Here is a 144,179-nt window from a genome sequence, read left to right on the forward strand (position 1 = left end):
TTAAATTGATCAAAGAAATCAGATTCCATTTTTGTATATCTCGGTAGAGATAAAATTGGTAAAATACCAGGAGTTTAAGACACCAATTACTGGACTGGCCCTGGCCCTTTAAATATCCATGTTTCTTGTAGCCCAAAGGCATTTTCAACAACCTTGGTACGGTCCAAAGCCCATTGAATTATATTTTGAACCGCAAAATTTCGGGTGCTTTTGTGACAGGATTAATGTTATTTGTTTTCTTTTGTATTTTAAAATCTTACCTGAGCTGTGGCTAAAATAACACCGTTGATTCAGGGAAAAAACCTAGGTGTTAGGGGAATATGCAAGTCAAAAAGGTATAGTGATTTTTTTTTTTTCAATTTTTAGCTGACAACTAAAAGTTTCTTTGATCATTTGTATCAACTTGACATGTCAAGTCAATTTGACATCTTCAGTGTCACTTCAGCTCAGCGCTATCCATCTCTAATCTATCATATCATGATACAAATTTTGGATTTTACATGTAGAGTGAGCTCGTTATCAACGCTCACAGGCTAACTTTCCCGAAAGTAATAAACAAGATAAAGTATTGGGGTAAATTTTAGGTAGCCTCATCGGATTTTGTTTTGAGTTGATTTTTCATCTCACTAGTAGCTCAGTTTTGCAGATATGGCTAAAGCCGGGAAGACTTTAATGTTATCCTATATCAACACACCCCGAGGCCCAAGAAAGGAAAAAAGATAATCCAGCTCAGGCCCCATTGCGTGAGGGGACAAAAGAGGAAGACGTAGATGTCGTTGAAGTTGCGATCGTTCCTCTCACGACTGCTGACGAGAGTAGTCATCCTACTGCTGATGTTGCCACTAATGAATGAATTTGATGATTTTTATTTTTGATTTTGTAAACATTTTGACTTTGAGGTCAGATTTTTGTAAAGACATCCCATACTCCAACTAATGTACTTATTACATTGAAATAGAAAAAAGAATTTTCTAAATTTCAACTCGATTTTACTATCATTTTTTTCTTATTTGCATGGTCAAATTTCTTCAAATGACTTTAAATCACTTATACAAAAGCTTATTAAAGATAATTTCATATGTGAGCTTAGTTAGAACCGATATAATGATAATAGATCTTTATTTGCATTTCATATCCTCAAGATAAAATAATTAAATGCGAGCTCGGTTAAAATTGAGCTACTGATAGCAAATCTTTAAGTTGTCTACGTTCCATGTCCTTAGGACAACGTCACCGTTTAGATTTTATAATTTGTAAGTCGCATCATGGACGACCTCTTTAACAATATATGGTCTTTCTCACATTGGGACCAACTTGCCATCTCAGTCATCTACCCTTGAGGCTTAACTTTTTTTAGTGCCAGGTCACCCTTCCTGATGTGTTTATGATGGACCTTCTTATTATAATAATTGGTTAGCTTCTGTTGATAGGCTGTGATTCGAGTCAAGCCTACATCTCTTTGTTTTTCGACGAGGTTGAAGTCAACCCTAAACGTTTCTTCATTTTTTTTCTTTCGTTGCTAATTCAACTCTTAAGCTCGACAAATTGATATCAACTGACATTATGACCTTTGTTCTAAATGCTAAGTGAAAAGAGGTTTCACCAATAGACACATTCGTGATCATTCGCAAGGCCCACAAAACTCTTGGTAATTTGTCAGCTCACTTCTCTTTTACTGTGTCAAGCTTTTTTTTCAAAACTTCTAATATTATCTTATTCACAGCTTCAACTTGCTAATTGGACTAGGGGTGTAATTGAGTCGAGTTGAGCTGATATAGTGAAAAGCTCAATCTCAAATTTAAATCCCAACTCGCGACTTGATGCTCGACTCGAACTCGATCGAATCTTATTTTTCTAGCTCGAGCTTGATTCATGATTGAAATTGAGCTATTCGAGCTAACTCGATTAAGCTTGATTAATATATAAAAAAATTTTAATTTTTATACTCGAAAAAGTTCGATTATTTGTGCTCGAGCTTGAGATCGAGATCTTTTATAGCTATTTTTTATCAAACCTAATAGATATTATATTTTCAAGATAATAATAACAACAACAACAACAACAATAATAATAATAATAACTTACACAACAACCAAATCCAAACAAATAGAAGTCTCATCAAATGATTCAAATACAACACATAAATATAAGACATAATGAAACTTAGAAATTACAGTCCTAATTGGAAGATATTAAATATCCAAGCAAATAAGTCCACAAATAAGTTACAACAAACCAACAACAATACATATGTTACCTTCACAATATTATGTCTTCAAATGAACATTGAGCTCATATTGTTTTTCAACAAACCTACACAAAAGAATAATTACAAAAAAAATAAATTATAATTAACAATAAGAATAATAGTAAAAACACCCATGTAAGAAAAAGATTGTAATATTATTACAATGATCAATAACTTTAAATTTTTAACATTAGCATCAACATAGATTTTATCTTGTCAATTGCCTTATAATCAAAACAGAAAAATATAAATAGTGTCTTGTCAATTGCCTTAACATGAGTTTTTGTCATTAGTTAACCTATAGTTCATAAACTATAATACAAAAAACTCAATCTAGACTAGCTACCACCTATTTTTCTTTAGTAATGTTGTGACAAATTAAAGGTATTTAATAATAATATTTCATACATGTATAGAAGACATTAGAGATCCTCACTTTAAGAGATTTTAAGTGCAATCTCAATTGATTTCTTCTCTTTCTATATAAATAAAGTAAAAGAAAATGATTGTTAAAAATTAGATTAAAGCAATGATAGTCACCCAATAACAAGATAATAAAAAAAAAAACTCACTTTGTTCTTTTTCTTCACTCTATGAAGATTCTGACACCAATCGTCTCCACAAAGTAATGCTTGCATTGTGTCATGAGATAAAGAAGCATGATAAGTATCAATAACTCTACCTCTTGCACTAAAGGTAGCCTCTAAAGCCACTGTAGTGATAGGAATAACAAGTATATCCTGAGCCATCTTAGATAAAATACGGTACTTCAAAGTGCTTACTTTCCACCATTCTAAAACATCAAACTTAGTGTAATCTTCTTCACAGTAAAGCAGCCCTTAGCTAGGTAGACATCTAGATCATATTATTATGGTTGAATGGCTTCAACTGATTTTATATAATTTGTAAATTGAAACCAACCAAAAGAAGAAGCTTTTATATTCATAACACTAACACCACTATCATGCACTTAAGTTTTAGCATTATGCTCATTGCCAAGTTGATACTCACGAGCATATTCCTCATAAATCTCATAAAGAACATCTTGAACTCTAGCAATATGTTCTTTTACTTCTTTATCAGGGTACATTCGAGGAAAGCAAAACTTAACCACCCTTATTTTGGACATTGGATCCAAGATAGCTGCTATAGCCATTAACAAATTACATTTTTTTCAATACTTATCAAATTTACTTTTCATCTTATGAACCATTGCTTGAACAAATTCATTTTCATCATCAATCCTTTTATCCAACAATACTTTCACATGATAAACTTCATTTAGAAATAAGTTTAAAGTTGGATAATTACTTCCAGAGATGATTTTAGTGGTTGAATTAAAAACTTTTGAAATCTCACAAACTTTCTCCACATTTTCTCAATCTTCATGACTTGGACAACATTCATAATGAGATTATCATTTTTTGAGTCTTGGAAATACTTTTTTGAATTTGATTGCAGTCGATAACATCTCGAATGTTGAATTCCAACATGTTTTACAATCGAAAATGAGTTTTCTATCAGGCAACTGTAACTGTTGTATTATGTTAGAAAATGAGTTAAGTCATGCCTAATTCTGATTAATAAAATTGAAACTTTCATGAATATCACCAATCCAATTCCTAATCTAAGAAAGGCCATCTTGAACCATGAGATTTAAAATGTGTACATAACACTAAACATGAAATAATTTTCCTTCGTAAAGCAGCCTCTTATTTCTTGAAAAAGTGTTTTTAAGAATTTTAATTGTCACATCATTACTTAAAGCATTGTCCACAGAAAGTGTAAACACCTTGTTTTCAATTCTCAATTCCTTTAAACACTTAAAAATACAATCGATAATCTCAACATCGTGATGAAAAAGAGGTATGTGAATAAAGTTAATAACATGCTTTTGCAATCTCCAATTAGAATCTATAAAAATGTGCTGTAAGAATCATGTACTTAATCTTTTGATTACTTGATTTTCACAAATCTGTTGTCAAACTAATCTTGCTGACAGTCTTCAACAGTGCCTTTAAGTTCTTGTTTACTACTTCATAAACTTGCATGCAATCTTTTTTAATAGTATTGCATGATATCTTTTCCCATTCAAGCATCTCACGTTTTTGCATCATGTTAAAACCTCTCTTCTATAATAAAAAATAGATGTTTATGCATAAGTATCCAATGTGCAACTATCTCTCTCATTTTTTTCATATCAAACTTGTCATCTATGAGAGCAAGTGGTATCTGTACATCACCACATGTGTCTACTGGCTGGAAGTTAATCATATATTGTTGATTTTGAAAAATTTTTCCCTTAACACAAGTTATCAAGTGCCTTTTAAATTAAGTTATACTTTTACTTGCATTTATTGCTAGCTTATTCTTGAAATGGACACACTCTTCTTTTTTAGAACCATTAAGAAGAGTGACTTCTTTGAACTCTAACCAAATAATAGATGCCTTTTACTTTTTTTTTTCATTACCTTATTCACACTCTTCAAGGTTAACATCATCACATTCTCAATAATTAGCATCGGTGACTGATGTTTTATCTGTGTTACCATCAGTGGCATCTAAAGCTTCATTCATTGAATCATTACCATCATCTGACATAATTCGGCTAGCAAAAGAATTTGTTGTCAGTTGAAATGGTATAGAGGAGATATCTGGTGTGATTGATGACATATTAGTTCCCTATAACAAAAAAAAAAAGATAAATTAAAATAATAATTCAATTTTGAGATCAAACAATAATGCGAACAAGTTGTTAGAAACATGTGCGGTACATTCTTTTACGAGAAACATGCCAAACAAGTTGTGAAAACAAATTATTGGAAGAGTAAGAAATTTTATTATTTGGGAAATACACTAATATTGTAGGAATTTTAATAAATTTAAGATTAGCTACTTCAATAATAATTTGAATTTCTAACTGTCACTAAAAGTACTGATATAGCACAATCACTAGCACAGAAGTAAGATGTAAAGTATAAGAAATTATCAAAATTAATGTGAAGAGCAAGGCATGGATAAGACAGTGTTGACCTTCAAACTTTCTTTTCACCTCATTACTATAGGTTCAAAATGTGGAATACTAGCACCTCGAGAAAGCAAGGGGGAAAAACTCAAATGGTATGTCTAATTTATTCATTTTACTTTCATCTCTCACAAGTAAAATAAAGGTAGTCCACTTACCCACTCAAGGTTTCTAATCAAAGTAGAAATTGAATGCTTTATTGAGGCTAGTTATAAAGCAACCAAAAATGTGTGATGATCTAATGCCAAGATATAGGGGAACCAGTAAATGTATTATACATCATTTAGTCTAAGGATGCAAAAGTTGTTTACTAAAGAAACTGTGGTGAGTTACAATTACAGCCTAAACTAAAGGATGCACCATATAGTATTTCATTGAATTAGAATAGTTTTAAAATCAAAAAGAGAGGCTACACTTTGTTTTATTTTTATTCTTTATTTCTCTTTGATCTTTTTTTTGTTCACAATAAAAATTATGACAACAAATGGCTTTCATTGTAAAACTATGACTTTCTAGTAGATCTTCATTTTCCTTGATCAATTTATTGTTTATAATCACTTATATTTACCAAGTATTGAAGTATATGGGGGAAATTACTTCTAATTAGAGTTCCTGAAACTATTGTTCAAATTGATGTGAATCTATTAAATTTGCATTGTTCTAATGATGTTAAAATTCATCACCAGCCTGTAACAAATGGATACCTTTCAAGTCATACTTTTATATTTTATTCTTTTGAAATTAGATATTAAGATTTTAAAGTATTTTCTTTCATAACTTTCTTATGATTTCTTCATATATCTCATAGGTTAGGTATGTAAAGGTTGTCAAAGATTTTTGTATGAAACTACTAGGTAAATTCTTCAAAATCTATGACATATACTATCGGATTTCACCTAGTCTTCCACCTAAGTTGACAATCTAGTGGCAAAATGATAATCAGGCTTAACGTGTAGCCTTCATTTTCTTGCTGTAAAGGTAGGGCATACTTAAATGGTGCTATTACTTTTTATTAACTTAGTATATGGATAATTTTGCAGTTCTAAATTTTCAAAGGTAAAGCATGCACTGAGATTAGGGAATTTGCATTGGGCTTAACAAAGTGGCTTACCCAGACAACTCAAGAGACTTTTGGTGATTTTAAAGAAGTAGTTGAAAAAGATGCGACAAAAACTGCAATTATGGATGGAATTGTTCATCCTTTAACCAGCTATGTGATTAATTATGTAAAGTTTTTATTTGAGTAAGTTCTACTTTCTTCAATTTGTAGTTTATTATTTTATATGTTTGGGCAATGATAATGCATGCTTTCGATATGCATTAGTGTAATTGATAGAATTATTTCTATTACCATAACCAAATTCCAAACTCCTTCTCATTTCAATATATGTTCAATAACAACATGATTATTGTATAATATAAAATTGAAAAGACATAATAAATCCATAAAAGTTGTGAAACTTACTTATACATACAGTATTTGAACTCTTAGCTCCTTATAAAATTTTTCTCTCATTCTTCAAGCTACAAGACAGAAAACACAAAAGAAATCATTAAACCAGACAATAGAAACATATTCATACAGCATCATAGTAAAGAAAGATTTTACATACAGGATCACTTTCATATATAAGCTCGTAACAAGCCGGAGAAAGGCAATTTAAAGCATAATTCTCTTTTGCTATTGATGAAGATTTACATTGTCCACCCCACAATCCACTGATTTCATAATCAAATAGAAAAAATACAATAATCAGTACAAGTAAAAAAAAATCTTCTTGAAAATTATTGCATCCTGCTAAGTATCAAAACCTAAAATTTCCATATCCATTCATCATCTTCACTTAAAAATATATATATATACAAGTCCCTCTAATGGAGGGGAATAAAAGTTGAATTGAGAAAAGATTCAAAAACATAATTAAAGTTTATTAAAATAGTCAATACAAATAACTCTATCTAAGATTTAATTAAATATTATGCAAGAATATTAAAAAAAATTAGATTTATTTCAATTCAAATAAGCATAAATTTAGCCCAATTGAAGAAAAATATAAAAACCTAAAATTAAAGGAGAAAATAAAAAATACCCATCTGTCGATATCAGCATAACATTCACTCTTCTTTTTCTTAATATCAGAATCTTGTGAATCACCATTAAAACAAACCAAGTAAGAACAAAACACAACGAAAGGAAAAAAAAAATCAAATTAAAAGGAAAAAAAAGAAAAAAGAAAGAGAAATTGGGTGTACTGTTATGAAATTACAATGGACTATCCGAAATTCGATCTAGCCCAAATCCCCTTTCTCAACTGCTATTCGAATATCATTATTTGGAATCGAAAGCAAGACCAACAAGCCCTCAATCAAGTGAAAGACTTACGACTTTGAATTGAGGATTGCTAGAATCTGAAGCTTTTTCAAGTCTTCTGGGCATAAAGGAACTAAACACTACACTATTCTTTTTATCTCTCTAGTTCGAATGCTTTGATGCTTTTAATAGAGAGCGCAGTTCCAGCAAAATTCTAATCAGACTATTGCTCGTACCTAATCACTACTTAAACCCTTGATGAAACTGATGGAATGAAAAGGTACCGCTTGGTGAGATGAGAGAGACGGAGAGAAAGAGTGAAAGAAAAGAGAGAAAAAAGAAAATAAAATTTTAAGGTTTTTTAGGTTAAGGGTAAAAAAGTAATTTTATAAATGAAATAATAAAAATATATATAATAGAAAAGCTTGATTAGGCTCACGAGCTATTTAAGTCGAGTATTAATATGCTCAAATTCGACTCGTTCAATAAGTCAAGCTACTCGAGCTCAGCTCGATAATTATCGAATTGAATTCGAGTTTTAATTGAGTCAAATCTGAGTAGCTTGTGAGTATTAATGTATCATTTTCACCTCTATGTTATGCAATCGATGTGAACCTGAGGTTGATGTGAAGATTTGAGCACCATTCCCTAAATCTTATATTATTAAATTGTTTACCATTATCCATTATTATAGACTGAGATAATTCGAATCTATAGACTATGTTTTTCTATACAAACTTTTCAACTTGTGCTTTCACGGTGGTGGTTAAGGCTTCGGCTTTCAATCATTTCGTGAAGTAATCTACTACCACTAAGATAAATATTCGCTGATCTATGGTTGGGGTGAGTGATCCAAGGACGTCAATCTCCCACTGCATGGATGACCATGGGCTAATGATAAGAGTAAGCTCGATTGAAGGGAGATGTTACACATAGGTAAATCTCTGACACTTGTCACATCTCTTCATCAGTTTAGTCATATCCCTTTTGATGGTGGGCCAACAATAGCTCTGCCTCAATACTTTATAAGCCAAAGGCTGAGGTCTGAGGTGATTTCCATATATTCATTCATGTATTTCTCTCAGGACGTATTCTCCTCTTATTCATCAACACATCTTATGTATGGTAGACTAAAGAATCTTTTTTATAATTTTTCTTCAATCATTATGTATTAGATTAACTTTCTCATCAATGTTTTAGCTCAGACTTCATTGGGTAGTACTTTTGTGGTCAGGTATGCTTTAATTGATGTAATCTAGGTTTATTTCTCTATGACTTATCCCACGAGCTTATCCTCGGTGCTTTTATACACTAGCTAGAACTTCGTCTGGACTTCTCATTGCTATTTTCGAAGCCAATTTAAACAAAGAGTTCGTTATGGAATTTTTTAACCTTGGCCTAGGGCTAGTGCTTTGTCAAGATATTTTTGAATTCCATCTTCTTGAGCTCTAAACTTTCTATTTACCTAATTGACCACCAATTGGGAGGCACTATAAACTGTTATCTGTTGGATATTCAACTTAGCTGCCAACCTTAGGCCTACTATCAATGTCTCATATTCTACTTCATTGTTGGATACCCTGAACTTGAATCCCAAGGCGTATGGGTATTGTAACCTTTTTTCGGACTGATCAGAATGATCATGATTAATGCTATTTGTTTTCTTTTGTATTTTAAAATTTTACGTGAGTACTGGTTAAAATAACACCATTGATTCAAGGAAAAAATAGAGTGTTAGAGGCATATAATGGTTAAAAAGGCATAGTGGTATTTTTTCTCCCTCAATCTTTCGCAAACAATTAGGGCTATTTTTGTCATTTTGTGTCGACCTGACTAGTCAGATCGGTCTGACATCTCAAGTGCCACCTTAGCTCGGTCTTATCCTAATTGTTCCCTTTTTATCTCCCTCAACTTATCTATAAATATGGAGACTCAGGCACTATAAAGTAAGTTCATCTAATTCATATCTTTCTCTCATTTTTACTTTCTCACTTCTTTTTCGATCTAGTTCTTACTGACTAGCGCGTCAAAGTGCAAATGTAGACAACACCCCATGCCTTTGTCTCTAACCGTCTTTTTTTTTTTTGCATTTACAAAAATACCTTCAGGTCAGAGCTCAACACCAACACTAAGGAAAAGAAGTCAGAACCATGAAAAAATTTAACTAGATACTCAATTTAAAATCTAATGTTTTGAGTGTTTTTTCAATTAAAATTATTATTTTTAATTTGATTTAATTTAAAATTAAATGTTTTTAAATTAATTCAAATCAAGACATTGTAATGAAAGGTGGTGCAATTTGGCGTTAAGTTTAATATTAATAGTTAAGTCTTTTTTTATAATAAAAATTTTTATTCCTTCACAATTTAAAGAAAATTATACCTAAATATTTAAAAAACTTACCTTAAAACCAAATCTTTAAGTATCAATTTTTCAAGCATTTCGTTAAAATTAGTATACTTTTACTGTTGTCTTTGCTTTTAAGCTCATGGTTTTCATGACATCTCGATTATATTAAGAGAACAAAGACAAGCAAAGTAAAAGTTTTGGTACGAAAGTTTTTGGATAATCAACAACCAAGGGAAAAGATTAGGAGGAAGAATTCAATAGTTACAAAACCTAATAAATCCAAACAATCAAGCAACCAAATAATAATTTTACTAAATCTAGAGAAAACAAAATGAGTCACAAATACAAAATCATGCAACTATAAGTAAAATCAATAATTACTCATAAGCAAGCAACACTAAAAGAATCCAAGCAAGATAAATACATAATACAGAAATACAATCATACCCAGAAGCATTCAAAACAAAAATAAAAAAAAAATCTGTCAAATGAGTTTTTGTTGAGGGTGTAAAGCTTAGTTATTTTTTTGAGTTTTACTTCCAGGTTTATGGCAAATAGGTGGAAGAGAAAATCATCTGTTATTTTTTATTTGTTTCAACCATAATAAATGGTGGAGATAATGGCAATAGTATTTAATTTTAGTTTAGAAGGGGTTTTAAGATTTATTTTTTTTTTTAGCCTATATATTCCTCATCAAATGGTGAGTTTTGGATATATATTTTTTGGTTTTATATTAGTAATTTAATTCAATAAAAAAAATGAATGAAGGTAATATGCCTTCTTAAGAAAAGAGTTACAAGTTCATATAGGAAGGAAAAGCAAATGAATAAAATCATATATAACTTAATAGATCCATAACTATGACATAAAGTAATACAAATAAAATAATAAGATAACTTTAATAAAATAGTTTTAATAAAAAGAGGATATGATTCCTTTCCCTTTATCAAAGTATTTTTAATAAAGTTGACATGATTTTAACATAAAGTAGATATAACGTAAACTTGACACAAATTTTGATGTAAAGTTGATGTTAACAAAAGCTTATGTTTGATTTGTCACCACCAATCTTGTCTCATCATAGTAAAGGTTGCACACTGAACAAATTGAACAAAGTTACACACATAATTATATATATCTTGGACTAGAATAAAGAGATTCTTTCACTCTAACTATTATTTAAAGAGGGAATGTTGAGAGCAATGCTCTCAAGAGAAGATGAGATGGAAGTTGTCTGCACTTTGAATAAAATCATAATCAAAGGTTTCTTAGAATTGATCTGGATCAAAATTATCATCTTAATCAAATGGATCTTAGGAGTTTTGCCAAACTGATTCCTTAATGACTTCAAAAGGTTTCCAATATAGGTTCTATTCAACTGGACAAGAATGATCAATTTCAAATCTTGTAACTTTAAGAAGAGGTTCTTGTCATGCACCATTAAATCTAAGCTCATAAATCTTTTTGTCAATTTTGAGTTGATAATTATATACTAAGAAATAATTGTCCCATAGAACATCATCTTGAAGTTCTGATCAAATATAAGGAGGAATTTTTTTGTTCATCTCACAAATTCTTCTTTAAAATTCTATCTACTTTTAAGGGCGATCAAACATAGAATTTGACAATAAATATTATATTGATCCGTCTTGCCTCTAAGTGGGTTATTGTACTTAATGTGACCTAACTTCACAACTCACCGTTATAAAAAAAATCTTATTTTGAATACATCTGTATTCTAGAAAAAAAATTGCATTCGCAAGCTTTTAATCCTTAATTGGTCACAAGCTTTTAATCCTTAATTGAGACCAATTAAGGTGATAGTTTTAATCGAAAAACACTCAAACATTAAATTCCAAATTGAACAATTGGCCAAAAAAAAAATTTCAAAGCACTTATTAAATGTAAAGACAAAATAGTCCAACTCCGTTACCATTTAGTCATTTATTATCATTTAAAAACTTGGGTCAGTATTTCGTTTTTTGATGATTTCTTGCGCAAGGCCGATGAATAAAGCGGCCTAATTCAGCCTCTGGAAATCTGACCGTCCAAATCCATTGTCCGATAAGCGAGCTTAAACCTGGCCCGCTCAGCATAATCATCATTCAAACGAACCTCACTCAATGGATTTTGTTGTCAATTTGGATTTTTTTTTTACATAAAACTGTTAGAAATTAAACTCTGATAATTAAAATTTAAAGTTTATCAAACTTAACATTTATCAAGTAACAACACAGGCCACGCTGTTATTGATTTTAGAAATCCATTTTTAGTTTAATATAGCTTTTTTTTCTATTTTTTAACTAATTATAACCGTCATAACATGATAGCGTGCACCTACCAAGCATCACAATTTCTGTTATATTCCCTTTTTCTTTTTAACTTTCTAAGGAGGTAAATATTAATTGTTTGCATTATTTTTTTTCCTTTAGTAATTTTCTTTCAATTAATCTATGAATTCCATTGGAATGTCTAAATTTGTGGCATGTCTTCAATGTTGAAGAAAAAAACAAAACCATGGAATTGTCTAAAAGAAATAATTAATGTGATAAAGATGATAATAAACAGGGCAGATAGTACGATTCATCCTTTAGTTAAAATTGAAAAAATTACAATGTACATAAAACACATTCTCATATAATACTATCAATATCTGTAATTATCATGTATAATTACGGTGCAGAACGGGTCAAAGGATCTTGAATTTCTATGTTTGTCACAGCTTTTTTTTTATCGAACTAGTCATTTCATTGTTGTGACCTCTCGAAACGTTTAAATTTAGACTGATGTTGGGCATAATTAGCGGAACAAAGAAAAAGAATTTGGAAGCATTACTTGCTTTTTAGGACAAAAATGTCTTAAGCTAGAATGAAGAATTTGTGCCATCTCGTTGAACCTACAAATTTGAACATTAAACAAAGGAAAAGCTCAAATAAATATACGAAATGACATGCTCATACTAGTATTTTAATTGTTTACATGGTCTAATGAAAAAAAAAAGGAAAATTAAAATGGGGAAAAATGGTAAGAAGCTGTAATTTTATATGTCTAACAACAAGCCATCTTTGTTTGAGGAAGCGTTCCTACTGCTTGACAGACTCCATTGATCTGAGAATCCAACAGATGTTGAGACCCCATTTCCGCACTTGGCGACAGTCCTAACACTCTCGATCAATTCCTGGGTACGAGCTTCTTGTGACAAAATTTCCAACAGCAGTTCCGGGCTGATCACTAGCTTCACTTTCCAAAATCCAGGGTTGTTGTATCTGGAGAACACATCAGTATGAGACCTCTTCAGAGTTCCCTGATAATCACAGGACATCCTGTAAGGAGCAAAAAGTGAAGCCGGGTTGCTGTTCGACCTCACATGACCTTCTCGGACAATCTGGCCGCTATTACCAGAAGTATCTTTGCTGTTAAGTGGAAGTAGATAGTATGATTTTCCAGGAAGGAGTTCTTCATGGTGAAAAAGTGGCTTCCAAAAGAGATCATGGCTACGAAAAATAGCGTGCCCAGGGAATTCATCTGTGATGCTTCCTGCCGTTAGTGGAGCAGAAAACTCCATGACTCCACCGCTTGAAGTTATTACTTTGATCACTCCATCACCTTCTCCAAAGCCTCCAAACAGGCAGTTCCCCATCTTCTTGACATACAACAATCTAAAAAACCAAAGTAGTACGACTTCGTCTTTTGTCTTTGCTCCTCCTCCTTGTAACTGTAAAATGGAGGAGTATTAAAGGGAGGGAAAGTTCTGGAGGGAAAGACAATATATCGTCGGTGGGATTCTTCTTTAGAGCTTCCTCGATCAAACCGCTGATAATACAAATCCATAAAAGCATAAAGAAAAGAGGAAAGAAATGCGACCATTATCAGCATTCTTATTACTACTCCACATCAGATGTTTACTCGTGACTGGTCCAACTATTCATTCACTGAAAGCAAAGGTTTTTTCTTTTTTCTTTTTTTAGTATTTGGTATCATGGGCAAAATAAACCAGGCCCTCACCAGTCATTACATCACTAGCTGCTCCTAGGAAAAAAAAAAAGGAAGTGGCTGAGCTAATTCTTGGTTCCTTTGGGACCCATATAGCCGGAAAATCCCAAAGATCAAATGGGAAATGGCAAAGTTAATCATTTACGGGGAAGCAAAAAGCCATGGTCAATGAACAGAGCAGTCCCTTCAAGCTTCTTTATCACTTTCTTTTAACAAAGATTTCGTCCCATAACTTGACAGCTTTGGAAGCTAAAGGCTAAAGTAAAATGTGAAAGAGACAGAATCACATCCAATCTGTTGGGTTCATTATAACAGAATTCCCGGTACTTTCCCACTGCAAGAATATTAAAGTCTTGTCAGCGTGGATGGTTTATAAATGTAACTGATGCCTTTCAGTGCAAATTTAATCCGGAAGTGACAAAGAAGCTACAGAAGAGACAAAAGAATAATGGAAAATTTTAGGGAAGAAACAGAGGATAGTGGGAGACCACAGAATGCCTGAAAGAGCCGTTTGTCGCATTCTATGTCGAACTCCACTAGCTCTATATGATATGCTTTAGGGCATTGGCTACTTGCAATTTGGCGACAATCAGGTTTCTTAATGGTCAGCTAACTTTGATCGTTAAAAACATCAACTTAATATGAATTTTTCATTTTTTTTATAGTTCCTTTTGTTCATTGTCAAAAAGTGGTTGATAAAAAAGCTAGGCTCAAAGAAGAGTTGGAGACCAAATAAACCTTAAACCAATTAAAATGCTTCTGCCATTATCGAAGCTAATATAGCGTGAGCAATCCACAAAACGTTGGATCCCAATATTTCATATGGTAGGTATTGAGAACACTAAACCAATATAAATTAAACGCATTGCTGAATATTGCATAGGATCTAGTTATTTTATAAGACGGACAGACGAACACCAAAAAAAGTTGGGTGTCTCTCACTTTTTTTCTGCACGAGAACAGGCGGCTCTTAATGCTAAATCAGGGTTTAAAGTGAAAAGATATTTACAAACCCATATGCATTACTAAATAGTAATAATTTAATGGTATTACTCACAAATGAATATATATATATATATATATACAAATATATTAGTTAATTTACTCAATAAGAGTATAAAAACCCATAAAACAAAAATAAATCAGGTAGTATGGAACTGTGGTGGATCATTAGATTGTATGTTCAACCCATTATTCAACTTTATATCACTGAATGATCAATTATCAGAAAAGCCTGGCCTAATCGAGAACAGAAATTATCAGGTGCTACTCACTTCCCTCGGGGATGGTTTCAAGCAGGGGTTGCCACCTTCTAACAAAATCAACACTAGACCGTCCTTCCCTATGGACTCCCGCAAGCATTTCTTCTACTGATATCCGCTTGGAAAGCAATTCTCGAAGCTCCTGCTTTGTTACAAGTAGTCTAATTTTCTTGATGCCACCATTCGTGGCGTCCTCTGGATATGCAGAACTGATAGCAGGGCCCATGTGTCTTTTATACTCTGGATTAGTACTCTCTCTATCTGTTTCCAGAGGACTTGAAAACTTTCCAGGCTTGATCATAGCTTTCTCAGAGCAAACTTCTTCCTGGGGATTATGGGAATGCAAGCAATTGCCCATGATTGGTTAAGAAATTCAAATGGAAAGGCATTACAAATAGAGTGATCAAAGCCGGTATATTGTTTGTACTGTTATGAGAAGTTTTAAGAGGACAAGTGAAGTGATTGCTTTATGTTTTGAATCAACGTATCGTAGATGAAAGGTGCTGGTTTGTTGTGCCTTTGTGTACGTTAGTTGCCAAATGGCCCTGCTTGAAGAACTCAAATCTTAAAAGAACTCCAAACGATAAACATGACAAAGGATAAGCCTAAAGCTACGCCTAAACCCAAAATTCAAATAATCTACTATCAAACAGCATGATTCATCTGGATAAAGATAAAAACGTACTTGAGTTTTCTGTAAAGAGATAATTAAATTTGTTTTTAAAGATATCCCCATTCCCCATTGCTGAAAAATCTAGAAAAGTTGGGATTAAAAAATGTATTGACGTACTCATGCAGGCCAGGCTCTCATGCGTCAGAGCCTGATTACAACAACTCCGTGGAAAATAGTTTTCTGAACAAATCAGGGTGTTTTCTTGTTTTTGGTAGGAACAAATCGGGTGTTGAAGCAAGAGGCTTGCCTCGAATTCTTTTTCCACTAGTATTTTTGTTTTATCTTTCTCACATAAGTAATTGACTTGATCAAATTGCATGTGGTTGAAAGGAATTTTTATTGGGTATGTTTTAACTTGGAATAAGCAAGACCAGAAATTAAGAAACATATATACACATAAATTAGTAATTTTCATTACCAGATTAGTACTAGTTTTCATTATAATTTATTACTAGAATACATGTATAGCTGTACTTATTTTTCATTATAATTAATTAGAATAGATGTATAGCATTAAAGATTAGTACGCCTAATTTGTATTATAGAAAAAAATTAACTGTCCTTGCGTGGGCGTCGTTTTTGCAAAGGAACCCTACGAGGCTAGTCTCTATAGCATGCCCTTTTCCTCTCAACAAATTAGGGCTGATTCAGGTCCACCCTAAAGCTTGGGGTTGGGCCTCGCAAATCAAGTAAGATTTTCCTTTTCGGTAAAAAACCCGAAAACGTAGTCAGTTCCCTCTTATTCGGAGTATTTTGTAGCACCATAGCAATTGGAACAGAACTATCTTGTCGATGGTCGGACCATATTACATGATGAAGATGGAAAAATTTTATGGATCCAAATATCAGTAGTGTATCTTGACATCTAATTTTGAAAGAATCAATAAAATATATATATTTTTTTATTTTATTATTTAAATTTGAGAGTCGATATCAAATATAGTATGCGTTTAATTTCTATATTTACGTTTATGTATCAAGCACATATATTTCAAAGAAAAATGAACTTTTCGATCAATTAGCTTAATTTATTTAAAGTTTTATCAAACAAAAAGAATAACAAAAATATAAGAAGATAAATACCAACTAAAAAAAATCCATTTTTGGTACTTCGTTGAAAAGTTGAAACCTTGTTAAGAAAACTATAAATTTTTTTTTTTAAGTTTACATGAATGTGAGTTAATATTTATTATAAATCTATTATTTTTAAGAGTTAATGAATAATAGTTGTGATTATAATAAATAGATAAATAATAACGTGATTTTAATTTTTTATAAATTATAATATTTAAAATTAATTACAAACAAAAAATAAAATTGACAAATAACAATTTAACATGATAGTTAATTAAATTGAATTTAAATATATTTTATATATAATGTAATATATATTAAAAGGTTGGAGAGAAATAAAAACAATAACTTATGCAATTAAACTTCTACACTTACTCATAAAAAGGCATATCATGCTGTTATATTAAAGAATGAAAGATGCTAAGATCATTTTTTTTTTTTAATGAAGAATAAAGTATGAAGTCTTAAAAAGTTAAAAAAGTTGGAAACTTATCATCAATAGTTGTCAATTTTTTAAACGACCATGATTAGCCCCATTAATGTAAAAAGATTTTTAAAAGCAGCTCCTTATTTAACTGTCCTAGCATCGCCATTAAAGGATTTGCAAAATTTTGTAGGTTAAAGGTCCCCTCAGGCTCTAAAGGCGCTCCGCCTCTGCCAAAGATATTTATTTTCTTTACATTATTAGAGCTTTATATCATCAATAATAATGTAGAGGTCCCATGTTGTCACTGCTCCGGTACCGCAGGAACATCTCCGCCTCTGGATGGCAGCCCTCGCTTTTGACCAAAGTCTTAACATGACTTTCCTGACCATGCCATAGTTGAATTGAAGGTTCAAAGTTGAAACATGAAACAGACTAAGCTCTTAACATGACTTTCTTGATTGTGCGATAGTTGAATTGTGGGTTCAAAGTTGAAACATGAAACAGATTTGGAACTGTTTTTATATGTTACATCGTGTTATATGGATAATATGATATAAAAGTAATATTAAAATTTTTTTAAAATAATAAAATTTAAATTTTTAATTAAAATTAATTTATAAATTTAGTAAAAATTTTAAAAATATATTTCATATTTAATATATCATGTTAATTTTTCTTTGAACAAGAAGATCTAAATCCATTTGCTATCTTTAACGCAAAAAAATCAATGTTTAAGTTATTTAATTATACAACATAATGCTTTTCTTTTGAAGATTTTTAATATTATTATAAATTTTAATTTTCTTAATTCCATCGTTCAAATTCTATAAAAAAAAAAATTATGTATTGAAAACCACTTGATATTAACTTGTTAATAATAGGTAAGTTGTCATGATGTCAATAATGAGGGCTGCGATTAACCCATTATTTATAATTTCCTCGATCTTCAAATAAATTATTATTTTTCAACAAAGCAAGGAAATATATATATGTGTGTGTGTGTAATGAATAAGAGACCGACTTAAAGTAAAAAATCCAAACACGTGGAAAACGTCAGCGAAAAAGGGTAACAAAGCAGGAATTCAATTGTGATTGCGGAGACTACTCAGAATCACAGGGCAAAACAAAGATTGATGATTAATTGATTTGGAAATTGGAAAATTTTGTTCAGTTACAACAAAGAAAAAAGGAAATTGCAACACTTTGATTTAAAAAGTTTAAGCTTATCGTAGCACAAAGAAATGGTTTTGCTTGCGTATGGCTTGCGGCTTCGGCATCTGCATTAAGTTGTAGTTACGCAATGTCAACTCCGCCTGGAGAAATTAACTCATGCCAGGCTTGGGTTAGGGTCTATAGGCCAACTTGTAGGATTTGGCCCCCTCCTTGCAATCCTATCAATCTTTTTCCTTTTTTTTTTTTTGTTTGAAATTTTATTAATCTTTCCAATAATTTTATTGATATTTTTTGTCAATTTTTTCTAGTCTCAAATTGTGAACGATATTGATCACAGACGAAGACGGTATCCAATGCTCTGTAGTCTATCCCGCTTTCGTCATGTTTGAAAATCGATATTCCACTTTTTTTTCCCCTTTATCTTGAAAGGAACACCACTGGAATACTTTGGAACCTTAAAATTTTAACTAGGAACAAAAAGATGGGTAAGCAAGTGACCCAAACCCAAAAAAGAAAAATTACACTTTTAATCTTTATGGTTTGTGTGTTTTTAAATTTCAATCTTTGTGAGAATCCAATTTTCTTTCATTTCCTTCGTGTCTTGGGTGTGTTTGGTTCGTGGTAAAATTTTTTTTTTCGGGGTTGTGTTCCATTTTCTTGTTGCTAAACAAATTTCTTAAGTTGAAATTCAAATTTATTTTTTTTATATTGTTGATTGAAATTCACGTGTTCTTTTTATTCAAAATCTTGCTTCAAAACAGCGGTCGTCTCTGTCTACATACACTCGGTTAGGTCCACGTTATATTTTCATCCTCTAATCTGTTTATGGGTTTAACAAAAGTTAAATTGTACATTAGATTTTTGTTCTTTGGAATTAGTTTTTTTGTTTTAATGTATTCAAATTATATTCTTATCTTTTAATTAATTATAAATTTTAATTAAATTATTAATAGTTTAATTTTTTTTATTAAAATTAATAACATGATCTTTTAATTTATTTGACGTAATATTTTTAATTACATAACAATTAATTTTATTGACGTATCAAGTTCACGTGATTAAAAATAATAACATGATAAATTTTTTTGACACATCTACATTTTTTTACGTTTAATTTTTTTGAATTGAACAACTCATTTTTGTACTATAATTAGATGGTGGAATTAGTTATTTATCATAACGTGTGTTCAAATTATATATATTAATTAATTATTAAATTTAAGATTTAATATAATATAACAAATAAAAACATAAACTATTAATTCAACTGTGACATTTTTTTTATATTTAAATAATTTTTTTGGATATTTGAATTACCAATCAAACTTATTTTGACAAATTAATTTAATTTCAAAATTAAATTATAAGCGCAATATAATCCAAATTATATCTTTTCTTTATTTTCTTTATTTATTTTTTTGATCTTTTTCATTTTTTTGTTAATTTCTATTGTCAATATTTTTGAAATATAAAAAAATAAAAAAAATTAGATTAAGTAATTAAAAAAAAAAAGACAAAAACATAGAAGTTAGATTAAGAAATCTATAATCAAGAAACCTAACAAACTCATATACACAACCAACAATAAAAGAAATTGTAGACATATCATTTTGTCCAAAATTTTTTCGATATTAAATGAGTTTTGAATTTTATCTCGACATTAGGTTTTAAAATTATTTTTTGATCAATTAAGTTTTAATTGTGAAATTGGATTTTAAACCCAAATTTAAAGGCCTAAAAGTGTTTTATTTATTATTTATTATTATTTTTATTTATTTTTATTATTTAATTGGTGAAAGTGAAGAAGTCCAAGTAAAAAAAAAAGAAAAAAAAAAAAGAAGAAATTAACAATTAAAAAACTAAGAAAAATATGAAATTTTTTTTGGAAAGATTGATTTGAAAAAATTTTGAAAATTCAACAACATTCGACATGATAACACAATAAAAATAAAGATAATTAATAAAAACAATAAAAAGCATTTTTTTTTTGAAAAATTCTTTTTTAAGGGTTTCAAGTTTAGAACTTTTAAGGCATTGTGCTTAGTTTTTGCTTTGGACAATGATACAAAATGATGATGTCGATGTTCGATTTTTAGGTATTGGTGGTTTTTGGATAAATTTTTTCTACAATTGTTGAATTTTTCAATCACTAGTTTCTAGAAATCTCATTGAAATATGAGTTTTGAAAGATAATATAATAATATGATAAATAAGATCATATATTGAAAGAAATACAAATGACTTACTTGATTTGTGGAAGCACAGCTTAAGCATTTTTACAAAAGTGTTACAAAAGTGACATCGACTTAATTCACTAGTAGAGGACAAAATCAAGCATTCGAAAATTGTCCACTAACTATAATGTAAGTCCTTAATCATCGAAGCAAAAGATTCCTCAGAGAGTTTCCTTCTTTATACTAGTCTCTTTCTTTTCCTCTTTTGTTGTCTATGTGACTCATCATATATTCCTACACATATAAGACTTTTTTCATACTTGGATGAACATTCTTTCATCTTTTTTTTTTTTTATTTTGACCAAACATCATGCTTCGTTTTGATAAAGAAAGTGACTACCATTCTTGTCTTATTTCATGATGGTTGAATGCCATCTTTTTTTTTTTTTTTATAGTCGAATGCCATTATTTTAATAGAGAGAAAAGGCAGCATTTTCATGGTTTAAAAACCATGTATTACTACCTAAGGCAGTTTTATATGAAGAGGCAAACCGCCTTATGCTAATTGTCACATATTAGGCGAACCAATGCTTCAACATCTCTCACTTACACATAATGAGTGACAAACTCTCATTATCGAAAGAACATTTTATTTGCTCTTTATAAATGATTCATACAAGAAAATAAGCCATGCAACCAGCATATTTTGAGAGCTTAGTTGCTATATGATTGTTAGGTACATATAGCAGCTCAAAATTGCATCTAGTCACTTATACAATTGTTAGGTATGTATAGTAATTCTCAATTACAAGTAAAGCAAGTATATAGCACCCTAGATCCATTCAGCCACATTTCAAGTTTCTTGCAATCTCTATTTTATCATATTGTGTGAGATAATTGTGTATTCATAATTATGTTCGATATCTCAAATATAATTCATTGGCTTGTGAATACAACTAAATGTGACACCAAAATGATCTTTCTTTTTCTAAAATCTCTCCATTTTAATTAAATTGTTATCCAGATATATTTCATTAAATCAAATCATCTATAATCATTGGCAACATTCTATGATAGCTAACATTAATCTGAAACTTTAAGAAACAAACGAAAGTCCTTAAGGGTACTACATATGAGATCCTTTGATATTAAGAGTTTTACACAACAAGAAGCAAAAATCTATTATTTGTTTCCCTAGTTGGTCAAATAATACACATGTGGTATGAAACACATGTTATGATATTATTCTTCTTTTTTCATGAAACGTATGTCTTTATCATTAGATATCAATACTATACAAGTGATAGTTTACATACTCTCAGTATCTAACTTGAGTCAACAACTCAACTAGATTTCATATAATCAATTGGACTTCCATCGAGCATTTAAAACAGACAAAGTGAACTATGAAAATTATTCACTTTCGGTCATAAATCTCAATATCAAGTAACTTTATCTTGATCCCTTATCAAGGCAATTTTATTTTAAGATTGGGCTCTCGATCCATAGTTTAAAACTAATCTCATCTCCATGGTACCAAACCATTGAAACGATTACTTATGTAAGAAAGTCAATCATCTATCCGACATATCTTTCAAATCATATCATATATATACATATACATATACATATACTTATACATGTGTGCATGCTTTTACGAAATAAAATACTAAAATTTAATGGCATTAATCACATTCAATATAAGTCAACTCAAATGAGAAAATTATAGATTATTCACATAGAACATCTTAGCATGTACATCCATATCTTTGTAACTCTAAAGATTTCATATGGCTATGAAACATATTTCTAGTCATGGGCTTAGGTAATAGATCTGCAATTATCTCTATGTAGAACTGTACATGTTAACTTTCTTTTGTGTAATCATGTCTCTCATAAAATTATACTTGATATCTTTATGTTTGATCATTGAGATCCGTTTGTGAATGCGGTTTTTGTTTGACTATCACAATTCACTAATATTGAGTTAGACTCATCTTTTTCAATTTTCAAATGATTCAAAAATCTTATAAATCAAACAACATTTTGCACATGGATAGTATTGTTCAAATCTCTTTCTTACTGATCTAAGATATAGCTCAATATTCAATAACAAAAAAAGGTAGATTTTTTTTTCATTTAAATTTCTTCTCCAATTGCATCCATATAGCCAATTAAATGCAAACCAATTTTTTGATAGCACAACAAATAATCCACAATGCCTTTATGATACTTTAATATCTCTTTCATGACTTTTCAATAGGATTGACCTAGATTGAATTAATATCTGCTTATTATGCTCATGGCATAGCAGATGTTCAACCCTGTGCACATCATAATAAACATCAAGCTTCCAATAGCATAGAGTAAGAAAATTTTGTCATTTGTCCTTTTACCTTATAGAGTCCTAAAACACAATGTTTGGCTCAAACCTTCACCTGTTGCCATAGAAGTATCAGTTGGCTTACGATTTTGCATACTAAATCATTTAAGAATTTTTTTAATATATTACTCTTATGAAAGATAACAATTTCTTGAAATGATCTTACTTGATTCATAAACCAAGCATGTAAATTGTTTGCACATCTTTTATTTCAACTTTGAGGACAACTAATTTTCACCATAATGGAATACTCTTTATTATTTCTAGCCAATAGTATGTAATCAACATAGAGTGACAAGGTCATAAGCTCGTCTATAACTCTTTTGACATATGTGCAATGATCTACATCAATCATAATAAAATCATATAAAATTATCACTTGATGAATATTAATATACTACTACTTGAAAGATTCTTTAAGATTATAAAATGATCTTAATCATCTAAACACTTTTGTGTTATTTACCTTTGTCAATGAAACCTATAGATCTTTCATATAGATTTTTTCTTTTAGGTTTTCGTTTAGAAAGGTACTTGTCACATTCATTAGATGTAACTCCAAATCTAAATAGGTTACAATGTTAGAATTATGTCCTTTAGATAAATCAATCAATTCCTATATATTGTTTAATCTTAGACTTCATCTTTTTTCTTCCATTGTTTTCATCAACTTTTATTTTTCTTGACTTATGATTCTTATAAAACAAATTCAACAAATTTATCAACTTTAATCATGCTCCCATTTAGATAAGATACTGTTGGTTATGATTAGGAATATGCATTAATTTATTTGTAACTTACCAAATTATTTGCATCTTTAATCTCATAAAGAAACATTTCTAACTTATCACACTCTTATTTGAAAACTCATTTTTAAGAAAAGTGACATTCCAAAATTCAAAATTCGTTACACTCTAACTCAATTATTCACTTATGAACACATATCCTTTTAGAATATTTAGAATATCTAATAAATATACTTTTTTTGCATTGTAGACCTAAACCTTGTCATGTTAATAACGAACTCAAGAACTTAAGAACATAGACAATATAACCTCAAATTCTTAAGTTATTGAAATGGGTTTTCTACCAATCCATAATTCATAGAGAGTGGTTGTAATTGAATTGGATAAGACTAAATTGAATATATAGATAGTTGATAACAATACTTCACCCAAAAAGTGATTTGCAAACTCATTTGGGCCAATATTGACTTTTTTTTCTCTTTATAATACCATTTTATTGTGATGTCATTGGAAAGGTTAATTGCCTATCAATAATATTTTTATCACATACTTGTGTAAACTAATCAAGCAAGTACTCACATCCACGAACAGTTTACAACACCTTAATGTTTTTATCTAATTAAATTTTCACTAAGTATACATACTTTCTAAAGATTTAAAAGCTTTAAACTTGTGAAGAGTCAAATAAATAAAATTAATATGTGTGTTATCATTTATAAATGTGATAAAATATTAATCTCTATTGCATGTCCTTACATATATTGGGACACAAGTATTAGAATGTATTAATTGTAATGAAAATTGAAATATAGTTTCTTTATCAAATAATTTTCTTATCAGTTTCCTTGCTAGATAGTTTATACATAATAGTTTATTAACCTTATCATAAAAGGCTATGTAATCTCTCTTTTGCTAATTTATCCATTCTTTGTTAACTCATATTCCAAGTCTAGCATACCAAGCATTCACATTAATATTGGCATCATAAAACCATTTATAAATATCCAAATCCATAATGATTTGTTTTCAAAAACAAATCCATATCAGTTTTATTGAAATTCATAATCCTAGACAAAGAAAAATAGTGACAGAAACTAAATTTCATCAAATATCAAGAGCAAACAAGACATAATGTGTGATAAGGGTTTTTTCGCCTATACACTTGTAGGTGTCAACTCCATTTACTTCAATCTTTTAATTATTTCTTACATAAATACATTTTGTTCATGTCTCATGCTACATGATTTATGGTCCATGAGTTTTTTTTTTGTCTCATTATATTCACAAGTAAAGTGACTCTTTTTACTACAACTAATGTACTTGACTTTAACTTTGTTCGTTTTAGACCCAACCTTGAAACCATTCTCTTTACCACTTTGACTGCTCTTTGATCTTTTAAGAGCTTTCTCTTTATTCCTACCATGTGGCCTACGTTTGAAACTCATAGTTTTTTTTAAACATATGTATGCCATATACACAATAACATTAGGCTTAAATGTTTCTTATACAATCTTTCTCTAATTGAAGATGACAAATAGCATCTTTAAGAGTCCTTATACTTTTATTGTGGGTCAAGTGTACCTTAATGTGCTCTAAATTATGTAGTAAGGACTGAATTATAGTTTGAACCTCTTGTTCATCTGTTAGAGTGTGATCAATCTCCTTTTTTTTTTTAAACAAACTTTGCGGTCAAAGCACTCAATATCTGTTTTAGCAATATTATGCTACTTGAACTCACTTGTCATATCATTCTCTATACTGTTTAGCAATGTAATATGAGCAATGAAGTTTTCTTTATCCGAACTTCACAAGCCTTTGGTCCCTTCTATGTTCAGACGTATTCTTATGCTCAGACTCTACAAGGATAATGTTTAGAATTTCAAGAACATATTGTTCTTCTAACACATACTAGATTTTCATATTCCATATTTCATAATTATCTCCATTCAGTAACCAAATACTTAAATACAAAAATCGTATTCAAAGGATAATTCAATATTGAGAGATCCATGCACTAATTAATGCCTAGCATTACATACACCTATTTCACTATAATGTCACAAATAAAATAATGAAAATCATTCACATAAAAATGAAACTAAAAGGTCACTATGTTCGCATCAAATTTTATTTTTAATGTGTTTGATTATCACTAATTTATTTCATTATGCAAAATCAACTATTCTAAGATAAAACAAATTAATTATCTTAAAACTCCTACTAACCATAAGGTTACCTTCAATCAATGACATACATTAATTGTAATTCACATAGATAAGTCTCATATAACATGTACATATTGAACACATAAACAAATTATATCATTAAATATACACATTGTTTATTAAACTATATTCTCATTTAGTATGTATCACTTATCTAGTGACTAGAATAGAATCCATAAATTACTATGACAATTCTACATTCTTATTAGTCATTCATAGAGATATAAGGATTTCGTATATGACATTAAAGAGACTTGGGCTAACAAAGAAGGTCGTATTCCTTTTTGTTTTTTTCTTACAAAATCTCAAAATTTTTTTGTAAAAGTTGTAACATTAAGGCACTTCCTCTCATTAGATATCCAAAGATTTTAAAAAAAATTCTTTTGTCTTAGTGTAAGGGGTGTATCTATTCATCATTATGTGTATGTTTAAATTCTCCTTACATGTATATTGCCTCACAAGATCAACTAGTTAATTGTCATTAACTATTGATAATATGACAGACAATATCATTATCATTTGAATCCATTTGGTGTTGCTTTAATTCAATTAGTAGCCTTGTAGCTCTAAGTAATTACTCCTAAGTCGTTATAATAATAAGAGTTTTTCCAATCATTTTTATGATTTCCTGTAACATATACACAAAAAAAATTCATGAACACACATAAATCTCATAATGATAAAAACATATTTTAATCATTTTTATGCTTTTCCTACTATTAAAGTTAACCAAGAACTTTTAAATTTTTTTTACAAAACATTTATTTATTTTTTAAAAAACTTTTTTTATTTTTCAATCTGATAAAAAATCGCATAAAGCATTTGAATTCTCTAAAAAGGTATTCAAATACCTATTAAAAAAAGTTAAAAATTGAAATTTTTTTTAAGGCATTCAAATGCCCTGTCAAGTTTCTGAGTTCTGAAAACTTGATCCAAAATAATTCAAACGACAATGGCAACTTGCATTTGAATGTTTCAAAATATTCACAACAACTTTTTATAACAAATTACACACTTTTGTATTGTACTTCCATAAATTTATGGATGCATTTCAATAAAAACTCAAGAACATGTCAACAATGTCGATGTTCCAAGATAAATACTGAAACAACCAAGAATCAAGTCAACCCGACTTTAATAGCAATTAAAGATAATATAATAATATGATGAACAAGATCATATATCGAAAATAATATGAAAGACTTACTTGATTTGCGAAAGCACAACTGAAGCATTTTTGAGAAAATGTTGCAGAAACGACATTGACTTTATTCACTAATTAAAAACAAGATCAAGCATTTGAAAATTGTCCACTATACCAAAGCATGAGAATTTTCTTCGCTATATTAGTCTCTCTTTTTTCCTCTTTAGTTTTCTATGTGACTCATCACATATTCTTACACATATGAGGCTTTTCTTTTATTTGGATGAACACTCTTTCATTTTTTTTTTATCATGACCAAACATCATACTTGATTTTAAAAAAGAAAGTTACTGCCATTCTTATCTTATTTCATGATGGCTGAATGCTATTTTCATTTTTTTTATATGGCCAAATGCCGTACTTTTAATGGAGAGAAAAAGCAGCATTTTCATGGTTTAAAAATCATGCCTAATTGTTCAAGATAGTTTTACATCAAGAGGCAAATTGTTTTATGGCAATTACCATATATTGTGGTCAGGCCACCCATGAATGGGCGAACCCATGCTTCAACAAGTTTGTTGAATGAAATTTGTAAAGAGAAGTGTGAGAAAAACAAGAATAAGAGAAACGAAAAGAGAGAAATTAAAATTTTTTTTTTATAACAATTGAAACGACACCATTTTAAAAAGCAGGTTTAGTACAACTCTGTGTTGATCTATGCATTGATTTTGTTATGACTCGACTTATTTGCATTGAAAAGTTTTTTTTGTTTTATTTTACTTATTTTACGTCAAATCTTAAATTTAATAATTAATTGCTATATATGGATCAACTTTAAACACACATTAAGGTAGATGAACTAATTTATTATTTAATCAAAATATAGAGACAAGCTGTACAATTTAAAAAAAGCTAATGTGAAAAATGCTAACGTGGCAAAAAAATTGTCATGTTATCATTTTGTACCATATAGACTTGACATGTTAATAAAGTTAATAACTACGTAAGTAAAAATGTCATATCAAAAAAGTCAAAATACCGTGTCATTAATTTTAACGGAAAAAATTTATAGTTAACAATTTAATTAAATCTGACAATTTATTAAAGTATAGAAATTTAATTTAAACACATTAAAATTAAAAAAAAAACTAATTTCACTATTTGACTAAAATACAAAGATCTATTATACAATTTGAACTTTTAACAAAAGTACTAACGGTGTAAAATGCTATCTTATTACCTTGTTACCCTGATTTTAAGACCAAAATCACCAAGTCAAATTGTACAAAAAAATAAATAAATAAACAACAGTCACTGATTAGAAAATTCCTCACATCTTTTTATTTTTCAATCATTTAGCCATCTGAGATTATTAGTCTGAGCTTCTATGTATAATGTTTGAAGGAAACTTCAAACACCCGCCTTTTGAAAGTCCAAGTCAATAGCCATATCCTAGCAAAGTTGCATAACCATCACAAAACCTTGCCTGTCAAGTTCATCAGAACACTCTCATCAAAGACACTCTGACAAAGTGTTTGATACAAGCCTGACACAACATCAGCAGTTTCATTAAGAGGAAAATGGATGTTGGTTACCATAAATCTTTTGAAAGTTCGTTTGAGTCAGCTGACACAGCAGGGAAAGTCATCACTTGCAAAGGTAACAGACAAGTCGATCTGTATTTTCTCGCATGACTAATCCTTGATTGTGTTGTCCTTCTAAGACTGATTGTCTTCTTCCCTGGTTGCAGCTGCGATAGCATGGGGTCCTGAACGGCCTCTTGTCATCGAAGAAGTTCTAGTCGCTCCCCCTCAAAAGATGGAGGTCAGGGTCAAGATTCTCTTCACTTCAATCTGTCAGACGGATCTCAGTGCTTGGAAAGGCGAGGTAAAATCCAATAATCAACTGCTTTTAACTCTTGATTTTCTCTTAGTTTAATAATTTCTTTGACAACTCAGCCTGACCATTGTGGTTTTATTTTAAAGAATGAAGCTCAGAGAGCATATCCTCGGATTCTTGGCCATGAAGCAGCAGGGTATGTATGTGACAAGAAATTAATCGTTTCTGTTTCCGGTATTTTGGCGTCCCATTTTAATTTTCAGGTGAAAGCACTTATTAGAAAATACTTATTAGAAAGCAGATTAATGATGCATGAATCATAATGCTCTGTTCCAGGATTGTTGAGAGCGTTGGTGAAGGTGTTGAAGATATGAAAAAAGGTGACAAAGTCATTCCATTCTTCCAAGGACAGTGTGGCAACTGCATCTGCTGCAAAAATGAGAAAACTAATCTCTGCCAGAAGTTTGGAGTGAACCCATTAAGGAGCGTGATGATAAATGATGGCAAGACAAGGTTTTCAACCAAGGATGGGAATCCCATATTTCATTTTCTCAACACCTCAACTTTCAGCCAGTACACTGTTCTTGATTCAGCCTGTGTTGTCAAGATTGACTCTGAGGCCCCCCTTGAGAAAATGAGCCTCTTAAGCTGCGGTGTCTCCACTGGTAAAGACCTAAAAAATCTTTGCCTTATTTTTTATCTTTTGAACGATATTGAACTCATGTTATTTTCTGAACATATGTATAATTTGCTTGTCCGATCAAGGAGTTGGAGCTGCTTGGAATGTAGCCAATGTACAACCTGGTTCAAGCGTGGCAATATTTGGTTTGGGTGCCGTGGGACTCGCTGTAAGTCTCTTTCTCTGACCCAGTAAATGAGGCTTGTTCATATTTTTATCAATTCAGTTTTTGGACCGTTCTGCTATATTTCAAACCATTCCATGTTCCATGAGCAACTGGGTGAAGATTACTTATAAAAATTCATATTTGACTAGTAATAAAGTCTTTGGATGTTTCTGCTATGCCATGGATCGGATAAACTGGAAATACTTAAATATACATGTGCACAGCTCTTATTTCCTTGGTACTTGAAGTATAAGTTGACCTTTCTGGAACGTTTCATCCCTAATTTTTTATTATAATTCTGCAATAATCGGATCATTTAAAAAATTATGCAAGAATCCTTCATTTAATAAGTTTGGGTTTTATATAAAATTTTGATAGACTTAAAACAATTCTATATTTTAATTGATTAACTGTAGGCATATTTTTTAAGGAAATCATCTACTATATAACTTATTACTGTTTCATCCCAAGTGCAAAAGTAAACGGTTATTTGTATGTGTATAAAAAGTAAACGGATCTGATATAAGATTCTGAACTAAATTGCAAATTGGAGTTGACCAGGTAGCTGAAGGAGCAAGAGTAAGAGGAGCATCAAAAATAATTGGTGTTGATATCAACTCAAGCAAATTTGCCAAAGGTACTTTTCTCTTCTAATCTTATTAGACCGGTCATACTGCATAAAAAAGAACCTCCGATTCGGTTGTGACGGAGATAATATTGCTCAAAGCAATTCAGAATAATGGATTAGCAATATTCTTTCCAAAAAACCAGATGACAAAAAAATATTTCAAATTATGATACAATGAAGAATGGTTTCTTGAATTTCAACTCAATGTGTTGAAGTTTCTATTAACTGACGATTCCAGAATCCAGATTAAACAACTCCTAATTCGTTAATGGAGCCTAAGCTACGTAATTAGAAAAAAAATAAAAGATGATAAAATGTAACTGAATTATTTAGTTCAACTTTTGCCACTGGCCGTGGCGGTTGCAGTATCTTCATAATTAAGCTAATTACTATGAGTAGATTATTTTGGAAGGTTTTCAGTCTCTCGGTATATGTATGAGCATGCAGGTAAAGCCGTCGGAATAACAGAATTCATAAACCCAAAGGATCTAGAAGTGCCAATGCATGAGGTTAGTAACAATCATTTATAGTACCGAGGACTTTTTGCGCTCGAAAGGCCCAAGTATAATTATGTTAACGAAAGTGGTGCCTGCAGAAAATCGGGGCTATGATAGATGGAGGTGTAGATTACAGCTTTGAGTGTGCTGGAAAGCTTGAAGTTCTTCGTGAGGCATTTTTGTCTACCCATACGGTAAGTCCTTTTCTATTACTCCCTGCCTCTGGTTTTTCCCCTCTTTTTCATAACTTTAATGAAGCCATACAAGACACGAATGTATCTGAATGGATTTGAAGAGCATCATTTGGGATATACAGGGGTGGGGACTGACTGTACTATTGGGGATTCACCCATGCCCGATGTTGCTACCTCTCCATCCAATGGAGTTATTTAACGGGCGTCAGATCATAGGATCGATCTTCGGAGGCTTCAAAGGCAAAACACAACTACCAAAGTTTGCCAAACAATGCATGTGTGGGGTAAGTTCATGATCAAGCCCTGGTATTTTCTTTGTATATAGTTGAGTCTTTTAAGTCCAATGCAACTGACTCGGTTTCGGAATTTGATTCCAGACCCTGAACTTAGACGAGTTTATCACCCATGAGCTTCCTTTCGAGAAGATAAATGAAGCCTTTCAACTGCTAGCTGCCGGTAAATCGCTTAGATGCCTTCTGCACCTCTGAGCTTTTTCACAAAATGCTGACATCCATTGGACATGGCAACATCTGGTTCGCAAATCACTCGCAGAGTGTTTGACGATAATTACATTTTTATATATTGTATTTCATGAACACAAATCAAAGACTTTTCGCCGATTATAGACCCTTATGCAAGTATGCAGTAACTACGTCTAGGTAATGCTTGAAATATCCCTAATTGTTTTAACTAGTAATAATCGTATAAGTGTTGGATCACCACCAAAATATACTAGCCATGCTGGTTGTTTCACAATCACAGGGATGCTTGTGCTAATGTTTTCTGAACAAATTTACGTGCCAGTTATATTCTGTGCACCTTGGATGGAAGAAATTTCCTGTATGTTAGATAATATTCGACTTCAATCAATCTTTTAGGTAGCCCAACCAAAATTTTTTTCTTTGGAACTTGTAGAGTTCCAAGCCTCTTACGGGCGTCCAATCTTAATTTTATCAATGATTGGATTGGTGTAACTAAGACAAAGATTGATAGTTCGGCTGCCTGCTTTCTCCATGGCCGATGAACCCAAAATGATAAATCCAGGATGTAGGTATTTAACTAGGGTAATTGAATTGACATTATAAGATTCCAAAGACAGCTCGGACAGATAATCAGTAGGGAAGAGTTTACCCACCAACATTTCTAGGCAAATTTGGTCAGTGAAGACAACATACAAGTACGAAGCGATCACCTTAAAAATGAAACCTGGAGGTTTATTTTTTAATTTGGTCCAAAATGAAACCTAGAGTTAAATTCTCTAGAATCCATTTCTCCAACAATTAATAGCCATCTGCAGATACTTCATTTTTTTTTACACCAAACTAGCTTGCATTTCGGGCATCTTTATCATGAAACCAAATTATCCATCATATATATAACAGGTTCCATGCAGTGTAACCATGTATTTATTCATAAGTATCTGACTTTGCAATGGACAGAGATAGTTGTCTTTTCTTGGACATACGAAATGTAATGCCATAACAATACAGTATAAGGTCAACCTAACTTGAATTAGTGCTGTTCAAAAATTCCAACCACATACACAAGTTTAAGACTAAGGAGAGGAAGGGGCAAAGTTGATAAGAGCAGCCATCTCCATTAGTCATCGAGCCAAAGCTTGCATAGTACCAGTAACCCAAAAGTACTAAAAAACCACTTCATCAGTCACATTGCCTTTTAATTACCAGAAAAGTGCAAAGAGCAGTTTAATTTTGGGACAAGCCCAGTCCACATTAGCGAGCAATAAGGCATAACATCTTTCAAAGCCTCGAAGTTCCATCCAACTCTATGTATTGCAAGTTGCAAGGATAAACAAAAGATGACTCCTATGGTAACAATGATCCCAAGCACAGCAGCAGAGGACAATATATAATATAAAACAGGCAGACCATCAAAATGGGAAACATCTTTACATGGGTGTGTGTTTGTATTTTAAATATATATATATATATATATATATATATATATATATAAACTGGTATAAAATCAGTTCAGAGCACTAAGATGATTCAGTGCATGGGAAGGCAAGGAGTGCATGGCCGGACTGGGGTCTTTGACGGACTTACCCTGATCAGACACAAAACCGAGGTTGACTTAGAGAATGGTCATAACTAATTGATCAATCTTTGGAGAGAAATTATGGCAAAAAAGAAAAAAAGAAAAACAAAATAAAATATCATTTTGAGAAATGAAGGAAAAATCAAGAATCTGACCTTATGGGAAATGATCCCAGAACCACACCACTACCGTTGAGAGCAGCAATCGCACTTTCAGCCTGCATGTAAATGAGAAGATTACAAATTCATTCATTCATGAACACTAAAGCAAGCCATACTCAAGACGAAAAAGGAGCAACATATCACTCGCAAACTTCAAGCTTGTTCCAAAACTTGGATAACATCTCTGGTAAGTCAATGTAGGTTCATTAACCAAAGAGAGGCAGACAATCAAGAAATAATTCACTATATCACTTGTCATCCCAATCCAAACCACTTTAAATAATTCCTTTGATAGTAACAAACACAAATCATTTCTTGATTAAAGTATTCTTTAGCTTATTGTGCAAGTTAAAGTATTTAGCAAATAACCACAACATAGTTACAAACAAAAGATTTTGTTATATAACAAGCATAACTGCAGTTGCTAGGTAATACATACCATACTAGAATAGAACAGCTAAATCATAACATTTTTTTGTTGGTACATAGGATGGGCATAGCCCATGGGAGAAGGGGGAGGCAGTTTTGATCCCAAAGCAAGACCCCTAAGTCCTCCTAAGAGCTCCCTAGGGCTTTAATCTGTGCAAACTAAACCAAAGCTCTGAATGGCCAATGTTTGCATCATCATTAAATAGAGCACCAGAGCAAAGACAATAATAAGTGATAAGCAAGTTCTTAGTACAAGAGAAGAATGCACTCTTCTAAAGTTTCAGGTGCTTATGAAACACAATCTGACCCAATGTTAAAACAGAAAAGAGACATAATCGCACTATCATTAGCATATAAGGCCTTTTCCAAGGATTGTTATGGCAAGAGATTCATAATCAAAATCGAAAATGTTTGGGAGGCCCTAAAAGACATAACCCAAACTGTATATGGGATCCAAAGAAATGAACATAGGCAAAAGTTCACCCTTAATAGGCACAACACACATGGAAAATCAACTGAAAAGGAAAATGCATCATTGGCAACAATTAACCCAGCTACTTCGCATCACTGCATTTCATAAAGAGCAGGGAAGTGTACCATCTTTACTCACAGGAAAGATTCAATAGGGTAGCGCAGGGTCACTGCTACACAAGCAAAAGAGGATAATAGTTGCAAAAATTTCCCTAGAAAACAATAAAATGTGATACACTTTATTTCAAATGCAAATCCAATAAATCTACTACCAAGAAGCAGATTTGCATCTACCAAAAAAAAAGCTCGAGCAGATGTTTCCAATTTATTTTTCTCACACCTGCTATATTTTAAAAGTAAAATGGTAATGTAAAGAGAGGGAGGTAAGGGATAACAGAAGGAAAAGGAGCACCGTATCTTCCACGGACCATAAGGAGGTAGAAATATTTCATGTTACGTTGTTCTCTTACCAAATTAGAAAGACAGGTACTCAGAGAGACCATGCCCAGCAACTATTAGGCAATGTAGTTTCAATTTTCTACTTGAGAGTAGTTGACTACCAGTGGATGAAATGCTAAACTGATGTAAGAATCCTGTCATAGTTCGCAAATTGAATGTTATATTTAAAAAAAAACAGTTAATATTGTTGAGAACATGATAAAAGATCAATTCTGCTGAAGTAACTGTTGTCAATTCTTCAAGCAACTCCAAGGTGAAATTGAATAGAAAAGCTACTACAATACGATTCCCTCAGTATCTCCATTGAACACGTTAAAAATCCTTAAGCTTCTTTTATTTTAGGAAAATTTTCAGGAGGTATAGATGTCCCACAAAAAACCTTAAAATTTACCTCTCTGAACTTTAACAAGGACTTTTCCTAAGATAAGGGGAAAACAGGACCTTTGGGCACTTCCCAAGATGCTAATGACTGGAATATTCTTTAGTTTCATTTCACTACCTCACCTTCTCCTTTTTATTGTTTCCTCCTCCTTCCTACCAAATGCACCCTGATCTTTCTTACAAAATGTTAGCTTAGAAAAGGATCACAAAACCCAACATCCTATAGTTAAAACAAACGTCATACTCACTGGCTAGCCTAAATCTTTAGGTTCTAAAAGGAAGTTCATGCAAAAGACGTAAAAAGCACTCACTTACCTCATCAAACCCTTCAGAAACCAGAGAAAACTTGTTCAGCCACGTTCAAAAATTGCGTGAATGAAGAGGAAGAAACAATTACCATTACAAACTCAACAAAAGCAATGCGTGTTGAATGGTGATAATCCCCCAGCAACCTTAGGCGATAAACCTACATAAGACAAGATGTCCCTTTAAATGCATCCCCACACAGGTTTTGATGTACTAAATAGAAGAAATAGAACTCTGGAGTTAATGGAATAACAAACCTCCCCACAGACTGTTTCAAAAAAGAGTTTAACATCAGCTTGAGTAACCTGCAGAGTGTAAAATCATATAATAAATGACATAGGTCCTTTTTCTGCAATCAGGATCATTATTCATAATCAACATTCCAAAATGCAAAAAGCTTCTCACCTTCTTGTCAATGTTTGTACAGTAGATAGTTCTTGCACACATCTGGCGTTCATCTTCATTCCGAAACCGGAACAACAATTATTTAACAAGCTGATAGATGAGAATGGAAAATGCATTGAAGACTCCAAACAAGTTCCAGCATAGTAAATTGCAACAATGAGCCTCACCCTTGGCAAAAATGTTGGGTTAACTGGTGCAATAGCTGTTTTTGAAGGCAGCACCCTAACTGGGTAGAATCCAAGCATAGTCCCTGCCAGACTCAGAGCAGCTCGTGCACCTTCTGCACAGCCAAACCATCAAGAAGTAAAGCATGTAAATATCACGTTTTACAGTTAGATTGAAACTTCCCTAAATTATGCATTAAATAAGCATACTTGGGCATCACCTTCGTCAATGAACTCGATAAAGGCAAAACGAAGTACAGAATTAGGATCACCACATATGCGGCAGTCAACTACCTTCATAAGAAAAGAAGTTCATTCAGATACACTGTTTTGATGAAAAATGTTAAGACAAGAAATGAAAACAATCACCTGTCCACAACTCACAAATAAACCTGCAAGCTGCTCTTCAGTGACCTACATCCCAACAAGCAAAAGACTACATGAATCTAAATCTCAGATAGACAATAAAGCAGAAATTGCAGAATTGATTGCAGCATCCTAACATAGCTGAAAATGCTGAATGTATACCTGTTGGTCAATATCAGACACATAAACAGTCCTACGGATAATCTCGTCCCGCTGGGCCATGCTTGTCCTGCTGTTCAATCTCCGTTTTCCTTGACTGAAAATTTTCGTCTGAGAAAGACAAGATCAATGAACAGCGCATGGATTGGAAAAGGTAAAGCAAAGATTGAAAAACATAAAAATTTCCTTATGCAAAATGCACTCAAGCATCAGCGAGTCAATAACAGGACACAAAGCTAAAAGAAAGAACCTCCTTCATCCTCCAAACCCCAAACAAAGCTCCCAAACAAATCAATTTTATTTTCTTCTCTTCTAAAATTTTCCACCACCATGGCGAATAATCTTCATTTAACAGAAAACAAAGCAACCAATCAAAAAATGGGTATTTGATGGCATACCCGCCTACCAGCACCGTTGCCATTAGCATGGCCATTCCTAGAGATGTTACTGTTGTTTTGCAAAAAAGAGTTGTTAGTGAAAAACCCTCCATTGAGTCCATGGCTAGCAACTGAATGAGGCACGAACTCTTCAGCCATTGGGTTAAGTTTAGAGAAGAGTTCCTGCAAATCTCTCATGTCTCTCTTGAAGCTATCCCCAACTTCGTCCCCACCACCCACATTGCTCCCCTGTAAATCCCCACCGTTGGATCGAGGATGTGGACCACCGATCTTGTTGTACAACCCTTTATCGTTCTGATGTAAGCTCGGATCGATTCTTGACCGAACATGGTTTTGCTTTGACTGATCCTGATCGTTTGTTGCCACTTCTGCTGCAGACGCATCTTGATTCGAAACATTCTCAACTACCGCCATTGCCTGATGATTATTCCTAAAAATTAGCTCCCTCTTTTATCAACTGATCAACAAAAAGACTAGAAACTTATAAACCCAAACATTTTCAAAAAAAAATTCTGGTTTTGAAATGTTGGGAATATAAAAATGATAGAATCCTTTTGGAAACTAAGCTAAAGCTACAATCATCACCAATGATGACGAACAAAATTACAAACCCACTTCGAGATCACTACGGAGAAAACAAAATGGAAATAAATAACAGCCGAAAACAAAGGTACTCAAAAAAATAATAATAATAAAGGCAAGACTTTTCGTTTCTTACAGTGTTTGTAATTTTTTTTCCTTTCTTTTCCTTTTCCTTTTATTTTTCTTGTTTCTACCACTGTTTCTAAGTGATTATCTGAGAAAAGGAAAAAAAAAAAGAGAGAGGCCGAAGAGAATCTGCTTCATATCGTCCTCTATAAGTACTAACAAAAAATAAATATGCCTTTCAAAAGATGCTGAGCTTAAATTTAAAAAAATAAAAAAGATTTTGGGTTGTTTGTTGGAATGTAAAAACCTAAAAAAATTCCAAAATAACATTCTTTCGTTCTATCTTTTTCTTACATGCGCTTGCATGACATGACATTCAGATGTATGTATGCACTGTGATGCTTGACCACTTCCATCATGCGTCTGAACTATCAAGTGTCGCGTCATTATTGGCTAAGGAGTGTTACTGTCGCTGGTTTCACCTCTGTACCTGTCTCTCCGTTAAGGATGGCAGGATACCGATACCGGTGGATAAAATATTTTTCATTTTTATTTTTTTAATTTTATATTATATTTATCTTTATATTTATATTTAATAAATATTTTAAAAATTTTTCATTCTCATCTAGAAAACATTAATAAAGATAGATAATTTTTATACTTATATTTGTTAAAAAATAAAAAAATTTTTATTTTTATTTTACATATTTATATAATTTATATAATTATTGTATATTTATATATTTTTTAAATAAAAATATATTAATTTTAATTAATTTAAAATAATAATTGATATTATTTAATTAAAAACTTTTTATTAAATATATATAAATATATATAAAATACGAATATAAACTAAATATCATATTATTCGTCGCAATCCTCATACTTAATAAAAAATCTAAAGACATATTCATCAAAATGACTTTATTCATATAATATAATATTTATTTTTTAATGAAAAATTAAATTTTTTATTAAATATCTTTATTTAATAAAATATTTAAGATATGATTAAATATATTTTTTTTCAACTGGACTGGTTGATGAAGGGCATTTTGGTAAATGTGTAAATTGTCTGAGTAGCCAATTCGCCAACCTTGGTTTGAAGCAAATGTTGACTTCGATTTGGAACAAGCACGTGCGATTTTGAATTTCCCTTCCTGAAACGTAAATTAAATGCACTAATATTTATGAGGGAGAAAGATATTTCGTACATAAGCCTCCTTTTTTTTATTTTTATATTTACGGGATAATAGATAAAATATATAAAATATTTATAATAATATTTAAATACTACATATAAAAATAAAATTTATATTAAACAGATAACTCAATTGAACAATAAATTTAATATGCTCTTTGTCTTATTTTTTATGTCCTATATTAACTTTTTAATCAAACCAATTTAACTGTGATTGTTATTTTTTAAAATATTATATTGCATTAAAATGTTTAAAAATATATTTTAAAAATTTAAAACTCAAACTTTATAAATCATATTTTAAAACTTTTTTATTTTATGATTTTATTAAAAATTATAGTTAAAGTTAAGTTTGGTTTGACAAAAAAATTAATAAAAAACATATAAAATAAGACAAAAAAATTAAATCAAACTCATATAATAAAATTGAATTGAGATCTCAAAATTTCAAATCTGCAATTTAGTATTAAACCAAAATTTTATAGGCAAAAAAAACTATTTTTCTTATAATATTTTAATATAAAAATAACAATGCATGGCAAAAAAGAAAAAGAATATTAAAATATTAAAAAAACTTAAATAACGTCAACATAATCCTTAATTAAAAAAGTAAATTTAAGCAATCAATAAGATTTTTTAAAGGGCATCGCAAATTATTAAAAAAAAAAACAAAATTTTTTTATTACAAATAAACAATAAGGTACCACCAAGGCAGACAACTTGAGCAAGCAGGTAATTGACAATTATTACATGTTAAAAATTTCGAAGACATAATTAGTAAAAATTTTCTGCCTATAAAAATTCACGATAGGATTCAAGTTTTATGGTTGACTAAACAAATTATCACTTGCAAAGAGATTTTAATTCAGCCCCAAAAGGATATCTTAGAATTTTAAAATTTTATATTGAAATTTTATTGAATATGAATTTGTTTTAATTATATATTAAATTTATTTAATTTATGTGCTAGTTATTGATTTTTATAATTTAATTTAGTGATTTCTCTCACACTTATAAATTTATAAAAAATATATAATTTTATTGTTTTTCATTAAATTATGTAGATATCTAATTTTATCTTGATCCTTTTAATATTATTAGATATCGAATTATATTTTAATATTGAGTTTTAAAAGTATTTTTTAAGTTTAAATTTAAATATTCAAAAGTAGATATAGCAATTTATGTTATCGTATTGTGTAAAATATTATATTCATATTGTGTTTTATACGAAAATCACATATCTTAATTCGTGTTGACATAAAAATATAAAATATAATTTTTTATTTTATTAAACCTATTTATATATTTTTTCATTTTAAGCGATGTTATTTTTATGTCATTTATTCGTGTTATTTTCATATCATATTATCGTGTCTTATTTTAAATTGTCAAGTCTATTAAAAAATATTTTTATTTTTTATAAAAAATAAATAAATACAAATTTTGATTTTTTTAAAGATTATGATTTTATTTATATGTAAAATTTGAAGGTTGAGTTTGATTTTGAAAATTCTTCAAAATCAAATTTTAATAAGAAGAAAAATAAAATTTAGCAAAATTTTGATAGATTCAATTAACACTAAAATTTTTCAAATTAAAAAGGTCTTCAATTTTTATATATATTATATTAATAATGAATTTCATTTAGAATTTTTATAATGAAAATATACAAAATATCATTTTAATGGCTAAAATAATAAAAAAGTACTTGAATTTCATCATTTTAATTAAATGAACTTGTAGACACCGGTTTTGTCCGGATCTACTGTTTTATTTTAATAATAATAATATTTAACAAAACAAACAAAAAAACAAAAAATAAACAAACAAAAGAAACAGAAATAAAACAAAAGTCAAGGGGTTGGTACGGCGCCGAACTGGTCCGACCAACTACCCGATCAACCTCCCGACAAGCCACCAATCACGGACGGTAGGTATGATTTTTCAGTTGAAAAATGAGATTCGAATCCTAGAAAATCTGATATTTGAATCCCAACAAGCTCTATAAATAGAGCTTGTAAACTAGACTAAAAAAGAACGAAAAAAAAAGAAAAGAAGAAGGCAGCTTCTGTAAAAAAAAAATTCTGCAAAAACACACAAAAAAAAAAAAAACAACAGTCCCCTGGAACGGGGAACCCAGCGCCAGAAAGCCACCTGAAAAAAAAAAGAGAGAGATCAGCAGATTCAAAGAAAAAAAAAAAAGAAAAAAAGAGAGACCGAAACTTTGAGCCCCGATCTACGTCGATCAGGGCTGTTTCCGGTAAAAAGGACACCGGATCTGGAAAGATCGCGTCGAAGAGAACTTCCAGAAGAATTTTCACCTTTCCCGGTCATCGGAAACCACCGTCCAAGACTGCCGGCGGCGAGCCAGACGGCGGCCGGCACGGTGCTCCGGCAACCGACCGACGACCTCTCCCCCAGAGCTCTCTCTCTCCCTCTCTCCTTTTTTTTTCTGAAACAGAAGCCAAATGAACCAAAAAAAAAAAATCTTCAGCTATATATAGTAAAGCAAAATCTCAAAACGACGTCGTTTAGATAAAGACCCAAAACGACGCCGTTTCAGCCAAGGAGGATCCGCGCGTCAACCCGCGACCCGACCCGGGGTCCGCGCACCCGACCCGCGACCCGCTGCCTTTATCATCTCTGACCGGTCTGACTGGACCGAACCGAACCGCCGGACCAAACCAACCAGATCGAACTGAACCGCCGGACCGAACCAACCAGACCGAACCGAACCGCCGAACTGAACCAGGAGTTGACCGGACCGTTGACCGGTCCGGTTCAGGTAAAAAAAAATTTTTTTTTTTTTGAATTTTTCTTATTTTTTAAGTGTTATTTTATTAATATTTATGCATATTAAAATATCTATATTTGTTAGACTAATTAATGAAATTGTGGTTAAATAATTTTTTATATAATTATGTTATTTTTTAGAATAAACTTTAAAAACAATAACATAAAAAATAAATTTAATAATAATACTAAAGTAGTAAAAAAATGAAAGAAAAAGGAAATTTTTATCCGACGATGAGATTCAAAGGTATTCCGAGTAGTGATGCCTACGAAATCTCTAGGTGAGAAGATTTTTTTAAAATACTACCAGCGTATTGGAGTATTTATAAAAAAAATTTCAATACAGTAAATATTTTCTTTTTTAAAAAAATAATAAATAAAAATTGATTAATAAATTAAAATATAACTAATAAAAAATAAGAGAAGAGGAAATTTTTATCCGATGATGAGATTCAAAGGTATTCCGAGTAGTGATGCCTACGAAATCTCTAGGTGAGAAGATTTTTTTTAAGTACTACCAGCGTATTGGAGTATTTATAAAAAATTTTCAATACAGTAAAGATTTTTTTTTTTTTAAATAATAAATAAAAATTGATTAATAAATAAAAAATATAAGTAATAAAAATAAGAAGAAAATAAATTTAATCCAATGATGAGATTCTAAAAGTATTCCGAGTAGAGATGCTTTAAGAAATCTCTAGGTGAGAAGATTTTTTGTAAAATATTACCAGCGTATTGGAATATTTATAGAAAATCTTCAATATGATTAAATTCCTTTTTTCTTCAAAATTTTAATTAAAATTAATAAAATTAATAAAATAATTAATAAAATTTTTGAATGAGAATAAAATGTGTGCATAAACACGAAAATATTTTGCATGGCATGCATAACATAATTTCTTACGAAAAGTAAATTTAGACCTCCAAAGATGAGATTCTAAAAGTATTCCGAGTAGAGATGCTTTAAGAAATCTCTAGGTGAGAAAGAGTTCTTTTAATGTTACCAACGTACTGGAACATTTTAAGAATTATTTCAATAAAAAGGTTTTGATTTATTTTTCTCGAGAATAATTTTAATAAATAAAAATCAAAGAAATTATTTTTTGAATACTGAAAATAAGACTGTTTGTATCAAAATCAAAGGATAACACGTTGTTAATTGGTACCGTTTTTTAACGGGCGTTGTGGGGGTGCTAATCCTTCCCCACGCGTAATCGACTCCCGAACCCAGACTGTTTCGCAGACCGTAAAATTATCTTTTTAATAAATTTTAATTAATTTTAAGATTTCATTAAAAGGATATGTTTTAATAGGTGGCCAATCGCACCTAGCCAAAAAAGATTGGTGGCGACTCCGTTATTTTTTATTTCGTTTCCAAATTCGTCGGGCGGACACAAAACCGTTACGACAGCTTGGCGACTCCGCTGGGGACGCATTTTGTTTTTGAGAGTCAAGCCAAAATTAACTACTTGTTATCCTTAAATTTTGATTTAAATAGTCTTAATCAAATTCTTAATTTTTTATTCTTCATTTTTAGTAAAACAAAACAAAACCAAACAAATCAAAAATAAAAAGCAAAAAAATTCACACACATTTCTCTTATTATGCCTCTTATGTTTTATTTTTTGTATATATATTGCTTTCAATAAATTAGGATATATTTGCACACAATGGCACGATGCATCTCATACATGAGCTCTATACCCGGGCTTCGTCCTTTATAGAAGGAAGTAAAGTACCTATTGCTCTCGTGAGGTGATAACCTCCGCAATGGCAAGCGAAATACTTCCACTCGAATTGAACCCTTTCCGTTAGTAGCCTGTAATGGGTGAGGATCGGGATGCCTTACTAGTCCAATATGGACGACAGTGAGGAATAATTTGGGAACCTTTAGACCCTGTCAATCCAAACCCAGCATATAATAAGCCTAGGAAACCAGCCTTATGTAGAGCTCCATCCACTTTCTTGTAAAAAATATCCAAGAATAAAAGTTGTGTATAACACAAAACAAAACAAAACAAACAAAAAAATCTCTAAAAAAAAAAAACAAATTTTTTTTAAAATCACATCCTCACACTAACTCAATTTTGTTACATTAATCATATCATACAGTTTTGCATCGAGATATTTGCTCAAGGACATTTCTCCCAAGAAGTTTTCATGGATCCCATAGAACTACAGATTTGCTCATCCTCAGTCAGTGTGCCATGTGAGTCGTATAATGAAGTACATGTTTGGTCGAAAGAGGCTCAACAAAAGAACGGAGATTGTTTGCATACCAGTTATATGTCTGAGTTACCCGAAAAAGTGCATTTAGATCTCACACAGAATGATTTAAAAGAGTTAGCTGCTATCTGGGGTCAGTTAAGTGAAGGAAGAAAAGAAAGCTTTTGCAAAAAGTATGGGCAGATTGCATCTCTCATTTCAGTAGTGGTTGATGAACAGCTGGTCAAAGCAGCTATACAGTTTTGGGATCCATCCTATAGATGCTTCACTTTTAATCAGGAAGATTTGGTGCCAACCATCGAGGAGTATTCGATTTTGCTCGGGATAAAATTACAATGTCCAGATAAAGTATTTACCCGAAAGCCAAAATCAGGTTATCGTAAAAAGTTAGCCAAGCTTATGGAGGTTAAAGTAGAAACCATTGATTCCTTTGTGAAGTCTAAAGGTAAACATCTCGGCATTCGTTGGGACTTTCTTCGAAATTTCATTCAGGAGCATTTGGATAATGATCAAGGTATGGATGTGTTTGCTCTAGCATTGTATGGCATGGTAATCTTTCCAAAGACTTTGGGTTACATTGAGATAACTGTGGTAGACTTTTTCGAGCAAATTAAAACCCAAACAATTAATCCCGCTCCAGCAGTCCTAGCCGAAACCATCAGGTCATTGAATTTTTGTCGACGAAATGGGAAAGGTCGATTCATAGGATGTGCATCTCTATTATACGTATGGGTCAGAAGTCATTTCAAATGTGGGAAAAGTGCATTTTCGAAACCATATCTTCGAAATAAAGCACCACTCGAAGAGTTTTGCAAAAGCCAATGGCCGACATTAAAGACTAAGGAAGAATGGGTCCTTTTCTTACGAAGGATTACTGGGGATGAAATCGAATGGATGGTGCCTTGGATGCCTCGTGTGCCCTTGTTGTATCGTGGAGGAAATGAGCCATGGATTCCGTTATTAGGGCTATGGGGTGTTGTAAGTTATGCTCCATTGATGGCACTTAGGCAATTTGGTGCAAAACAGTTTGTTCCTGCTACTCATGGCCTGGTCCAAGTAGAATTCATTTATGGGGAATCAAATCCATCAAGAACTTCGGAGCAGTTGATCCAAGCATGGAAGAGAACACAAAGAATGAGGTTAGGGCCTCTCATCGATAAAGTCACTTCTGATTATCAGATTTGGAAAGCAATGCGGCCTAGAGACATAGTACTCCCTCCTGATGATAGCTCATATCAATTGGTTAATCTTTCAGAAGAGGTGCAATTATCAGAAGTTGAGCTTGTTAAGAAAGAATTAGAAGCTGAAAAAGAAGAAATAAGAAGAAAAAATTTGAGACTTCGTGAAAAAGTAGGGCAATTAAGATATGAAGCGGAGATACAAGGGAGCATATTAGAAAAAGTCATAAAAGAGCGAGATTTGGCTAATAGTGACTTGAAAGATCTACATCAAGAAAATAAGAGGTTACTAGTTACCAAGTCTTACCTTGGCCGACAACGTGAAATGGATAAGCTCCGAGAGGGAATAAACCAATGGAAGGGCAAAGCTCAAGAAAAGCAAGAGGAGACCACCAGAATTTCTCAAGAATGTCAGAATTGGAAGGGATTATACTCTACAACCTCAGCAAGATTGGTGGAATGCCAAAATGAAAAGAAAAGATTAAAAGTCATGCTCGCAGAAGAAAGAAAAAAGCACTTCGAAGTATTGAATGAAAAAGAATCGCTTCACCAGGTGATCCAAGGGTTAGAGCTACAACTGCAAGACACAAAAGTCATATTTCAGCAATGATAGATGAGTGGCATAGAAGGGAAAAAGATTGGATCTTCACATGTGATTCAGAAAGGGATGCTCATATGAGATGGAAGGCAGAAAGTTTAGGGAGGCAACAGTACATAAAGCACTTGACTAATCAAGTTTGCAAGGCAGTGAGGAAAGCATGGGAGATGGTTGAAAAGGTAGAAGCATTAAGAAGAGAAGTCAATCCCATAGGAGAATATGGACAGTGCCCAGTGAACTTTCTAGATGAGGTGAAGGACCATTATGAGCAAGTCAAATGCTTTTATGGATATAACTCTAGGATGATAAATCCTATGTAATAAAAGTTGTATGAGATCAATAAAAATTTCTAATGTTGAAATTCGTTCAAGAACAAATATCTCTCACTTGCATTCATGCATCATATACATCATTTTTCATAAAGTAAAATTTTTAACACATAGCATTCTAATTTTATTTTTTTCTTTTCTTTTTCAAAATAAAAAAATTTTGTGGTAATAAAGGTTCAAGAATAGCTCGCCCATCAAAAATTTCGGCCCAACCTACTCGTCATTCATACAATACCAGGACACAGACAAGAATCATGGAGCAAGAACAGGCCAGTCGATTTGAGAGAATTGAAAAAGCTCAAGAAGAACTAAAAGGAGATCTTAGTATAATAATGGATATGCTCAAGAAACTTGACAAAGGAAAAACAGTGGAAGAAAATCCTAGCTTTCAAGAACGATCGCCAGATATGGTAGATCCTGTCTATCCTCCAGGGTTTGAGCCACGACTGAACCAACCTTCACAAGGAACTAGAGTACCAATTTTTACTCCTGGTGGATATCCTAATCCTTATCCAAGAATGACATCCACACCTGCTCCAGGACAATTTCAGAATTTTGTTAATCCCATTATGATGGAAAAACCACCTGAGCCAATCTTAGTTCCTGATTTAGATGATCCCAAGGAAAGAGAAAAGCTAGGGATGCAGACACCTGAAAAAGTAGAAGATACCAGTGCCCGGGAGAAGATGAAGATATTGGAGGAAAGGCTTAGGGCTGTAGAGGGAATGGATTTTTATGGCTCCACAGATGCAGCTGATCTTTGTTTAGTTCCAGATGTGGTAATTCCACCTAAATTCAAGGTCCCTGAATTTGAAAAATATGATGGTACAAAATGCCCAATGACCCATATCACCATGTATTGTCGAAAGATGGCAGCATATGCTCGAGATGAGAAGTTGTTAATGCACATATTTCAAGATAGTCTTACGGGTTCTGCAGCTAGGTGGTATGTCCAGCTAGATAGGACTCATATTCGTTCTTGGCAAGAGCTTACAAAGGCATTCCTTACACAATATCGGCATGTCACGGATATGGTTCCAGATCGTCTATCTCTTCAAAGCATGGAAAAGAAAGTAACTGAAAACTTTAAGGAGTATGCACAAAGATGGAGAGACGTGGCTGCACAAGTTCAACCCCCTCTCACTGAGAAAGAAACAACTGTTTTATTTGTGAATACCTTGAAAGCACCGTATTATGAAAGATTGATAGGTAATGCAACCAAGAATTTTGTCGATATGGTGATATCCGGTGAGATCATTGAAAATGCCATAAAAAATGGTAAGCTCGATGCGGGAGAGACAAGTGGAGTAAAGAAAGGTGGAGCTCCTAGAAAGAAAGAGAATGAAGCTCCAGTAGTGAACTATATGGGGCAACAATTCAGAGGTTTCACACCTTATCCTACACCAGTATACCAGACCCATTACCCTTCTGTAAACCATGTTACATCCATCCCTCATTCACATCAACCATACCAGTCATTACCACAACCAGCTTATTCACCTCATTTTCAACCATCCTTTCGAACACCCACTTATTCCTATAACCGTCCTGTTGTACCTACAAGACCAGACTGGAGACCTAATAGTAGTCCACGAGCCCCAAGAAATATCCAAGAAAAATTCACTTTCGATCCCATTCCCATGACATATACAGATCTGTATCCTCAACTTGTTGAGAAACATCTGCTTGCTCCTGTTATCATTGAACCTATGAAACCTCCGTTTCCCAAATGGTATGACCCCAATGCACATTGTGATTATCATTATGGGAATCCAGGTCATTCCACTGAGAACTGTACTGCTTTGAAGCGTAAAGTGCAGGGGTTAATCAATGAAGGAGTATTAAATTTTGATACCAGCCAACAAAGGACTCCAAATGTCAATGGAAACCCTCTACCAAATCATACCAAACCATCAATAAATGCTTTGATTGATGGGCAAACAAGTTATGTGAAAAGAAGAATAGAGGAGGTCAAAACTCCTATGGCTAAGGTGTTCGAAGTATTGGTCAAAACTGACATGTTGAAGCCAATAGAACCTCAAAATTACTCTGAAATGATAAACTCAACTGAAAGCTGCACTTATCACAGAGATGTTTTGGGGCATTCTATCGAGAATTGTCACCAATTTCGTCAAGAGGTGCAAAAATTGATGGATGAAGGTCGAATAGAGTTTTACCAAGAGAGAGAAGAGTTGGTGAAAGTGTCTACCATTAATTCAAAGAATAAGTTTGGGCGTAGACCAGTAACTATCTATTATGATGAGAAGCCAACATCGAAGCTAGAAAAACTCGTCTCTCGACCAGTGGTGACAATTAAAGTTCCTGTCTTTTTTTCATATCAGAATGATAAAGCAGTACCTTGGAAGTACGATTATGGTGTCGTAGTCAACCCAGATACTGCTAATATAACGGGTGTAGGAGGCATAACCCGAAGTGGCAGGTGCTATACCCCAGAGGCTCTAGAAAAAGCTAGAAAGGAGAAAGCCAAGGTAAGGGAAGAAAATGAAAGTCAGAGTGATCTTGATGCAACACCAGAAAAAGAATGTCAGAAGCCAGTATCTGAAAGTGAAGTAGGTGAATTTTTGAAGCTAATAAAACATAGTGAGTATAGCGTGGTAGAACAGCTTAACAAGATGCCAGCTAGAATTTCGCTATTGTCATTATTGCTCAATTCAGAGTCACACCGTAATGCTTTACTGAAGGTGCTAAATCAAGCATATGTGTCTCACAATGCTTCTGTTGAATATGTGGAACAGCTTGTTGGTAATCTGACGATTTCAAACTATATCTCTTTCAATGATGAAGAGATTCCTCCTGAGGGTAGAGGAAGCATCAGGGCTCTTCACATTACTGTGAAATGTAAAAGTCATATAATGGCTAAGGTTTTGATTGATAATGGCTCATCCATCAATGTTATGCCTGCGGCTACTCTGGCAAAACTCCCTGTTGATGGATCTTATATGAAATCTAGTCATATGATAGTGAGAGCTTTTGATGGAACCAGAAGAGAAGTGTTGAGAGATATAGAAGTGCCACTGCAGATTGGCCCATGTACTTTCAACGTGAAATTTCAAGTCATGGACATCTCTCCTTCATATAGTTGTTTATTGGGTAGACCGTGGATCCATATGGCAGGTGCTGTCCCATCCTCATTACATCAAAAAGTCAAATTCATTGTTGAAGGGAAGCTAACATGTGTGGCAGGAGAAGAAGATTTATTGGTAACTCAACCGATAAATACTCCTTATGTGGAATCGGCAGATGAAGCTTTAGAATGCTCTTATAGATCTTTCGAGATTACCAATGCAACATATATAGCTGAAGGATCTAAATTGTATTCGTCACACTTATCTACGACTACTAAAATGGTAGTCAGACAGCTTACCAAGATGGGATGGCAACCTGAAGCCGGACTTGGGAAGAACCTGCAAGGAATCACGAAGCCATCGGCCATATATGAAAAGAGAGACAGGTTTGGCTTGGGATATAAGCCAACAAGAGGGGATAAAGTAAGAATGGGGAATGAGAAAAGATATAAGAGGATAGCTAATCTTAAGGGATATGAACCAGAGTCAGAACCCATAGTCATTCCATATCTCTATGATTCTTTTCACTCGGGAGGATACATTTATTCAGATTTACCGGGAGCCTCAAGTGCAGGATTCATGGAAAAATTTTCAGAGCTGGCCATTCAAATGATGGATGGAGAAAAGAAGAGTCGAAGTGAAGAGCTGTTCGTGTACCCTTGTCCTTCAGATTTTGAGCTGGATAATTGGAAAGTTACGGAGCTGCCTATTGTTTTTAAAGCTTTGGAAAAGTAATGTGAAACTTTAAATCCCTAATTACTTTCTACGAGTATTAGGAGATCTTTTATGGTGTGTTTATGTTTGTCATTTTAATAAAAGACTTAGAAGATGCATCCACATTTCTTCTATTATCTTCATTTTACCTTTCATTCTTTTCTTTCCTACATTTTCTTGCCATTCCATTTTTGTGTGCCAATATTTTCTTCATCTTACCCTTTTGCAGGGTCCCAAACAATGAACATGAAGATAATCATGGCAATAATCTCGGATATGATTTTGAAAATTTAATTCATGTTGATGAACTTGATAATGAGGAAGATTCAGATAACTACACACTGCCTCTTGATTTGTTAAAATTAATAGAACATGAAGATAAGCCAATTGAACCCCACCAAGAAATTACTGAATCAGTAAATTTGGGAGATGGTGAGAATAAAAGGGAGGTCAAAATTGGTACATCTCTTTTACCAGTTGAAAGAAAGAAGCTAGAAGAATTACTCCGAGAATATGTAGATGTGTTCGCGTGGACTTACCAGGATATGCCAGGACTCAGCACTGATATTGTAGAGCACAAGTTACCTTTAAAATCAGGATGTAAGCCGATGCAGCAAAAGCTAAGGCGCATGAAACCAGAGATGCTACTGAAAATTAAAGAGGAAGTGAAGAAACAATTCGATGTTGGATTTTTAGAAGTGGCAAAATATCCTGAATGGGTAGCCAACATAGTGCCAGTTCCTAAGAAGGATGGAAAAGTGAGAATGTGTGTCGATTATCGAGATCTAAATAGAGCAAGTCCCAAGGATAACTTTCCTTTACCTCACATCGATACTCTAGTGGATAATACTGCTAGGCACTTCACATTTTCCTTTATGGATGGTTTCTCAGGCTATAATCAGATCAAGATGGCTCGAGATGATATGGAGAAAACTACATTTGTGACCATGTGGGGAACATTCTGTTACAAAGTCATGCCTTTTGGGTTGAAAAATGCTGGTGCTACTTATCAAAGAGCAATGGTGACTCTTTTTCATGACATGATGCATAAAGAGATAGAAGTGTATGTGGATGATATGATTGTAAAATCTCGTGAAGGAGAGGATCATATAGTCAATCTCAAAAAGCTGTTCGACAGGTTGAGAAGATTTCAGTTGAAGTTGAATCCTGCCAAATGTACATTTGGAGCCAAATCAGGAAAACTATTGGGCTTTGTAGTCAGTGAAAAAGGAATCGAAGTGGACCCGGATAAGATACAAGCCATCCAAAACTTATCTCCTCCTCATACTTCAAAAGAAGTGCGAGGCTTCTTAGGGAGATTAAATTATATTGCTCGCTTCATCTCTCAACTCACTTATAAGTGTGATCCTATTTTCAAGCTTCTCAGAAAACATGATCCTGGAGAATGGAATGATGAGTGCCAAGAAGCTTTTGATAAGATCAAAGAATACTTGTCAAATCCACCTGTGTTGGTGCCACCAATGCCAAGAAAACCTTTGATTTTGTACTTAACAGTGCATAAAAATTCAATGGGATGTGTGCTGGGGCAAAGAGATGAAACTGATAAGAAAGAACGAGCAATTTACTACTTGAGTAAGAAGTTCACTGATTATGAGTCAAAGTATTCACCATTAGAGAAAATGTGTTGTGCATTAACCTGGACAGCTCGAAGGCTTAGACAATACATGCTTTATCACACTACTTGGCTCATAGTAAAACTGGATCCTATTAAGTATATCTTCGAAAAGCCCTCATTAACAGGAAGAATAGCACGGTGGCAAGTTATGCTTTCAGAATATGATATCATTTATGTGGCTCAAAAAGCTATTAAAGGGAGTGCAATAGCTGAATTCCTTGCTGATCGTACAGCCGAAGATTATGAGCCAATGAAATTAGATTTTCCTGATGAGGATGTGATGGCCATTGAAGAAAATAAACCTGTTGAAAAATCATGGAGGATGTATTTTGATGGAGCTGCTAATGCTTTGGGTCATGGTATTGGGGCAATTTTGATATCTCCTGATGGACATTATTACCCCATCACAGCCAGATTAAATTTTAATTGCACAAACAATGTGGCTGAATATGAGGCCTGTGTTATGGGTCTACAAGCAGCAATTGAAAAAAAGATCAAAGTGTTAGATGTGTTTGGAGATTCAGCTTTAGTCATCTATCAGTTACGAGGTGAATGGGAGACAAGAGACTCTAAGCTGATTCAGTACCATAAATATATCTCTGAGTTGGTTAAGCAATTTAAAGAAGTTCAATTTGAGCATCTACCTAGAGAGGAAAACCAAATTGCTGATGCACTGGCTACTCTAGCTGCAATGGTCAAAATAGATGCAAATACTGAAATCCAACCCATCAAGCTGGATGTGAAAGATGTTCCAGCACATTGCTCAGGTGTTGAAAAAAAAATTGATGGGAAGCCATGGTATCATGATATCATGCAATACATTAAAAACCAGCAATACCCAGAACATGCAACTGAAAATGATAAGAGGACTATCAGAAGATTGGCTATGAGTTTCTTCATTGATGGAGATATCCTTTACAAAAGAGGTCGAGATCAAGTGCTCTTAAGATGTGTAAATGCAGCTGAAGCAAAAAAGATTATTGAAGAAGTGCATGATGGAGTTTGTGGGGCACATGCAAATGGTCATATGATGGCTAGACAAATTATGAGGGCTGGCTATTATTGGTTGACAATAGAGAGAGACTGTATTGATTATGCTAAGAGATGTCATAAATGTCAGATTTATGCTGACAAGATTCATGCTCCGCCATCAACATTACATGTTCTAGCTCCACCTTGGCCGTTCTCTATGTGGGGCATGGATGTTATTGGTCCCATCACTCCAAAAGCTTCGAATGGGCATAGATTCATTTTTGTAATTATTGATTACTTCACCAAATGGGTAGAAGCTGCATCATATGCTAGCGTGACCCGATCTGTGGTATGTAAGTTCATGAAAAGAGAGATAATATGCAGATATGGACTTCCGGAGACAATTATTTCTGATAATGCCAAAAACTTGAACAACAAAATGATGAATGAAGTATGCACTCAGTTCAAGATCCGTCATCGTAATTTGGCACCATATCGTCCGAAGATGAATGGGGCAGTGGAGGCTGCGAACAAGAATATCAAAAGAATCCTGGAGAAAACGACTGAAACTTACAAAGATTGGCATGAGAAATTGCCTTTTGCCTTGCATGCTTATAGAACATCAGTCAGAACGTCTACTGGAGCCACACCGTTCTCTTTGGTATATGGTATGGAAGCTGTACTACCAGTCGAAGTGGAAATTCCCTCACTTAGAGTCTTGATGGAGGTAGAGTTAGAGGAAGCAGAATGGGTTCGAAATCGCTACGAGCAGTTAAACCTCATCGAAGAGAAAAGATTGTCAGCACTTTGTCATGGTCAATTATATCAAAAGAGGATGATGAGAGCACATGATAAGAAAACTCATCCCCGTTGCTTCAGGGAAGGAGACTTAGTGCTAAAAAGATTTTTTCCAAATCAACATGATAATCGGGGGAAATGGACACCAAATTGGGAAGGCCCGTATGTGGTGAAAAAGGCCTTTTCTGGTGGGGCATTGATTTTGGCAGAAATGGACGGAGGTGATTTACCTACCCCAATAAATTCAGATGTTGTGAAGAAATATTTTGCTTAAAAAAAAAAAAAAAAAGAAAAAATGATGACTTATCTAAGTTGAAAACCTGAAAAGGCGGCTTAGATGTGAAGCAAAAGCATCATCAAGAAAAGATCCCATAATGCAGGGGCAAGTGTAGTTTGACGAACTCTGAATAATCAAGAAAGTCATCTGATTTAGTTTTAGAGAAAGAATCTGAGAATATTTTGTTCATGATTATCTTGTGATCATTCTTTTGACACCTTTATTTCAACTCAAACACTTTGACATACACTTGTTATCAACCATAGGAAATACATTATCCTTCATTTGAAACTAATGCCTATCCTTTCCTTTATCCTTATTTGATATTTTTTGTCCATCAGAGAAATGTGATTGCATTTTATTTGTCTTGAACTTAAAATGATGAAAAGAAAAACAAATATGAAAGATCTCAGCATTACTTTTAAAGTTGACAAAGGCAAATGAAAAAGGATGAGAAAAGCATGACAAGACATTGATGTTGCAGACTTTTGAAGAAAAAACTATTATGGTCAGATGTTGAAGACAGATTGGTCATATAAGAATTCGGATAAAAGAAGTCAAAAGCGAGAGATTTTGAGAAGCTTTTTACTACAATGAACGATTTTGATTGCATTACATGCATTGCATCATGAGCACTCAGTACATGCATCCATGAGAAGTTGTAACAAAGATAAAAATTTTCCTTCTCTTAAAAAAAAAAAAAAAAAAAAAAAGATTTTGGTAAAGACAATGACCAAACAAAGGAAGAGAGAAATTTACTTGTTCAAAGATGAAAACTCAAATTTGAAAACAGATGAAAATTTTAAAGTTGTTGAGCCTCTGCTGAGAGGAGCTTTTTTCAAGAGAGAATTTTTAAAGTTGTGGAGCCTCTGTTGAGAGGAGCTTTTTCAGATAAGATTTTTAAAGTTGTGGAGCCTCTATTGAGAGGAGCTTTTCCAAGATAAGATTTTTAAAGTTGTTGAGCCTCTGCTGAGAGGAGCTTTTCCAAGAGAGAATTTTTAAAGTTGTTGAGCCTCTGCTGAGAGGAGCTTTTCCAAGATGAATTTTAAAGTTGTTGAGCCTCTGCTGAGAGGAGCTTTTTCCAAGAGAGAATTTTTAAAGTTGTTGAGCCTCTGCTGAGAGGAGCTTTTCCAAGATGAATTTTAAAGTTGTTGAGCCTCTGCTGGGAGGAGCTTTTTCCAAGAGAGATTTTTAAAGTTGTTGAGCCTCTGCTGAGAGGAGCTTTTTTCAAGAGAGATTTTTAAAAGTTGTTGAGCCTCTGCTGAGAGGAGCTTTTTCCAAGATGAATTTTTAAAGTTGTTGAGCCTCTGCTGAGAGGAGCTTTTTCAGATAAGATTTTTTTAAAGTTGTTGAGCCTCTGCTGAGAGGAGCTTTTTCAAGATGAAAATTTTAAAGTTGTGGAGCCTTTGTTGAGAGGAGTTTTTTCAAATAAGATTTTCAGATGAGATTTTAAAGTTGTTGAGCCTCTGCTGAGAACAGAGGAGCTTTTACAAGATGAAAATTTTAAAGTTGTGGAGCCTCTGTTGAGAGGAGCTTTTTCAAATAAAATTTTCAGATGAGATTTTAAAGTTGTTAAACCTCTGCTGAGAGGAGCCCTTTCAAAAATAAAAAAATAAAAAAAAATCAAATCATGATTTATCTTCGGACAAAATCGTTGTCTTTGTCTTTGCCCTATTCTTGATTCTCAGTAATGTGCAAAGAGGGGCAGCTGTAGATACCGGTTTTGTCCGGATCTACTGTTTTATTTTAATAATAATAATATTTAACAAAACAAACAAAAAAACAAAAAATAAACAAACAAAAGAAACAGAAATAAAACAAAAGTCAAGGGGTTGGTACGGCGCCGAACTGGTCCGACCAACTACCCGATCAACCTCCCGACAAGCCACCAATCACGGACGGTAGGTATGATTTTTCAGTTGAAAAATGAGATTCGAATCCTAGAAAATCTGAGATTTGAATCCCAACAAGCTCTATAAATAGAGCTTGTAAACTAGACTAAAAAAGAACGAAAAAAAAAGAAAAGAAGAAGGCAGCTTCTGTAAAAAAAAAATTCTGCAAAAACACAAAAAAAAAAAAAAAACAACAGTCCCCTGGAACGGGGAACCCAGCGCCAGAAAGCCACCTGAAAAAAAAAAGAGAGAGATCAGCAGATTCAAAGAAAAAAAAAAAAAGAAAAAAAGAGAGACCGAAACTTTGAGCCCCGATCTACGTCGATCAGGGCTGTTTCCGGTAAAAAGGACACCGGATCTGGAAAGATCGCGTCGAAGAGAACTTCCAGAAGAATTTTCACCTTTCCCGATCATCGGAAACCACCGTCCAAGACTGCCGGCGGCGAGCCAGACGGCGGCCGGCACAGTGCTCCGGCAACCGACCGACGACCTTTCCCCCAGAGCTCTCTCTCTCCCTCTCTCCTTTTTTTTTCTGAAACAGAAGCCAAATGAACCAAAAAAAAAAAAATCTTCAGCTATATATAGTAAAGCAAAATCTCAAAACGACGTCGTTTAGATAAAGACCCAAAACGACGCCGTTTCAGCCAAGGAGGATCCGCGCGTCAACCCGCGACCCGACCCGGGGTCCGCGCACCCGACCCGCGACCCGCTGCCTTTATCATCTCTGACCGGTCTGACTGGACCGAACCGAACCGCCGGACCAAACCAACCAGATCGAACTGAACCGCCGGACCGAACCAACCAGACCGAATCGAACCGCCGAACTGAACCAGGAGTTGACCGGACCGTTGACCGGTCCGGTTCAGGTAAAAAAAAATTTTTTTTTTTTTGAATTTTTCTTATTTTTTAAGTGTTATTTTGTTAATATTTATGCATATTAAAATATCTATATTTGTTAGACTAATTAATGAAATTGTGGTTAAATAATTTTTTATATAATTATGTTATTTTTTAGAATAAACTTTAAAAACAATAACATAAAAAATAAATTTAATAATAATACTAAAGTAGTAAAAAAATGAAAGAAAAAGGAAATTTTTATCCGACGATGAGATTCAAAGGTATTCCGAGTAGTGATGCCTACGAAATCTCTAGGTGAGAAGATTTTTTTAAAATACTACCAGCGTATTGGAGTATTTATAAAAAAATTTTCAATACAGTAAAGATTTTCTTTTTTAAAAAAATAATAAATAAAAATTGATTAATAAATTAAAATATAACTAATAAAAAATAAGAGAAGAGGAAATTTTTATCCGATGATGAGATTCAAAGGTATTCCGAGTAGTGATGCCTACGAAATCTCTAGGTGAGAAGATTTTTTTTAAGTACTACCAGCGTATTGGAGTATTTATAAAAAAATTTCAATACAGTAAAGATTTTTTTTTTTTTTAAAATAATAAATAAAAATTGATTAATAAATAAAAAATATAAGTAATAAAAATAAGAAGAAAATAAATTTAATCCAATGATGAGATTCTAAAAGTATTCCGAGTAGAGATGCTTTAAGAAATCTCTAGGTGAGAAGATTTTTTGTAAAATATTACCAGCGTATTGGAATATTTATAGAAAATCTTCAATATGATTAAATTCCTTTTTTCTTCAAAATTTTAATTAAAATTAATAAAATTAATAAAATAATTAATAAAATTTTTGAATGAGAATAAAATGTGTGCATAAACACGAAAATATTTTGCATGGCATGCATAACATAATTTCTTACGAAAAGTAAATTTAGACCTCCAAAGATGAGATTCTAAAAGTATTCCGAGTAGAGATGCTTTAAGAAATCTCTAGGTGAGAAAGAGTTCTTTTAATGTTACCAACGTACTGGAACATTTTAAGAATTATTTCAATAAAAAGGTTTTGATTTATTTTTCTCGAGAATAATTTTAATAAATAAAAATCAAAGAAATTATTTTTTGAATACTGAAAATAAGACTGTTTGTATCAAAATCAAAGGATAACACGTTGTTAATTGGTACCGTTTTTTAACGGGCGTTGTGGGGGTGCTAATCCTTCCCCACGCGTAATCGACTCCCGAACCCAGACTGTTTCGCAGACCGTAAAATTATCTTTTTAATAAATTTTAATTAATTTTAAGATTTCATTAAAAGGATATGTTTTAATAGGTGGCCAATCGCACCTAGCCAAAAAAGATTGGTGGCGACTCCGTTATTTTTTATTTCGTTTCCAAATTCGTCGGGCGGACACAAAACCGTTACGACAGCTTGGCGACTCCGCTGGGGACGCATTTTGTTTTTGAGAGTCAAGCCAAAATTAACTACTTGTTATCCTTAAATTTTGATTTAAATAGTCTTAATCAAATTCTTAATTTTTTATTCTTCATTTTTAGTAAAACAAAACAAAACCAAACAAATCAAAAATAAAAAGCAAAAAAATTCACACACATTTCTCTTATTATGCCTCTTATGTTTTATTTTTTGTATATATATTGCTTTCAATAAATTAGGATATATTTGCACACAATGGCACGATGCATCTCATACATGAGCTCTATACCCGGGCTTCATCCTTTATAGAAGGAAGTAAAGTACCTATTGCTCTCGTGAGGTGATAACCTCCGCAATGGCAAGCGAAATACTTCCACTCGAATTGAACCCTTTCCGTTAGTAGCCTGTAATGGGTGAGGATCGGGATGCCTTACTAGTCCAATATGGACGACAGTGAGGAATAATTTGGGAACCTTTAGACCCTGTCAATCCAAACCCAGCTTATAATAAGCCTAGGAAACCAGCCTTATGTAGAGCTCCATCCACTTTCTTGTAAAAAATATCCAAGAATAAAAGTTGTGTATAACACAAAACAAAACAAAACAAACAAAAAAATCTCTAAAAAAAAAAAACAAATTTTTTTTAAAATCACATCCTCACACTAACTCAATTTTGTTACATTAATCATATCATACAGTTTTGCATCGAGATATTTGCTCAAGGACATTTCTCCCAAGAAGTTTTCATGGATCCCATAGAACTACAGATTTGCTCATCCTCAGTCAGTGTGCCATGTGAGTCGTATAATGAAGTACATGTTTGGTCGAAAGAGGCTCAACAAAAGAACGGAGATTGTTTGCATACCAGTTATATGTCTGAGTTACCCGAAAAAGTGCATTTAGATCTCACACAGAATGATTTAAAAGAGTTAGCTGCTATCTGGGGTCAGTTAAGTGAAGGAAGAAAAGAAAGCTTTTGCAAAAAGTATGGGCAGATTGCATCTCTCATTTCAGTAGTGGTTGATGAACAGCTGGTCAAAGCAGCTATACAGTTTTGGGATCCATCCTATAGATGCTTCACTTTTAATCAGGAAGATTTGGTGCCAACCATCGAGGAGTATTCGATTTTGCTCGGGATAAAATTACAATGTCCAGATAAAGTATTTACCCGAAAGCCAAAATCAGGTTATCGTAAAAAGTTAGCCAAGCTTATGGAGGTTAAAGTAGAAACCATTGATTCCTTTGTGAAGTCTAAAGGTAAACATCTCGGCATTCGTTGGGACTTTCTTCGAAATTTCATTCAGGAGCATTTGGATAATGATCAAGGTATGGATGTGTTTGCTCTAGCATTGTATGGCATGGTAATCTTTCCAAAGACTTTGGGTTACATTGAGATAACTGTGGTAGACTTTTTCGAGCAAATTAAAACCCAAACAATTAATCCCGCTCCAGCAGTCCTAGCCGAAACCATCAGGTCATTGAATTTTTGTCGACGAAATGGGAAAGGTCGATTCATAGGATGTGCATCTCTATTATACGTATGGGTCAGAAGTCATTTCAAATGTGGGAAAAGTGCATTTTCGAAACCATATCTTCGAAATAAAGCACCACTCGAAGAGTTTTGCAAAAGCCAATGGCCGACATTAAAGACTAAGGAAGAATGGGTCCTTTTCTTACGAAGGATTACTGGGGATGAAATCGAATGGATGGTGCCTTGGATGCCTCGTGTGCCCTTGTTGTATCGTGGAGGAAATGAGCCATGGATTCCGTTATTAGGGCTATGGGGTGTTGTAAGTTATGCTCCATTGATGGCACTTAGGCAATTTGGTGCAAAACAGTTTGTTCCTGCTACTCATGGCCTGGTCCAAGTAGAATTCATTTATGGGGAATCAAATCCATCAAGAACTTCGGAGCAGTTGATCCAAGCATGGAAGAGAACACAAAGAATGAGGTTAGGGCCTCTCATCGATAAAGTCACTTCTGATTATCAGATTTGGAAAGCAATGCGGCCTAGAGACATAGTACTCCCTCCTGATGATAGCTCATATCAATTGGTTAATCTTTCAGAAGAGGTGCAATTATCAGAAGTTGAGCTTGTTAAGAAAGAATTAGAAGCTGAAAAAGAAGAAATAAGAAGAAAAAATTTGAGACTTCGTGAAAAAGTAGGGCAATTAAGATATGAAGCGGAGATACAAGGGAGCATATTAGAAAAAGTCATAAAAGAGCGAGATTTGGCTAATAGTGACTTGAAAGATCTACATCAAGAAAATAAGAGGTTACTAGTTACCAAGTCTTACCTTGGCCGACAACGTGAAATGGATAAGCTCCGAGAGGGAATAAACCAATGGAAGGGCAAAGCTCAAGAAAAGCAAGAGGAGACCACCAGAATTTCTCAAGAATGTCAGAATTGGAAGGGATTATACTCTACAACCTCAGCAAGATTGGTGGAATGCCAAAATGAAAAGAAAAGATTAAAAGTCATGCTCGCAGAAGAAAGAAAAAAGCACTTCGAAGTATTGAATGAAAAAGAATCGCTTCACCAGGTGATCCAAGGGTTAGAGCTACAACTGCAAGACACAAAAGTCATATTTCAGCAATGATAGATGAGTGGCATAGAAGGGAAAAAGATTGGATCTTCACATGTGATTCAGAAAGGGATGCTCATATGAGATGGAAGGCAGAAAGTTTAGGGAGGCAACAGTACATAAAGCACTTGACTAATCAAGTTTGCAAGGCAGTGAGGAAAGCATGGGAGATGGTTGAAAAGGTAGAAGCATTAAGAAGAGAAGTCAATCCCATAGGAGAATATGGACAGTGCCCAGTGAACTTTCTAGATGAGGTGAAGGACCATTATGAGCAAGTCAAATGCTTTTATGGATATAACTCTAGGATGATAAATCCTATGTAATAAAAGTTGTATGAGATCAATAAAAATTTCTAATGTTGAAATTCGTTCAAGAACAAATATCTCTCACTTGCATTCATGCATCATATACATCATTTTTCATAAAGTAAAATTTTTAACACATAGCATTCTAATTTTATTTTTTTCTTTTCTTTTTCAAAATAAAAAAATTTTGTGGTAATAAAGGTTCAAGAATAGCTCGCCCATCAAAAATTTCGGCCCAACCTACTCGTCATTCATACAATACCAGGACACAGACAAGAATCATGGAGCAAGAACAGGCCAGTCGATTTGAGAGAATTGAAAAAGCTCAAGAAGAACTAAAAGGAGATCTTAGTATAATAATGGATATGCTCAAGAAACTTGACAAAGGAAAAACAGTGGAAGAAAATCCTAGCTTTCAAGAACGATCGCCAGATATGGTAGATCCTGTCTATCCTCCAGGGTTTGAGCCACGACTGAACCAACCTTCACAAGGAACTAGAGTACCAATTTTTACTCCTGGTGGATATCCTAATCCTTATCCAAGAATGACATCCACACCTGCTCCAGGACAATTTCAGAATTTTGTTAATCCCATTATGATGGAAAAACCACCTGAGCCAATCTTAGTTCCTGATTTAGATGATCCCAAGGAAAGAGAAAAGCTAGGGATGCAGACACCTGAAAAAGTAGAAGATACCAGTGCCCGGGAGAAGATGAAGATATTGGAGGAAAGGCTTAGGGCTGTAGAGGGAATGGATTTTTATGGCTCCACAGATGCAGCTGATCTTTGTTTAGTTCCAGATGTGGTAATTCCACCTAAATTCAAGGTCCCTGAATTTGAAAAATATGATGGTACAAAATGCCCAATGACCCATATCACCATGTATTGTCGAAAGATGGCAGCATATGCTCGAGATGAGAAGTTGTTAATGCACATATTTCAAGATAGTCTTACGGGTTCTGCAGCTAGGTGGTATGTCCAGCTAGATAGGACTCATATTCGTTCTTGGCAAGAGCTTACAAAGGCATTCCTTACACAATATCGGCATGTCACGGATATGGTTCCAGATCGTCTATCTCTTCAAAGCATGGAAAAGAAAGTAACTGAAAACTTTAAGGAGTATGCACAAAGATGGAGAGACGTGGCTGCACAAGTTCAACCCCCTCTCACTGAGAAAGAAACAACTGTTTTATTTGTGAATACCTTGAAAGCACCGTATTATGAAAGATTGATAGGTAATGCAACCAAGAATTTTGTCGATATGGTGATATCCGGTGAGATCATTGAAAATGCCATAAAAAATGGTAAGCTCGATGCGGGAGAGACAAGTGGAGTAAAGAAAGGTGGAGCTCCTAGAAAGAAAGAGAATGAAGCTCCAGCAGTGAACTATATGGGGCAACAATTCAGAGGTTTCACACCTTATCCTACACCAGTATACCAGACCCATTACCCTTCTGTAAACCATGTTACATCCATCCCTCATTCACATCAACCATACCAGTCATTACCACAACCAGCTTATTCACCTCATTTTCAACCATCCTTTCGAACACCCACTTATTCCTATAACCGTCCTGTTGTACCTACAAGACCAGACTGGAGACCTAATAGTAGTCCACGAGCCCCAAGAAATATCCAAGAAAAATTCACTTTCGATCCCATTCCCATGACATATACAGATCTGTATCCTCAACTTGTTGAGAAACATCTGCTTGCTCCTGTTATCATTGAACCTATGAAACCTCCGTTTCCCAAATGGTATGACCCCAATGCACATTGTGATTATCATTATGGGAATCCAGGTCATTCCACTGAGAACTGTACTGCTTTGAAGCGTAAAGTGCAGGGGTTAATCAATGAAGGAGTATTAAATTTTGATACCAGCCAACAAAGGACTCCAAATGTCAATGGAAACCCTCTACCAAATCATACCAAACCATCAATAAATGCTTTGATTGATGGGCAAACAAGTTATGTGAAAAGAAGAATAGAGGAGGTCAAAACTCCTATGGCTAAGGTGTTCGAAGTATTGGTCAAAACTGACATGTTGAAGCCAATAGAACCTCAAAATTACTCTGAAATGATAAACTCAACTGAAAGCTGCACTTATCACAGAGATGTTTTGGGGCATTCTATCGAGAATTGTCACCAATTTCGTCAAGAGGTGCAAAAATTGATGGATGAAGGTCGAATAGAGTTTTACCAAGAGAGAGAAGAGTTGGTGAAAGTGTCTACCATTAATTCAAAGAATAAGTTTGGGCGTAGACCAGTAACTATCTATTATGATGAGAAGCCAACATCGAAGCTAGAAAAACTCGTCTCTCGACCAGTGGTGACAATTAAAGTTCCTGTCTTTTTTTCATATCAGAATGATAAAGCAGTACCTTGGAAGTACGATTATGGTGTCGTAGTCAACCCAGATACTGCTAATATAACGGGTGTAGGAGGCATAACCCGAAGTGGCAGGTGCTATACCCCAGAGGCTCTAGAAAAAGCTAGAAAGGAGAAAGCCAAGGTAAGGGAAGAAAATGAAAGTCAGAGTGATCTTGATGCAACACCAGAAAAAGAATGTCAGAAGCCAGTATCTGAAAGTGAAGTAGGTGAATTTTTGAAGCTAATAAAACATAGTGAGTATAGCGTGGTAGAACAGCTTAACAAGATGCCAGCTAGAATTTCGCTATTGTCATTATTGCTCAATTCAGAGTCACACCGTAATGCTTTACTGAAGGTGCTAAATCAAGCATATGTGTCTCACAATGCTTCTGTTGAATATGTGGAACAGCTTGTTGGTAATCTGACGATTTCAAACTATATCTCTTTCAATGATGAAGAGATTCCTCCTGAGGGTAGAGGAAGCATCAGGGCTCTTCACATTACTGTGAAATGTAAAAGTCATATAATGGCTAAGGTTTTGATTGATAATGGCTCATCCATCAATGTTATGCCTGCGGCTACTCTGGCAAAACTCCCTGTTGATGGATCTTATATGAAATCTAGTCATATGATAGTGAGAGCTTTTGATGGAACCAGAAGAGAAGTGTTGAGAGATATAGAAGTGCCACTGCAGATTGGCCCATGTACTTTCAACGTGAAATTTCAAGTCATGGACATCTCTCCTTCATATAGTTGTTTATTGGGTAGACCGTGGATCCATATGGCAGGTGCTGTCCCATCCTCATTACATCAAAAAGTCAAATTCATTGTTGAAGGGAAGCTAACATGTGTGGCAGGAGAAGAAGATTTATTGGTAACTCAACCGATAAATACTCCTTATGTGGAATCGGCAGATGAAGCTTTAGAATGCTCTTATAGATCTTTCGAGATTACCAATGCAACATATATAGCTGAAGGATCTAAATTGTATTCGTCACACTTATCTACGACTACTAAAATGGTAGTCAGACAGCTTACCAAGATGGGATGGCAACCTGAAGCCGGACTTGGGAAGAACCTGCAAGGAATCACGAAGCCATCGGCCATATATGAAAAGAGAGACAGGTTTGGCTTGGGATATAAGCCAACAAGAGGGGATAAAGTAAGAATGGGGAATGAGAAAAGATATAAGAGGATAGCTAATCTTAAGGGATATGAACCAGAGTCAGAACCCATAGTCATTCCATATCTCTATGATTCTTTTCACTCGGGAGGATACATTTATTCAGATTTACCGGGAGCCTCAAGTGCAGGATTCATGGAAAAATTTTCAGAGCTGGCCATTCAAATGATGGATGGAGAAAAGAAGAGTCGAAGTGAAGAGCTGTTCGTGTACCCTTGTCCTTCAGATTTTGAGCTGGATAATTGGAAAGTTACGGAGCTGCCTATTGTTTTTAAAGCTTTGGAAAAGTAATGTGAAACTTTAAATCCCTAATTACTTTCTACGAGTATTAGGAGATCTTTTATGGTGTGTTTATGTTTGTCATTTTAATAAAAGACTTAGAAGATGCATCCACATTTCTTCTATTATCTTCATTTTACCTTTCATTCTTTTCTTTCCTACATTTTCTTGCCATTCCATTTTTGTGTGCCAATATTTTCTTCATCTTACCCTTTTGCAGGGTCCCAAACAATGAACATGAAGATAATCATGGCAATAATCTCGGATATGATTTTGAAAATTTAATTCATGTTGATGAACTTGATAATGAGGAAGATTCAGATAACTACACACTGCCTCTTGATTTGTTAAAATTAATAGAACATGAAGATAAGCCAATTGAACCCCACCAAGAAATTACTGAATCAGTAAATTTGGGAGATGGTGAGAATAAAAGGGAGGTCAAAATTGGTACATCTCTTTTACCAGTTGAAAGAAAGAAGCTAGAAGAATTACTCCGAGAATATGTAGATGTGTTCGCGTGGACTTACCAGGATATGCCAGGACTCAGCACTGATATTGTAGAGCACAAGTTACCTTTAAAATCAGGATGTAAGCCGATGCAGCAAAAGCTAAGGCGCATGAAACCAGAGATGCTACTGAAAATTAAAGAGGAAGTGAAGAAACAATTCGATGTTGGATTTTTAGAAGTGGCAAAATATCCTGAATGGGTAGCCAACATAGTGCCAGTTCCTAAGAAGGATGGAAAAGTGAGAATGTGTGTCGATTATCGAGATCTAAATAGAGCAAGTCCCAAGGATAACTTTCCTTTACCTCACATCGATACTCTAGTGGATAATACTGCTAGGCACTTCACATTTTCCTTTATGGATGGTTTCTCAGGCTATAATCAGATCAAGATGGCTCGAGATGATATGGAGAAAACTACATTTGTGACCATGTGGGGAACATTCTGTTACAAAGTCATGCCTTTTGGGTTGAAAAATGCTGGTGCTACTTATCAAAGAGCAATGGTGACTCTTTTTCATGACATGATGCATAAAGAGATAGAAGTGTATGTGGATGATATGATTGTAAAATCTCGTGAAGGAGAGGATCATATAGTCAATCTCAAAAAGCTGTTCGACAGGTTGAGAAGATTTCAGTTGAAGTTGAATCCTGCCAAATGTACATTTGGAGCCAAATCAGGAAAACTATTGGGCTTTGTAGTCAGTGAAAAAGGAATCGAAGTGGACCCGGATAAGATACAAGCCATCCAAAACTTATCTCCTCCTCATACTTCAAAAGAAGTGCGAGGCTTCTTAGGGAGATTAAATTATATTGCTCGCTTCATCTCTCAACTCACTTATAAGTGTGATCCTATTTTCAAGCTTCTCAGAAAACATGATCCTGGAGAATGGAATGATGAGTGCCAAGAAGCTTTTGATAAGATCAAAGAATACTTGTCAAATCCACCTGTGTTGGTGCCACCAATGCCAAGAAAACCTTTGATTTTGTACTTAACAGTGCATAAAAATTCAATGGGATGTGTGCTGGGGCAAAGAGATGAAACTGATAAGAAAGAACGAGCAATTTACTACTTGAGTAAGAAGTTCACTGATTATGAGTCAAAGTATTCACCATTAGAGAAAATGTGTTGTGCATTAACCTGGACAGCTCGAAGGCTTAGACAATACATGCTTTATCACACTACTTGGCTCATAGTAAAACTGGATCCTATTAAGTATATCTTCGAAAAGCCCTCATTAACAGGAAGAATAGCACGGTGGCAAGTTATGCTTTCAGAATATGATATCATTTATGTGGCTCAAAAAGCTATTAAAGGGAGTGCAATAGCTGAATTCCTTGCTGATCGTACAGCCGAAGATTATGAGCCAATGAAATTAGATTTTCCTGATGAGGATGTGATGGCCATTGAAGAAAATAAACCTGTTGAAAAATCATGGAGGATGTATTTTGATGGAGCTGCTAATGCTTTGGGTCATGGTATTGGGGCAATTTTGATATCTCCTGATGGACATTATTACCCCATCACAGCCAGATTAAATTTTAATTGCACAAACAATGTGGCTGAATATGAGGCCTGTGTTATGGGTCTACAAGCAGCAATTGAAAAAAAGATCAAAGTGTTAGATGTGTTTGGAGATTCAGCTTTAGTCATCTATCAGTTACGAGGTGAATGGGAGATAAGAGACTCTAAGCTGATTCAGTACCATAAATATATCTCTGAGTTGGTTAAGCAATTTAAAGAAGTTCAATTTGAGCATCTACCTAGAGAGGAAAACCAAATTGCTGATGCACTGGCTACTCTAGCTGCAATGGTCAAAATAGATGCAAATACTGAAATCCAACCCATCAAGCTGGATGTGAAAGATGTTCCAGCACATTGCTCAGGTGTTGAAAAAAAAATTGATGGGAAGCCATGGTATCATGATATCATGCAATACATTAAAAACCAGCAATACCCAGAACATGCAACTGAAAATGATAAGAGGACTATCAGAAGATTGGCTATGAGTTTCTTCATTGATGGAGATATCCTTTACAAAAGAGGTCGAGATCAAGTGCTCTTAAGATGTGTAAATGCAGCTGAAGCAAAAAAGATTATTGAAGAAGTGCATGATGGAGTTTGTGGGGCACATGCAAATGGTCATATGATGGCTAGACAAATTATGAGGGCTGGCTATTATTGGTTGACAATAGAGAGAGACTGTATTGATTATGCTAAGAGATGTCATAAATGTCAGATTTATGCTGACAAGATTCATGCTCCGCCATCAACATTACATGTTCTAGCTCCACCTTGGCCGTTCTCTATGTGGGGCATGGATGTTATTGGTCCCATCACTCCAAAAGCTTCGAATGGGCATAGATTCATTTTTGTAATTATTGATTACTTCACCAAATGGGTAGAAGCTGCATCATATGCTAGCGTGACCCGATCTGTGGTATGTAAGTTCATGAAAAGAGAGATAATATGCAGATATGGACTTCCGGAGACAATTATTTCTGATAATGCCAAAAACTTGAACAACAAAATGATGAATGAAGTATGCACTCAGTTCAAGATCCGTCATCGTAATTTGGCACCATATCGTCCGAAGATGAATGGGGCAGTGGAGGCTGCGAACAAGAATATCAAAAGAATCCTGGAGAAAATGACTGAAACTTACAAAGATTGGCATGAGAAATTGCCTTTTGCCTTGCATGCTTATAGAACATCAGTCAGAACGTCTACTGGAGCCACACCGTTCTCTTTGGTATATGGTATGGAAGCTGTACTACCAGTCGAAGTGGAAATTCCCTCACTTAGAGTCTTGATGGAGGTAGAGTTAGAGGAAGCAGAATGGGTTCGAAATCGCTACGAGCAGTTAAACCTCATCGAAGAGAAAAGATTGTCAGCACTTTGTCATGGTCAATTATATCAAAAGAGGATGATGAGAGCACATGATAAGAAAACTCATCCCCGTTGCTTCAGGGAAGGAGACTTAGTGCTAAAAAGATTTTTTCCAAATCAACATGATAATCGGGGGAAATGGACACCAAATTGGGAAGGCCCGTATGTGGTGAAAAAGGCCTTTTCTGGTGGGGCATTGATTTTGGCAGAAATGGACGGAGGTGATTTACCTACCCCAATAAATTCAGATGTTGTGAAGAAATATTTTGCTTAAAAAAAAAAAAAAAAAAGAAAAAATGATGACTTATCTAAGTTGAAAACCTGAAAAGGCGGCTTAGATGTGAAGCAAAAGCATCATCAAGAAAAGATCCCATAATGCAGGGGCAAGTGTAGTTTGACGAACTCTGAATAATCAAGAAAGTCATCTGATTTAGTTTTAGAGAAAGAATCTGAGAATATTTTGTTCATGATTATCTTGTGATCATTCTTTTGACACCTTTATTTCAACTCAAACACTTTGACATACACTTGTTATCAACCATAGGAAATACATTATCCTTCATTTGAAACTAATGCCTATCCTTTCCTTTATCCTTATTTGATATTTTTTGTCCATCAGAGAAATGTGATTGCATTTTATTTGTCTTGAACTTAAAATGATGAAAAGAAAAACAAATATGAAAGATCTCAGCATTACTTTTAAAGTTGACAAAGGCAAATGAAAAAGGATGAGAAAAGCATGACAAGACATTGATGTTGCAGACTTTTGAAGAAAAAACTATTATGGTCAGATGTTGAAGACAGATTGGTCATATAAGAATTCGGATAAAAGAAGTCAAAAGCGAGAGATTTTGAGAAGCTTTTTACTACAATGAACGATTTTGATTGCATTACATGCATTGCATCATGAGCACTCAGTACATGCATCCATGAGAAGTTGTAACAAAGATAAAAATTTTCCTTCTCTTAAAAAAAAAAAAAAAAAAAAAAAGATTTTGGTAAAGACAATGACCAAACAAAGGAAGAGAGAAATTTACTTGTTCAAAGATGAAAACTCAAATTTGAAAACAGATGAAAATTTTAAAGTTGTTGAGCCTCTGCTGAGAGGAGCTTTTTTCAAGAGAGAATTTTTAAAGTTGTGGAGCCTCTGTTGAGAGGAGCTTTTTCAGATAAGATTTTTAAAGTTGTGGAGCCTCTATTGAGAGGAGCTTTTCCAAGATAAGATTTTTAAAGTTGTTGAGCCTCTGCTGAGAGGAGCTTTTCCAAGAGAGAATTTTTAAAGTTGTTGAGCCTCTGCTGAGAGGAGCTTTTCCAAGATGAATTTTAAAGTTGTTGAGCCTCTGCTGAGAGGAGCTTTTTCCAAGAGAGAATTTTTAAAGTTGTTGAGCCTCTGCTGAGAGGAGCTTTTCCAAGATGAATTTTAAAGTTGTTGAGCCTCTGCTGGGAGGAGCTTTTTCCAAGAGAGATTTTTAAAGTTGTTGAGCCTCTGCTGAGAGGAGCTTTTTTCAAGAGAGATTTTTAAAAGTTGTTGAGCCTCTGCTGAGAGGAGCTTTTTCCAAGATGAATTTTTAAAGTTGTTGAGCCTCTGCTGAGAGGAGCTTTTTCAGATAAGATTTTTTTAAAGTTGTTGAGCCTCTGCTGAGAGGAGCTTTTTCAAGATGAAAATTTTAAAGTTGTGGAGCCTTTGTTGAGAGGAGTTTTTTCAAATAAGATTTTCAGATGAGATTTTAAAGTTGTTGAGCCTCTGCTGAGAACAGAGGAGCTTTTACAAGATGAAAATTTTAAAGTTGTGGAGCCTCTGTTGAGAGGAGCTTTTTCAAATAAAATTTTCAGATGAGATTTTAAAGTTGTTAAACCTCTGCTGAGAGGAGCCCTTTCAAAAATAAAAAAATAAAAAAAAATCAAATCATGATTTATCTTCGGACAAAATCGTTGTCTTTGTCTTTGCCCTATTCTTGATTCTCAGTAATGTGCAAAGAGGGGCAGCTGTAGATACCGGTTTTGTCCGGATCTACTGTTTTATTTTAATAATAATAATATTTAACAAAACAAACAAAAAAACAAAAAATAAACAAACAAAAGAAACAGAAATAAAACAAAAGTCAAGGGGTTGGTACGGCGCCGAACTGGTCCGACCAACTACCCGATCAACCTCCCGACAAGCCACCAATCACGGACGGTAGGTATGATTTTTCAGTTGAAAAATGAGATTCGAATCCTAGAAAATCTGAGATTTGAATCCCAACAAGCTCTATAAATAGAGCTTGTAAACTAGACTAAAAAAGAACGAAAAAAAAAGAAAAGAAGAAGGCAGCTTCTGTAAAAAAAAAATTCTGCAAAAACACAAAAAAAAAAAAAAAACAACAGTCCCCTGGAACGGGGAACCCAGCGCCAGAAAGCCACCTGAAAAAAAAAAGAGAGAGATCAGCAGATTCAAAGAAAAAAAAAAAAAGAAAAAAAGAGAGACCGAAACTTTGAGCCCCGATCTACGTCGATCAGGGCTGTTTCCGGTAAAAAGGACACCGGATCTGGAAAGATCGCGTCGAAGAGAACTTCCAGAAGAATTTTCACCTTTCCCGATCATCGGAAACCACCGTCCAAGACTGCCGGCGGCGAGCCAGACGGCGGCCGGCACAGTGCTCCGGCAACCGACCGACGACCTTTCCCCCAGAGCTCTCTCTCTCCCTCTCTCCTTTTTTTTTCTGAAACAGAAGCCAAATGAACCAAAAAAAAAAAATCTTCAGCTATATATAGTAAAGCAAAATCTCAAAACGACGTCGTTTAGATAAAGACCCAAAACGACGCCGTTTCAGCCAAGGAGGATCCGCGCGTCAACCCGCGACCCGACCCGGGGTCCGCGCACCCGACCCGCGACCCGCTGCCTTTATCATCTCTGACCGGTCTGACTGGACCGAACCGAACCGCCGGACCAAACCAACCAGATCGAACTGAACCGCCGGACCGAACCAACCAGACCGAATCGAACCGCCGAACTGAACCAGGAGTTGACCGGACCGTTGACCGGTCCGGTTCAGGTAAAAAAAAATTTTTTTTTTTTTGAATTTTTCTTATTTTTTAAGTGTTATTTTGTTAATATTTATGCATATTAAAATATCTATATTTGTTAGACTAATTAATGAAATTGTGGTTAAATAATTTTTTATATAATTATGTTATTTTTTAGAATAAACTTTAAAAACAATAACATAAAAAATAAATTTAATAATAATACTAAAGTAGTAAAAAAATGAAAGAAAAAGGAAATTTTTATCCGACGATGAGATTCAAAGGTATTCCGAGTAGTGATGCCTACGAAATCTCTAGGTGAGAAGATTTTTTTAAAATACTACCAGCGTATTGGAGTATTTATAAAAAAATTTTCAATACAGTAAAGATTTTCTTTTTTAAAAAAATAATAAATAAAAATTGATTAATAAATTAAAATATAACTAATAAAAAATAAGAGAAGAGGAAATTTTTATCCGATGATGAGATTCAAAGGTATTCCGAGTAGTGATGCCTACGAAATCTCTAGGTGAGAAGATTTTTTTTAAGTACTACCAGCGTATTGGAGTATTTATAAAAAAATTTCAATACAGTAAAGATTTTTTTTTTTTTTTAAAATAATAAATAAAAATTGATTAATAAATAAAAAATATAAGTAATAAAAATAAGAAGAAAATAAATTTAATCCAATGATGAGATTCTAAAAGTATTCCGAGTAGAGATGCTTTAAGAAATCTCTAGGTGAGAAGATTTTTTGTAAAATATTACCAGCGTATTGGAATATTTATAGAAAATCTTCAATATGATTAAATTCCTTTTTTCTTCAAAATTTTAATTAAAATTAATAAAATTAATAAAATAATTAATAAAATTTTTGAATGAGAATAAAATGTGTGCATAAACACGAAAATATTTTGCATGGCATGCATAACATAATTTCTTACGAAAAGTAAATTTAGACCTCCAAAGATGAGATTCTAAAAGTATTCCGAGTAGAGATGCTTTAAGAAATCTCTAGGTGAGAAAGAGTTCTTTTAATGTTACCAACGTACTGGAACATTTTAAGAATTATTTCAATAAAAAGGTTTTGATTTATTTTTCTCGAGAATAATTTTAATAAATAAAAATCAAAGAAATTATTTTTTGAATACTGAAAATAAGACTGTTTGTATCAAAATCAAAGGATAACACGTTGTTAATTGGTACCGTTTTTTAACGGGCGTTGTGGGGGTGCTAATCCTTCCCCACGCGTAATCGACTCCCGAACCCAGACTGTTTCGCAGACCGTAAAATTATCTTTTTAATAAATTTTAATTAATTTTAAGATTTCATTAAAAGGATATGTTTTAATAGGTGGCCAATCGCACCTAGCCAAAAAAGATTGGTGGCGACTCCGTTATTTTTTATTTCGTTTCCAAATTCGTCGGGCGGACACAAAACCGTTACGACAGCTTGGCGACTCCGCTGGGGACGCATTTTGTTTTTGAGAGTCAAGCCAAAATTAACTACTTGTTATCCTTAAATTTTGATTTAAATAGTCTTAATCAAATTCTTAATTTTTTATTCTTCATTTTTAGTAAAACAAAACAAAACCAAACAAATCAAAAATAAAAAGCAAAAAAATTCACACACATTTCTCTTATTATGCCTCTTATGTTTTATTTTTTGTATATATATTGCTTTCAATAAATTAGGATATATTTGCACACAATGGCACGATGCATCTCATACATGAGCTCTATACCCGGGCTTCATCCTTTATAGAAGGAAGTAAAGTACCTATTGCTCTCGTGAGGTGATAACCTCCGCAATGGCAAGCGAAATACTTCCACTCGAATTGAACCCTTTCCGTTAGTAGCCTGTAATGGGTGAGGATCGGGATGCCTTACTAGTCCAATATGGACGACAGTGAGGAATAATTTGGGAACCTTTAGACCCTGTCAATCCAAACCCAGCTTATAATAAGCCTAGGAAACCAGCCTTATGTAGAGCTCCATCCACTTTCTTGTAAAAAATATCCAAGAATAAAAGTTGTGTATAACACAAAACAAAACAAAACAAACAAAAAAATCTCTAAAAAAAAAAAACAAATTTTTTTTAAAATCACATCCTCACACTAACTCAATTTTGTTACATTAATCATATCATACAGTTTTGCATCGAGATATTTGCTCAAGGACATTTCTCCCAAGAAGTTTTCATGGATCCCATAGAACTACAGATTTGCTCATCCTCAGTCAGTGTGCCATGTGAGTCGTATAATGAAGTACATGTTTGGTCGAAAGAGGCTCAACAAAAGAACGGAGATTGTTTGCATACCAGTTATATGTCTGAGTTACCCGAAAAAGTGCATTTAGATCTCACACAGAATGATTTAAAAGAGTTAGCTGCTATCTGGGGTCAGTTAAGTGAAGGAAGAAAAGAAAGCTTTTGCAAAAAGTATGGGCAGATTGCATCTCTCATTTCAGTAGTGGTTGATGAACAGCTGGTCAAAGCAGCTATACAGTTTTGGGATCCATCCTATAGATGCTTCACTTTTAATCAGGAAGATTTGGTGCCAACCATCGAGGAGTATTCGATTTTGCTCGGGATAAAATTACAATGTCCAGATAAAGTATTTACCCGAAAGCCAAAATCAGGTTATCGTAAAAAGTTAGCCAAGCTTATGGAGGTTAAAGTAGAAACCATTGATTCCTTTGTGAAGTCTAAAGGTAAACATCTCGGCATTCGTTGGGACTTTCTTCGAAATTTCATTCAGGAGCATTTGGATAATGATCAAGGTATGGATGTGTTTGCTCTAGCATTGTATGGCATGGTAATCTTTCCAAAGACTTTGGGTTACATTGAGATAACTGTGGTAGACTTTTTCGAGCAAATTAAAACCCAAACAATTAATCCCGCTCCAGCAGTCCTAGCCGAAACCATCAGGTCATTGAATTTTTGTCGACGAAATGGGAAAGGTCGATTCATAGGATGTGCATCTCTATTATACGTATGGGTCAGAAGTCATTTCAAATGTGGGAAAAGTGCATTTTCGAAACCATATCTTCGAAATAAAGCACCACTCGAAGAGTTTTGCAAAAGCCAATGGCCGACATTAAAGACTAAGGAAGAATGGGTCCTTTTCTTACGAAGGATTACTGGGGATGAAATCGAATGGATGGTGCCTTGGATGCCTCGTGTGCCCTTGTTGTATCGTGGAGGAAATGAGCCATGGATTCCGTTATTAGGGCTATGGGGTGTTGTAAGTTATGCTCCATTGATGGCACTTAGGCAATTTGGTGCAAAACAGTTTGTTCCTGCTACTCATGGCCTGGTCCAAGTAGAATTCATTTATGGGGAATCAAATCCATCAAGAACTTCGGAGCAGTTGATCCAAGCATGGAAGAGAACACAAAGAATGAGGTTAGGGCCTCTCATCGATAAAGTCACTTCTGATTATCAGATTTGGAAAGCAATGCGGCCTAGAGACATAGTACTCCCTCCTGATGATAGCTCATATCAATTGGTTAATCTTTCAGAAGAGGTGCAATTATCAGAAGTTGAGCTTGTTAAGAAAGAATTAGAAGCTGAAAAAGAAGAAATAAGAAGAAAAAATTTGAGACTTCGTGAAAAAGTAGGGCAATTAAGATATGAAGCGGAGATACAAGGGAGCATATTAGAAAAAGTCATAAAAGAGCGAGATTTGGCTAATAGTGACTTGAAAGATCTACATCAAGAAAATAAGAGGTTACTAGTTACCAAGTCTTACCTTGGCCGACAACGTGAAATGGATAAGCTCCGAGAGGGAATAAACCAATGGAAGGGCAAAGCTCAAGAAAAGCAAGAGGAGACCACCAGAATTTCTCAAGAATGTCAGAATTGGAAGGGATTATACTCTACAACCTCAGCAAGATTGGTGGAATGCCAAAATGAAAAGAAAAGATTAAAAGTCATGCTCGCAGAAGAAAGAAAAAAGCACTTCGAAGTATTGAATGAAAAAGAATCGCTTCACCAGGTGATCCAAGGGTTAGAGCTACAACTGCAAGACACAAAAGTCATATTTCAGCAATGATAGATGAGTGGCATAGAAGGGAAAAAGATTGGATCTTCACATGTGATTCAGAAAGGGATGCTCATATGAGATGGAAGGCAGAAAGTTTAGGGAGGCAACAGTACATAAAGCACTTGACTAATCAAGTTTGCAAGGCAGTGAGGAAAGCATGGGAGATGGTTGAAAAGGTAGAAGCATTAAGAAGAGAAGTCAATCCCATAGGAGAATATGGACAGTGCCCAGTGAACTTTCTAGATGAGGTGAAGGACCATTATGAGCAAGTCAAATGCTTTTATGGATATAACTCTAGGATGATAAATCCTATGTAATAAAAGTTGTATGAGATCAATAAAAATTTCTAATGTTGAAATTCGTTCAAGAACAAATATCTCTCACTTGCATTCATGCATCATATACATCATTTTTCATAAAGTAAAATTTTTAACACATAGCATTCTAATTTTATTTTTTTCTTTTCTTTTTCAAAATAAAAAAATTTTGTGGTAATAAAGGTTCAAGAATAGCTCGCCCATCAAAAATTTCGGCCCAACCTACTCGTCATTCATACAATACCAGGACACAGACAAGAATCATGGAGCAAGAACAGGCCAGTCGATTTGAGAGAATTGAAAAAGCTCAAGAAGAACTAAAAGGAGATCTTAGTATAATAATGGATATGCTCAAGAAACTTGACAAAGGAAAAACAGTGGAAGAAAATCCTAGCTTTCAAGAACGATCGCCAGATATGGTAGATCCTGTCTATCCTCCAGGGTTTGAGCCACGACTGAACCAACCTTCACAAGGAACTAGAGTACCAATTTTTACTCCTGGTGGATATCCTAATCCTTATCCAAGAATGACATCCACACCTGCTCCAGGACAATTTCAGAATTTTGTTAATCCCATTATGATGGAAAAACCACCTGAGCCAATCTTAGTTCCTGATTTAGATGATCCCAAGGAAAGAGAAAAGCTAGGGATGCAGACACCTGAAAAAGTAGAAGATACCAGTGCCCGGGAGAAGATGAAGATATTGGAGGAAAGGCTTAGGGCTGTAGAGGGAATGGATTTTTATGGCTCCACAGATGCAGCTGATCTTTGTTTAGTTCCAGATGTGGTAATTCCACCTAAATTCAAGGTCCCTGAATTTGAAAAATATGATGGTACAAAATGCCCAATGACCCATATCACCATGTATTGTCGAAAGATGGCAGCATATGCTCGAGATGAGAAGTTGTTAATGCACATATTTCAAGATAGTCTTACGGGTTCTGCAGCTAGGTGGTATGTCCAGCTAGATAGGACTCATATTCGTTCTTGGCAAGAGCTTACAAAGGCATTCCTTACACAATATCGGCATGTCACGGATATGGTTCCAGATCGTCTATCTCTTCAAAGCATGGAAAAGAAAGTAACTGAAAACTTTAAGGAGTATGCACAAAGATGGAGAGACGTGGCTGCACAAGTTCAACCCCCTCTCACTGAGAAAGAAACAACTGTTTTATTTGTGAATACCTTGAAAGCACCGTATTATGAAAGATTGATAGGTAATGCAACCAAGAATTTTGTCGATATGGTGATATCCGGTGAGATCATTGAAAATGCCATAAAAAATGGTAAGCTCGATGCGGGAGAGACAAGTGGAGTAAAGAAAGGTGGAGCTCCTAGAAAGAAAGAGAATGAAGCTCCAGCAGTGAACTATATGGGGCAACAATTCAGAGGTTTCACACCTTATCCTACACCAGTATACCAGACCCATTACCCTTCTGTAAACCATGTTACATCCATCCCTCATTCACATCAACCATACCAGTCATTACCACAACCAGCTTATTCACCTCATTTTCAACCATCCTTTCGAACACCCACTTATTCCTATAACCGTCCTGTTGTACCTACAAGACCAGACTGGAGACCTAATAGTAGTCCACGAGCCCCAAGAAATATCCAAGAAAAATTCACTTTCGATCCCATTCCCATGACATATACAGATCTGTATCCTCAACTTGTTGAGAAACATCTGCTTGCTCCTGTTATCATTGAACCTATGAAACCTCCGTTTCCCAAATGGTATGACCCCAATGCACATTGTGATTATCATTATGGGAATCCAGGTCATTCCACTGAGAACTGTACTGCTTTGAAGCGTAAAGTGCAGGGGTTAATCAATGAAGGAGTATTAAATTTTGATACCAGCCAACAAAGGACTCCAAATGTCAATGGAAACCCTCTACCAAATCATACCAAACCATCAATAAATGCTTTGATTGATGGGCAAACAAGTTATGTGAAAAGAAGAATAGAGGAGGTCAAAACTCCTATGGCTAAGGTGTTCGAAGTATTGGTCAAAACTGACATGTTGAAGCCAATAGAACCTCAAAATTACTCTGAAATGATAAACTCAACTGAAAGCTGCACTTATCACAGAGATGTTTTGGGGCATTCTATCGAGAATTGTCACCAATTTCGTCAAGAGGTGCAAAAATTGATGGATGAAAGTCGAATAGAGTTTTACCAAGAGAGAGAAGAGTTGGTGAAAGTGTCTACCATTAATTCAAAGAATAAGTTTGGGCGTAGACCAGTAACTATCTATTATGATGAGAAGCCAACATCGAAGCTAGAAAAACTCGTCTCTCGACCAGTGGTGACAATTAAAGTTCCTGCCTTTTTTTCATATCAGAATGATAAAGCAGTACCTTGGAAGTACGATTATGGTGTCGTAGTCAACCCAGATACTGCTAATATAACGGGTGTAGGAGGCATAACCCGAAGTGGCAGGTGCTATACCCCAGAGGCTCTAGAAAAAGCTAGAAAGGAGAAAGCCAAGGTAAGGGAAGAAAATGAAAGTCAGAGTGATCTTGATGCAACACCAGAAAAAGAATGTCAGAAGCCAGTATCTGAGAGTGAAGTAGGTGAATTTTTGAAGCTAATAAAACATAGTGAGTATAGCGTGGTAGAACAGCTTAACAAGATGCCAGCTAGAATTTCGCTATTGTCATTATTGCTCAATTCAGAGTCACACCGTAATGCTTTACTGAAGGTGCTAAATCAAGCATATGTGTCTCACAATGCTTCTGTTGAATATGTGGAACAGCTTGTTGGTAATCTGACGATTTCAAACTATATCTCTTTCAATGATGAAGAGATTCCTCCTGAGGGTAGAGGAAGCATCAGGGCTCTTCACATTACTGTGAAATGTAAAAGTCATATAATGGCTAAGGTTTTGATTGATAATGGCTCATCCATCAATGTTATGCCTGCGGCTACTCTGGCAAAACTCCCTGTTGATGGATCTTATATGAAATCTAGTCATATGATAGTGAGAGCTTTTGATGGAACCAGAAGAGAAGTGTTGAGAGATATAGAAGTGCCACTGCAGATTGGCCCATGTACTTTCAACGTGAAATTTCAAGTCATGGACATCTCTCCTTCATATAGTTGTTTATTGGGTAGACCGTGGATCCATATGGCAGGTGCTGTCCCATCCTCATTACATCAAAAAGTCAAATTCATTGTTGAAGGGAAGCTAACATGTGTGGCAGGAGAAGAAGATTTATTGGTAACTCAACCGATAAATACTCCTTATGTGGAATCGGCAGATGAAGCTTTAGAATGCTCTTATAGATCTTTCGAGATTACCAATGCAACATATATAGCTGAAGGATCTAAATTGTATTCGTCACACTTATCTACGACTACTAAAATGGTAGTCAGACAGCTTACCAAGATGGGATGGCAACCTGAAGCCGGACTTGAGAAGAACCTGCAAGGAATCACGAAGCCATCGGCCATATATGAAAAGAGAGACAGGTTTGGCTTGGGATATAAGCCAACAAGAGGGGATAAAGTAAGAATGGGGAATGAGAAAAGATATAAGAGGATAGCTAATCTTAAGGGATATGAACCAGAGTCAGAACCCATAGTCATTCCATATCTCTATGATTCTTTTCACTCGGGAGGATACATTTATTCAGATTTACCGGGAGCCTCAAGTGCAGGATTCATGAAAAAATTTTCAGAGCTGGCCATTCAAATGATGGATGGAGAAAAGAAGAGTCGAAGTGAAGAGCTGTTCGTGTACCCTTGTCCTTCAGATTTTGAGCTGGATAATTGGAAAGTTACGGAGCTGCCTATTGTTTTTAAAGCTTTGGAAAAGTAATGTGAAACTTTAAATCCCTAATTACTTTCTACGAGTATTAGGAGATCTTTTATGGTGTGTTTATGTTTGTCATTTTAATAAAAGACTTAGAAGATGCATCCACATTTCTTCTATTATCTTCATTTTACCTTTCATTCTTTTCTTTCCTACATTTTCTTGCCATTCCATTTTTGTGTGCCAATATTTTCTTCATCTTACCCTTTTGCAGGGTCCCAAACAATGAACATGAAGATAATCATGGCAATAATCTCGGATATGATTTTGAAAATTTAATTCATGTTGATGAACTTGATAATGAGGAAGATTCAGATAACTACACACTGCCTCTTGATTTGTTAAAATTAATAGAACATGAAGATAAGCCAATTGAACCCCACCAAAAAATTACTGAATCAGTAAATTTGGGAGATGGTGAGAATAAAAGGGAGGTCAAAATTGGTACATCTCTTTTACCAGTTGAAAGAAAGAAGCTAGAAGAATTACTCCGAGAATATGTAGATGTGTTCGCGTGGACTTACCAGGATATGCCAGGACTCAGCACTGATATTGTAGAGCACAAGTTACCTTTAAAATCAGGATGTAAGCCGATGCAGCAAAAGCTAAGGCGCATGAAACCAGAGATGCTACTGAAAATTAAAGAGGAAGTGAAGAAACAATTCGATGTTGGATTTTTAGAAGTGGCAAAATATCCTGAATGGGTAGCCAACATAGTGCCAGTTCCTAAGAAGGATGGAAAAGTGAGAATGTGTGTCGATTATCGAGATCTAAATAGAGCAAGTCCCAAGGATAACTTTCCTTTACCTCACATCGATACTCTAGTGGATAATACTGCTAGGCACTTCACATTTTCCTTTATGGATGGTTTCTCAGGCTATAATCAGATCAAGATGGCTCGAGATGATATGGAGAAAACTACATTTGTGACCATGTGGGGAACATTCTGTTACAAAGTCATGCCTTTTGGGTTGAAAAATGCTGGTGCTACTTATCAAAGAGCAATGGTGACTCTTTTTCATGACATGATGCATAAAGAGATAGAAGTGTATGTGGATGATATGATTGTAAAATCTCGTGAAGGAGAGGATCATATAGTCAATCTCAAAAAGCTGTTCGACAGGTTGAGAAGATTTCAGTTGAAGTTGAATCCTGCCAAATGTACATTTGGAGCCAAATCAGGAAAACTATTGGGCTTTGTAGTCAGTGAAAAAGGAATCGAAGTGGACCCGGATAAGATACAAGCCATCCAAAACTTATCTCCTCCTCATACTTCAAAAGAAGTGCGAGGCTTCTTAGGGAGATTAAATTATATTGCTCGCTTCATCTCTCAACTCACTTATAAGTGTGATCCTATTTTCAAGCTTCTCAGAAAACATGATCCTGGAGAATGGAATGATGAGTGCCAAGAAGCTTTTGATAAGATCAAAGAATACTTGTCAAATCCACCTGTGTTGGTGCCACCAATGCCAAGAAAACCTTTGATTTTGTACTTAACAGTGCATAAAAATTCAATGGGATGTGTGCTGGGGCAAAGAGATGAAACTGATAAGAAAGAACGAGCAATTTACTACTTGAGTAAGAAGTTCACTGATTATGAGTCAAAGTATTCACCATTAGAGAAAATGTGTTGTGCATTAACCTGGACAGCTCGAAGGCTTAGACAATACATGCTTTATCACACTACTTGGCTCATAGTAAAACTGGATCCTATTAAGTATATCTTCGAAAAGCCCTCATTAACAGGAAGAATAGCACGGTGGCAAGTTATGCTTTCAGAATATGATATCATTTATGTGGCTCAAAAAGCTATTAAAGGGAGTGCAATAGCTGAATTCCTTGCTGATCGTACAGCCGAAGATTATGAGCCAATGAAATTAGATTTTCCTGATGAGGATGTGATGGCCATTGAAGAAAATAAACCTGTTGAAAAATCATGGAGGATGTATTTTGATGGAGCTGCTAATGCTTTGGGTCATGGTATTGGGGCAATTTTGATATCTCCTGATGGACATTATTACCCCATCACAGCCAGATTAAATTTTAATTGCACAAACAATGTGGCTGAATATGAGGCCTGTGTTATGGGTCTACAAGCAGCAATTGAAAAAAAGATCAAAGTGTTAGATGTGTTTGGAGATTCAGCTTTAGTCATCTATCAGTTACGAGGTGAATGGGAGATAAGAGACTCTAAGCTGATTCAGTACCATAAATATATCTCTGAGTTGGTTAAGCAATTTAAAGAAGTTCAATTTGAGCATCTACCTAGAGAGGAAAACCAAATTGCTGATGCACTGGCTACTCTAGCTGCAATGGTCAAAATAGATGCAAATACTGAAATCCAACCCATCAAGCTGGATGTGAAAGATGTTCCAGCACATTGCTCAGGTGTTGAAAAAAAAATTGATGGGAAGCCATGGTATCATGATATCATGCAATACATTAAAAACCAGCAATACCCAGAACATGCAACTGAAAATGATAAGAGGACTATCAGAAGATTGGCTATGAGTTTCTTCATTGATGGAGATATCCTTTACAAAAGAGGTCGAGATCAAGTGCTCTTAAGATGTGTAAATGCAGCTGAAGCAAAAAAGATTATTGAAGAAGTGCATGATGGAGTTTGTGGGGCACATGCAAATGGTCATATGATGGCTAGACAAATTATGAGGGCTGGCTATTATTGGTTGACAATAGAGAGAGACTGTATTGATTATGCTAAGAGATGTCATAAATGTCAGATTTATGCTGACAAGATTCATGCTCCGCCATCAACATTACATGTTCTAGCTCCACCTTGGCCGTTCTCTATGTGGGGCATGGATGTTATTGGTCCCATCACTCCAAAAGCTTCGAATGGGCATAGATTCATTTTTGTAATTATTGATTACTTCACCAAATGGGTAGAAGCTGCATCATATGCTAGCGTGACCCGATCTGTGGTATGTAAGTTCATGAAAAGAGAGATAATATGCAGATATGGACTTCCGGAGACAATTATTTCTGATAATGCCAAAAACTTGAACAACAAAATGATGAATGAAGTATGCACTCAGTTCAAGATCCGTCATCGTAATTTGGCACCATATCGTCCGAAGATGAATGGGGCAGTGGAGGCTGCGAACAAGAATATCAAAAGAATCCTGGAGAAAACGACTGAAACTTACAAAGATTGGCATGAGAAATTGCCTTTTGCCTTGCATGCTTATAGAACATCAGTCAGAACGTCTACTGGAGCCACACCGTTCTCTTTGGTATATGGTATGGAAGCTGTACTACCAGTCGAAGTGGAAATTCCCTCACTTAGAGTCTTGATGGAGGTAGAGTTAGAGGAAGCAGAATGGGTTCGAAATCGCTACGAGCAGTTAAACCTCATCGAAGAGAAAAGATTGTCAGCACTTTGTCATGGTCAATTATATCAAAAGAGGATGATGAGAGCACATGATAAGAAAACTCATCCCCGTTGCTTCAGGGAAGGAGACTTAGTGCTAAAAAGATTTTTTCCAAATCAACATGATAATCGGGGGAAATGGACACCAAATTGGGAAGGCCCGTATGTGGTGAAAAAGGCCTTTTCTGGTGGGGCATTGATTTTGGCAGAAATGGACGGAGGTGATTTACCTACCCCAATAAATTCAGATGTTGTGAAGAAATATTTTGCTTAAAAAAAAAAAAAAAAAAGAAAAAATGATGACTTATCTAAGTTGAAAACCTGAAAAGGCGGCTTAGATGTGAAGCAAAAGCATCATCAAGAAAAGATCCCATAATGCAGGGGCAAGTGTAGTTTGACGAACTCTGAATAATCAAGAAAGTCATCTGATTTAGTTTTAGAGAAAGAATCTGAGAATATTTTGTTCATGATTATCTTGTGATCATTCTTTTGACACCTTTATTTCAACTCAAACACTTTGACATACACTTGTTATCAACCATAGGAAATACATTATCCTTCATTTGAAACTAATGCCTATCCTTTCCTTTATCCTTATTTGATATTTTTTGTCCATCAGAGAAATGTGATTGCATTTTATTTGTCTTGAACTTAAAATGATGAAAAGAAAAACAAATATGAAAGATCTCAGCATTACTTTTAAAGTTGACAAAGGCAAATGAAAAAGGATGAGAAAAGCATGACAAGACATTGATGTTGCAGACTTTTGAAGAAAAAACTATTATGGTCAGATGTTGAAGACAGATTGGTCATATAAGAATTCGGATAAAAGAAGTCAAAAGCGAGAGATTTTGAGAAGCTTTTTACTACAATGAACGATTTTGATTGCATTACATGCATTGCATCATGAGCACTCAGTACATGCATCCATGAGAAGTTGTAACAAAGATAAAAATTTTCCTTCTCTTAAAAAAAAAAAAAAAAAAAAAAAGATTTTGGTAAAGACAATGACCAAACAAAGGAAGAGAGAAATTTACTTGTTCAAAGATGAAAACTCAAATTTGAAAACAGATGAAAATTTTAAAGTTGTTGAGCCTCTGCTGAGAGGAGCTTTTTTCAAGAGAGAATTTTTAAAGTTGTGGAGCCTCTGTTGAGAGGAGCTTTTTCAGATAAGATTTTTAAAGTTGTGGAGCCTCTATTGAGAGGAGCTTTTCCAAGATAAGATTTTTAAAGTTGTTGAGCCTCTGCTGAGAGGAGCTTTTCCAAGAGAGAATTTTTAAAGTTGTTGAGCCTCTGCTGAGAGGAGCTTTTCCAAGATGAATTTTAAAGTTGTTGAGCCTCTGCTGAGAGGAGCTTTTTCCAAGAGAGAATTTTTAAAGTTGTTGAGCCTCTGCTGAGAGGAGCTTTTCCAAGATGAATTTTAAAGTTGTTGAGCCTCTGCTGGGAGGAGCTTTTTCCAAGAGAGATTTTTAAAGTTGTTGAGCCTCTGCTGAGAGGAGCTTTTTTCAAGAGAGATTTTTAAAAGTTGTTGAGCCTCTGCTGAGAGGAGCTTTTTCCAAGATGAATTTTTAAAGTTGTTGAGCCTCTGCTGAGAGGAGCTTTTTCAAGATGAAAATTTTAAAGTTGTGGAGCCTTTGTTGAGAGGAGTTTTTTCAAATAAGATTTTCAGATGAGATTTTAAAGTTGTTGAGCCTCTGCTGAGAACAGAGGAGCTTTTACAAGATGAAAATTTTAAAGTTGTGGAGCCTCTGTTGAGAGGAGCTTTTTCAAATAAAATTTTCAGATGAGATTTTAAAGTTGTTAAACCTCTGCTGAGAGGAGCCCTTTCAAAAATAAAAAAATAAAAAAAAATCAAATCATGATTTATCTTCGGACAAAATCGTTGTCTTTGTCTTTGCCCTATTCCTGATTCTCAGTAATGTGCAAAGAGGGGCAGCTGTAGACACCGGTTTTGTCCGGATCTACTGTTTTATTTTAATAATAATAATATTTAACAAAACAAACAAAAAAACAAAAAATAAACAAACAAAAGAAACAGAAATAAAATAAAAGTCAAGGGGTTGGTACGGCGCCGAACTGGTCCGACCAACTACCCGATCAACCTCCCGACAAGCCACCAATCACGGACGGTAGGTATGATTTTTCAGTTGAAAAATGAGATTCGAATCCTAGAAAATCTGAGATTTGAATCCCAACAAGCTCTATAAATAGAGCTTGTAAACTAGACTAAAAAAGAACGAAAAAAAAAGAAAAGAAGAAGGCAGCTTCTGTAAAAAAAAAATTCTGCAAAAACACAAAAAAAAAAAAAAAACAACAGTCCCCTGGAACGGGGAACCCAGCGCCAGAAAGCCACCTGAAAAAAAAAAGAGAGAGATCAGCAGATTCAAAGAAAAAAAAAAAAAGAAAAAAAGAGAGACCGAAACTTTGAGCCCCGATCTACGTCGATCAGGGCTGTTTCCGGTAAAAAGGACACCGGATCTGGAAAGATCGCGTCGAAGAGAACTTCCAGAAGAATTTTCACCTTTCCCGGTCATCGGAAACCACCGTCCAAGACTGCCGGCGGCGAGCCAGACGGCGACCGGCACAGTGCTCCGGCAACCGACCGACGACCTTTCCCCCAGAGCTCTCTCTCTCCCTCTCTCCTTTTTTTTTCTGAAACAGAAGCCAAATGAACCAAAAAAAAAAAATCTTCAGCTATATATAGTAAAGCAAAATCTCAAAACGACGTCGTTTAGATAAAGACCCAAAACGACGCCGTTTCAGCCAAGGAGGATCCGCGCGTCAACCCGCGACCCGACCCGGGGTCCGCGCACCCGACCCGCGACCCGCTGCCTTTATCATCTCTGACCGGTCTGACTGGACCGAACCGAACCGCCGGACCAAACCAACCAGATCGAACCGAACCGCCGGACCGAACCAACCAGACCGAACCGAACCGCCGAACTGAACCAGGAGTTGACCGGACCGTTGACCGGTCCGGTTCAGGTAAAAAAAAATTTTTTTTTTTTTGAATTTTTCTTATTTTTTAAGTGTTATTTTGTTAATATTTATGCATATTAAAATATCTATATTTGTTAGACTAATTAATGAAATTGTGGTTAAATAATTTTTTATATAATTATGTTATTTTTTAGAATAAACTTTAAAAACAATAACATAAAAAATAAATTTAATAATAATACTAAAGTAGTAAAAAAATGAAAGAAAAAGGAAATTTTTATCCGACGATGAGATTCAAAGGTATTCCGAGTAGTGATGCCTACGAAATCTCTAGGTGAGAAGATTTTTTTAAAATACTACCAGCGTATTGGAGTATTTATAAAAAAATTTTCAATACAGTAAAGATTTTCTTTTTTAAAAAAATAATAAATAAAAATTGATTAATAAATTAAAATATAACTAATAAAAAATAAGAGAAGAGGAAATTTTTATCCGATGATGAGATTCAAAGGTATTCCGAGTAGTGATGCCTACGAAATCTCTAGGTGAGAAGATTTTTTTTAAGTACTACCAGCGTATTGGAGTATTTATAAAAAAATTTCAATACAGTAAAGATTTTTTTTTTTTTTTAAAATAATAAATAAAAATTGATTAATAAATAAAAAATATAAGTAATAAAAATAAGAAGAAAATAAATTTAATCCAATGATGAGATTCTAAAAGTATTCCGAGTAGAGATGCTTTAAGAAATCTCTAGGTGAGAAGATTTTTTGTAAAATATTACCAGCGTATTGGAATATTTATAGAAAATCTTCAATATGATTAAATTCCTTTTTTCTTCAAAATTTTAATTAAAATTAATAAAATTAATAAAATAATTAATAAAATTTTTGAATGAGAATAAAATGTGTGCATAAACACGAAAATATTTTGCATGGCATGCATAACATAATTTCTTACGAAAAGTAAATTTAGACCTCCAAAGATGAGATTCTAAAAGTATTCCGAGTAGAGATGCTTTAAGAAATCTCTAGGTGAGAAAGAGTTCTTTTAATGTTACCAACGTACTGGAACATTTTAAGAATTATTTCAATAAAAAGGTTTTGATTTATTTTTCTCGAGAATAATTTTAATAAATAAAAATCAAAGAAATTATTTTTTGAATACTGAAAATAAGACTGTTTGTATCAAAATCAAAGGATAACACGTTGTTAATTGGTACCGTTTTTTAACGGGCGTTGTGGGGGTGCTAATCCTTCCCCACGCGTAATCGACTCCCGAACCCAGACTGTTTCGCAGACCGTAAAATTATCTTTTTAATAAATTTTAATTAATTTTAAGATTTCATTAAAAGGATATGTTTTAATAGGTGGCCAATCGCACCTAGCCAAAAAAGATTGGTGGCGACTCCGTTATTTTTTATTTCGTTTCCAAATTCGTCGGGCGGACACAAAACCGTTACGACAGCTTGGCGACTCCGCTGGGGACGCATTTTGTTTTTGAGAGTCAAGCCAAAATTAACTACTTGTTATCCTTAAATTTTGATTTAAATAGTCTTAATCAAATTCTTAATTTTTTATTCTTCATTTTTAGTAAAACAAAACAAAACCAAACAAATCAAAAATAAAAAGCAAAAAAATTCACACACATTTCTCTTATTATGCCTCTTATGTTTTATTTTTTGTATATATATTGCTTTCAATAAATTAGGATATATTTGCACACAATGGCACGATGCATCTCATACATGAGCTCTATACCCGGGCTTCATCCTTTATAGAAGGAAGTAAAGTACCTATTGCTCTCGTGAGGTGATAACCTCCGCAATGGCAAGCGAAATACTTCCACTCGAATTGAACCCTTTCCGTTAGTAGCCTGTAATGGGTGAGGATCGGGATGCCTTACTAGTCCAATATGGACGACAGTGAGGAATAATTTGGGAACCTTTAGACCCTGTCAATCCAAACCCAGCTTATAATAAGCCTAGGAAACCAGCCTTATGTAGAGCTCCATCCACTTTCTTGTAAAAAATATCCAAGAATAAAAGTTGTGTATAACACAAAACAAAACAAAACAAACAAAAAAATCTCTAAAAAAAAAAAACAAATTTTTTTTAAAATCACATCCTCACACTAACTCAATTTTGTTACATTAATCATATCATACAGTTTTGCATCGAGATATTTGCTCAAGGACATTTCTCCCAAGAAGTTTTCATGGATCCCATAGAACTACAGATTTGCTCATCCTCAGTCAGTGTGCCATGTGAGTCGTATAATGAAGTACATGTTTGGTCGAAAGAGGCTCAACAAAAGAACGGAGATTGTTTGCATACCAGTTATATGTCTGAGTTACCCGAAAAAGTGCATTTAGATCTCACACAGAATGATTTAAAAGAGTTAGCTGCTATCTGGGGTCAGTTAAGTGAAGGAAGAAAAGAAAGCTTTTGCAAAAAGTATGGGCAGATTGCATCTCTCATTTCAGTAGTGGTTGATGAACAGCTGGTCAAAGCAGCTATACAGTTTTGGGATCCATCCTATAGATGCTTCACTTTTAATCAGGAAGATTTGGTGCCAACCATCGAGGAGTATTCGATTTTGCTCGGGATAAAATTACAATGTCCAGATAAAGTATTTACCCGAAAGCCAAAATCAGGTTATCGTAAAAAGTTAGCCAAGCTTATGGAGGTTAAAGTAGAAACCATTGATTCCTTTGTGAAGTCTAAAGGTAAACATCTCGGCATTCGTTGGGACTTTCTTCGAAATTTCATTCAGGAGCATTTGGATAATGATCAAGGTATGGATGTGTTTGCTCTAGCATTGTATGGCATGGTAATCTTTCCAAAGACTTTGGGTTACATTGAGATAACTGTGGTAGACTTTTTCGAGCAAATTAAAACCCAAACAATTAATCCCGCTCCAGCAGTCCTAGCCGAAACCATCAGGTCATTGAATTTTTGTCGACGAAATGGGAAAGGTCGATTCATAGGATGTGCATCTCTATTATACGTATGGGTCAGAAGTCATTTCAAATGTGGGAAAAGTGCATTTTCGAAACCATATCTTCGAAATAAAGCACCACTCGAAGAGTTTTGCAAAAGCCAATGGCCGACATTAAAGACTAAGGAAGAATGGGTCCTTTTCTTACGAAGGATTACTGGGGATGAAATCGAATGGATGGTGCCTTGGATGCCTCGTGTGCCCTTGTTGTATCGTGGAGGAAATGAGCCATGGATTCCGTTATTAGGGCTATGGGGTGTTGTAAGTTATGCTCCATTGATGGCACTTAGGCAATTTGGTGCAAAACAGTTTGTTCCTGCTACTCATGGCCTGGTCCAAGTAGAATTCATTTATGGGGAATCAAATCCATCAAGAACTTCGGAGCAGTTGATCCAAGCATGGAAGAGAACACAAAGAATGAGGTTAGGGCCTCTCATCGATAAAGTCACTTCTGATTATCAGATTTGGAAAGCAATGCGGCCTAGAGACATAGTACTCCCTCCTGATGATAGCTCATATCAATTGGTTAATCTTTCAGAAGAGGTGCAATTATCAGAAGTTGAGCTTGTTAAGAAAGAATTAGAAGCTGAAAAAGAAGAAATAAGAAGAAAAAATTTGAGACTTCGTGAAAAAGTAGGGCAATTAAGATATGAAGCGGAGATACAAGGGAGCATATTAGAAAAAGTCATAAAAGAGCGAGATTTGGCTAATAGTGACTTGAAAGATCTACATCAAGAAAATAAGAGGTTACTAGTTACCAAGTCTTACCTTGGCCGACAACGTGAAATGGATAAGCTCCGAGAGGGAATAAACCAATGGAAGGGCAAAGCTCAAGAAAAGCAAGAGGAGACCACCAGAATTTCTCAAGAATGTCAGAATTGGAAGGGATTATACTCTACAACCTCAGCAAGATTGGTGGAATGCCAAAATGAAAAGAAAAGATTAAAAGTCATGCTCGCAGAAGAAAGAAAAAAGCACTTCGAAGTATTGAATGAAAAAGAATCGCTTCACCAGGTGATCCAAGGGTTAGAGCTACAACTGCAAGACACAAAAGTCATATTTCAGCAATGATAGATGAGTGGCATAGAAGGGAAAAAGATTGGATCTTCACATGTGATTCAGAAAGGGATGCTCATATGAGATGGAAGGCAGAAAGTTTAGGGAGGCAACAGTACATAAAGCACTTGACTAATCAAGTTTGCAAGGCAGTGAGGAAAGCATGGGAGATGGTTGAAAAGGTAGAAGCATTAAGAAGAGAAGTCAATCCCATAGGAGAATATGGACAGTGCCCAGTGAACTTTCTAGATGAGGTGAATGACCATTATGAGCAAGTCAAATGCTTTTATGGATATAACTCTAGGATGATAAATCCTATGTAATAAAAGTTGTATGAGATCAATAAAAATTTCTAATGTTGAAATTCGTTCAAGAACAAATATCTCTCACTTGCATTCATGCATCATATACATCATTTTTCATAAAGTAAAATTTTTAACACATAGCATTCTAATTTTATTTTTTTCTTTTCTTTTTCAAAATAAAAAAATTTTGTGGTAATAAAGGTTCAAGAATAGCTCGCCCATCAAAAATTTCGGCCCAACCTACTCGTCATTCATACAATACCAGGACACAGACAAGAATCATGGAGCAAGAACAGGCCAGTCGATTTGAGAGAATTGAAAAAGCTCAAGAAGAACTAAAAGGAGATCTTAGTATAATAATGGATATGCTCAAGAAACTTGACAAAGGAAAAACAGTGGAAGAAAATCCTAGCTTTCAAGAACGATCGCCAGATATGGTAGATCCTGTCTATCCTCCAGGGTTTGAGCCACGACTGAACCAACCTTCACAAGGAACTAGAGTACCAATTTTTACTCCTGGTGGATATCCTAATCCTTATCCAAGAATGACATCCACACCTGCTCCAGGACAATTTCAGAATTTTGTTAATCCCATTATGATGGAAAAACCACCTGAGCCAATCTTAGTTCCTGATTTAGATGATCCCAAGGAAAGAGAAAAGCTAGGGATGCAGACACCTGAAAAAGTAGAAGATACCAGTGCCCGGGAGAAGATGAAGATATTGGAGGAAAGGCTTAGGGCTGTAGAGGGAATGGATTTTTATGGCTCCACAGATGCAGCTGATCTTTGTTTAGTTCCAGATGTGGTAATTCCACCTAAATTCAAGGTCCCTGAATTTGAAAAATATGATGGTACAAAATGCCCAATGACCCATATCACCATGTATTGTCGAAAGATGGCAGCATATGCTCGAGATGAGAAGTTGTTAATGCACATATTTCAAGATAGTCTTACGGGTTCTGCAGCTAGGTGGTATGTCCAGCTAGATAGGACTCATATTCGTTCTTGGCAAGAGCTTACAAAGGCATTCCTTACACAATATCGGCATGTCACGGATATGGTTCCAGATCGTCTATCTCTTCAAAGCATGGAAAAGAAAGTAACTGAAAACTTTAAGGAGTATGCACAAAGATGGAGAGACGTGGCTGCACAAGTTCAACCCCCTCTCACTGAGAAAGAAACAACTGTTTTATTTGTGAATACCTTGAAAGCACCGTATTATGAAAGATTGATAGGTAATGCAACCAAGAATTTTGTCGATATGGTGATATCCGGTGAGATCATTGAAAATGCCATAAAAAATGGTAAGCTCGATGCGGGAGAGACAAGTGGAGTAAAGAAAGGTGGAGCTCCTAGAAAGAAAGAGAATGAAGCTCCAGCAGTGAACTATATGGGGCAACAATTCAGAGGTTTCACACCTTATCCTACACCAGTATACCAGACCCATTACCCTTCTGTAAACCATGTTACATCCATCCCTCATTCACATCAACCATACCAGTCATTACCACAACCAGCTTATTCACCTTATTTTCAACCATCCTTTCGAACACCCACTTATTCCTATAACCGTCCTGTTGTACCTACAAGACCAGACTGGAGACCTAATAGTAGTCCACGAGCCCCAAGAAATATCCAAGAAAAATTCACTTTCGATCCCATTCCCATGACATATACAGATCTGTATCCTCAACTTGTTGAGAAACATCTGCTTGCTCCTGTTATCATTGAACCTATGAAACCTCCGTTTCCCAAATGGTATGACCCCAATGCACATTGTGATTATCATTATGGGAATCCAGGTCATTCCACTGAGAACTGTACTGCTTTGAAGCGTAAAGTGCAGGGGTTAATCAATGAAGGAGTATTAAATTTTGATACCAGCCAACAAAGGACTCCAAATGTCAATGGAAACCCTCTACCAAATCATACCAAACCATCAATAAATGCTTTGATTGATGGGCAAACAAGTTATGTGAAAAGAAGAATAGAGGAGGTCAAAACTCCTATGGCTAAGGTGTTCGAAGTATTGGTCAAAACTGACATGTTGAAGCCAATAGAACCTCAAAATTACTCTGAAATGATAAACTCAACTGAAAGCTGCACTTATCACAGAGATGTTTTGGGGCATTCTATCGAGAATTGTCACCAATTTCGTCAAGAGGTGCAAAAATTGATGGATGAAAGTCGAATAGAGTTTTACCAAGAGAGAGAAGAGTTGGTGAAAGTGTCTACCATTAATTCAAAGAATAAGTTTGGGCGTAGACCAGTAACTATCTATTATGATGAGAAGCCAACATCGAAGCTAGAAAAACTCGTCTCTCGACCAGTGGTGACAATTAAAGTTCCTGCCTTTTTTTCATATCAGAATGATAAAGCAGTACCTTGGAAGTACGATTATGGTGTCGTAGTCAACCCAGATACTGCTAATATAACGGGTGTAGGAGGCATAACCCGAAGTGGCAGGTGCTATACCCCAGAGGCTCTAGAAAAAGCTAGAAAGGAGAAAGCCAAGGTAAGGGAAGAAAATGAAAGTCAGAGTGATCTTGATGCAACACCAGAAAAAGAATGTCAGAAGCCAGTATCTGAGAGTGAAGTAGGTGAATTTTTGAAGCTAATAAAACATAGTGAGTATAGCGTGGTAGAACAGCTTAACAAGATGCCAGCTAGAATTTCGCTATTGTCATTATTGCTCAATTCAGAGTCACACCGTAATACTTTACTGAAGGTGCTAAATCAAGCATATGTGTCTCACAATGCTTCTGTTGAATATGTGGAACAGCTTGTTGGTAATCTGACGATTTTAAACTATATCTCTTTCAATGATGAAGAGATTCCTCCTGAGGGTAGAGGAAGCATCAGGGCTCTTCACATTACTGTGAAATGTAAAAGTCATATAATGGCTAAGGTTTTGATTGATAATGGCTCATCCATCAATGTTATGCCTGCGGCTACTCTGGCAAAACTCCCTGTTGATGGATCTTATATGAAATCTAGTCATATGATAGTGAGAGCTTTTGATGGAACCAGAAGAGAAGTGTTGAGAGATATAGAAGTGCCACTGCAGATTGGCCCATGTACTTTCAACGTGAAATTTCAAGTCATGGACATCTCTCCTTCATATAGTTGTTTATTGGGTAGACCGTGGATCCATATGGCAGGTGCTGTCCCATCCTCATTACATCAAAAAGTCAAATTCATTGTTGAAGGGAAGCTAACATGTGTGGCAGGAGAAGAAGATTTATTGGTAACTCAACCGATAAATACTCCTTATGTGGAATCGGCAGATGAAGCTTTAGAATGCTCTTATAGATCTTTCGAGATTACCAATGCAACATATATAGCTGAAGGATCTAAATTGTATTCGTCACACTTATCTACGACTACTAAAATGGTAGTCAGACAGCTTACCAAGATGGGATGGCAACCTGAAGCCGGACTTGAGAAGAACCTGCAAGGAATCACGAAGCCATCGGCCATATATGAAAAAAGAGACAGGTTTGGCTTGGGATATAAGCCAACAAGAGGGGATAAAGTAAGAATGGGGAATGAGAAAAGATATAAGAGGATAGCTAATCTTAAGGGATATGAACCAGAGTCAGAACCCATAGTCATTCCATATCTCTATGATTCTTTTCACTCGGGAGGATACATTTATTCAGATTTACCGGGAGCCTCAAGTGCAGGATTCATGGAAAAATTTTCAGAGCTGGCCATTCAAATGATGGATGGAGAAAAGAAGAGTCGAAGTGAAGAGCTGTTCGTGTACCCTTGTCCTTCAGATTTTGAGCTGGATAATTGGAAAGTTACGGAGCTGCCTATTGTTTTTAAAGCTTTGGAAAAGTAATGTGAAACTTTAAATCCCTAATTACTTTCTACGAGTATTAGGAGATCTTTTATGGTGTGTTTATGTTTGTCATTTTAATAAAAGACTTAGAAGATGCATCCACATTTCTTCTATTATCTTCATTTTACCTTTCATTCTTTTCTTTCCTACATTTTCTTGCCATTCCATTTTTGTGTGCCAATATTTTCTTCATCTTACCCTTTTGCAGGGTCCCAAACAATGAACATGAAGATAATCATGGCAATAATCTCGGATATGATTTTGAAAATTTAATTCATGTTGATGAACTTGATAATGAGGAAGATTCAGATAACTACACACTGCCTCTTGATTTGTTAAAATTAATAGAACATGAAGATAAGCCAATTGAACCCCACCAAGAAATTACTGAATCAGTAAATTTGGGAGATGGTGAGAATAAAAGGGAGGTCAAAATTGGTACATCTCTTTTACCAGTTGAAAGAAAGAAGCTAGAAGAATTACTCCGAGAATATGTAGATGTGTTCGCGTGGACTTACCAGGATATGCCAGGACTCAGCACTGATATTGTAGAGCACAAGTTACCTTTAAAATCAGGATGTAAGCCGATGCAGCAAAAGCTAAGGCGCATGAAACCAGAGATGCTACTGAAAATTAAAGAGGAAGTGAAGAAACAATTCGATGTTGGATTTTTAGAAGTGGCAAAATATCCTGAATGGGTAGCCAACATAGTGCCAGTTCCTAAGAAGGATGGAAAAGTGAGAATGTGTGTCGATTATCGAGATCTAAATAGAGCAAGTCCCAAGGATAACTTTCCTTTACCTCACATCGATACTCTAGTGGATAATACTGCTAGGCACTTCACATTTTCCTTTATGGATGGTTTCTCAGGCTATAATCAGATCAAGATGGCTCGAGATGATATGGAGAAAACTACATTTGTGACCATGTGGGGAACATTCTGTTACAAAGTCATGCCTTTTGGGTTGAAAAATGCTGGTGCTACTTATCAAAGAGCAATGGTGACTCTTTTTCATGACATGATGCATAAAGAGATAGAAGTGTATGTGGATGATATGATTGTAAAATCTCGTGAAGGAGAGGATCATATAGTCAATCTCAAAAAGCTGTTCGACAGGTTGAGAAGATTTCAGTTGAAGTTGAATCCTGCCAAATGTACATTTGGAGCCAAATCAGGAAAACTATTGGGCTTTGTAGTCAGTGAAAAAGGAATCGAAGTGGACCCGGATAAGATACAAGCCATCCAAAACTTATCTCCTCCTCATACTTCAAAAGAAGTGCGAGGCTTCTTAGGGAGATTAAATTATATTGCTCGCTTCATCTCTCAACTCACTTATAAGTGTGATCCTATTTTCAAGCTTCTCAGAAAACATGATCCTGGAGAATGGAATGATGAGTGCCAAGAAGCTTTTGATAAGATCAAAGAATACTTGTCAAATCCACCTGTGTTGGTGCCACCAATGCCAAGAAAACCTTTGATTTTGTACTTAACAGTGCATAAAAATTCAATGGGATGTGTGCTGGGGCAAAGAGATGAAACTGATAAGAAAGAACGAGCAATTTACTACTTGAGTAAGAAGTTCACTGATTATGAGTCAAAGTATTCACCATTAGAGAAAATGTGTTGTGCATTAACCTGGACAGCTCGAAGGCTTAGACAATACATGCTTTATCACACTACTTGGCTCATAGTAAAACTGGATCCTATTAAGTATATCTTCGAAAAGCCCTCATTAACAGGAAGAATAGCACGGTGGCAAGTTATGCTTTCAGAATATGATATCATTTATGTGGCTCAAAAAGCTATTAAAGGGAGTGCAATAGCTGAATTCCTTGCTGATCGTACAGCCGAAGATTATGAGCCAATGAAATTAGATTTTCCTGATGAGGATGTGATGGCCATTGAAGAAAATAAACCTGTTGAAAAATCATGGAGGATGTATTTTGATGGAGCTGCTAATGCTTTGGGTCATGGTATTGGGGCAATTTTGATATCTCCTGATGGACATTATTACCCCATCACAGCCAGATTAAATTTTAATTGCACAAACAATGTGGCTGAATATGAGGCCTGTGTTATGGGTCTACAAGCAGCAATTGAAAAAAAGATCAAAGTGTTAGATGTGTTTGGAGATTCAGCTTTAGTCATCTATCAGTTACGAGGTGAATGGGAGACAAGAGACTCTAAGCTGATTCAGTACCATAAATATATCTCTGAGTTGGTTAAGCAATTTAAAGAAGTTCAATTTGAGCATCTACCTAGAGAGGAAAACCAAATTGCTGATGCACTGGCTACTCTAGCTGCAATGGTCAAAATAGATGCAAATACTGAAATCCAACCCATCAAGCTGGATGTGAAAGATGTTCCAGCACATTGCTCAGGTGTTGAAAAAAAAATTGATGGGAAGCCATGGTATCATGATATCATGCAATACATTAAAAACCAGCAATACCCAGAACATGCAACTGAAAATGATAAGAGGACTATCAGAAGATTGGCTATGAGTTTCTTCATTGATGGAGATATCCTTTACAAAAGAGGTCGAGATCAAGTGCTCTTAAGATGTGTAAATGCAGCTGAAGCAAAAAAGATTATTGAAGAAGTGCATGATGGAGTTTGTGGGGCACATGCAAATGGTCATATGATGGCTAGACAAATTATGAGGGCTGGCTATTATTGGTTGACAATAGAGAGAGACTGTATTGATTATGCTAAGAGATGTCATAAATGTCAGATTTATGCTGACAAGATTCATGCTCCGCCATCAACATTACATGTTCTAGCTCCACCTTGGCCGTTCTCTATGTGGGGCATGGATGTTATTGGTCCCATCACTCCAAAAGCTTCGAATGGGCATAGATTCATTTTTGTAATTATTGATTACTTCACCAAATGGGTAGAAGCTGCATCATATGCTAGCGTGACCCGATCTGTGGTATGTAAGTTCATGAAAAGAGAGATAATATGCAGATATGGACTTCCGGAGACAATTATTTCTGATAATGCCAAAAACTTGAACAACAAAATGATGAATGAAGTATGCACTCAGTTCAAGATCCGTCATCGTAATTTGGCACCATATCGTCCGAAGATGAATGGGGCAGTGGAGGCTGCGAACAAGAATATCAAAAGAATCCTGGAGAAAACGACTGAAACTTACAAAGATTGGCATGAGAAATTGCCTTTTGCCTTGCATGCTTATAGAACATCAGTCAGAACGTCTACTGGAGCCACACCGTTCTCTTTGGTATATGGTATGGAAGCTGTACTACCAGTCGAAGTGGAAATTCCCTCACTTAGAGTCTTGATGGAGGTAGAGTTAGAGGAAGCAGAATGGGTTCGAAATCGCTACGAGCAGTTAAACCTCATCGAAGAGAAAAGATTGTCAGCACTTTGTCATGGTCAATTATATCAAAAGAGGATGATGAGAGCACATGATAAGAAAACTCATCCCCGTTGCTTCAGGGAAGGAGACTTAGTGCTAAAAAGATTTTTTCCAAATCAACATGATAATCGGGGGAAATGGACACCAAATTGGGAAGGCCCGTATGTGGTGAAAAAGGTCTTTTCTGGTGGGGCATTGATTTTGGCAGAAATGGACGGAGGTGATTTACCTACCCCAATAAATTCAGATGTTGTGAAGAAATATTTTGCTTAAAAAAAAAAAAAAAAGAAAAAATGATGACTTATCTAAGTTGAAAACCTGAAAAGGCGGCTTAGATGTGAAGCAAAAGCATCATCAAGAAAAGATCCCATAATGCAGGGGCAAGTGTAGTTTGACGAACTCTGAATAATCAAGAAAGTCATCTGATTTAGTTTTAGAGAAAGAATCTGAGAATATTTTGTTCATGATTATCTTGTGATCATTCTTTTGACACCTTTATTTCAACTCAAACACTTTGACATACACTTGTTATCAACCATAGGAAATACATTATCCTTCATTTGAAACTAATGCCTATCCTTTCCTTTATCCTTATTTGATATTTTTTGTCCATCAGAGAAATGTGATTGCATTTTATTTGTCTTGAACTTAAAATGATGAAAAGAAAAACAAATATGAAAGATCTCAGCATTACTTTTAAAGTTGACAAAGGCAAATGAAAAAGGATGAGAAAAGCATGACAAGACATTGATGTTGCAGACTTTTGAAGAAAAAACTATTATGGTCAGATGTTGAAGACAGATTGGTCATATAAGAATTCGGATAAAAGAAGTCAAAAGCGAGAGATTTTGAGAAGCTTTTTACTACAATGAACGATTTTGATTGCATTACATGCATTGCATCATGAGCACTCAGTACATGCATCCATGAGAAGTTGTAACAAAGATAAAAATTTTCCTTCTCTTAAAAAAAAAAAAAAAAAAAAAAAAGATTTTGGTAAAGACAATGACCAAACAAAGGAAGAGAGAAATTTACTTGTTCAAAGATGAAAACTCAAATTTGAAAACAGATGAAAATTTTAAAGTTGTTGAGCCTCTGCTGAGAGGAGCTTTTTTCAAGAGAGAATTTTTAAAGTTGTGGAGCCTCTGTTGAGAGGAGCTTTTTCAGATAAGATTTTTAAAGTTGTGGAGCCTCTATTGAGAGGAGCTTTTCCAAGATAAGATTTTTAAAGTTGTTGAGCCTCTGCTGAGAGGAGCTTTTCCAAGAGAGAATTTTTAAAGTTGTTGAGCCTCTGCTGAGAGGAGCTTTTTCAGATAAGATTTTTTTAAAGTTGTTGAGCCTCTGCTGAGAGGAGCTTTTTCAAGATGAAAATTTTAAAGTTGTGGAGCCTTTGTTGAGAGGAGTTTTTTCAAATAAGATTTTCAGATGAGATTTTAAAGTTGTTGAGCCTCTGCTGAGAACAGAGGAGCTTTTACAAGATGAAAATTTTAAAGTTGTGGAGCCTCTGTTGAGAGGAGCTTTTTCAAATAAAATTTTCAGATGAGATTTTAAAGTTGTTAAACCTCTGCTGAGAGGAGCCCTTTCAAAAATAAAAAAATAAAAAAAAATCAAATCATGATTTATCTTCGGACAAAATCGTTGTCTTTGTCTTTGCCCTATTCCTGATTCTCAGTAATGTGCAAAGAGGGGCAGCTGTAGACACCGGTTTTGTCCGGATCTACTGTTTTATTTTAATAATAATAATATTTAACAAAACAAACAAAAAAACAAAAAATAAACAAACAAAAGAAACAGAAATAAAACAAAAGTCAAGGGGTTGGTACGGCGCCGAACTGGTCCGACCAACTACCCGATCAACCTCCCGACAAGCCACCAATCACGGACGGTAGGTATGATTTTTCAGTTGAAAAATGAGATTCGAATCCTAGAAAATCTGAGATTTGAATCCCAACAAGCTCTATAAATAGAGCTTGTAAACTAGACTAAAAAAGAACGAAAAAAAAAGAAAAGAAGAAGGCAGCTTCTGTAAAAAAAAAATTCTGCAAAAACACAAAAAAAAAAAAAAAAACAACAGTCCCCTGGAACGGGGAACCCAGCGCCAGAAAGCCACCTGAAAAAAAAAAGAGAGAGATCAGCAGATTCAAAGAAAAAAAAAAAAAGAAAAAAAGAGAGACCGAAACTTTGAGCCCCGATCTACGTCGATCAGGGCTGTTTCCGGTAAAAAGGACACCGGATCTGGAAAGATCGCGTCGAAGAGAACTTCCAGAAGAATTTTCACCTTTCCCGGTCATCGGAAACCACCGTCCAAGACTGCCGGCGGCGAGCCAGACGGCGGCCGGCACAGTGCTCCGGCAACCGACCGACGACCTTTCCCCCAGAGCTCTCTCTCTCCCTCTCTCCTTTTTTTTTCTGAAACAGAAGCCAAATGAACCAAAAAAAAAAATCTTCAGCTATATATAGTAAAGCAAAATCTCAAAACGACGTCGTTTAGATAAAGACCCAAAACGACGCCGTTTCAGCCAAGGAGGATCCGCGCGTCAACCCGCGACCCGACCCGGGGTCCGCGCACCCGACCCGCGACCCGCTGCCTTTATCATCTCTGACCGGTCTGACTGGACCGAACCGAACCGCCGGACCAAACCAACCAGATCGAACTGAACCGCCGGACCGAACCAACCAGACCGAACCGAACCGCCGAACTGAACCAGGAGTTGACCGGACCGTTGACCGGTCCGGTTCAGGTAAAAAAAATTTTTTTTTTTTTTTGAATTTTTCTTATTTTTTAAGTATTATTTTATTAATATTTATGCATATTAAAATATCTATATTTGTTAGACTAATTAATGAAATTGTGGTTAAATAATTTTTTATATAATTATGTTATTTTTTAGAATAAACTTTAAAAACAATAACATAAAAAATAAATTTAATAATAATACTAAAGTAGTAAAAAAATGAAAGAAAAAGGAAATTTTTATCCGACGATGAGATTCAAAGGTATTCCGAGTAGTGATGCCTACGAAATCTCTAGGTGAGAAGATTTTTTTAAAATACTACCAGCGTATTGGAGTATTTATAAAAAAATTTTCAATACAGTAAAGATTTTCTTTTTTAAAAAAATAATAAATAAAAATTGATTAATAAATTAAAATATAACTAATAAAAAATAAGAGAAGAGGAAATTTTTATCCGATGATGAGATTCAAAGGTATTCCGAGTAGTGATGCCTACGAAATCTCTAGGTGAGAAGATTTTTTTTAAGTACTACCAGCGTATTGGAGTATTTATAAAAAATTTTCAATACAGTAAAGATTTTTTTTTTTAAAATAATAAATAAAAATTGATTAATAAATAAAAAATATAAGTAATAAAAATAAGAAGAAAATAAATTTAATCCAATGATGAGATTCTAAAAGTATTCCGAGTAGAGATGCTTTAAGAAATCTCTAGGTGAGAAGATTTTTTGTAAAATATTACCAGCGTATTGGAATATTTATAGAAAATCTTCAATATGATTAAATTCCTTTTTTCTTCAAAATTTTAATTAAAATTAATAAAATTAATAAAATAATTAATAAAATTTTTGAATGAGAATAAAATGTGTGCATAAACACGAAAATATTTTGCATGGCATGCATAACATAATTTCTTACGAAAAGTAAATTTAGACCTCCAAAGATGAGATTCTAAAAGTATTCCGAGTAGAGATGCTTTAAGAAATCTCTAGGTGAGAAAGAGTTCTTTTAATGTTACCAACGTACTGGAACATTTTAAGAATTATTTCAATAAAAAGGTTTTGATTTATTTTTCTCGAGAATAATTTTAATAAATAAAAATCAAAGAAATTATTTTTCGAATACTGAAAATAAGACTGTTTGTATCAAAATCAAAGGATAACACGTTGTTAATTGGTACCGTTTTTTAACGGGCGTTGTGGGGGTGCTAATCCTTCCCCACGCGTAATCGACTCCCGAACCCAGACTGTTTCGCAGACCGTAAAATTATCTTTTTAATAAATTTTAATTAATTTTAAGATTTCATTAAAAGGATATGTTTTAATAGGTGGCCAATCGCACCTAGCCAAAAAAGATTGGTGGCGACTCCGTTATTTTTTATTTCGTTTCCAAATTCGTCGGGCGGACACAAAACCGTTACGACAGAACTCATGTATTTTTGTTGTATTCAAATAAATTTTAAAATTTTGATTTACACAAAAATAAGTTCTTGACTTTTAGTTTTGTATAATAATAATTTAATTTATATTTAAATAAACCCTTAATATAATCATGCTTTTCATTTGAAATAATAACTTATTTGAACATAAATCAAAGAATAAAGATTTATTTAAATATAATAAAAATATAATATTTTATTTTTAAAATAGAATAATTTAAGAATTTTTTTTTTGTATTTTAGCCTATTTTAATAAATAAACACTATTTAGCTTTTGGGTTATGGGCTGAGTGAAAAGTAGGTGAAATAGCATTTATGTGTTGTTGAAAAAAATAGTAACTATGCATTAAAACAGGCTAAAATATTGAAAACCTCTTAAAACTTTTTTTAAAAAAATAATATTATAATATTTATGAACATAGTCAATAAAATTTTTAAAAATAAAAATGGAAACATGTTTTTGAAAACAATGAGAACAAAATATTGTTCTTTTTTTTAAAGTATTAATCATGTTTTCTTTAAGAAAACTGAAATTAAAACAAAAAAACAAAAACATGGCCAAAAAAACACCCTAATTTTTTTGTAAAAAATAAAATAATTAAAAAAAGTTTTACTCGTTCTAAAGCTACTATAATTTCACTCGCGTACAAGAGCCATCTGAGTGACGATGGGTCATGGGAATGAGATGGGCCCATCAATTGAAAAAGGGCTTGGATATTTTGAAGCCTAGCCGCAAAAGGAAGAGAAACAAAAGGACGGACGCCAAAAGAATTCATAGTTCTGGTTTTTAGTTCATTCCCTCTCAGTTCCAGTCCGTCTGCGCATTGCTGCGCAAGCAAGAAGCCATTTTCGTCTACCTCTGCGGACACCGGGAGAGTCCCTCAAATCATTGTATCAGAAAAGGATTATAATGCTTCAAGGTACTCAATTCTTAAATTTCAACTCAATTTCGGCAAAAAAGAGGAAAAACTGTTAACTTAGCGGAGCTATTTTAATTCAATGCGAGTTTTTGGGGGATAGGAATCTAGGGTTTTTTTTTAGATTAGGTTTTTAAAATTTTTGTAGTTAGGGTTTAGGATAATAAATATGAAAGGCCGGACGCATCGGGCTGATCCTCATGACGACTGGGGAGACGGTTCATGGACCGTGGACTGTATCTGCGGCGTCAATTTTGATGACGGTGAAGAGATGGTGAAGTGCGATGAGTGCGGCGTGTGGGTGCACACGCGCTGCTCGCGTTACACCAAGGGTGAAGAGTTGTTTGCCTGTGACAAGTGCAAGAGCAAGAGCAACCGTAACGACAGTGAGGAGAAGGAGGTGGCACAGTTGCTTGTTGAATTGCCTACGAAAACGGTTAGAATAGAGAGTAGTTACGTGGGCCATGTGCCTTCCCGGCGGCCCCTTAGGCTTTGGACTGATATCCCTATGGAAGAGCGTGTTCATGTTCAAGGGGTTCCAGGAGGGGAGCCTGGTTTGTTTGGAGGGTTATCTGGCGTTTTTACGCCAGAGTTATGGAAGTGTACAGGCTATGTGCCAAAAAAGTTTAATTTCCAGTATAGGGAATTCCCGTGTTGGGATGAGAAAAAAGAAGATGATAATGAAAATGGTAAGCAAAATGAGATTGAGAATGGGAATCCGGTTGATAATGGTGCTGGAGTTCTGTTTTCATTGTCTAAGGAGAGGATGTTTGGCGTGCCAATGTATCCGAATAAGGAAGATTTAAATGAAGGGAAGAAGAGTGAGGGTGAAGATTTGAATGGAAAAAGTTGGCAGAATGGGGTAAGGAAAGATAGACATGTTCTTCAGCCTGTTGCGGTATCCTCCAGTAGGTGGAAGGAAGATGAGCTTGGGGTGTCTAAAGATAGGAGAGCAAAGAAGAAGGCTAGAAGTGCTGCTGAGAAAGAGGCTTACGAGAAGAAGAGTTCTGTACAGTCCCCTAAAACAGGTTATTTAACTTCGAAATTGAATTTAATTCTGTATAAACATATACACATGCAGGGAATAAGTTTATCTTATTATCATGAAAGATATGGTTATTTGTTCTGTAACACACATTTCATATTATTGGAATCAATGGTAATGGTGAGCCTCATCTTTACCAAAGTTGGCATAGGCATGTTGACTCCAGGTTCTTTTTGCTGTTTTTTGTTTTTGTTTGCATTCTTATTACTAGTGTTTAGACCCAGCAGTGATGCAAAACAATTGGAATTTTATGAAGACAGAGATCCAAAGGCTTTCAAGACTGATGGTCAGATTGTAAAGAACAAAAATTTGAAGGACAGTGTGCTTCTAGAACCCACATCAGATGGTAATCTTGGATCAAACCATGCAGTTGAAAGGCCTAAGAACAACTTATGGGGAAGGGAGCGTGCTTCAGAGGTCTCAACTTCTGGCATGTCTGGACATGATTGTTCAATTAGAAGTGAAGCGAACGAGGAGATGGCTGATCATGAATTTCCCGCAGCTATTATGAGCTCTCCAAAAACAGAGGATCTTGTTGCATTGCCATTAGAGCATAAAAATTCTGGGATATCTCCTATTAAAGAAGAGGTATCTTTTTTTACGCCTTTTATTTATTGATATCATGGATGAAATTTTATATCTTTTGTTAGTTTTCTCTGTTGTAATGTTTTTTTTTTTAAAAAAAAAACTTTATCTAGCAGAAGAAAAGAATTGCTATTAGTTGATTTCACAAGGACTATCACAACCTCCACAATCTTTAATCTTCTAGAAGCAAGTCTGTGATGTCATTGGTTCATGTGAAATCAAAAGCAATTGTCTCAAAATGGTGTAGTAGGCCATTTTGCTTCTTGGCAAATAGGTTTTGCTTTTCATCTAGGGGATAGAGTGATAATAGCAACGGGCAAGTTGCTCAAGAAAAGGTAGTCAAGGCTATCATGCAGGAGAGGAAACTTTTACCAATAAATAAAGCAAACTAACCATATAAAGTTTTTGTTGGTTACAGAATCTGTGTATTCATGGCTTGCAGGCATACCTATCTTGGAAATGATTAAAGTACCATAGTGCACCATCCTAAGCAAACTTCCACTCACATATAAGTCACGGTGTCATAACATATAAATCCGTGGATCTATCGCTAAACATTAGTTTTAGAAGTTGGCACCAATCTTTTTGTTTAGGTGCAATTAGCTACCTAACTTAATTTGTCCCATTTTAAAGAGGAGTCTTAAGCTTTACTTAGGTATCTTTAAATGGTAAATTTTAGTCTACGAAACCATATTTAGGTTTGGGAGTGTGGTTAGCATGAGGAAGGTTATAGCATCTTCACAATACCCGTCCAAAGGATGGTACCAGTTTGATTTCAAGTTTTCCAAACTTTAAAACATTTTAATGGTTTTACCAAATAATTTAACTATTGAAAATTATTTTTAAAATTACTTCAATAGTTTGGTAGCAATTTAAGATAATTTGCACACTTCATGAGTATTCACAAAGACTAGTGTCCCACTCTGAAGAGGTTCCATCGTTGGATTCATTAATGTATTTTTCAAGAAATTAATTATTTGAAAACAATTAATAAAATTCTCTAATAGTTTTGTAGGATTTTATTTCGATGCACATCCCCCACTCATTTGGTGTGATTTTTATTTGAAAATCCATTTATAAAATTTAATTTAAGAAAAACTCATTAAATTTTCAAATAGTTTGGTAAAATTTAATTCAAGATTTAAATCTTCTGATTGTTTGGTAAGATTGAAAATTTTTATTTTATCAAAAATTCATGAAGAAAATTTTCAATCGTTTGGTAGAATTTATAATTTAAAGATTTCTAATCCATGAAAATCCTATCAAAGTTTTTTTTTTTTTTCTTTTTTTATCATTCATAATTAATAAAAATGGAGAATCAAATAAAAAATTAAAAATAGAAAATTAAAAAATGAAAAAAAATCAAACTTGCACTAAAAACAAGTCGGGTCAAGCTTAATGGCACGTGGGTTAAATGGATTTAGTTGCTGACCTTGGTCTCCTAAACACTGCGGTTTGAAAAATCCACATATTCCTTTATTGTCTGCTTCTCTTCTACAAGTCTCAAACCTCTCCCTTCTCTACGCTTTTCAACACCTATCAAAACCCAGAAACCGGTGACCGTTGCCCCTTCCTGCCGTCAGTCGATGCTGGAGACCACCACCGGCCTGAAGCCAGAAACCTTACTCCTTCCCCCTCTGTGTGGCACCATCCTCTCTTAATCCCCAAATCAGAACCCAAATGCAACCCAGAATCCAGCGAACTCGCCATCACCACTACCACTGAACACCATGCCTCTACTAGAACCCTCTCCTTTCGAACCTTCCAATCTCCTCTTCATTGATCGAAACCCAGCTGCAAAAATTTCCTAAAATTCCCCAATAAAGAGCCAAAATTTTCACTACCCAAACCTCTTTTTATTCTCTGTGTTGCTTGCTGCTCATGTTAATTACTTTGCTTGTGTTTGGCTTTGATTGCTGGTTGGTTCAGGTTTGCTTTTGGGTATGGGTAATTTTGGTTCTTTCTGGCTTTTCTGGATTGTTGATTTGGTTGTGTTGAGGCTTGCTTTGCTGTGCATGGGTTTGGTTCTGGGTATGAGTTATCTTAGGGTTTGCTGGGTTGGTGAGGAACTGCTGGGTTCTGGATTTTCTTCTTGTTGAATTTGATTGATGAACTTGTGGGTGTGTTCGGGTGTGTTAGGTTTGAGGTTGAAGATGTTTGCGGGGAATGGGTTTATTGCTGCCGAATGGAAAATTGGACTTGAATGCCTCCTTTTGCTGTGGAATTTCACTTGGTTGCTTCTTCTGGAAATTGATTGGTTGAATGGGTGTTTCTGAAAATTTTTTGAATGCTTTCGGCCCTGCTGTTGGCTCTATTGCCCTAATGTGCTACTCTGCTTCTGTTGAATTTCTTCTTTTCTGTTGATTCTTGCTTCTGGCTTGAATTGCTTCTTCGATTGATTTCTGTCTCTGGCCTTTGCTCGTGACTCTCTGTTTTGCTTAATTTTCTGTCGATTCTTTGGTCTCGATTGCAGGCTCTGTATACTTGATTGCTCGATTCTCCCCCTTTGTTTTGCCAATTGCTTCTTTTATAGGAAAAAAATCCCATTTCAACTTGGACCAATTTAATGCTCACTGGATTTTCTGTGATTTTCCCCTTTTTCATGAAGATTGGGATCAAAGAAATTCCAAAATTGTTAAATCATTAAGTTTCAGAATCAAATTTGAATATCAAACAATCTGCCAATTCGCACGTTTTTCTTTTCGGTTTCTTGGCTGTTTTCTTTTGTTGACTTTGATAGATTTGACCCAAAAAAATAAAAATAATAAAATAAAATAAAGCTAAAAATTAAAATTAAAATTAAAATCAAAACCCAAAAAATTTTTGTTTGAGCTTTTAATCATTGGACCTAAAATTTTTTCATTAAGGCCTAATTGACAACCAAAGGCCCATTTCAACTCTGAAAATTTTTCTGGACAAATGGGATGTCAACAAAGTCAAATCCCATTTTGCCCTGGACCAAATGTGATGTCTACACATTTAAGCTGACAGATCTTGTCATGAAAACTGACAATGCCAGAACCTAAAAAGCTTCAGTGTTTGAGTTCCATCTAAAATTGTTGTATTACGCTGCTAGTTTGCTTTGTCATATATAGGGTTGGGTTGTAGGTGTATCTACCCTTGTTCTCTAAATTTTGTTAGTGTGTTAAAATTTCTAAATTTTGTTAGTGTGTTAAAATTTGAAACGTTACATCGAAAGCATCACTTCCATCTACAATCCTCCATTGGTCTTTGTGTGTAAAATAGTAGAGAAGGTGGATTTATGATATGCTTTTGGTTTCACTTGGTATTTTAAGTAACCTTTTCATATTCTTGCAATAGGGTGATAACATGGCAATTGACAAAGTAGATGGTGGTGTAGAAGGTTCTACAAGAAGTCCTCAGGAGCATTTGGTTCACAATTTAGCTAGTACTGCACTGGATGTTCAGCGCAATCATATTCTTAAAGATTCTAATACCAGCATGTCTCACAGTTTTGTTAAACCTGTTATTGAGGTGAAAAGAGAAATGAAGGATGATGATGGTTCCAAGGTTATCTTTACTGCTCAACCTTCTCCTCCTGATGATTCTAAAGACACAGAGATATCTTTCCATCAGACATCAGAAACTTGCCAAATGAATAATGTGGGAGACTGTTCACAATCGTCTGACAGTAAGGTCAAAGTTATTGAATCAGAAATTATTGCTGATTGTCATTGTGATAAAGTGAATGAGTTGTCTGGTGATTGCTCATTGCTAAAATGCGATTTGGATGGTTCAGAAGTTCCCAAGTCAGTGCAGAAAAGTTCTTCACAATCCAACCATGTTCCTGTCTCTGCTGAAGAGCCTAAACTAAATGCATATGTGGAACACTCTATCCTGCACAAAATGGTAGTATGTGTTGGAAACTCTTCTTCCACTTCATCTGCTGCCATAATCCCCATGTCATCTATTTGTGATAACTCGAAACCTATAGATTCTCAGAATAACATGAAGCATCGAGTAATGCCTGACAATAATGCAAGCATTAAGAAAGATCATGCTGCAAATGATGTAAGGAGGGATGAAGACAAACATGACTTATCACAGAAGGCAGCAAAAGAGCGTCCAAAATGCTCTTATGGTTCTACTTCAAAAGTCTCACACCAAAGCAGGATTTCACATGCTTCCATTTCTAAAAGAACCATATCTGAATCAAAAGATTCTGCGCCTTCCTCATCTTTAAAGCCATCTTTGGTGCAGAATACTTCAGTTATCTCAATCTCTGGTGAGTCTGCTAGGCCACTGCAAAGTCAGTCTGCTTCACATGGTCAGCAAAATAAGGCATCAGCTTCAGGTTTCCCACAGAAAAGTGAAAAGTTCAATCAGTCTAGTACCCAGTCTGCATCTAAGGTTACTCATGCAACATCAGCGGTTCCTTTTGCACCATCAAATTCCCCTGCTCTGAGTGATGAAGAGGTGTGAGATCAAGTGCTATCTTCTAATAAGATGGTTTATAATAACTTCTCTTTCCTTTTTATTTTTATTTTTATTTTTTGGAGCTTCCTTTGACAAATTTATTCTCCATCTTATTTTTCTGATTTCAGCTTGCTTTACTTTTGCATCAAGAACTTAACAGTTCTCCAAGAGTACCTCGTGTCCCACGTGTGCGGCATGCTGGTAGCTTTCCTCAGCTGGCATCTTCCACTGCAACAAGCATGCTAATAAAGCGCACATCTAGCTCCAGAGGAAAGCATCACAGTTTGGTATACTTGCATTTCATTATCTGGCATTTTTCTGCCAACTTGCAATTCCTGTTTCAAGTTTTAGTTGCATTGGTACTACAGGTTTTCAACAAGTTTTGGCTTTGATGAATGGTTCTTAATTGATGCATTGGTAGGTTCCTAGAAGAAAAAACAAGGATGCATCTAAAGGTGGGTCCTGTGGTTCTCGTGAGCTTGATAATGAGGCTAAAAGGACTGATAAAGTGCTATCTTCACCTGATCAGAGACTAGATATTGGATCTGCCATGGATGCTTCTAAAAGGGTTGACAAGAATGTACCTCCCACAGCCACCACAACCACAAACAGTGGCCCTTCTTCTTCCACTGAAGCTAATGATCAAAATTTGTTATCCATGCTCAATTCACCTATGAATTTATCTGATGATGACACAGGCACAATTCGTGGTTCTCTACCTCTTACTTTACCTGGTAACTGCCTCTTTGAGGAAGTCTAGTTTATCAAAAGTTTCCTGAATTAGGACCAATCTAATTTTATTTGCTCACCCTCCAATAAACCATTTGTAATATTCTTCTTCATGTTTTCAGGCTTGATAAATGAGATTATGAGCAAAGGCAGGCGAATGACATATGAAGAACTTTGTAATGCAGTCCTGCCGGTGTGTTGCTTCTTTAAGGCAGAGTGCCTACTGTTTGCCTTAGTGTCATCTTTCTTGTTACTCCCGGTAGTTCTTTTGGAGGAAAAAATTGCTTCTCATTCTTTTCTTTTCTTTTCTTCTTTTGTTCCAGCACTGGCCTAACTTGAGGAAACATAATGGAGAACGCTATGCATATTCTAGTCATTCTCAAGCTGTTCTTGATTGCCTAAGAAATCGACAAGAATGGGCTCAGTTAGTTGACCGTGGCCCCAAGGTATTCACATAGCTTTTGGCTGAGCTTGTTTTACTACTTCATTTCTGCACTCTGTTCTGCTGAGGGAATAAGGGATGCTAGTTTGGGTGGGAAATACCTTATGGGACCCAAAAACATAAAACCAGTCTGGTGTGGACTTTCTTTTGTGATTAATAATAACTTGCTGCATGTCTTGCAATTTTTTCTGTGTGGATTGTCGCTGCTTTGACCTTTTGGTTTAGCCAATGAAAATCCAAAGTGTTGGTGAATAAAAAGGAAAGAAAATAGATTCCAATCAGTGGCCTTATGGCAGATTATCAATTTAAAGTCTAACGATTATTTCATCTATTGGGATGAGGATCGCATGGCTGCTAAGGGAGTATTATAAAGTTTTTTGCTTGACCTCTCTAATGAGGTTGGGCGTTCTGGTCTTTTATGCCAGCATTGCTAAGCATTTGTTGGTGATGATATGAAGCCAAAAGTTGTGTAAAAGTAAACAAAAAAAATGATAGAAAAAAGTAGGTAACGAGGACAAGGGAAAAGATAGGGCTTGTGGTGGTGGTGGTCAAATATCTCCTGAACTATAATTCTTTTTTTCTACCCTGTACATTTTACTGGGAATTAGCATTTAGTTTGATTTCATTTTCCATAATTTCACAGTTCTTGACTTGTAAATTTTTAATGAATCGAATTATTGTTGAATTTTAATTAAAGATACAAATCACATCATTTTTTACCAGACTAATTCAAGTAGGAAAAGGCGCAAGGCTGATGTTGAAGAATCAGAGGATAATGAATACGGCAAAGGAAGAAGTAGAAAGGAGGTAGAAAGCAAAAGCATCGAATCACAGAAAGAAGATTTTCCCAAGGGCAAACGGAAAGCGAGAAAGCGAAGGCGACTGGCTTTGCAAGGAAGAGGAATAAAAGATGTCCAAAGGAGGAGGAGGAGGAGGGCAGATTTCAGTGATGATGATGCTGGGCCCTTCTCTAATTCGAGTGAGGAGAGCATGTTCAGCGAGGATGAGATCCAAGGAGGCGGAGCATGCCCAGTGGGAAGTGAGGCCTCAGCCAGCTCAGATGAGACGGGGACTATGTAAGTTGAGGCCTAACAAGTCATGTTTTGATCTGATTTCCCGAGATGAAGAATGGACTCTGGAGAACGCTCCTCTTTTTGTTTCTGATTACAACTTTTTGTCTAGCAATGGGTTCAGGCCAGATCAGCATAAAAGAGTTGCTAGCTAGGTGGGTGTGCGGTCTGATTGGAAAATGTGATATTAGGGTGTACATAGACGGATATTTTAGGCAAGTATTATGTGAAAGGTTTTAACCGTCTCCACTCAAATTTTTAGTCGAGCTTACAGGAACTAGTAAAAATTTCATATAGGAATTAAACAATTCTTAATATAACAAAGTACTGAACAAACCACCAAATGTTAGGCCTACTTGTAACATTCAACCAATCATCATATATTGCATGTCGCACGGGGCTGTAAGTCATTTTCTCCGTTGGTTTTCATTCTTTTACTTTGTATCCCAGGAATTTTGTATTTGCGGATGCACAGCAAACGTAAAATTCTTATTAGAAGGGGTAAAATTGTTGTAAAACAATCAACAATAATCAGAATGCTTTTCTTTATGCTCTATATTTTACTTCACTTCAAAATCTTTTTTGGTACGGGATAGGAATTAAAATGGTGGGTTTCAAACTTTTATCTCACATTTTTTTAAAAAAAAATCTTTTTAACCATTAAATTAAAAAATTAAAAGTACTTAAAATATTTTACAAGTAATATTTTTACGACAATTTGAACTTGCCACAACATATATATATCTGCATCCATTTTCATTTCACCATTGTAATTGGTTGTTTGGGTCATTAAATATTTTAAATTAAAAATCTAAATTTTTTAAAATGCAAAACAAAAGCATGATAATAGTATTTTGTTTTATAGTTGATTTCTCAAGAATCGTAACACAATTTTAAGTCGAACTGAGGAGGAAAATATTGGATGGAAATATAATAGCAATGTATTCATTATCACAATAATAATTTTATTTTTTGCCTATTGTAAACTCACCTTCTCATTTATATTTGACTGAGGATGAAGAAGAAACAAAGATTGACATATATTTATTTATATACTAATTTTTGGCACATACGTGATATACGTATAATTTTTATATTTAAAAATTTATTTTTATAAATAATTTTTTGATATTACAATAATAATGATAAATATTAATAATTTAATTTTGATTTTGGTGTAATATAAAGAAAATTTGATAACTTTTGATAAAATTTTGATAATTTTGATGTAATTTTGGTAACTTCCAATATTAGTTTAATAATTTATGATATAATTTTAGTAACTATTGATAAATTTTTTATAACCTCTTAATGTAATTTTACTATTTAACTTTTTGATAATTTATGATATATTTATAGTAATTACTGATAAAATTTGTGTCATCACATATTTAACAATGAATTCTCATAAGAAAGCGCGGATTCAATTCTAGTATAGGGTAATTTTATTTTTATATAATAACATTATTGTTTTATTCAAATTTAGAAATTTTTTTTACTAAATTTTTTTATCGAATAGGTTCGTGATAGGTTTATCCTAATATCCCAATATAAAATTTCTAACTTCGTTTTGCTACTAACCAAGGTTCAATTACCGATAACTTTAAATATGACAAAATTTATTAATGATTAACAATTAATTTATTGATTTATTATTTTGTTATCAGCGATTTACTATTAAGTTATAAATGATAAATTGTTAAATTATTAATAATTTACTACTAAATTAGCATTGATTTACAACTAATTTATGAATGATTTACTACTAAGTTATCAATAGTTTACATCTAAATTATCAATGATTTACTATTATATTATTATGCATTTAGTATTATATTATCATTGATTTACTATGTAATTTTTAATTATTTACTACAAAATCATTATAGATTTATTACTAAATTAACCATAATTCATTGTCAAGTTATCACCAATTTATATTAAATTATTCATAATTTACTATTAAATTATTTAACTATTAAATTCTTGATAATTAACTATTACCTAGTTATATTGATTTAAATTTAAGTTTCTATGATTAACTACTAAATTATCATTAATTTACTTTTAAGTTATTTATGATTTACTACTAAATTTATCAATTAATTACTACTTAACTAAGACTGATTTACTGTTAAGTTATATTAATTTACAATTAAGTTATCATTGATTTATTATTATATTATTAATTATTAACTACTAAGTTATTACTTATTTTTTATTAATCTATTATTGATTTACTAATATGTTGTTATGCATTTACAACTATAAAACATGAAATTTAAAAAGTCTACTAATAATATATGAGATCATTTTCTTTTTATATGATAACACTATTGTTTTATAATTTTCTTTTTATATGATAACACTATTGTTTTATTCAATTTTTAAAAAAATTTCACTAATTTTTTTATTGAACAAGTTCATGGTAGGTTTATCCTAACACTTAAAATGAAAGTTTTGACTTCATTTTTTGTAGTAATCAGGGTTCAATCTTTAGCAACTTCAAGTATAAAAAAGAATCATAAATGATTGACAATTAAATTATTAATTATTAATTATTTAATTATTAATAATTTATTACTAAATTATCAATGATTCAAGGATTTAATTCTAGGGAAGAATAAAAAAAAACATATTTAAACAGTTCATACTTAATATGGCAATATAGAAAAGTACTGGCTGAGAAAACTTTTAGAAATATTCCCTAACCCTGTAGCCCAGCTGAATTTGTGCTTTTAGTACACTCAAATAGTTCAGAACAACCATCAGCAAGCTAGCCTATTCACTTATCATGTTATATGTTTCTCCAGTTGTATTATGCATAAGGAAGGAACAGGTTCCAGCCAACAACATATTATAGAACTCCAGATGACATTAAAAAACAAAAAATCTAAAGTAAATAACTTATTCTGGCCCTACAGATGACATTTAAGGAAACAAAGAAATATGGAATAAATAATTACTAAGCCCTAAAAACCGTTGCTTGACTAGATATCATGAGTGTTCAAATTTTACATGTCCAGAGGCAAAAAATTCTCCAAAAAACACTCATTTTCGTCCATCTAGTCAACCTGCATATGTAAGGGTAAAGGAGATAAAAGAAACAGGATGGTTAGAGAAATATTTTTCTTAATGTATCCCTTAGGAAGTGAATGTGTCATGAGAACTAGGCTTCAGTACTTAACCTTCCATAATCAACCATCAATCAATGAGCTAGAGCTTGAAAAACATAACTTCATAGGAAAACAACAAGAAACAAGTCAACTTACTATTAAGTTATGAATGATTTCTATTAAATTATTGGTGATTTACCACTAAGTTATTAATGATTTATTAAAAAGTTATAATTGATTTACTATTAATTTATCGATGATTCACTAAAAAATTATCAATAATTAACTAATTTACTACTAAATTATTACTGATTTATAACTAAGTTATTAATAATTTACTATTATATTATTAGTGATTTACTAATAAGTTATTAATTTACTACTAAATTATCAATAATTTACTATTATATTATCATTCCTTAATTTTTTTTATTATTTACTATAAAATTATCATCTATTTACCACTAAATTATTTATAATTCATTACTAAGTTATCACTAATTTATATGAAATTATGCATGATTTATTATTAATTTATTACTTATTAACTATTATATTATTTATGATTTACCACTAAGTTCTATTGATTTGCTTTTAAATTTTTAATGATTAACTGCTAAATTATCAATTATTTACTATTAATTTATCATTGAGTTATTACTAAATTATTTATGATTTCTTGTTGTCAATTAATTACTATTAAACTAAAATTGATTTACTATTAAATTTTTACTAATTTAGTAATAAATTATCATTGATTTATTACTAAATTATCAATAATTAACAAGTAAGTTATCACTTATTTTTTGTTATCATTGATCTAATACTATGTTATTACACATTTATAGCTATATTATAATTGATTTGTCATTAAAGTATTATACATATATTATTATATTATTAGTAATTTACTAAAAATTTATCAATTATTTACTATTAAGTTATTACTGATTTACTACTAATTTATCTATGATTACTACTAAATTTTGTTGATTGCATTTAAGTTTTCAATAATTACTTACTAAGTTATTAATTATCTACAAATATGCTACCATTAATTTGTGCATATCCAAAAAAGAAACTAATCACGATATATGTTAAATGATATAATTTGCAAGTAAGGAAAGAAAGAAGAAAAAGTTCAAGTTTAAATGACTTGAAAAATATGAGTAAATGCTCTTTATTTACTATTTGTAGTGTAACACGTAATAATAAGTTAATATTATAACTTTCTATACTAATGCAAGTATTAAAACAAAATTAAATAAATATATATAACATATATTAAGTCAATATTTCTAAGATATTCTTCAAATTTTTTAGTTTAAGGTAGAATAGTACATTTTAAAATGATTTGATTGAATTAATAGTATATGTATTTTCATACCTGTTAGTAAATTACAATTACATATAAAAGCTTGAAAATTTTAAAGTATTACGTCACAAATGAAAGTAATAAATTTTGCCTTATATTTTTATTTTTAATTATATAATTTTGGGTAAAAATTTTGTTATATATATGACAAAAGTAATAAAAAAAATTTACTAAATAAAATTTATAAAAATTAAACAAACAACAATTTTAGAAATATTAAATTCACAATAATTACCTTTATATTTTCCATAAAATATTTCTTTTACTAAATGAAAAGATGGTGTATTTTTAATTGTTGCTTCATTCTTATTACTATCATTCAAAATATCTTTTTTGATATTTTGATGCCAATTAACTTCTCCATTGAAAGAAGTAAAAAATATTTCGTATTTTTTATAAAAAATTTCTAGTAAAGGTAAAAATGGTTATTTTTAATTGTTACTTCATTCTTATTACCATCATCCTATTTGGTTTTTTTTTTGTTTATATTTGATGCATATCAACTTCTCTATTTGAAAAGAATAAAAAATATTGTAAGGGGTCATAACAATCCAACTAATGTTTAACCCTATATTGTCTTCATGAAGGAGTTTGAATTATAATATGATCTATTTCAAATGAAATGTTTGAGTTGTTTTACTCAACTCATTTAGTAGCAACTTGATTAACAAATGAATGATTATAAACTCATTGATCTAAATTAGTATTTTTATAATGCGAATTTCAAAATCCTAAAAAAAAAAAAATCCTTTAATCTGTGCAAAAGTTGGGCATATGAATTTTCTTCTAAAATTATCATTATTATCTCCATCACTTTTATACTTAAATTTTCATTGTATTGTATTTTCATTCTATTTTGAAATTTGTTATCAATGTCGTAAAACTAAAGCTACAATAACATGGATTAATCAACTCAAATTTGAAACAATTCAAGACCCAAATTAAGTATAAATAAATTTTTTACTCATTTTAAAATTTAATTTAATTAAAAATAATATAACACACATAATTATAAAAATGAACTAACTTGACTTGATTTCAATTGATTTTAAAAAGTCAATAACTTAATAGTTATTTAAAATAAGAAATGATTGAATATAATCAAAATTCCAATTAAAATAGTAACCTAATCAAATCCAATATTAGTCATTTATCTTTTGTAAATATTTTAAATTTCTTTATTTAAACTTTTTTCCCTTCATCTTTAATGTTTTATTTTTATTATCTTTTTGGTTAAATTAGTTAATTAATTTTAAAAATATTTTTAAGTGAAATTGCAATTATAAGCAATTAAGTATACTTTTTTTTTTATTTGAATTTAGGACAATTTAAATCTAGCTTTTTAAACAAAGAAAAGTATGCACTAATTATTAAATCAAATTTGCTCAGGTACATAAGTGAATAATTGAGTACACCATGAATAAAAGTAGATGATAAAATTTAACTTAACCTAATTGGACATTGATTCTAAATTTAAAATCTAACTCGAAATTATAAAAAGTCAAAATACAAAATGATTAAAATATTAATTATACAATAAAATAAAGATTTATCAAATAAATTAGGCTAATGAATACCTTTAAACCACCTTTAAAATTAGTTAAAATATAATTTATAATAATTTTAGATGTAAAATGATAATTAATTTGATGAATTTCAATTCTTTTGAACAAATATTACATAATATGACAACTTTAAAAATTTTGATAAAATAGTGTACATTCTTCAACTAATATAAAAGAGAAACTAAAGGAGTATACAATGTTTCTCCAAATAAAAGAGCTTCATTTTAATCCTAAATAAATTTGAAATCAATTCAGTTGTATATTTTTTATTGAAACATCACATAGCATTAATCTTCTTCGTCATATGTAGAAGATAAAGTTATGCATAACTAATTAATATTTCATTTTATTTTTCTTTTTAGAATAATCTTCCATTGATGCTTCCATCAATTGAATATAATTATATATTTTATCCATTGAAATATTAATTTTTTATTTAAAAAATTTTATTATACATAAATTTTTATTATATAAAAAATATTAAAATACATAAATTTTAAAAAATAAAATAAAATAAAATAAATTCCTAACCTTGGTACTTATGATGTTTTTTTAAAAAAATTTCAATTTTAGGAATAACAAACTTGTTATATAATACTTATGCAATTTATAATGATTTCAGTTTTAGCATTAACAATTTAAATTTTCATGAATAAATGTAACTTTGGCATAAACACATTTAAAAAATAGTTCGAATGAATCTTGTCACATCTTAAAAGAATTCATAAAAAATAATTAATTTTACTTCTTTTGATAATTTTTTACGTAGATTGTTCAACCACCTAAATGACAAAAAAATGAGTTAATTTATCACAATTGAAAAAGATTAAATAATATATAAATTAATCATATATATACATATGAAGATAAACAATTGAGAGAAAATTAAATCAATTATTATTTCAATCAAGGTGAATAATTTTTATAACAATTTAACGGGACCAAATCTTAAACTACTACTACTAGAAAAATGCTCTTTACCGACAGAATTTTTCATTGGTAAAAATCAATTTTCTATCAATAAAAGTATTTCGACAAAAAAATTCGTCGGTGTTAGTCAGTAAAGCTATTTTGTTGATAATAAACAAAATTCGTTGATAATTATCAACAGAAATGTTAGCAACAGAATTTACTGACAAAAAATTTGTTGGTAATTACTGATGGTAAAATTCATCGGTAATACTTATTTTTCAATTATATTTAATATCTTTTATTTATAATTGTTGACATTTTATTTTTTTTAATTTATTTTTTATTATCTATATTAATATATTTTTAAAATTTTCTACTTTATCATGTTAATTTATCTTTTTAATTAATTTATCTGTTTAGTTGTTTATCTAGGTTAAATGTTTTGTTTTGATTAGTTAAAAAAAAAAAAAGATAAATAAACAAAAAAAAAACTTGTTGATAAACTAAGAAACTTTTAAATGATAATTCTCAATTTCAAATTGAGTTTGAACTAATCCAAAACTCTTTTATTTTGTCGTATAAATAAACATAAAAAATTACACAGAAGGGGGGTAGACATCAATAAACATCACAAAACAACACAAGAAGCAATAGCAAAATTTTGTGTCAAACGACTAATAAAAAAAGAAGATACATAAACAAAAAAAAGAAAAGCTTGTTGATAAACCAAGAAACTTTAAAGTTATAATTCTTAGTTTCAAATTGAGTTTGAGCTGATCCAAAACTCCCTTATTTTGTCTTATAAATAAACACAAAAAATTACATAAAAAAGAGGTAGACATCAGTAAACATCATAGAACAACATAAGAAGTAGTAGTGAAATTTTGTGTCAAACCATTGACGATGGATCGAGGTCATTGGTAGCTTAAGGTCATGAGCATTTTCTTGATTGTGTATAAAAAGGAAAATATGCCACTAGTAGGAGAATGAGAGAAATGACATTGTGTAACCAGTGAGACTAAATCGAACGACGACGCTGTTTGTCCAAAAAAAGAGAGAAGACGTTGTTGGTAGAGTGGTTGTTGGCAAATTTTTTACTAATTTGAATGGTGGAAAAACAACTATTGGCAAATTCAAATTGCAACGTCACAAGTTTTGGGGATAAGGAGTTGGTAGCCTTATTTGTATTGTTAGAAAGAAAAGAAGATAAATAAAGTGAGGTTGACCAGAGACAAGTGACTTGGGCTAATTGACTTGGAAAGTGATGAAACCGATTTTAGCAATCAACCAATTAACCTGGACCAATTTTATTCCACAAGCCTAATGGTTTAGGTTCCTTTCCTTGTCCAAACTTTGGTATTTATTTTACTATTTTTTTCTCTTATTTATTTTAAGTACTAATTTATCTATTTTATTATGCATAGTCTTAGACAATGTTTTAACTGTTTGAACATAAAATATATATGTATATAGAAAATATAATAAAATTCGAAATAAGTTATAATAAAGTAAAAAAATATTATATAAAATTTTCAGTATTAGTAATTGTGCCAAAGTTTAAGTAATCCAACTTTACAAAATAAATTGAATAAAATCTGATGATGAAATTCTTAAAAATTTCAAATGGTAAATTTTCTAATAAATCTCTAGGTGAAGAATTTCTCTAAATTTAACCCAAATGATGGAATGATTTAGATGAAATTTTGAGTAAAAGTAATCGTATTCTTTTCCAAATAAAAATTTAAAATTTGTGTGAAAATATTTGACAATTACCCAATGATGAAATCTTAAGGAAATCACAAATGGCTGAACTTCTATGAGATTTCTAGGTGAAAGGTTTTTTTTTTTTTAATTTAACCTAAACGGTGGAAGAATTTAGTGGAGATTTAAAAAATAATTGTCATATTATTTTCTTTTTAAGGATTAAAAAACAAATGACGAATAATAAGGGTTTAAATTTTAAATTTAATCCAAATGATGAAGAATTTAGAAATAAAACTTGTAAGGTATTTCTAAATAGATCCAAAATGGTGAAAAGTTTAGAAATGAAAGTTGTAAAATAAAGCATAAATTCTGAAGATGAAATTCTTAGTAATCACAAATAGATGATTATCTAAGAAATTTTTAGGTAAGAAAATATTTCTAATTTAGTCCCAAATGGTAGAAAAATTAGATATGTTTTCAGTAAAAGAAAATTTAATAAAAATAAATGATTAAGCCTTTTTCTGATGATTGACCCTTTTTAAGAAGACAAATGAGATTTTTAATACTCTTGAGGTGAGAAAATATTTTTAATAATGCTACTAGATTGATGGAAAAATCTTAGAAATTATTTTCAATATTTAAACATTAAATTTAATAAAAGACCATTAAAACCAAAGATTTTTAGGATAATTTAAAATTACATGGTACCACCTTAGGAGGGGCATTATGGGGTTGCTATTACCTTTTTCCACACGTAACTGAACTCCTAAACCTTATTTTGATTAGTAGACCATAACCTATTTTTTTAGGGATCCTTAGTTAAGCTTAAGATTTTCTCAAAATGATAGATTTATTAAGTGACCTATCACACCTAAATAAAAAAGATTGATCGTGACTCCTTAAGTTGTGTTTAGCAATAGGTCTACGGATCTATACGTTATAACATATATGAAAAAAAAAACAACTTTATCACATCATCAGGAACATGAGCAGATCAAGCAGAATGACACAAAAATAACTTGATCAATATAATCCTACAGTCTAAATCTTTATGTAAAAAAGTAAATAGTAATCGGTAATTGTTGTCTTCAAAACTACCACAAGTTACCTAATAAAAGACACATAATCAAAATAGGTGGTAGAAAAAGTAAAGTAGAATCTGTTCAATCAAAACAAAAAGATGCTAAAAGAAATTGCTGATTCGCAGTCAACAACATAGCATAGAAATCATCAACAACCATCTGATCAGTATAAAATTAGTCAAATTTTATGAACTTAAACATAATTCAATGACTAGATTACTTGAAAAGGCTTACAAAATTAACATGAAAAAAGACTAAAAAAGTTTATATGGAGTGTTATAATTCAGCAAATAGGAAATGTAGAGTAGAATAAAAAAGCTTACCATAAAATTAATATATATATATTTATATACATATATAAAAGAAAGTATGAATTTTGGGTTTTGATTATTAGCAACTGTTATTGAACAAAAAATTAGCTACTTAGGTTTTGATTTTTCTTATCTTAACCCATTTTTAAAACTAGTGTAGATGGCAATTGACAACAAAAGCAAGCATTTTAAAACTTATTGGCTATACTTCATTTGCTATCCTAAGGACTTGTATTTGTATCAGCAAAGGATAATAGGCCAGCCAAAGAACCCCTTCTTGCCATATGAAAAGCATCCTAAGTTGTATAAAACTATTAGATCAACTCCTTCAGCCTCTTCAAATTTTACAAATATTTGAGTCCCTACACCAACTCCGACTATAGGCAGTCTTTTAGATATTTGATCTCTGAGTTGCTGCAATATTCCTTAACTTCTCTGTAAAGTTTTTGTCATAAAATTACTACAACTTAGATTTCTTCCAAATTGAAACAAAGAAACATATATAATCTAGCTACTTAATAAAAAAACAGATTAGTTGTTTATAATTAACATATTTGCAAAAATGTAATTTTGGTACTGATAAAATATTAAATAATGTAGATTTTGAAATGGCATTCTGATAGTCTCAACATAATGGCATCAAAATACTATCCTTATCTAGCTTAAACAATGTTGGAAAGCAAAAGAAAAAGAAATAAAAACTGCAAATAATAAAATTCAAAAATCATCTACTAGTAATGTGCGATTCTTACATATATATAATGTATTTTTGCTCTTCCTAATTAAAATTAACACTAACTAACAAGTAATAGTGACTTTCAATTCAAGTAACAATGCTCTTATGGTTTTATACTTCTATTTTAATAATTTTTTAAGCATGCACATTGACAAAAAGACTACTATAAAATGAATTGCTAACTTGATTGATCAAGAACAAGCTCTAATGGACAAACATTTGTCACATGCTTTTAGAATAGTGCCAAGCAATTTTTAGTAGCAAGCTGAACAAATAGTTCATACCTCAATACATTTGTTCCTCTCGTTCTTCACAAACTATAACATTAAACCAAATTAATCTTTTTCAGGTTAACAATTTCTTTCAAAGACTAAAAATAATATGTAAACACCCATTTTTTTTAATTATTATTATTTTCTTTTTTATCTTTTCTAGTTTGTTTGACAAAAATCTTGGTGCATTAAATGCACCCTCCCCAAAGTCTAAAATCCCAACCACCAGCAACTGCTTGACACTCCTGCCTAACTTGGCAGTGAGGAATCCAATCATAAAAAAATTGATGGTGTTGAAAAAAGAATAAAACTTTTGAAAATATAGGATTTCAATCTCAAAAAGTCTGGGATTTGAATCCTAGAAAAGCCTTATAAATAGAGTTACCTTCTTGTAAGAAAAAAAAAATGAACCCACACACAAAAATGAAAAAAAACCCATAAAAAAGAGAGATCCCACAAAAAAAAACCATCCAAAAAAAACCTTGCAAAAAGATGAAAAACCTAGACCAAAAAAATTCTACTAGATTTTAAAAAAGTCTTTTTTGTAAAAAAGGCCAAGAATACTATAATGCCACAATCACATACACAAACAACCATTGGAAACGAAAACCAATAGCGTCAAAAACCAAAACAAAAAAAAAAAAAGTTTTGGCCAAAACTTTGAGCTTCGGTTTGGATCATTCACAGCATTTTCTTGCACAAAAAAAGTTAGATGGGGACTTAGAAGGTCGAGAGGATTTTTTTAGGTGAAAATTTGAAGTTTCACGGTCATCGGTGATAGCAATTAGTGACTGATTGCAGCGATGATGCAGCAATAACGGTGATCGGTCAGCCTCTCCCTAGGATTCTAGTTCACAAAAAAAAAAAGAAATTTTTTTTAAAAAAAATGGTTGAAATGAATTGAAAAAAAACAATTTGGGTTTATATATAAACTACCTAAAGCCAAAACGATGCCATTTGGAGAAAGACCAAAACAACGCCATTTTGACCCTACAAGATCTGTATGCCTTTCTGTGACCCAACTTGGTGTCCGTGTAATAACCCGCACCTGACTTGTCTGCTTAATCAACCCTTAATCGATTTGGTTGAATTGTTGTTGGTCGGCCCATATAAACCGACGTTGACTGATCTTGTTCAGGTAAACAAAGTTTTTTTGAATATTTTGATTAATTTTTTTAATATTATTTTTGTAATTTTAAAATTTTATCATTAATCCTTAATCAGTTTGGTTGAACTGTTGTTGGTCGGCCCACCTAGACTGACATTGACTGATCTTGTTCAGGTAAACAAAATTTTTTTGAATATTTTGGTTTATTTTTTTAATATTATTTTTGTTATTTTAAAATTTTATCATTAATATTTATGCATGTTAAAATTTTTAAGTTTGCTAGAATAAATTTTTGTTGTTTTTATGATAATAATTAGCAAAAATGAAAACAATAAAAATAAATAATGAAATATGTAGTTAAAATTTTTGATAATTTTGTTAAAATTTGAAATAAACTTTACAAAATAATGATAAAAAGAATAATAATTAATGACTTTGATACCAATAACAAAAATGGTTTCTAACCTTTGATAAATTTTTAAAATTAAAAAACGTAAAAACTATTAATAAAAATAATAAAAAATTAAGAAAAAAAATTTTATCCGACAATGAGATTAAAATGTATTCCGAATAGTGATACTTACGAAATCTCTAGGTGAGAATATATTTTTTTAAAATACTACCAACGTATTGAAGTATTTATAAAAAATTTTCAATACAATAAAAATTTTCCTTTTTTGTTATTAAATAAAATAAAAAATTAACTAATTTGTTAAAATAAAATGATAAAAAAAGGAAAAAAAAGAAATTTTTTTCGATGACGGGATTCTAAAAGTATTCTAAGTAATGATGCTTTATGAAATCTCTAAATGAGAAGATTTTTTAAAAAATATTATCTTTGCATTGGAGTATTTATAAAAAATTCAATATGATAAAAAATTCTCTTTTTTTTTTTAAATTTAAATAAAAATATAATAAAGTAATAAAATTTCGAAAGAAGAATATAAAATGTATGCATCAACATATTATCATTTGTATTGCATGCACGATATAATTTTTTACAAAAAGTAAATCTGAATCTTCGATAATGGGATTCTAAGGTATTCCGAAAAGTGATGTCTAAGAAATCTCTAGGTGAAAAGAGTTCTTCTAATGTTACCAATGATTGGAACATTTTAAGAATTATTTCAATAAAAGGTTCTAATTTATTTTTTTAATAAAACAGAATAACAAAAAATAATGAATAGTAATAATAGGAAACCAAAATTTTAGTAAATAAGGAAAATCAAGAAAATTATTTTCAAACGCTAAAACTAAGAATGTTTTTGTCAAAATTGAAGGATAACATGTATTTAATTGGTATCGTTTTAAACAGGTACTGTGGAGTGCTAATCATTCATCATGCGTGACTAACTTACGGACCTAAATTATTTCACAGATCCTAAAATTATATTTTTAATAAATTTTAATTAATTTTAAAATTTCATTAAAATTATATATTTTAATAGGTGACCAATCACACATAACCAAAAAAGATTGGTGGCGACTCCATTTTTTTTATTTTTTTTTTGTTTCCAAACTTATCAAGTGGCTCAAAAATTGTTATGACAATTTAGTGACTCCACCGAGGACATCATTTTCGAGAGTCAAGCCAAAATTAACTATGTGTTATCTTCAAGTTTGCTTTAAATAGTTTTAATTAGTTTTTAATTTTAAGTTCTTAGATTTTGATTCCTTTTCCAAAAAAAAACAAAAAAATCAAAAATCAAAAAGCAAATTGAAAAGAAAATTTCACATGCATTTTTTTACTATGCCTTTTATTCATTTATTTATTTGTATATATTATTCTCAATAAATTAGAAAATATTTGCACACATGATGATATTTTACATTTCATGCATGAACTCTATATCTAGCTTTGTCCCTTATGGGAGGAAGTAAAGTACCTATGCCATAGTAAGGTGATAACCTTCATAATGGTAAGTGAAATACTTCCACTCAAATTAAACTTTTTTCGTTCGTAGCTTGTAATGGGTAAGGATTGAGGTGCCTTACTAGTCCAATGTGGATGACAATGAGAAATAATTTGAAAACCTATAAACGTGTGTCGATTCAAATCAAGCATGTAATAAGCTATTGAAAGCCAAATTTAGGTAGAGATTCACCCACATTTTTAAAAAAAATACCTAAATCCAAAACTTGTAAGAATAAAAGTTGAAAACAAAACAAGAAACAAAAAAAAAAAACTCACAAAAAATATTTTTTAATCTCACACTAACTCAATTTTGTTTTCCTTTCTTTTTCCTTTTACATAAATCATATCATATAGTTTTTCATCGAGGTATTTGCTTTATGTTATCTTTTTCCCAGAAAGTTCTTCATGGATCTCTTAGAACTACAGATTTACTCATCTTCTCTCAATGTCCCATACAAGTCATATAATGAAGTACATGTCTGGTCAAAGGAAGCCCAACAACAAAATAGAGATTGTTTGCCCATTGGTTATGTGTCTGAGTTATTCAAAAAGGTGCATTTGGATCTTACACAAAATAATCTAAAATACTTAGCCATTATCTGGGGTCAATTAAGTGAAAAAAAAAAAAGCTTTTGCAAGAAATATGGACAAATTACATCTTTCATTCAAATAGTGATTGAAGAATAATTGGTTAGGGTAACATACAGTTTTTGGACCTCTCTTATAGATGCTTTACTTTTAATCAAGAAGATTGGTGCCAACCATTGAGGAGTACTTAGTTTTACTCAGAATAGAACTACAATGTTCGGATAAAGTGTTTAACCGAAAGTCAAAATTAGGTTATTGCAAAAAGTTGGCCAAGCGTACGGGAGTTAAAGTAGAAATCATAGATTCCTTCACAAAGCTTAAAGGTGAACATCTCAGTATCTGTTGAGACTTCTTTCGTAAGTTTATTCAAAGGCATCTAAATGATGATCAAAGTATGGCTGTATTTACAATAGCATTGTATGGCATTGAGATCTTTTTGAAGACCTTAGGCTACATCTAGATAACGGTGGTGGACTTTTTTGAGCAAATTAAAACCCAAACAATTAATCTTACACCAACAGTCCTAGTCAAAACCATCAAGTCATTGAATTTCTGTCAATGGAATGAAAAAAAATGATTTATAAAGTGTGCACCACTATTATATGTGTGGGTTAAAAGATATTTTAAGTGTGGAAAGAGCGTATTTTCAAAGTTGTATATTTGAAACAAGGCACCAATTGAAGAATTCTGCAAAAACCAATGGCTGACATTGAAGACTAAGGAATAATGGGTTCTATTCTTGCCAATGATTACTGGGGATAAAATAAAATGGATGGTGCTATGGATACCCTATGTGCCCATGTTGTATCGAAGAGGAAATGAACTATGGATACCATTTTTAGGACTATGCGGTGTGGTACGTTACGCTCCATTGATGGTATTGAGGTAATTCATTACAAAGCAGTTCGTTCCTACCACTCAGGACTTGGTTCAAATATATTCACCTATAGAGAGTCTAATCTACCAAGAACATTGAAGTAGTTGATCCAAACATGAAAGAAAGCACAAAAAATGAGATTAAACCTTTTATCAACAAAGTCACTCTGATTTGCTAGATTTAAAAAGTGAAGTGACTTAGAGATATAGTGCTCTTTCCTGATAACGGCTTACATCAGTCAGCTAATCTTTCAATAAAAGTGCAATTATCAGAAGTTAAGCTTGTCAGAAAAGAATTAAAAGCTAAAAAAAAATAAAAAAAGAAAATTTAAGACTTCGTAAGAAGATGAGACAATTGAAATACGAAGTAAAAGTACAAAAGAGTAGATTGGAAAAAGTCATAAAAAAATAAGATGTGGTAAAAAATGATTTGAAAAATCTACACCAAGAAAACAAGAGATTATGAGTCCAATTCAAGACTAAAAAAATCATTAAGTTTTACCTTAATTGGCAATGTGAAATGGATGAACTCCGAGAGAAAATGAGCCAATGGAAAACCAAAGCTTAAGAAAAGCAAGAAGAGGTCACCTGAATTTTTCAAAAATATTATAATTGGAAAAGATTATACTCTACAGCTTCAACATGATTAGTTAGATGCCAAAAAGAAAAGGAAAGGTTGAAGGCTATGTTCACAAAATAGAGAAGAAAGCACCTTGAAGTACTAAATGAAAAAGAAATGTTTCATCAAATTATCTAAGCGTTGGAGCTGCAACTGTAAGACCATAAGAACTATATTTTAGTAATAATAGATGAGTGGCAGAAAAGGAAAAAAGATTGGATCTTCACATGTGATTCAAAAAGAAATGCCCACATGAGATAAAAAGCGAAAAGCTTAGAAAAGCAATAGTACATAGAACACTTAACCAGTCAAGTTTGTAAGGCAGTGAAGAAGGCATAAGAGATGGTTAAAAATGTAGAGACGTTAATAAGAGAAGTCAATCTAATAGGAGAATATGGACAATGCCTAGTGGACTTTCTAGATAAAGCCAATGATAATTATGAGCAAGTCAAATGCTTATGTGGATATAATTCTATAATGATAAATCTTGTGTAACAAAAGTTGTATGGAATCAATGAAAATTTTTAATGTTGAAATTCATCTAATAGCAAATATCTCTCACTTGCATTCATGCATCATGTACACCAATTTTAATAATTATATATTTTTTAAAAAATCACAAAAAGAAATGAAAAATAAAATTTTCAACATATGGCATTCTGATTTTAGAAAATTTATGGTAATAAAGGTTCAAGAATAGCTTACCCATAAAAAAAATTTAACTCAACCTTTTTGTCATTCATACAACATTTAGGTTCAAACAAGAATTATGAAACAAGAACAGGTCAATCGACTTGAAAGGATTGAGAAAGCTCAACAAGAACTAAAGAGATTTTTAGTAAGATAATGACATGCTAAAAAATCTTGACAAAAGAAAAGTGATGGAAGGAAATCATAGCTCGTAAGAGTAATCGTCAGAGATAGTGGATCCTATATACCCTCTAAGGTTTGAGCCACAGCTGACCCAACCTTCTCAAGAAGCTAGAGTGTAAATTTTTACTCTCGGAGGATATTTCTATCTTTATCTAAGAATGACATTCACATCTGCTTTAGGACAATTTCAAAATTTTGCTAATCCCATTATGGTAAAAAAACCATCCAAGCCAATCTTGATTCCTAACTTGGATGGTCCTAAGAAAAGAGAAAAGATAAGGATAAAAATATATGAGAAAGTGGAAGATACTAGTGCCCAACAAAAGATAAAATTATTAGAAGAAAGACTTAGGACTGTAGAAAGAATAGATTTTTATGTTTCTATAGATGTAGTTGAGCTTTGTTTGGCCTCAAACGTAGTCATTCCACCTAAATTTAATGTTTCTGTGTTTGAAAAATATGATGGCACAAAAAATCTAAAAACTCATGTTACCATGCATTATCGTAAGATGGAGACACATGCTCATGATGAAAAGCTGCTAATGCATATATTTCAAAATAACCTTATGGGTTTTGCAACTAGATGGTACATTTAATTGGACACAACTTGTATCTATTTTTGGAAAAAGTTCACAAGGGCATTCTTTACACAATACCGACATGTTATAGATTTGACTCTAGATCATCTATATCTGCAGAGCATGAAAAAAAAGGTAACAAAATACTTCAAAGAGTATACACAAAGATAGAGAGATGTAACCATATAAGTACAACTTTGACTCATTGAGAAAGAGATAACTATCTTATTTGTGAACACCTTGAAAATGCTTTATTATGAAATATTAATAGGTAATACAACCAAGAACTTTACAGATATAGTGATATTATGAGAGATTATTAAAAACATCATAAAAAATGACAAGCTTGATGCAAGAGAGACAAGTGGAGTAAAGAAAGATAGAGTTCTTAAAAAGAAAAAACAAAGTCCAAGTAGTGAACTATGTGGGGTAATAGTTCAAAGGTTTTATTCTGTACCTCGCATCAGTATACCAAACCTATTACCTTTCCATAAATAATGTTACATCCATCCCTAATCCATATTAGTTGTATCAGTCGATACAATAATCAACTTATCCTCTCTAGCCATCTTTTTGGATACCCACTTATACATACAACTATCCTTCTACACCTATTAGACCAAAATGGAGACCTAATCCAAATAGTAGTTCAAAAGCCCTAAGAAATACTCAAGAAAAAATCGCTTTTGACCTTATCCCTATAATATACATAGAACTATACGTTTAACTTGTTAAGAAATATTTACTAGCCCCTATTATTGTTAAACCTTTGAAACTTTTGCTTTTCAAATAGTATAATTCGAATGCACATTATGATTATCATTATAGAAACTTAGGTTATTCTACTAAGAAATGTATTACTTTGAAGCACAAAATGTAAAGGTTGATTAACAAAAGAGTGTTACACTTTGATACCAACTAAAGAAGGACTCTAAGTGTTAATGAAAACTCGTTACCAAATCATACTAGACTATCAATAAAATGTTTTGATTGATAGACAAGCAAGCTATGTGAAAAGAAGAATAGTAAAACTCAAAACTTTGATAGATAAGGTGTTTGAAGCCTTAGTCAATGTTGATCTATTGAAGTTAATAAAGCTTCACAATACTCCAGAACGATAAACTCAGTTGAGAGCTATGACTATCACAAAGGTGTTTTAGGGCATTCTATCAAGAATTGCGATCAATTTCATCAAAAGGTGTAAAAGTTGATGGATATAGGTCAGATAAAGTTTTACAAAAAAAAAATTGATGAAAACTAAAATGTTTACCATTGATTCAAAGAATAGGTTTATGCATAGACTGGTGACTATCTATTATGATGAGAAGAAGTTGACCTTAAGGTTAGAAAAGCCTATTTTTAAATCAGTAGTTATAATTAAAGTTTTTGACCCTTTTTCATACCAGAATGATAAAGTAATATCATGAAAGTATAACTGTGATATTGTAGTAAATTCAGATGCTACAAATATAATGAGCATAAGAGGCATGACCCAAAGTGAGTGATGATACATTTTAGAAATACTAAAAAAAGCTAAAAAAAAAAGGGCAAAGGTTGAAGAAAAAGAAGAAAGTCAAAGTAATCTTGTGATAGCCTCTATTAAAGAATGTCAAAAGCTGGTCTTTGAAAATAAAGCTTATGAATTTTTAAAGCTAATAAAACATATCAAGTACAATATGGTAGAATAGTTAATAAGATGCTAGCTAAAATTTCGCTATTGTCATTATTGCTAAGCTTATAGTCGTACCGTAATACTCGACTGAAAGTTCTCAATCAAGCATATATGTCATATAATGTATTTGTTGAGTACATGAAATAGCTTATCGATAATTTGATAATTTCAAACTATATATCTTTCAATGATAAAGAGGTTCCTTTTAAGGGGTAAGCAAGTACTAAAGCTTTTCATATTATTGTAGAGTGCGAAAGTCATATAATGGTTAAAGTTTTAATTTACAATGGCTCGTCAATCAATATTATGCCTATGATACTTTGGCAAAACTACTGCTTGATGGATCTTACATAAAGCCTAGTCATATGGTTGTTTGAACTTTTAAAGGAACTTGAAAAGAAGTGTTGAGAGATACAGAAATGCCATTACAAATTGGCCACTGCATTTTTAATATGACATTCCAAGTTATGGATATCTCTCCCTCATATAATTACTTATTAAGTAAGCTATAGATTGATATAAAAGGTGCTGTTCCATCCTCATTGCACTAAAAAGTTAAATTCATTGTTGTTGAAAAGCTTAAATATATAGTAGAAGAAAAATATTTACTGGTAACCCAACTGATGAATACTCCTTATATGGAAGCGATATATGAAGCCCTAAATCGTTCTTATAGATATTTCGAGATTGCTAGTACAATATATGTGGCAAAAGATCTAAATTATATTTATCATATTTGTCTACGATTACTAAAATGGTGGTCAAATAGCTTATCAAGATGGGATGGCAACCTAAAGTCAAATTTGGAAAACATTTACAAGGAATTACTAAGCCGCCAGTAATATATGATAAGAAAGATAGATTCAGCTTAGGTTATAAACCAATAAGAGAAAATAAAATGAAAATCATAAATAAGAAGAAAGAAAAGAGAATGGTTAATCTTGAAGGATATGAGTCAGAGTCGATGATCATTCTTTACCTGTATGATTCTTTATATTTAAAAGGTTGGTTTTACCCAGATTCATTTGAAGCCCCGAGTGAGGAGTTTAGGGAAGTTATTCTAAGCTAGCCATTCAGATAGTGGATGGGGAAGAAAAGAAACACCAAGATAAAAAGCTATTTGAGTGCTTTTACTCTCTGAATTTTAAGCTAAATAATTAAAAAGTCATAAAGATGCCTATCATTTTGAAAACTTTTTAAAAGTAATGTACTATAGAACTTTAAATCCCTAATTGATCTCTATGAGAATTAAAAGATCTTTTATGATGTGTTTATATTTGTCATTTTAATAAAAAACTTAGAAGATGTGTCTATTTTTTTTGTTTATTTTTACTTTCATTTATTCGATTCATTTTTCTTTCCATTCTTCTTTTATCATTTTCTTGCCATTCCACTATTGTGTGCAATTATTCTCTTGATCCCACCCACTTATAAGGTCCCAAATAATGAACACGAAGATAATCATGACAATAATCCTGAATTCAATTTTGAAAATCTAATTCATGTTGACAAGCTTGATAATGAAGAAGATTCAAATAATTACACATTACCTCCTGATTTGTTGAAATTAATAGAACACAAAGATAAGCCAATTAAGTCCCATTAGGAAATTATCAAATTAGTGAATTTGAGGGATGATGAAAATGGAAAAGAGATTAAAATTGGTATGTCTATTTCACCGGTGGATAGGTAAATGCCAGAAGAACTGCTCTAAGAACATATTGATGTGTTTGTATGGTCTTACTAAGATATGTCAGAACTCAGTACTAATATTATAGAACATAAATTACCTTTGAAATTGTAATGCAAGCCAGTACAACAAAAGCTAAGGTACATGAAGCCACATATGCTACTGAAAATTAAAGATAAGGTGAAAAAATAATTTGATGTTGAATTTTTAGAGGTGACGAAATATCTTGAATGGGTAACCAATATAGTGAATGTTCCAAAAAAGGATAAAAATGTGAGAATGTGTGTTGATTATCGAAATCTGAATAGGATGAGTCCTAAGAATAATTTTTCTCTACCTAATATCGATAACTTAGTGGATAACATTGCTAGGCATTTCATATTTTTCTTTATAAATGGCTTCTTAGGCTACAATCAGATTAAGATAGCTCCAAAGAATATGAAAAAAATAACATTTGTGATCGCGTGAGGGATATTCTGTTATAAAGTCATACCTTTTGGGTTAAAAAATACTAGTGCTACTTATCAAAGAACGAGAGTGACTCTCTTTCATGACATGATGCATAAAGAGATAAAAGTGTTTATGAATGATATGACTATAAAATCTTATGAAGGAAAAGATCATGTAGTCAATCTAAAAAAAGTTATTTGATAGGTTGAGAATATTTCAGCTAAAGTTAAATCTTGCTAAGTGTACATTTGATGCTAAATCAAAAAAACTATTGGGCTTTATAGTTAGTGAAAAGAAAATAGAAGTGGATTTGGATAAAATATATGCTATTTAGAACTTATCCCCTCTTTGTACATAAAAAAAAGTATGAGATTTTCTAGAAAGATTGAACTATATTGCTCGTTTCATCTCTCAACTCACCTACAAATACAATCTCATTTTCAAGTTTTTTAGAAAACATGATCCAAGAGAATGGAATAATGAATGCCAAGAAGTTTTTGATAAAGTCAAAGAATACTTGTAAAATCCACTCGTGTTAGTGTCGCTAGTTCCAAGAAAGCCTTTGATTTTATATTTAACAATGTATGAAAATTCAATGGAATGTGTGTTAGGATAAATAGATTAAACCAACAAGAAAGAATGAACAATCTACTATTTGAGCAAAAAGTTCATTGATTATGAGTCCAAGTATTCATTATTAGAGAAGATATGTTGTGCACTAGCTTGGACAACTTGAAGGTTTAGGCAATATATGCTTTATCACATTATTTGGCTTATAGCAAAGTTGGATCCAATCGAGTATATCTTCAAAAAGCCTTCACTGATAGAGAGAATAGCGCTATGACAAGTTATGCTTTAAGAATATAATATTGTCTATGTAACTTAAAAGGTAATTAAAAGGAGTGCAATAATCAAGTTCCTTGCCGATCGTGCATTGAAGATTATGAACCAATGAAGCATGATTTTCCTGATGAAGTTGTAATAGTTATTGAAGAAAATGAACCTGTTGAGAAGTCTTTGAGGATGTATTTTGATGAAGTTGCTAATGCTTTAGCTCATGGTATTGGGATAATTTTGATATCTCTTAATGGACACTATTATCCCATCACTGCCAGACTGAATTTCAATTGCACAAATAATGTGGCTGAATACGAGGCTTGTGTTATGGGTCTATAAGTAACAATTGAAAGAAAGATCAAAGTGTTGGATATGTTTGGAGACTTAGTACTGGTCATCTATCAGTTATGAGATGAATGAGAAATTAGAGACTTTAAGTTAATCCGATGCCATAAATACATCTTTGAGTTAGTCAAGCAATTTGAATAAGTTCAATTCGAGCATTTGCTTAAAAAAAAACTAGATTGTTGATACATTGACTATTTTAGTTGCATTGATCAGAATAGATGCAAATGCCAGGATCTAACCTATCAAGCTAGTCGTGAAAGAGGTACTTACATATTGCTCAGGTATCGAAAAAGAAGTTGATGGGAACCATGGGATGATGACATTCTTCAATATATCAAAACTTAGCAATACCCAAAGCATGCAACAAAAAATGATAAAAGGATCATCAAAAGGCTACTTATGAGTTTTTTCCTTGATAGAGATGTGTTTTACAAAAAAATCGAGTCATGTACTTCTAAGATGTGTAAATATAGTTGAAGTAAAGAAAATTCTTGACAAAAATACATGATGTGGTTTATGAGGCACATACAAATAGTCACATGATGGCTAGACAAATTATGAGGGCTGGTTATTATTGGTTGATAATGAAAAATAATTGTATTGATTATGCCAGAAGATGTCCTACATGTCATATTTATATTGACAAGATTCATGCTCCTCTGTTAGCTTTGCATATTTTAGCACCTTTATGGTCATTTTCTATGTGGGGCGTAGATGTCATTTGTCCTTTTACCTTGAAAGCTTCAAATAGACATAGATTTATTTTTGTCATAATTGACTATTTCACAAATGGGTAGAAACTGCATCGTATACTAGGGTGACTAGATTAGTGGTATACAAGTTCATAAAGAAAGAGATAATATGCAGATATAGGCTTTCAGAGAGGATTTTTTTTATAGTGCCAAAAACTTAAACAATAAAATAACGAAAGAAGTGTGCACTTAATTCAAGATCCATCATCATAATTCAACATCATATCATCCAAAGATGAATAAGGCAATAGAGCTATAAATAAAAATATCAAGAGGATCCTTAAAAAAATGATTGATACTTATAAAGATTGGCATGAGAAGTTACCTTTTGCCTTGCATGCTTACAAAACATCAGTTAGAACATTTATTAGGGTTACCTCATTTTTGTTGGTTTATGAAATGGAAGCTGTGCTACTAGTTGAAGTGGAAATTCTTTCATTGAAAGTTTTAATGGAAGTTAAGCTAGAAGAAACTGAATGGGTTTGGAATTGCTTTAAGTAATTAAATCTCATTGAAGAGAAAAAACTTTCAGCACTTTGTCATAGCCGATTATATCAAAAGAGAATGATGAGAGCACATGATAAAAAAATTCACTTTCATCACTTTTGAAAAAGAGACTTAATGCTCAAAATGATCATTTCACATCAACATGACAATCAAGGAAAATAGACACCAAATTGAAAAGATTTATATATGGTGAAGAAAGCTTTTTTTGGTGGGATATTGATTTTAACGAAAATGAATGAAAATGATTTACCCAATCCAATAAACTCAAATGCTATGAAAAAATACTTTGCTTGAAAAAAAAAACAACAAAAAGGGGGATATATCTAAATTAAAAACCTAAAAAGGTGGCTTGGATATAAAGGAGAGGTAACATGATGGATGACCTCACAACACAAAGGCAAATGTAGTTTGACAAGCTTTGAAGGATCAAGAGTGTCATCTGGTTGAGTTTCAAAAAAAAATTCAAGAATAACTTGTTTATGATCATTTTGTAATCATTATTTGGATGCTTTTGTTCCTACCCAAACACTTTATGCTTTTGTTATCTATTTGATGAAATATGTTCCCTCTTTTTTGAAAAATAAAATTAATATATATCCATTCCTCTGTCTCTTTTGCTATCCTTGTCAACCCTGCAAATGAATAAAAGAAATGTCTGATGTATTTTATTTGTCTTGAGTTTAAAATGATGAAAAATTAACTAATAACATGGAAGATCCTAGTGTTACTTTTTAAAAGTTAATAAAAACAGGTAGAAAATGACAAGAAAAGCATGACCATACATTGATATTGCAGAAAGGGGAAGGAATATTGTTGAAAAAAAATAAAATGATCATATCTCAAGGATAAGCTAGTTCTATGACAATTGTTAAGAATTTTTATGACTAAAACATAAAAGGCAAGAGATTTTAAGAATTTTTTAACACAATTGGAAGGAAATAATTTGATCACATTACATGTATTGCATTTAGTGCATTTGGTGCATCCATTTATGAAAGGTTAATATCACAAGTTGTAAAGATTTTTCATTCCCTAATGGAAAATAGATTTTTGGCTTTTGTAAAAGGATAACAATCCAATATAAAACTTAAATCCTCATAAAAGAGAAATTTACTTTTTCAAGATAAGCTCTCAGTTTCAAGAAAAGATGAAAATTTTAAAATTATAGAGCCTCCACTTATAGAAGCTTTTTCAAAATAAAATTTTTAAAATTGTAAAGCCTCTCTACTTAGAGGAGCTTTCCCAAGATAAAAATTTTAAAGTTGTAGAACCTTTGCTTAAAGGAATTTTTTCAAGATGAAATTTTTAGAGTGATTAAGCCTTTGCTCCTCTAGCCTTTCCAAGATGGAATTTTTAAAGTTGGTAAGCCTCCGCTTAGAGGAGCTTTTTCAAGATGATTTTAAGTCGTTGAGCTTTTGCATAAATGAGCCTTTTTAAAATTTTAAAAGTCACCAAGCCTTTTTTTGGAAGAGCCTTTTAAATTTTCAATAACTTTTTTAAACCTTTACTTAAAGGAGTTTTTCTTTAAAAAAAAAAAGAAAAAACTTTGTGCTCAATGTTTTATCTTTCTAATAAAATGGTTATCTGTTTGTTTTTGTTTTATTCATGATTCTCAAAAATAGGTAAAAAGAAGTAGCTAGAAACACTCATTTTATTTTTTTTATTTTTTTTTTTTATCTTTTCAGGTCTGTTTGACAAAAATCTTGGTGCATTAAATACACCCTCTATAAAGTTCATAATCCCAGCCACAAAAAGCCACTGGCAACCACCTAACACTCCTGCCTAGCTTGGCAATGAAGAATCTGGCCACCAAAACTTTGGCGATGTTGAAAAAAAAAATTTTGAAAATTTGGGATCTCAATACTAGAAAATCTGGAATTTGAATCTCAAAAAGGCCATATAAATAGAGCTACCTTTTTGCAAAAAGAAAAAAAAAATGGAACCCTTACATAGAAATGAAGAAAAACCCATTAAAAAAAAGAGAGAACCCATAAAAAAGAACCATCTAAGAAAAACCTTACGAAAAAATAAAAAACCTAGATCAAAAAAATTTTGCCAAATCTAAAAAAATCTTTTTGTAAAAAAAAAACCCAAGAATACCAAAACACTACAATCAGACATATACAAATAGCCTTTGGAAATAGGTACCAATAGCGCAAAAAATAAAAACTAGAAAAAATAAAAAAAAGTTTTAACCAAAACTTTTAGCCATGATCTAGACCATTCATAGCATTTTCCCACAAAAATGAGTCAGATCAAGACTTCGGAGGTCGAAAGGATTTTTTTGGTGAATTTTTGAAGTTTCACGATCATCGATGACTATAGTTGGCAACTGATGGTAGCGACGACACAACAACAACGACAATAGGTTGGCCTTTCCATGGGATTCTGGTCAACAGAAAAAAAAATGGTTGAAATGAACCACTGTTGATTAGCTTGCCCAGACCGACGTTGAATGAATCGTTGATTGGTCTGATTCAGGTAAAAATTTTTTTTTAATTTTTTTAATATTATTTTTGTATTTTAAAATTTTATCATTAACATTTATGCATGTTAATATTTTTAAGTTTGCTAAAATAAATTTTTGTTATTTTTATGATAATAATTAGTAAAAATGAAAACAATAAAATTAAATAATGAAATCTATAGTTAAAATTTTTGATAATTTTGTTAAAATTTGAAATAAACATTGTAAAATAATGATAAAAAATTAAAAATTAATAATTAGTGACTTATACCAATAATAAAAAATGGTTTCTAACCTTTTGATAAAAATTTTAAATTAAAAATTATTAATAAAAATTATAAAATAATAAAAAATTAGTAAAAATGTAAGAAAAAGAAATTTTTATCCGGTAATGAGATTCAAAGGTACTCTTAGTGGTGATGCTTATAAAATCTCTAAATGAGAAGATTTTTTAAAAATATTACCAACGTATTGAAGTATTTATAAAAAGTTTTCAATATAATAAAAATATTTCTTTTTTTGTTATTAAATAAAATAAAAAATTAACTAATTTGTTAAAATAAAATGATAAAAAGTGAGAAAAAAGGAAATTTTATTCGATGATGGATTCTAAAAGTATTTCGAGTCGTGATACTTTACGAAATCCCTAGGTAAAAAGATTTTTTTAAAAAAAAATATTATAAGTATAGTGGAGTATTTATAAAAAATCTTCAATATGATAAAAATTTTTCTTTTTTTCAAAAATTTAAATAAAATAATAATAAAATAATAAAACTTTTAAAGAAGAAAATAAAATATGTTCATCAATATATTATCATTTGCATTGCATGCATGACATAATTTTTTACGAAAAGTAAATCTAAGCCTTCGATGATGGGATTTTAATGTATTCCGAGAAGCGATACCTAAAAAATGCATATGTGAGAAAGAATTCTTTTAATGTTACCAACATGCTGGAATATTTTAAGAACTATTTCAATAAAAAGGTTCTAATGTATTTTTCTTTGAATAAAACGGAATGAAAAAAATAAGGAATAATAATAATAGGGAACCAAAATTTCAATAGATATGGAAAATCAAGGAAATTATTTTCAAACGCTAAAACTAAGACTATTTTTGTCAAAATAAAAGGATAACAAGTATTTAATTGGTACTATTTTAAATGGGCACTATAGGAGTGCTAATTCTTTCCCCACGTGTAATCGACTCCTAGACCCAAACTGTTTCGTAGACCCTAAAATTATCTTTTTATTAAATTTTAATTAATTTTAAAATTTCATTGAAAAGATATGTTTTAATAGGTGGCCAATCACACCTAGCCAAAAAAATTTGGTGGCAACTCTGTTTTTTTTTATTTTGTTTCATTTCTAAATTCGTTGAGTGGCTCCAAAACCATTACAACACAACTTAGAGATATAATATTTACTGTGGTATGGTCTTGTTGAGTTGTACTCTTAATTCCTCTGGTAGCCATCGTGATTATTATTCCACTCTTCCTTACAACTATAACAAAACTGAAAATTACACATGTAACCACAATTATAGAACAACTCTCTGATCAACCATCAATGCTTTTTTTAAGAAGTTTTTCTTAGACAAACCAAAAGTTTTGTTGATAAGATAATTCTCATATCCACAGTTCTAAAGAGTCTAGTATATACCCATCTATATGAGTTCAAGGCTAAAAGGATTTAACCTATTCCACTATATTGAAAATAACATCCACTGATCTACATCTACCCATCCCAATCCCAAGAAAACTCAAGCTGTGAAATTTCAAACTTGGCCCTTTGGCTAAACCTGAAAAATAAGATGCTTTAATGAAACAACATTAATATTTTTAAGGGTATTTTTTTTTAGATTTTCTCAAATAAGAAAGTAAAACAAAGACAAGAGCAATAATTCAAAATCATTGGTGAATCAATATTAGAAATTACTAGATACTAACTGACCTATAAGTCATATATCGATAGCCTTTTATTTTTTCTACATAGTATTTGCATTTAAGGTACCAAACCCATTTATTCTCCCTGGTAAGTTCACTTACCATGAGATTTTCTCCCCTTTTTCATCCTTATTAAGCCTCTAGAAATCTTCACACTCAATCCCTGTATGCCAAGGCACATAACACTGAACATAAAACAATCTATGGCAGAATGGGCACTTAGATTCTCTAATAACTTCTCCTCAATCATCATTCAGCAATGGGGTTGAACAATCTTTAAAAGGATAGTAAAATCTTTGGGATGCATTTATAAACTCTTAATAAAGAGCATCTTCCCATAACTCAACCTGGGCCTGTTGCCTCGTAAAATCGAAGTTTCAAATAAAGTTATGTCGGTTCATGCAATGAGCTTTTATGCTCTGATTTTATCATTTTCAGATTAACAACCTACAGGTGTGAAGTGAAACAAAGAGAGGGGTGGGATTTTTAAAAATTTATGGTTTTTGTCGAGGGAGAAAAAAAATGGGCTTTTGATTTTTTATCGGTAAGGCAACAGACCAATAAGGGTGTATGGTGGGAAAAGAGGATGATGGTGGGAAAAAAGGGAAAGAGAGAGTGGAAAAGTGGAAAAGGGACAGAGGGGTTAGGGATTTTGGTGGTTATTTTGGGGAAAATTGGGTTTACCTGATGCTTAAAGGTGGGAATTCAATTTTTTTTTTATATTGGCAGATTTATTGACAAAATTTTCATCAATAACATGTAAAATTTTTTATTGATGAAATTTTTTGTTGGTAAAATTTATGGCAATTTGCACCAAAGTTTCACTTAATAATTATTGATGAAATTAAATTCATCAGTAATCTGTCAGTAAAAGTTAATTTTTTTTAACATTTTGTTAATATTTCGTAAGTAATTCGTTGGTATTACTGATGAAATTTTTTTGTCAGTAAAAGTATAAGCCATAATTTTGGTAGTGTACTAGTAACTCTAATAAGTCCTGAATCATCTAATTATACAATTAAAAACTTTGATTAAAGTGTTCGATGAATTACATAGTACTAATTATTGGTGGACAATATGTAATTAATTTGCATTTGATTCAATAGTAGTTTTTATTCATAGGAATACAATTATAAAATTCCAAAAAAAAAGTACAAAACAAAAATTAATTATGGATGTCAAACTAAACTGTAAGAATAATATATTAAAGAATTATTTTAAGGAACTAAAAAGATTAATTATGATATTAATAATCAAATTATCAACTCATAAAACATATAAATAATAAAATCATTAACATACATGTATAGCTAATATATTAAAGCAAAAAATAGATAAAAACAAATATATTTCAATGTCTTAATTATGATTATTTTTAATGAATTAATTTATTAACATAAACTACATATACAATTATTTTTACAACAACTAAATAAATAAACTCCATATATTTATTTTATTTTTATGCACAGTAAATTATGATCTTGTTCTATTTACATTTTCATTTGATGTGAAAAATCATTTTATTTATAAAAAAGAGTCTAATAATAAAATTAAAATTATTTAAATTAAAATTTATAAAAAAATTACTAATGGTATTTTAATCAATCACTTTTAACAGTTTTTGAATTAAAATTTTATGAAGGGTATTTTAGTTAATCACTTTTAACATTTTTTTAATTTGATTATAAAAAAAATCTAATAATAAAAAATTTATTTAAATTAAAATTTATATATAAAAAATTTACTAAGAATATTTTAGTCAATCACTTTTAATACTTTTGAAATTAAAATTTTAAAATTTTAAGTAATTTAATTTCACATAAATTCTATTTTTAATTTTAATTAATTTTAATTAAATTTAAATAAATTAATAAAAATTATATATATTTAAGGATAAATTTGTTAATTTAAAAATCTATAAGAATATTTAGGTCAATCACTATTAATATTTTTGGAGTTCTAACTTTTATATATAGATATATCAATGATATATATAATCATTGACTGGATAAAAATATTTATTATTAATATCTCAGCGATTGAATATTGAATGACGATCATATTCATAATTAAGGCAAAAGAATAAGCCATCAAATTATCAATAGGAGAAATCAAAATTTGATACTTATTCTCTTGCAAATAAAAAAGAAAAAAAAAGAAAAAAATGGTCATTTTCTATATTTAACGAGCAGAGTTTTTTTTTCACTTCATTTTACTTTTTTTAAATGTTTTTATTTGTTTTGTTAAACTACAAGTTAGAAAATAATTTAAATTTTAATCCAAATAATATATAGGAAAAGACTCATTATCTTTTTTCATAAGAAAGAAATTATCATTATTAAAAAAGAAAAAAATTCCATTAAAACTGATGTTTATGTTTAAAGTTTAAATTTGTTGGTGCCGAGCTTCAACCTGAGGATATTTCTATAAATACAAAAAAGAAATATGGTTAGAAACAAAGGTAGAGGGTGTTTCTTGTGTTTGTACTCCAACGTGCAAGTCAATAAAGAGTAGGTCCAAAAGAAAGTAAGAAGGAAAGATAGAGATGAGTCGGATAAACCTACCTTCATGGTGCTTGAGTCTTCATATTTATAAGTGAGCTGAGGGGGACCATAAGAGGACAATTTGGATAGGGCTGAGTTAGGTCGGCGTAAATGACAAAGATATCCCTAGTTATTTACTAAAAGCTTTAAGATGGAAAAAGACCACTATACTCTTATGACCATCAAATGCCTCTAACACTTTGTCCCCTCATTAAACAGTCTGAGTATCAGATCACCAAATTTATTATCGACGTCCCAGGTGTAGAACAGATTGGCTGAAGGAACAAATTAGCAGTTTGGTTTGTCGAAGGTCAACATTGTGAGGGGGTTAGTTTTGGACGATAACTAGCTTTGAGCCATGGTCAGACCCAGTGGTTATCCAATCTTACACGTGTGTTCTGGATTGAGTGCATAATTGGTTTAAGGTTACTGATATTATAATTATTTAGGGTGATTTGAGATTAGTGTAAGAATTTGTCTAGTTACGGTGAGACTTGTATTTTTTTTCAAAAATTTAGATTTGAGCCTCTATTTTGGACCATAAAAGTGAATCAAGCTTTTAGTTTACCTTTGACAGTTATCTGATTTAGATGGTTCGACTTAGGGTTTATCTAGTTGGGTTAGTTTGACAGCATTAAATAAGAAGAAAGATAGTTTGAGTGAAAAAATTTAAAGTGAAAAAATGAAAAGACATCTTTTTACCCATACTCTGACACGTGACGTAGAAGGTATCATCCATCTAGTTTGTAGTGCATCTATATAAAGGGCTTATAGGGCCTTAGTTTTTTATCTTTTGCTTTCTTTGCTCTCCATTTGGCCTAAATTTTTATCCCAATAGCTTTCTAGCCTTAAAAGTTTTTTCTAAACCCATTATGGTATGTATTTTTAACTATGTCTTCTAGTATGAGTTTTGGAAAGGCTAAGAGTTATAAGGTAAGCCAAGAGAGGTTAGCGATGACAGTAAGATGATGACTCGATCCTTCTTATTATTAGAGGCTGTAACTATGAAAGGATGGCTTATTGGTTTAAATGATGTTTGAAGAAGGGTAACAGTACAATGAAGAGAATGCTTAAGTAAAAAGCAAGTAAGTTTTAAGCACGAAAGAGCTGTGTGCTCAGATCAACTTCAAACTTTAAAATCCACATGTTATTTTTTTCTCTCAAGTCAGTTTATCTTCTATGACTGACCTTTTTTTCCTTTTCGATCATTTTTCTTTTTAGGGTTCGATCTCTTTCATCTTTTATGACTTCTACTCTTCTCTCTCAATTAATTTTTTTAAACATTTCATCTTCTCTTGAGGGGTATCCACCTCGTCTTTCTTTTTTAAGGATCGAGCTACTTTCATCCATTGCTCTTTTTTGGGATCCATCTCCTATCCAATAGTTAGATTATTCTGACGATAGGGGTTTTAAGGAAAAATAAGATGAAGGGAACACCTTGATCGAAAAAAATAACGATGAGGAGAGAATTATGTTGAGTCTGATGAACTCATCGAAGTCTCATATATACTCTGTGTGACTTTGGTATAATCCTCAAAGACATGATGAGCGAGCTAAATGATAAGGTAAATCTAAATAACTATCCTAATATGTGCTTGGCACATCACAATCGTGCTTTAGACACCGTTTTCTTTTTTTCATAGAAAGGTACAGTATAATAATTTTGAACACCTTAGATCGAGTCATTAATAAACTAGAGCTATATCAGCTCTATATATATTAGGATTCATTCATGGCCATTCTAAGGTTTTTACTTCATCTTTTATTTATTTTAATTTTTAATTCTTAAAATTTGATCATCACTCAGCTCATCCCAAATTCTATTTGGTACATAATCACTTTTATTATTCTTTGTCAATAATTAAATATTCTTTTTTCTCTTCCTCTATTCAAGGAGTTGTTCTTTCTTAAGAAACATCCTAATGACAGCAAGTAGTTTCATATCATAGCTCAACCAAATAAAAATCTTCTCGTTGACTGCCTGAGCTTAATAAAGACTTAAAAGCTACTATTTCTATGCCTTGGGAAGCAAAAGATAAATAAAGATGTTGAGCCCTAAGTTGAGGCCTGGGAAATAAAGAGTTCACTCAACTTTTTTATGGATGTATCGTGGCATTTTTCATCCCTGGTCTATCAAATCAAGATAAAATTTTAGATTTTACACATAGAGGGAGCTTGCTATCGATGCTTACTAGCTAACCTTATGATAAGTAATAAACAAGATAAAGTATTGGCATAGATTTGAGGTGACCTTATATGATTTTATTTTAAGTTAATTTTTTATCTAATTGTTAACTCGATTTTACAGAGATGGCCAATGGTAAGAACTTCGACGTCTTGTTATACCAATATGCCCCAAGGCTTAAAAGAGGCAAAAAGAAGATCCAGTTTAGGGACCTATCTCTTAAGGAAGATAAGGTGATCAACACCTCTATAGCTTGCTCTTCTTCAGGTCGTAAGTCCAAAGCTAGGGCAGGTCAAGACCTATCCTCCACATTGACACCTATACCACCCTTTCTAGTAAAAAAACCACAGGTGAAGATCTTGTCTTCTGCTTTTGAGAACCCTAAAGCTAAGGTTTTAAGGCCTAGCTTAGAGAAAATATTTATAGGGTTGGAGTATGCTCTAATGGATAACCTTATCTCCAACCTCGATGTTGCTAGGAAGTTCTACAAGGTCGCAATTCCTCTTCTTAGTGAGTATCTTTTAACCTTAACTCAATTTCTTGTTATTGTTATTATTTTTATTTTTTTTAAGTATAAGGTCTTTTCGTGTAGTCTAAAAAAAGTTCCTAACTCAGCCTATGGAGAATAGCAGCCAGGCCTTCCATCACACTTATCTTGATATGGGATATATGATGAAGGTTGAAAAAAATATAGTTACCCTTGTCGAGGAGCACAAGAAAAGTTCAAAGGCATTGGGCAATGTTAGGTCAAGCCTTAGCACATCCCATAAAAAAGGGGTTGAGCTAAGAAAAAATTTGGACCAACTAACAACGAAGCTAATAGCCCTTTCGGTTAACAAAGCCTTAGTTGAATGTATAAAGAAACAAGTTGAGCTAAAGCTTAATGATGCTCAAATTGAAA

At 33.0% G+C, this 144,179-nt stretch overlaps 8 protein-coding genes and 2 long non-coding RNA genes across 19 annotated transcripts; 6 read left to right on the forward strand and 4 right to left on the reverse strand.

The window, feature by feature from the left end:
- Positions 1–12,873: 12,873 nt before the first annotated feature.
- On the reverse strand, positions 12,874–14,811 carry LOC111290630 (uncharacterized). The gene has a single exon (XM_022882023.2). It carries the CDS (start codon positions 13,571–13,573, stop codon positions 12,974–12,976), a length of 600 nt encoding a protein of 199 aa, XP_022737758.1. The 5' UTR covers positions 13,574–14,811; the 3' UTR covers positions 12,874–12,973.
- Positions 14,812–28,588: 13,777 nt separating this feature from the next.
- Positions 28,589–31,830, forward strand: LOC111289665 (alcohol dehydrogenase-like 4). 2 transcript variants are annotated; one of them, XM_089768194.1, is made up of 10 exons: positions 28,589–28,866; positions 28,958–29,094; positions 29,193–29,242; positions 29,383–29,711; positions 29,812–29,894; positions 30,453–30,528; positions 30,919–31,028; positions 31,115–31,210; positions 31,333–31,494; positions 31,588–31,830. In XM_089768194.1, the coding sequence occupies exons 1-10, from the start codon at positions 28,788–28,790 to the stop codon at positions 31,696–31,698; spliced, it is 1,233 nt and encodes a 410-aa protein (XP_089624320.1). In that variant the 5' UTR covers positions 28,589–28,787; the 3' UTR covers positions 31,699–31,830. The 2 variants fall into 2 exon arrangements, with proteins under 2 accessions (XP_089624320.1, XP_022736643.2); XM_022880908.2 differs by having other exon boundaries at positions 28,592–28,866; positions 30,967–31,028.
- Positions 31,831–32,853: 1,023 nt separating this feature from the next.
- Positions 32,854–38,127, reverse strand: LOC111289666 (polyadenylate-binding protein-interacting protein 11-like). Of its 8 annotated transcripts, XR_016346452.1 has the most exons (12): positions 37,970–38,127; positions 36,968–37,384; positions 36,573–36,680; positions 36,414–36,458; positions 36,266–36,338; positions 35,881–36,160; positions 35,733–35,780; positions 35,485–35,635; positions 34,800–34,922; positions 34,469–34,541; positions 33,424–33,485; positions 32,854–33,277 (listed from the first exon to the last, which is right to left on the reverse strand). XR_016346452.1 is itself a non-coding variant. In XM_089768195.1 (11 exons), exons 1-11 carry the CDS (start codon positions 38,060–38,062, stop codon positions 33,220–33,222), a joined length of 1,176 nt encoding a protein of 391 aa, XP_089624321.1. In that variant the 5' UTR covers positions 38,063–38,127; the 3' UTR covers positions 32,854–33,219. The 8 variants fall into 8 exon arrangements, 1 of the variants encoding a protein (XP_089624321.1); XR_016346454.1 differs by lacking the exon at positions 34,800–34,922 and having other exon boundaries at positions 35,567–35,635; XR_016346450.1 differs by having other exon boundaries at positions 34,469–34,922.
- A 2,445-nt stretch (positions 38,128–40,572) lies between these two features.
- Positions 40,573–41,556, reverse strand: LOC149516173 (uncharacterized). The gene is made up of 2 exons (XR_016346692.1): positions 41,144–41,556; positions 40,573–40,976 (listed from the first exon to the last, which is right to left on the reverse strand). It is a non-coding gene; the product is annotated as an uncharacterized LOC149516173 (long non-coding RNA).
- Positions 41,557–46,278: 4,722 nt separating this feature from the next.
- LOC149516174 (uncharacterized) lies at positions 46,279–54,473 on the forward strand. Its single transcript, XM_089768728.1, has 6 exons — positions 46,279–47,603; positions 47,892–47,946; positions 48,289–48,367; positions 48,482–49,628; positions 49,754–49,763; positions 49,824–54,473. The coding sequence occupies exons 1-6, from the start codon at positions 46,279–46,281 to the stop codon at positions 53,424–53,426; spliced, it is 6,219 nt and encodes a 2,072-aa protein (XP_089624854.1). The 3' UTR covers positions 53,427–54,473.
- Positions 54,474–60,860: 6,387 nt separating this feature from the next.
- Positions 60,861–68,025, forward strand: LOC149516175 (uncharacterized). The gene is made up of 5 exons (XM_089768729.1): positions 60,861–62,621; positions 62,871–62,949; positions 63,064–64,210; positions 64,336–64,345; positions 64,406–68,025. Exons 1-5 carry the CDS (start codon positions 60,861–60,863, stop codon positions 68,006–68,008), a joined length of 6,600 nt encoding a protein of 2,199 aa, XP_089624855.1. The 3' UTR covers positions 68,009–68,025.
- Positions 68,026–75,443: 7,418 nt separating this feature from the next.
- Positions 75,444–82,594, forward strand: LOC149516176 (uncharacterized). Its single transcript, XM_089768730.1, has 5 exons — positions 75,444–77,204; positions 77,454–77,579; positions 77,727–78,437; positions 78,748–78,765; positions 78,989–82,594. The coding sequence occupies exons 1-5, from the start codon at positions 75,444–75,446 to the stop codon at positions 82,589–82,591; spliced, it is 6,219 nt and encodes a 2,072-aa protein (XP_089624856.1). The 3' UTR covers positions 82,592–82,594.
- A 7,382-nt stretch (positions 82,595–89,976) lies between these two features.
- Positions 89,977–97,776, forward strand: LOC149516177 (uncharacterized). The gene is made up of 6 exons (XM_089768731.1): positions 89,977–91,301; positions 91,590–91,644; positions 91,987–92,084; positions 92,649–92,706; positions 93,281–93,298; positions 93,522–97,776. The coding sequence occupies exons 1-6, from the start codon at positions 89,977–89,979 to the stop codon at positions 97,122–97,124; spliced, it is 5,157 nt and encodes a 1,718-aa protein (XP_089624857.1). The 3' UTR covers positions 97,125–97,776.
- Positions 97,777–98,556: 780 nt separating this feature from the next.
- On the reverse strand, positions 98,557–99,906 carry LOC149516178 (uncharacterized). Its single transcript, XR_016346693.1, has 2 exons — positions 99,130–99,906; positions 98,557–98,961 (listed from the first exon to the last, which is right to left on the reverse strand). It is a non-coding gene; the product is annotated as an uncharacterized LOC149516178 (long non-coding RNA).
- Positions 99,907–101,800: 1,894 nt separating this feature from the next.
- Positions 101,801–110,666, forward strand: LOC111289352 (uncharacterized). 2 transcript variants are annotated; one of them, XM_089768196.1, is made up of 8 exons: positions 101,801–102,969; positions 103,198–103,574; positions 106,893–108,008; positions 108,137–108,295; positions 108,430–108,742; positions 108,860–108,930; positions 109,061–109,183; positions 109,903–110,666. In XM_089768196.1, exons 1-8 carry the CDS (start codon positions 102,111–102,113, stop codon positions 110,257–110,259), a joined length of 3,375 nt encoding a protein of 1,124 aa, XP_089624322.1. In that variant the 5' UTR covers positions 101,801–102,110; the 3' UTR covers positions 110,260–110,666. The 2 variants fall into 2 exon arrangements, with proteins under 2 accessions (XP_089624322.1, XP_022736063.2); XM_022880328.2 differs by having other exon boundaries at positions 103,243–103,574.
- The last annotated feature ends 33,513 nt before the right edge of the window (positions 110,667–144,179 follow it).

The sequence above is a fragment of the Durio zibethinus genome, chromosome 11, assembly GCF_047325235.1.
Source record: "Durio zibethinus cultivar Kanyao isolate XHJ-2024 chromosome 11, ASM4732523v1, whole genome shotgun sequence".
Taxonomy (NCBI): Eukaryota; Viridiplantae; Streptophyta; class Magnoliopsida; order Malvales; family Malvaceae; genus Durio; species Durio zibethinus.

Bases quoted from the DNA above. Each gene is read 5' to 3' on its own strand.
- LOC111289352 (XM_089768196.1), top strand. From the start codon at position 102,111: ATGAAAGGCCGGACGCATCGGGCTGATCCTCATGACGACTGGGGAGAC. The intron at 108,009-108,136 runs GTGTGAGATCAA...TTCTGATTTCAG, and splicing joins CTGCTCTGAGTGATGAAGAG to CTTGCTTTACTTTTGCATCA. The intron at 108,931-109,060 runs GTGTGTTGCTTC...CTTTTGTTCCAG, and splicing joins TTTGTAATGCAGTCCTGCCG to CACTGGCCTAACTTGAGGAA.
- LOC149516174 (XM_089768728.1), top strand. From the start codon at position 46,279: ATGGATATGCTCAAGAAACTTGACAAAGGAAAAACAGTGGAAGAAAAT. The intron at 47,947-48,288 runs GTATTGGTCAAA...TTTTCATATCAG, and splicing joins CTATGGCTAAGGTGTTCGAA to AATGATAAAGCAGTACCTTG. The intron at 48,368-48,481 runs GCATAACCCGAA...ATGCAACACCAG, and splicing joins TAATATAACGGGTGTAGGAG to AAAAAGAATGTCAGAAGCCA.
- LOC149516177 (XM_089768731.1), top strand. From the start codon at position 89,977: ATGGATATGCTCAAGAAACTTGACAAAGGAAAAACAGTGGAAGAAAAT. The intron at 91,302-91,589 runs GTATCCTCAACT...TGGGCAAACAAG, and splicing joins CCCATGACATATACAGATCT to TTATGTGAAAAGAAGAATAG. The intron at 91,645-91,986 runs GTATTGGTCAAA...TTTTCATATCAG, and splicing joins CTATGGCTAAGGTGTTCGAA to AATGATAAAGCAGTACCTTG.
- LOC149516175 (XM_089768729.1), top strand. From the start codon at position 60,861: ATGGATATGCTCAAGAAACTTGACAAAGGAAAAACAGTGGAAGAAAAT. The intron at 62,622-62,870 runs GTTTTGGGGCAT...TTTTCATATCAG, and splicing joins GCTGCACTTATCACAGAGAT to AATGATAAAGCAGTACCTTG. The intron at 62,950-63,063 runs GCATAACCCGAA...ATGCAACACCAG, and splicing joins TAATATAACGGGTGTAGGAG to AAAAAGAATGTCAGAAGCCA.
- LOC111289666 (XM_089768195.1), bottom strand. From the start codon at position 38,062: ATGACGCGACACTTGATAGTTCAGACGCATGATGGAAGTGGTCAAGCA. The intron at 36,459-36,572 runs GTATACATTCAG...GTTGGGATGTAG, and splicing joins TGTCTGATATTGACCAACAG to GTCACTGAAGAGCAGCTTGC. The intron at 36,339-36,413 runs GTGATTGTTTTC...TTTCTTATGAAG, and splicing joins TATTTGTGAGTTGTGGACAG to GTAGTTGACTGCCGCATATG.
- LOC149516176 (XM_089768730.1), top strand. From the start codon at position 75,444: ATGGATATGCTCAAGAAACTTGACAAAGGAAAAACAGTGGAAGAAAAT. The intron at 77,205-77,453 runs GTTTTGGGGCAT...TTTTCATATCAG, and splicing joins GCTGCACTTATCACAGAGAT to AATGATAAAGCAGTACCTTG. The intron at 77,580-77,726 runs GCTAGAAAGGAG...GAGTATAGCGTG, and splicing joins CCCCAGAGGCTCTAGAAAAA to GTAGAACAGCTTAACAAGAT.
- LOC111289665 (XM_089768194.1), top strand. From the start codon at position 28,788: ATGGATGTTGGTTACCATAAATCTTTTGAAAGTTCGTTTGAGTCAGCT. The intron at 28,867-28,957 runs GTAACAGACAAG...CCCTGGTTGCAG, and splicing joins GAAAGTCATCACTTGCAAAG to CTGCGATAGCATGGGGTCCT. The intron at 29,712-29,811 runs GTAAAGACCTAA...TGTCCGATCAAG, and splicing joins AAGCTGCGGTGTCTCCACTG to GAGTTGGAGCTGCTTGGAAT.
- LOC111290630 (XM_022882023.2), bottom strand. From the start codon at position 13,573: ATGGGGAACTGCCTGTTTGGAGGCTTTGGAGAAGGTGATGGAGTGATC.